Source organism: Panthera tigris, chromosome C2, assembly GCF_018350195.1.
Source record: "Panthera tigris isolate Pti1 chromosome C2, P.tigris_Pti1_mat1.1, whole genome shotgun sequence".
Classification (NCBI taxonomy): Eukaryota; Metazoa; Chordata; class Mammalia; order Carnivora; family Felidae; genus Panthera; species Panthera tigris.
Window position 1 is genome coordinate 112,341,509 of NC_056668.1, and position 144,179 is coordinate 112,485,687.

Here is a 144,179-nt window from a genome sequence, read left to right on the forward strand (position 1 = left end):
CTTACCATACCATGGGTTGGGGTTTGGTTCACATTAAACCACTGTCCCATGCTAACTACTCCTCTCTTACCACAGGCTTTCCATAGATGTACTCATAGTATTGATTACATTGTAAATAATTTCTGCTCCCAGGCTTGGAAATATTCTGTCTCTTCCAATTACAGAATATGCTGATTTAATTAGCATAGCTCTTCTTCGACATCTCAAACTAAGGTTTCTAGAATGGGTGTAGCACATGTAACCCCAGATAACCGCTTCTTGGGGGCACTGCTGCTCCCTTGTTTCATTACTGGACAATGATGACAATTATTCTAAATCCAGGGAAGAATTCATTGGGAGGGCAAATAACCTGTGGTGAGTTGTTTATTGTGGGTGTCAAGTTACATGAAATGAAAAAGCTTACTTAGATTGGAAACTTAATTTTGAGTGCCTCTTTGGAATCTAGTGTGTGCTCTGTTCTTCTGTGGTCGTGGTTTATGTTGCCCCCTTCCTCCTCTGAAGGGCCACGGGCATTTTGGGATCAGTTCTATACTTACTTGTCTATCTTTCACAAGACAGCCTCTGGGGGCGCCTGGGTGGCTCAGTCGCTGAAGCATCTGACTTCGGCTCAGGTCATGATCTCATAGCTCATGAGTTTGAACCCTGAGTTAGGCTCTGTGTTGACAGCTCAGAGCCTGGAGCCTGCTTCAGATTCTGTCTCCATCTTTCCATCTCTCTCTGCCCTCCCCTGCTCTTTCTCTAATATAAACAAACATTTAAAAAAATCAAAACAACAAGAAGATAGCCTCTGGAAGCTACTAAGAGAGGGTAGTTGTGCCAGGAAGTCCAAGACTGTATGTAAAGTCCCCCTCAAAGTGCGCATAACCTTGAGATTCACTTATGCTGACAGTGGCATAAAATACATCTTCCGTTATTAATTTCTCTTAAGCTGACATGCTTAAAAGTGGATCAAGAGAATAGAAACTAGCATCAATATGTGCTTTTGACCAAGTGGGAAAATTCTGTTCAAAGATACCTGTGTTCTCCAAGCATCCAAGATGTACAATTAGTGAGGATTGCTCTGCCCTTATTACTCCCAGCCCAATACAACCCAAGATGAAGAGCTTATCTTCTCTTCAAGGCCAAGGGCTTTGCTCAGGATAGCAGATAAACCTCAAAATGAGAACACCTGGATTTGAATCCCAGCTCCATTACTCTCTTGGGCAAGTTGCTGGGTCTCTCTGAGCCTCAGTTTCCTTATCTATAAAATGGAGATATCATTTTCATCATCACTTCATACAGTGATTGTGAGGACTAAATAATATAATTTAGGTAAAATACTGAGCAATATACCATGCATACTAAGTTCTCACTAGAAGTTAGGTTCTGGGTCAGAGCCTAGCACAATAATGTGCCATACAATAGATACTCAGTAAACACACACACACACACACACACACACACACACACACACACACACACACATTCTGTGTCTGAAGGGAAAAATCTCAGTAGAAATGCTGAGGTAAAAATTTGTTAACTAAGTTCTCAACGTTAGTTTTCAGACATTAACGATGTAACCTGACTTACTTGCTATTTAATCTTGCTCATGAATTTGTCTCTTGTCTCTCTAACTGATGACTTCTCCTAGGACCCTTGCTTTTCTGTGGTAAATTCCTTTTTTTTTTTTTTTTAAGTTTACTTGAGAGGGAGAGAGAGAATCCCAAGCAGGCTCCATGCTGTCAGTACAGAACCCAATGCAGGGCTCAAACTCACAAACCATGAGATCATGACCTGAGCCAAAATCAAGAGTTGGACACTTAATCAACTGAGCCACCCAGGTACCCTGTGGTGAATTCTTAGAGCAGACTATATGAACACAATCTCTTCTTTCCATGACAGTGCCCTTCTCTTCTTTATAGATTCAGATATTTCTCAGACCCAGAACCTCATTTCCTTGCTAGAGTCCTAAAGCAGCAAAGCATTTTGAAGGAAAGCTTTTAGAAAACTAGATATTTGCACCTGTGCCCCAGGAAAAATTGGAATGAACTTTTCTATGATTCCAAATCGTGGATTGGGAAGAAAAGGAGTTAGGGGGACAGGCCCTTAATGGTCGGTCTAGGGCACTTCATATTGACACAGAACCCAACTCAGTTCAATATTTTATCCTGTTACATTAACATTTTTCAAAATCAATTAATTACCAAGAAACACATATATGTTCTTCTTCTGTCCACACTCCTCTTCAGCCCCCACCAAAAACGAAAACAGAAACACATCAAAAAATGCACTTCTCAGGTTGCTGAAAATCTGCCATAGGAGCCAAGCCTGTTTCTGAAAGTTTCAACTCATCCAATCAGACAAAAGGCTGAGGAAAGGGGAGGCATTTATCAAGTTACAGGGAGGACTCCATCTGTTATCTTAGACCTTTGTTACCAAGTGACACAAGAGGAGATTGTCGAAGGCAGCATGAAAGAGTTTTATTTTACAGACTCTTAGTCCAAAGCTTCCAAATTAGAGAGAAGCAGCAGCAGAAAAGAAGTCAAGTAAGTATGATGAAGAAGTCTCCACATCCTGCCATTCTACTGACGAGAACCACCGTTGAGGGTGAAGGTGCCTCTGTGGCTGGGATCTGTCCGTTCAGCTTCTACAATAAATGCAGCCAAAGGGGCAGTCACTTCTCATCAGTCACAAAAGTCTCCTCTTTAGACCTCACTCTCGCAAAAGCCATTTCTCATCATGCCAAACCAACAAAAGAAAGTCATTTTTTGTATGGCTGGGGTGTTAAGCTTCGTGTGCGCCCTTGGAGTTGTGACAGCCCTGGGGACACCGTTGTGGATCAAAGCCACCTTCCTCTGCAAAACAGGGGCGTTGCTCGTCAATGCCTCTGGGCAGGAGCTGGACAAGTTCATGGGAGAAATGCAGTACGGGCTTTTCCACGGAGAGGGTGTGAGGCAGTGCGGGCTGGGAGCGAGGCCCTTTCGGTTCTCACGTAAGTAACAATTGCATTTGAATTATTTAATACTTTAGGCGCGCTCTCCCAATTGTTACAAGGAATTACTTTTAAGAAGGAATTATTTTTAAGAGCCTTGCCCTGTCTATTACAAGCCTCTTAAAACAGACGTGGACCATTTGAAATATCTAGGACTCTTGTGAGCAATTTCTTCTTCCTGGTTTTTACTATTTTGTTCTTATTATTTCATTCTGTTTTTATTATGACAATATATAGTTAATGAGTTGGTATGGAATTAAGCTTTTTGAGAAGGTAAGCAATTAAATTCTCTTAAACATTAATATTTATGCTAGAAATTTTGGTATCTTTTTAAAGGGGGAGCAACTTGGAGAAATAGAAAGCTGTAAGAGACGATCTTCTTTTTGTTCTTAAAACAAAACAAAAAGATCAGTGTCATGGGCTCCTTAAGCAACTCTAACTTCTTTTCCACCTTGCCCATGACTTTGTACCCCATCTATCCCTCTTTTATCCCTGCTAGCACCTTTCCTGCTGCTAATATTCTTTTTTTTTTTTTCTTTTTTCACCAATGTGAATCACTTGGCTTTTGGAATTTAAAGCAGATCTGCTGTGCTAACTGGGAAAGAAACAGATGCCTATTTAGGATAGAAAATTTGCAACTGATTGACCTTCAAATCATGTAGAGAATATGAGATGGGTTTTCTGTTCGATTTTTGTGAGATGGAAGTGTTACCCACAGTATTTATAACCTGTTTATCTTAAGAAGAGAATTTTTAAAAAATTACCATGTGAATAGGCAACTCATTAAATGAAAATTAATAAGAAGGCATTTGTTATATCTCTCACAACACACATTCAGAAATTATTATTATTTCAAAAGGGCTGGTTTGGAACAATCTTATGAAGAAACAGCCAGTAAATTACTGCATAAATCACTCTTCAGGAAAGGAGGTTACCAAGTGAGGCATTTAAAATGAATTATTATTTTGCCTGGGTATTTTTTTTTTCTCTAGCATAGGTAGAAAGCTAAATTAATTGAATTTATTATTAACATATGCAGTGTCTAATTAAATTTCAGTGCTGGCCTATTTATATTTCTGCAACATTCCTTCTATCTTCTTCGCAGTCATTGGACACCAACTTTCACTCACATAGGTTATTAGGTGATACGAATTGTCACAGGGCTCCAAAAAATCCTCAAGAATTAGTCTTTAGCTTTTCAGAAAATTATCATCCACTAGATTTGATGAAGTGAATACCAACTCTTTTCGCTGAATGGCTTCAGTTCATTAAGGTAATGGGGCTGTTAAAGTTGCTTAGCTGTCCTTGGGGGGAAAAAAAGAACAAAGTAGATCACATGATTTGCAACTGTATTAAAAAATAAAAGAGGAAAAAAGATGAGTGGAATTAGGTAACTCTCATTCATTGACAGCTAAAAAGCACGAGGAAAGCTTCTCACACATGAATTTAGACAAAAGCAGGGACCATACAGTGAGTTTTCTGGAGCCTTTGCATTTTGTACAGTGAAACAGAGATCAGCTTTACTCATCCCATAGGACAGGTTTCAAACGGTAGGTTTTGTGAACACTTACAAGACATGAAGCACGAAGCGTGTTTTGTCTTATTTAATCCTCACAAAGCCACATGCCTCAGCGGTTTGATGAATAGTTTCCATGGCCGTGTCCTCTGTTAGCTCTGTCTGTGGTGCCATTGTGCTAGTCAGGTGGCCTACCCTTTGCTTTTGTGCGGACTCATAGAGTCGTGGGGTTTAGACAATACCTTCACCTATGACAGAATTTCATTTGTCCTTGTGATACTTTGAACGTTTCCCCCCACCCTCGTTAAGATCTTACATTTGTTAGTCTGTTCTGTGGTGACAGCCTCTCTGTGTAACCTGTCTCTACCCCAGACGTGTTAAAACCTCATTAATTTCTTTTTTTTTTTAATGTATTTACTTTGAGAGAGAGAAAGAGAGAGAGAGAGAGAGGGTGAGCTGGGGAAGAAGGAAGGGAGGGTGGGAGGGGGAGGGGGAGAGAGAGAGAGAGAGAGAATGAATCCCAAGCAGGCTCCACACTGCCAGCATGGAGCCCGAGGTGGGGCTTGAACTCACAAACCATGAGACCATGACCTGAGCCAAATTCTAGAGTTGGATGCTTAACCGACTGAGCACCCAGGCACCCCAAAACCTCATTAACTTCAATGAGACCCTGCAAAGCATACCTACAGTATCACTTTTTCTGCCTAAGCTTAGAAGTATCTCTTTCAATGGAACACAAGAGAAAATTAGGAAAAGTGAATACTGGATTCCCTAAAAAGCATAGTGCTCATTAATTTTCTTAAATGTTTATTTATTTTGAGAGAGAGAGAGAGAGAGAGAGGGCAACAGCGGGGGTGGGCAGGGAGAGGGAGAGGGAGGGAGGGAGGGAGGGAGGGAGGGAGAGAGAGAGAGAGAGAGAGAGAGAGAGAGAGAGAGAGAGAATCCCAAACAGGCTCTGCACTGTCAGCACCGAGCCCGATAGGGCTCCATCTCATGAACCAGGAGATTATGACCTGAGCCTAAATCAAGAGTCCGTCGCTTAACCAACTGAGCCACCCAGGTGCCCTGCATACCGCTTATTGAAACAAGCAGCCCTCTCAGTGATAAAAACTTCCTCACCAATATGCCTTTCGAACATCCTGCACTGAATTGACACTCCTGCTACGGGAAGGCTTCACGGTCCATATCTTCACGTTCAAAATGCCATCACCCTGTCAGTGACGTTCTAACAACGCATTCTTGAAGGAAGAGAGCCCTCAGATCATTCGCCTGAGAGAAAAGTGTAGTCCTGTTACTGTAAGAGAATGGGAGGTCTAACCCTGTTTTCTCAATAATGGCATCCTTCGAGCAAAATGTAGAGCCCCCAGAGAGCTCAGGGTAGACGATTCTTTCCTGTTCCTTCCAGAGCCCAAGTTATGATTAGGGCACGACTCACTTCCCAGAACTTTTTCCCTTTCTCATATTCCCTTTAGAAAAGTTACTAAGCAAACATTTGGATTGAAGAAACTTACCAATGTAGGAGGAATGGAAAAGGCAGCTCGTCCAACTATCAATCGCTTCGTGACCTGGTTCTTCGCACTGTGGAGGCAGTATCAGTTAATACAGATTTACATTTCGGTTCTCTGGGATTGCTAAATGCTACCTCGCTGACCAAACTTTTCATTTAGATCAGCACTGGTCAACAGAAATACAATGTAAGCCATAAACGCAGGCCACATATGTAATTTTAAATGTTCTAGTAGCCATACTAGAAAAAGGGAGTAAAGGAAACAAGTGAAATGAATTGGGTTTTTTTTGTTTTTCTTTTTTTTAATTTTTTTTTTTTTAACGTTTATTTACTTTTGAGACAGAGAGAGACAGAGCATGAACAGGGGAGGGGCAGAGAGAGAGGGAGACACAGAATCTGAAACGGGCTCCAGGCTCTGAGCTGTCAGCACAGAGCCCGATGTGGGGCTCGAACCCACGGACTGTGAGATCATGACCTGAGCCGAAGTCGGATGCTTAACCGACCAAGCCACCCAGGCGCCCCAACAAGTGAAATGTATTGTGATGACATTTTTCTTTAACCCAAGAAACCCAGAATACTGTCATTTTAACATGTAGTCAACGTAAGAGATATTTTACTTTTTTTGTGATAAGTCCTTAAAATCCAGTGTATATTTTAACTTACAGCACGCCTCCATCCAAACTAGCCACATTTCAAGTGCTCACCAGCCATTTCAATGTGGCTAATAGCTATCACAACGGGACAGTGCAAACTTAGCTAGAGATTTACTCTGAGTAAATTGGGCGTTGACAGTGTCCATATTCTAAATGAATTTTTGCTTGGTTCTGCTGCACAAGTGTATGTGTTATTTTCACGGGCAGTGCCATGTGTCACTTTTAAAACCCAGATATATAGTGTAACATGAGGATAAGGAATGGAGCAGAAAAACCGTCAGGCAATGTTGTCATGTTTGTTCCTATTAAACGTTCCCTACTGACCACTCTATCTCTTTTAATTATAACAAGAATCTTCCCTGCCAGCATGCACAGTTATGCCGGGAAAACTTCTGCCTCGTTTACTCTGGCTGATTCTCATCCACTTATGGGTCAGCGCTTCATTTTCTAGAGGTCACTAGCATTCATACCTAGCACACAATTTCATTCATTATGATGAAGGGCTGTTTTCCTTTCAAGGAAACACAACCGGTGGGCTTAATTTTTCCTGATATGTCACCTGTAAAATTTTAATGATGATGTTTCAACTCTTACTGTAGCCATCAAGACAAAAACTGCCAGTTTTGAGCTTAGTATGTGCGGGTGGGTTTCTGTTTTGGTGCTTGGAAACACTGTAGAGCATCATCAAAATAGGATACCCAAGAATCATATGGTATCAATCATTCCTAGATATGCTGATCTATTTATTGCCAAGATAGTTCAATGAGCTGGTAAAAACATATGGAATTTTTTTTTTTTTTTTGGAATGTGAAAAATAAGATCTCACCAATCACGGATCACAGATTGCAACTTTAGTCATACTTTTAAAAGCATTTTAATTGAGACCTTATGATTGAAAATGTGTTAAAAAGCTTAACAGAGATTTAACTTACTTCATATTTTTTTAAGTTTATTTATTTTGAGAGAGAGAGAGAGAGAGAGAGAGAAAGGCCACACAAGTGGGGGAGGGGCAGAGAGAAGGAGAGACAGAATCCCAAGCAGGCTCCGCACCATCAGCCCAGAGTTCGATGTGGGGCTTGACCTCACAAACTGTGAGATCATGACCTGAGCCGAGATCAAGAGTCAGATGCTTAACCAACTGTGCCACCCAGTTGCCCCAAAAATCTCATGCTTTTTTTTTTTTTAAGTGGGCTTCATGCCCAGTACAGAGCCTAATGCAGGGCTTGAACTCAGGACCCTGCTGAGATCAAGAGCCAGACACTTAACTGAGCCACCCAGGCACCACCCCCCACCCCTTCATATTTTTAGAGCGCAGAGTTTCTTTACCAAATGAGGCACATCACCCAGGTTACAGAGGGGATGTTGAAACTGCTTGTGTCGGCAAGCAGGTGGCTTCTCAAGCCTACTATCTTGGGGTAGAATAGTCGGGACTCAGTTTCTACCACTGTTACTGAGAGTTGGCACTGTACCTTCATGGTTTCCTGCAAGTGTGGCTCCCCCACTTGGAAGGACCCAGGGGCTCCCCTCGTCACCATCCTGCACATCCCACGTCTCTCCTATCACCCTGCCTGCTCACGGCAGAGCCGCAAAGGTCTTTGATGGTACCTCCTTCTAGTAACACTGCCTACCCCCCCCCCCCTTCCTTAACGGATGGTCTGGTGGGAGGGAAAGCTATGGAGTTCAGCGGGGAAGCCTACCTGGTAGGAGGGCAGAGGGAAGACAGCCACTTGTACCATTTCGCCTAGCTTGCATGGGCCCTCCTGCCTTTTAGCTCAGGACCCTGTTGTCTAGTCTCATTCACTCATTAAAACAGTCCAGCAAATAGACTTTTTGTTTTCCTCCCATTCAACAAAAGTGATTGTTAAGCAGCACTGGTACGAAGGGGGAAATCTTCAACTTCTCTCAGCTTAATAATGGTTTCCCAATTTGTCCTTCCCAGACCTTGATAGTCACTCTATTCAAATCACCTTGGATTATAAGTATTTGAGAAAGTGTATTTCTCTGCAAGGAGACCCTCAGCCCCCAGAAGGCAGGAGTTCGGTATCATTCATCCCGGAACTCCCTCCAGCAGGACCCACACGGTGCACGTCACAGAGAGGTGCTTAATAAATGCACGGTAAACAGACACTACCGGGATTAACCTGGGTTTGTGGCAGGTCTGTGTCACTCACCGAGGATTGGATTTGGAGCACATCACATTTCATTGGTTTTCAGTTCTTGCATCTGTAAAATGGGAGGTGAAGCCAGGTGCTTTCTAACATCTCTTCTAGTGCAAACGCTTTATGATCTATATAATGAGGGCCTGGCTGTTCTCGACAAGGTCCTTCCGGCTTTAAAATTGCTTGACCCTTCTATTCTGTCGCTTGAAGCCTCCACTGACACATTGCAGCCACCATTGTTGGAAGCTGTGAGTTTTGTGTGCCTTTACTCTTTGGTCCTCAAATCTAATGATTTTTAAAGTATTCTGAAATACCTACCATTTATCAGGACCCAAATGAATTTTATTATCAAAGTGAATGCCCCTCTTCTTCCCGGTCAAAAGCTTTTACTTTTTGTGTAGAAAACTACGGGTTAATGAAGGAGAAAAAAAAGAATGGAATGTTTTGGAATTCTAAAGAGGTGTGTTGCTGGGGTTGCAGCGAGCAGGGGCAGCCACAAACACCCAAACAGACTAGATGGGGTTATTGAGAAAGCAAAAGGGAAGTCAAAATACAGTGAGAGGCTGAACTCCTATTTCCTCCACTTTTCCCTTTCTCTATTTTTCCTAGAAACTTCTCTGCCATCCTCCCTGAAAAACTCCTCTTTCTTGCATTTGGTTTCATCAACTGATAATGGCAAGAAATTAGGAACGACCAGCGTGTTTCGTACTCTCGGGGGATTCTTTACCCAAAGGAGGAACTGAAGCAGAAATCATCCTCCAATTGGTGAGAAATATGGGAAGATGCTGTTGAGGAAAGGAACTTCTCTCCTTGCCTAGGCCAGGAAATGACCTTTTTCCAGGCAAAGGCATAGAAAAGACTATTTACCAGGAAAAATCCCTCACAGAATTAGCCTCGTTTGAGGACTATAGTTTTGCACACATGCATGCATACAAGCGCATACACACACACACACACACACACACACACACACACACACACACACCCCTTCCTTTACTTTAAATTACTCTCTATTCTAATAGCCAGTAAAGTCATCACCTGGGCTTTCCTGAGCCATGAAGCAAAGGCTGACGGGGCTGCATCTGAATCTCCGTGCAATAGGTCCCAGGTGGGGCTTGTGGAACTTAACCCTGGTGTGTGTGAACTTCACCTGTCGGAGCAGGACTCCAAATCATTTTTACAATTTGCTCCTGTGCTTTCTCTTTGACTAGCTGTGGGTATCTTCCCCAAGGACGTTTGCACAACACAGAATTAAAACCACTTATTTCCGCTGCCCATTTACTGGGTGCCTGATAGGTGCCAGGCATTTTGCATATATCACCTCCACCCCTTTGGGACGTGTTCTGATGCCATTCCCCCTTGAACAAAAATGGAAACTGTAAACTCAGAGAGGTCACAGGACTTCTCCGAGTCACAGATCTAGTAGATAGCCAACCTGAGACTGAAGTTCAGATGCATGATAGATCGCGATCATTCTTCTGCCACATCTGTCTCCTTACAACGTGCAAAAAGAACACAAAGCAAGGAAGAAAATATAAGAGCAAACTTCAGTTTCACCATCCATTTCAACAATGACGTTGGGACATCACAAGAGCTAAATCTTGTATATCAATATGATGATGGTCCTTGGCCTAGCGACTTGGACTCATTCACTGCCTCTTTATTTCACATTCCAGTGGCCCTAATGTCTCAGCCTCGATCTCTGACCTTTGGAAGGTAAAACAGTCAAGCCAAGTCTGTTTAATAATCTAGGTTGAGCGGGTCACATGCTTATGGCTAATCTTTGGGTTATGAAATTATATTACATTAATGTTGATAATTTATGTTGAAAGCAGAGTGAGCTGATTGCTCCTGTGGCTGGCTGACTTAAGATCTCCACCAACAAAACCCTTCATGGTATGATCTTCAGAATTACTTACTTGACCACAACAATTATCTCACCAAAATGGCAGGCTCTTTTCTGAGGTGTCTTGAGTGTTCAAAACAGAGGCAGAGATAAAAAGAAAAGCAGGTACATAGCATTTGGTTAACTTCAAAAACTGGTATTTTATTAGGAGCCAGTGGATTAGAATTAGAGCATAAATTAAAATCTCATTTTTAAAAAGTGAAAAAGCTCGTTTTTATCTCTGAAGTAGATCAGGGATTTCATAAAATTAAAGACTTCCTTTTTTTTTTTTTTTTAACAAAACTTATTTAAATTAAACAATGACAAATAAGTCTTTCACCCGGTCACGCCTGTAAACACCCAGACTGGTTGGGAGATGATACACTTTTATTACAGGTAGGATAGAGCTGACTAATAGCAAACTGTACCTGGCAGACTAATTTATGCAGGATTCGTATTTCGCTCCCTCTCAGCGTGTTATAATTGTAGCAAAGCCATTCTCAGGAGTTATTACCCCAACATAATCATACCCTGTGGATTAGGAGCAGTCAAATGGGTTCTGTTATCAGAGACACATATGCGCCAAAGCAGCTGTCGTCCCTCAGCCACCGTGGGTGATTAAGACTCACTGACGGGGCTGCCTCTGAATTGGGTTGAGTCAGGTAGATACACTTCAGCTGAGAGGAATTCAGGCGCAGTACTGAAAAGCTGGCATATTAGACGGTTCTATCTTACCGTGAGGTCTCCTCCTCTTAAGTGCTGGGGTCACGGATTTCATTCTCCCTGACCACGGCAGCTGTCAGAAAGCAGCCTGGCTCAATACCTAGGCGTGAGCTTATGGGGGATATTAAAGGAGGCGAATGCACTGAGCGTATGTCAAGGAATGCCTTTTACTGGATTTTCATAATGACCGGCCACAGATGGGCTGAGGCGAAAGTCAGATCAAGAGCATTTCCGGAAGAAGAAAGAAACCTTCTCTCTTACTCCCTTTCAAGAAAATGAATAGCTGAGCACCAAGGGGCCAAATACAACGGTTTTTACACACCTTTTATGTGGAGGAGGACAAGTTGAGAAGGAAGACAGGACCTCTGAAGCTACCACATGGCTTTAATCTAGGAAGAGGTTGCTGCACCATGGCTGACATCATTATCAGAGCCTGCCTTCGTTCCCAGAGCTCAACAGATGGTGTTACCTTCATTCTGCACCCAGCCAGATAAAGGCAAAAAGGGTTGATGAAACCTAAGCCATCGGGTCAGTGATCCATAACCCTGGTTGCACCTTAGAATCACCTGCACCATAGAATCACCTAGGCTCCATCCTAGGCCAGTCGAACCAGGATCTCGGGAGGGGGTGCCTGAGAAGTGGGATGGCTGAGAAGCTCCCTGGGAGATTCTGATGTGTAGCCAAGGCTGAGAACTACAGAGGTGGCCAGTGGCCAAGACAGGTGGAAGCAGGTGAGGCATCAGAAGTCCCCCAAATTAGGCAAGGACAAGACCTCCAGAAGGAGGGCAGGGAAGAGGAACAGCAGTGTTTAGCATTGCTTCCACACAGGTGGGAGGCTTTAGGATCCTTAGTTTCCACTCCTTCAGCTGTTTATTTCCATGAAGGGTCTCACAGTTGCCCTACACCTGCCTGGCCTCAGCGAGAACGAGAGATCTGATTGATGAGTTTGAGTAAGGAACAGCATACTTGGCTCTCAGCCCCAGAGGCTTCTCGTCTTTCTGAGTCTGCCCACCACTTACAGGAGCCTGTTTTCCACCTGATCAGGATAAGGGAGCCTGCTCTGCCCTGGACTGGGAGGCTCTCAGGTGTCCAGCCCCACCTGTGACGAGGTGGGTGACGCCACCGAATTCAGCAGAACTTGGTGGAAGATCTAAGCCACATTCTCCAGCACTGTATCCAGAAAGAACGCTAACATTCTGACCTTCACCTGCCTGTCTCTTGTGGAAGGGTTCTGCTCCTTCCAAAGAGACTATCAGGAGACTATCACCTCCTTAGAGATGTGCCATCGGCCCAAAAATCATTTTAGAGAAGTCATTACAGAGAAAGTGCAAGAAATTGCACAAGGGAAATAGAAATGAGAATGAGAACAATATATCAGATGCTGAGGAAAGTGTGTGACAGGTACCAAATAAGTAATTAGCTATAAATCTAAAGTTCCTGGATCATTTACAGGAATAGTCACCCACCTGGTCAGGGAGGGGGAGAAAAGTAAAAGTGTGGGCTACAAGATAGAAACTTTGTCTGAATTCCATGTGTTCAGGGGTTCCATGTCCATAGGGACCCCTATGGGGAGGGGGGGAAATCGTCTGTCTCAATGTACAGTTAAGTGCTCTGACCACCTGTGAGCCCAAAATTCCCACCCACCCACAATGCCTGATCATAAGACTTGAAAATGCAGACGCTCTCAAGACACTGGGTTCTTATATCCTCCAGTCCTCTTCGTGGAAATATGACTGCCCTACCATTCTCATCGTGTTAAAAAAATATTTAAGCGATTACTTAAAATCGACATAGAGTGTCCACATAAGTGATCTCACTTGTGTGTCTCAAAAGTTCTTTGACTTATTTCTGTCACTACTCACATTTACACAGAAGGGAGCCAAGGTATCCAGACGCCCACATGAGCAGTGAATGGCCAAATGAGACTAATCCTAAACTTTCCTAACTACAAAAGCTATGCTTTTTTCAACCTGCTATGTTACCTTTCAGTTAAGGCCTGGTTATTTGTCACTCATCCCAGCATCATCTCTGTCCTTCTTGCTTTGGTGTTGGATGATATTCTAACTAATCTTCTTGGTAATGCCTAAATATAGATTTAGATTGAACTTACTAAATTCCTGTTCAAGACCTGTAGGATAAAAGATAGGACTGTCAGACTGGAATCAGTAATAGATATAAAGGAGAACAAAGTTTCAAGATAAAATATAACGGAGGAAACCAGCAGATAGAAATAAATTTTAAGGCAACTGAAATGAAAGCCATGCATTTAGAGACAGCAAATAAAACACGAATTAATGGCAAGTAATAAAGGAACATACTTAGCAGTTGGTAAAAAACAAATAGTTTTTTTATCTTATTCTTATTACTCTCCAATGATCTATTGAAAACAGCATGACTTTACATGTAAGACACAAATTCTCTGTAAGTTAGAGTCTATGTGCCCTCACCCCCGTGCCGAGGGAAAAAAAAAAAATCACTGGGGCCTATAATGTGCCTAAGCGTTCTTCTAGACTCTGCAGATATGAAGGAATGAGAGAGGGTACTTGTTCACAAACAATGAAGAATCTAGCAAGAGTGTTTTAAATAACTGGCAACATATAAAATTTGCACCAGTACGTCAGTCAAGATGGACTGTTACGTTTCAACAAGTGAGTTCAAACATCACAGGTAAATCAGCAAAGATTGAGCTCTTGCTCAGAGAACATATTTGTCAGAGATCAGCTGTAGGTCCATTCTAGGGTGCAGCCACCATCTGGAATGCCACCAGTTGTTAGAAAGAATTGTGGAGACTCTCACACTGGCAAGTAAACCCTCTGACCCGTAACTGACACATGCCACTTCCACTTAGACTTTGTTGACAAAGGTTGTTACACAGCCACATCTAACTTCAAAGGGGCCGGGACGTGCAATCCTATCACGAGCCCAGAATCGGGAAGAACCAGAATTGTAGATAGTTGAATAGCACTAATTACTATCACAATTATTGTTTTTATTCACACAGCCCCAAGAAGTAGAATTATTCTTTGTCAGGGCAAGGCACAAGGAAACTGGAAGAAAGTTCTTAAGAGTTAGAGTTAGATTTCACTAAATGGCATGGAGGAAGCCATTCTGAGCAAAGGAATAGCGTGAGCCAAGGTATGAAGAGCCTATTGTGGTCAGAGTACAAAGGACAGGAGAGAAAGGAGAAGGAGGATAAAGCTGGAGAGGAAGGCAGTGACCAGAATATGGAAGACTTTGCTGTACCAATGCAGTTCATTTGATCTCGAAGGCAGTGGGAAGCCACTTAACAGTGTTAAGCAGGTATGTGACAAGGTAGAAGATGGATTGAAAGAAAACCAAAAGAGAGGTGAAGAGGCCAGTCCACAGGCTCCTTCATCCAATATTTGGTGGCCCAAACCAAAGCATTATCAGAGGGCTGCAAGCGAGGGGAAATATTTCCAAAATAATCTGAAGCAAAAATCAACAGACCTTAGCGACATGACACGAACCCCAGACTTCTGCAGGACAGAGAGCTGTAGCAAGTCACTGAGAAAAGAAACACAGAGGAGAAGGTTTAGAGGGAATAGGACACTATTTTTGGTCATGTTTAATGAGGTTCACTTATAGGTCAGCAACAAGTGATGTCCATCAGTTGCACAGATGTGGAGGTCATGGGAGCAGGTCTGGAGTAGGGGTAGAGAAGAAGGAATCAGCAGATTAGAGGTAGTAGTGGGATCTACAATGGAAGGAAAGATTTCCAGGGAGGGGAATCCAATGAGAAGGTGAATAAGAGTGGGTTTTAGAAAATACCAATACTTATGGGTAGAGAGGAGGGATTGGCAAGGCAGGCTGAGGAGGAGGGGCAGTGAACTGGAAAGGAAATGAGCAGAGGGGAAACCGAGAGAGGGGAAACTTTCAAAAGGAAGTAATGGTTAACAGTCCCAAACACCACACAGGTGCCAAACGAGAGGCAATTAAAATAGTCCTTTGAAATTTAATCTTTTTCTTTCTTTCTTTCTTTCTTTCTTTCTTTCTTTCTTTCTTTCTTTCTTTCTCTCTCTTTCAGAGAGAATGAGCGGGGGAGGGGCAGAGAGAGAGGGGGACGGGAGATCTGAAGCGGGCTCCATGCTGACAGCACGGAGCCCAATGAAAGGCTGGAACCATGAACCATGAGTCATGACCTGAGCCAAAGTTGGAAACTTAGTCACCCGGGTGCCTCAGTCCTTTGAATTTTAACACCACAAGGTCATGGGAGACCTTTCTAAAGCATTCCTGATAGAGTGGTGGGCAAGAGAGGTCCTTGTAAGAGCTGAGGAGGGAATGGGAGGCAAGGACTCAGAGAAGGGCTGCAGGCATACCTGCGTGCATGCCTGTGTGTGCACGAGCGTGTATGGGTGAGTCCACGAGTACGTTCACAACGGGAGAGGCTTGAAGAAAGTGCTGAAGACAGACGGGAGAGGTAGGTAACAGATTGAGAAAGGACCCTGTGAGGTAGAAAAGGAGGAGTCTGACAGCACAGGGAGAAGGCCAGGCCTTGGACAAGAGGAAGAAAATGTCACTCAGAATGGAGGGAAGGTTGGGCCCAAACCAAAAAAACACATGGCAATGGGGAACTGACAGGTGAGAGAATTGCCCTGATAGCCCCTGTTTTCTCTTTGGAAGAGTTCAATTCACTGGATGTTTTCAAGCCTTCTGTAAGCCAGGCACACAAACTGACAGAAATGGAGGCAGGAGGTGGGGGTGATAGGTGCTTAAGAGTGGGGGAAGGGATGGAATATCTGACAAGGGCCAGAAGGGGAAAAGACTGGAAAAGACTCTGCAGGATGGCCGGGGGAGGGGGGGAGCCCACAGGTCAGAGGCCCAAATTGCAATGGGGGTACAGAGTCAAGGGACATGGCTCAAAGAATAGACCCCCCCCCCACCAAATCATTGAGGGAGGGACAATTCCCCACAGAAAGCTCCCCTATGGCTGTATTTTCACTGCAGATCCTCTGCTTAGGACTCGCTCAGCTCCGTTTTGTGATAGCCGACTGCACTAATGAGGGTATGACAGCCTTTCTCTGTTCGCTGAGCTAGTTATGCAGTGCGGATTTCCTTCCCATCCCCCCACCCCATGACAGGTGCTTTCTATTCTGCTATTAGGACAGTGGCCTCAATGACTAGTATCTTCTAGCTCTCGGTTTCTGACTAGATAATCTTGTCAGAAATCTCTGCTTACAGACTGCAGGGAAGAGAAACTGAGCTCTGAACCAGCAGTTTGACATGTATGTTACAAAACATAACTCACCTTCCTTAGGTTACCTTGGATCTATACATATATAGCATTCTTTTATTTTTTTTTATTTTTTTTAATATGAAATTTATTGTCAGATTGGTTTCCACACAACACCCGGTGCTCATCCCAATGGGTGCCCTCCTCAATGCCCATCACTCACCTTCCCCTCCCTCCCACCCCCCATCAACCCTCAGTTTGTTCTCGGTTTTTAAGAGTCTCTCATGGTTTGCCTCCTTCCCTCTCTGTAACTTTTCTTCCCCCCTCCCCTCCCCCATGGTCTTCTGTAAAGTTTGGGATACAGCATTCTTTTAGAAAGCACTCTGATCCAAGTCACTCCTTTCCTGGAAGTTCATCCAAAAAAGTTAGTGTTGCTCATCTTCCACGCCCATAAAAGAAAGAAGAAGGAATGTGCTTGAAGGTGGCCATTACAGACTCAGCTGGAATGCCGAAACCATGGACGATAACCTAACAGACGGCAGTGCATCAGCTTGATGGAAAATCCACGTTGTTATCTGTATGATAGTTGTGAAGACAACACGTATGACATGGAAAACGCTTCTATTCTGAATAAGACGTACAGAATAGAACCTCAAAACTCCATTACGAGTATAACATAGGAAATAAGTATTAAGATGGACAAAGATTTGAAACGACTAAAATAAAAGGGAAAACCTTGCTTTTGTATTGGTAGGACTGTGCGTGAGATTTTTATCTTAATCTCCACTTCATTGTTATAATGTTGTTCATTTATTTTCAAAAATTCCTCTATAAACACTTGGACATTTGAATAGAAACACAGTGAGGAGCAAGTCCATCTTTTCCTAATCTCCCCGCCCTGCTAATGAAAAAGAGCTTTGTCATGTTTAGGATTGAGATGAATTCTTTTTTTTTTTAACATCTATTTATTTTTGAAACAGAGAGAGACAGAGCGTGAGAAGGGGAGGGGCAGAGAGGGAGACACAGAATCTGAGGCAGGCTCCAGGTTCTGAGCTATCAGCACAGAGCCCGATGCGGGGCTTGAACTCACAGACTGTGAGATCATGACCTGAGCTGAAGTCAGACGCCCAGCCAAGTGAACCACCCAGGAGCCCCTTGAATTGAGATGAATTCTTTTACAAATCTCAGACTTTAAACCTTGCTATTAAGCAGCCATCAGTTTCCACGTAACAGGTCGACAACCCCCAAATATGTTGGATTTAAATTTTTCTTTTAATAAAGAGATTTGAGATTCCATTCCAGTTACCAACCAGGTCTTTCAACTTCTTTAAAAAAAAAAAAAAAATGTTCCTATCATCCCTCTGGTGATTATTCTATTTTATCTCCATTGCCCCAGATTCTCTCCCAAAACTCTCGCAATCCAGCTTCTATTACCACCAGTAGGTTACATCAAGGTCAACAGCGACTGCTAAACTCCACAGCCAAATTCAAGTTCTTCTCTTTAAAAAAATTTTTTTTTAACTTTTATTTATTATTGAGAGACAGAGCATGAGTGGGGGAGGGGCAGAGAGAGAGGGAGACACAAGATCCGAAGCAGGCTCCAGGCTTTGAGCTGTCAGCACAGAGCCTGACGCGGGGCTCAAACTCACAAACCACAAGATCATGACCCGAGCCGAAGCTGGACGCTTTACCAACTGAACCATACAGGCGCCCTGACAAATTCAAGTTCTTAACCAGAAACTCCCATCACACTAGAAGCTGCTAACCCCCCTCTTCTTCTCCTTTAGCCCTGGGGTCACCAAATGGACTGTCTACTCCTCTTTTTTCCTTCCCTTTTTTTACCTTTGTGGAAGTAACTCCCTTCAGTATAAACCACTGACTTCTGCCAAGAAACCCCAGACCCGCTAACCACATCAGGCTCAATCCCTGCATCCTACTCCAAGCAAAAGGTATCCATCCAACATAAACATGTCTAACAGCTACATCATGCATTCTTAATGGCTGCTATATTCCCTGTAAGGGGATGAAAATTGGTTCTTGGGAGCAGGAAAAAAACTCTTACTCTTTAAGAAGTGTCTATGAAAATAATAAATATAAATAAAAAGTGTGTATGTGTATAAAGCAAATATATAAATATAATACTGAAATCAATACACAATATATCTGTGGTATTAAGATGTCATTGGGAAAGGGTGATTAGGAGAAATGTCTGAAAAGACTCCTGGGGTGAGGAGTAGTAATGAAAAAAAAAAAAAGTTGAGAAATACTAATCTACGCTGTGCCAGGCATTCTTAGGTGCTAGGGATATAGCAGTGAATAAAATAGACCAATGCACCTGCCCTTGTGTCAGGAGAGAAACAAACAAGTAAAAGTATAGACTTGGTCAGGTGGTGATAATTGCTAAGGAGAAAAGTAAAAGTAAGGAAAGGAGGAGAGTTGGAAGGGAAGGTGAGTGGGCAGGAGATGACAACTTTAAATATGGTGGTCAAAGAAGGCCCTCTGACAGAGCATCTAAGTAAAGACATGGAGGTGAGGGAGCAAGCCATGGGAATATCTAGGGGACTGTCCAGGCAGAGGGAGCAGTATGTGCAAAGGCCCTGCGGTAGAAGTGCTCTTGGCATGTTTGAAGTACAGTAATGAGTCCAGTGGCTAGGGCACACTCCTCAAGGGAATGGGTAGCAGATGAAGTCAGAGGTCTGGCAATGAGTCCAGCCACATAGGTTCTAGTAGGCTATTATAATGACTTGGCTTATCCTCTGAGAGCAGAATCCACTGGAAGTGTTTAAGCAGGGGATTGATATGAACCAATTCATTAAAAAATTTTTTTCTTTTAATGTCTATTTATTTTTGAGAGAGAGAGAGAGAGAGAGAAAGAGAGAGAGAGACAGCATGAGCAGGGGAGGGGCAGAGAGAGAGGGAGACACAGTCTAAAGCATGCTCCAGGCTCTAAGCTGTCAGCACAGCTCAAACCCTCAGACCACAAGATCATAACCTGAGTGGAAGTCAGGTGCTTAACTGACTGAGCCACCAGGTGTCCCAGAACCAATTCACTTTTTTAAAGTAGGTTCCACGCCCAGCATGGAGTTCAACGCAGGGCTTGAACTTATGGCCCTGAGATCAAGATGTGAGCTGAGATTAAGAGTCAGACACTTAACCTACGGAACCACCCAGGTACTCCTGAACCAATTCATTTTTTTAAAGATCCCTCTGGCTCCTGGGTTGAGAGTGGATTGTAAGAAGGAGGGATGGAACCAGAGAGACCGGGTAGGAAGCCCTTGCAGCCATCCAAGTGAGAGATGACACTGGCTTAGACCCGGTGGGGCAGTGGGAATAGAGAGAAGTGGTCAGATTCTAAAGGTAGTGCCCACAGGTTTTCCTGGTGGATGAAACATGAGAGTCAGAGAAGAATCAAGGATGATGCCAAGGAAGAGTGGAGCTTCCAGCCACTGAGATGAAGAAGGCTGAAGGAAGCAAGTGTGAGGACAGGAAAAGCACGGGTGCGGTTTGGGACACAATGAGACTTCTATTTAAGATCCCAGTCAAGATAGTCAATAGGAAGTTGGCTGGAAACTTCAAGTGTGGGATTCAGGGGGAAAGTCTGGGCTGGAAATATCTGTTTGAGAGTGTTTCTAGTAAAAGCCATGCCACCGGATGGAGCACCAAGGAAGTGAGGGAAGAGGGAGAAGAGAAGAGGTACAAGAATGGAGTCATCCCCTGGATGACCCCAGGGATAAGGATGAACCAACATAGCAGATCCAGATAGCAGCCTGTGAGGTGGCAAAACCAGGAGAGTGTAGTGTCTGGGAGCCAGGGGAAGACAGCACTTCGAGGAGAAGGGAGGGAGCCACTGTGCCAAACGTAGACCAAGGAAGATGGGGACAAAGATTGACTATTGGGTTTGGCAGCTCGAACCTCTCTTGGGAAATGCTGTTATCAGTGCAGTGGGTTCAAGAGAAATAGTGGAGAGAGGGAGTTGCTGCTGAGAATATAGCCAACTCCTGGAGAGGTTTTGCTTAAGGGAAATTAAAAAAAAAAAAAAAAAGGAGTAATAGCTGGAGGGCTTAAGTGACTTTTTTTTTTTTTTTTTTTTTTTTTTTTTTTTTGAGAAAGGGAGCATGAGCGTGGGAGGGGCAGAGAGAGAGGGGGACAGAGGATCCAAAGCAGCTCCACACCGACAGCAGCCAGCCCGATGTGAGGCTCAAACTCACAAACTGGGATATCAAGACCTGAGCTGAAGTCGGACACTCAACCGACGGAGCCACCCAGGCGCCCCACGTGAGAGTTTTTTACGATGAGAAAATGACAGCATGTTTTTTGTGGCCCAAGGGGCTGATCCAAAGAGAGGAGGAAATTGCGTGGCAGAGAGAGAAGAGAAATCTTCAGCAGTGTGCTTGAGGAGGTGAGAAGGGATGGCTATGAACAGTGGTCGAGCTGGCCTAGGGACACAGCACGGAGAGCTTCTCCTGACCACCTACCTTGTGCTAGCTACTCCCTACCCTGAGGTCATGGAGTCCTCACAGTTTTGAGAGAAAGGCAGAATTAGCTTTATTTTTCAGATAAGGAGATCAAGATTTAGAGACTTCACAGACTTAGAAAAGAAGCTGACATGTGAACCTCCTCTAATTTCAAATGCCTGGTCCCTTCCCAGGCTGCCCCACAGAACACCTTCATTTTGCAGAGAGAAACAGGGACTCTTTGACCTGCTCAAGGTCACATGGTGGACTAGAACCTGGCACTTGGCTCTTGGCCTGTGCTCCTTTTCTTCCCTTCTACTGAGCTTGTCCTCCTCCGTGCCAAACTGTCACCTTTGCTGAGGCCCTTGCTCACGTCTGGAAGAGCCTACTCATTCCAGACCTTGCCCTCATGCTCTTTTTTAGTTTTAGGCAGGTTTATTGAGGTATAATTACGTGCAGTAAAATTCATGCTTTTTAGGAGTACTGGCCTATGAATTTTGACTAATACATAAAGGCGCGTAAATACCACCACATTCAGGATATACAGCCTTCCATTACTCTCCAAATTACCCTTGTGCCCCCTTCGTGGTCAATCTCCTCTCTCACTGCCAACCTCTCTCACTGCCAACCTTGGGCAAAACCTGATCTGTGTGTTGTCCTTATCATCTTGCTATTTCCAGAATGTCACGTGTATGGAATCATACAACATGCAGCCTTTTGAGTGTAGTTAATTTCAGTTAGCATAATGCATATCAGATCCATCCGTGTTATTGAATGCAGCAATAGTCCATTCCTTTGTATTACTAAGAAGTATGCTATTCTGTGGACAGGCCAAAGCTTGTTTATCCATTCACCAGTTGATCGATATTTAATATGTTTCCAATTTTTGGCAAATATTAATGACGCCACTATAAACATCTCCGTACAGATTTTTGTGTAGACACATGCTTTTAATTCTCTTAGACAAATATCTAGAAATAGGATTGCTGGGTCATATGTTAAGTTTATGTTCAGCCTTTTAAGGACTGAAACTATTGGATATCCATATGCCAAAACAAACAAACAAACAAATTTAACCATGACCATATACAAAAAATAACTCAAAATGGATCACAGACTTAAATGTGAACCTAAAACTAAAAAATGTCTAGAAGAAAAACATAGGAGAAAATACTTGTGACCTTGCATGAGGCAAAGACTTCTTAGATTTGACATCCAAAACATGATACATAAAAGAAAAACAATTGATAAACTAGAACTCATAAAAATCAGAACTGCTTTTCAAAAGGCACTGATAAGAGAATGAACAGACAAGCCACGTACTTAGAGAAAATATTTGTGAATTACTTATCTGATAAAGGGCTTGTATCCAGCATGCATAAAGAATTCTCAGAACTCAGTAATAAGAAACAATCCAATAAAAAATGCACAAAAGATATAAAGAGACACTTCACCAAAAAGAGATATACAGAAGGCAAATAAACTCACAGAATGATGCTCAGTATCATTAGTCATTTGGAAAATGCTAAGTAAAACTACAATGAGGTAAACGACACACCTATTTAATGGCTACAGTTTTAAAAAGCTGCCAAGTACCAGCAAGAATGCAGAAGGCTGGGACTCATACTTTGCTGGTGGGAAGGTTGTGAAATGACACAGCCACTCTGGACAACAATTGGCAGCTTTTACAAAGTTACACATACAGCACGATGGGGTGGGGAGTGGGGGCAGGTGGACTATAAAGGAGAAATGGGGAAGTTCTTGGAATGAAATTGTTCTATATATTGATTGTGGTGGTGGTTACATGACAGAATGAGTTTATCAAAATTCACAGAAGTATACAGTGAAAGGGGAGAATTCTTTACTGTGTTAATTTTACTTTAATCTAAAAAATAGCAGGGGAGGGTTAAAAGCAAAGGCACAGATGCCCCTGACTGGGCTAGTTTACTTCTTTGTGCCTCAGGGTTTTTTTGTTTTTTAAGTCTATACATTGAGAATAAAATGGCACCTTCCTTATGCTGTTGTAAGACTTAAGTCTCCCTCATTTATGTTTTATGTTGTGACAATTAAAAGATTTAGATCTCTCATCTATGCTTCAATTTATTAAATTTTTTTCTTTTCAAATTAGTGGTTTTGCTTTTTTTCCCCATTAGGTCATTATTTATTTATTATTATTTTTAATTTATATCCAAGTTAGTTAGCATATAGTGCAACAATGATTTTGGGAGTAGATTCCTTAATGCCCCTTACCCATTTAGCCCATCCCTCCTCCCACAACCCCTCCAGTAACCCTCAGTTTGTTCTCCATATTTATGAGTCTCTTCTGTTTTGTCCCCCTCCCTGTTTTTATATTATTTTTGCTTCCCTTCCCTTGTGTTCATCTGTTCTGTGTCTTAAAGTCCTCATATGGGTGAAGTCATATGATATTTGTCTTTCTCTAATTTCGCTTAGCATAATGCCCTCTAGTACCATCCACATAGTTGCAGATGGAAAGATTTCATTCTTTTTGACAGCTGAGTAATACTCCATTATACATATATATATATATATATATATATATATATATTATGTATATAGTATAAATATAATATATGCATGCATATATATATATATATACCACATTTTCTTTATCCATTCATCCATCTGTGGACATTTGGGCTCTTTCCTTACCTCGGCTACTGTCGATAGTGCTGCTATAAACACTGGGGTGCGCGTGTCCCTTTGAAACAGCACACCTGTATCCCTTGGATAAACGCCTAGTAGTGCAATTGCTGGGTCATAGGGTAGTTCTATTTTTAGTTTTTTGAGGCACCCCATACTGTTTTCCAGAGTGGCTGCCCCAGTTTGCATGCCCACCAGCAGGGCAAAAGAGATCCTCTTTCTCCGCATCCTCGCCAATGTCTGGTGGCAACATCTGTTGCCTGAGTTATGCTTCAATTTATGTTGTAAGGATTAAAACATTTAAGTTTCTAATTTATGCAATATAGGTAAAGTACCTGGAACATAGCAAATGCTATGTAACTTTTGGTTGTTAATTTTAGTCCTGTTGGTACTACTCATGTATTGCTTTTTGAGGAAGTTCGGTGATGAAATAACGGAGAAGAAGGGCACTTGGGGGCTGGGGTGGTCTGAAGATGGGGAGAGGCAGGCACATGGACTCGCGCACAGAGTGGAGGAAGTCCGTGAGAAGAGAACGAAGGACAAGGAGAGTGATTCTGAGTACAAGCCTGCAGTACTAATGTGGCATCAGCTGCGGGCTTTAATAAGTAACTCCCTTTCACTTGCAAAAGCTAATTAAGTAATTTCTGGAGGCCAGAAGTGACTTGGGCTGGATTTAATGACAGCCCCTCCACAGATCAAAACGTTCAAATCCTTTGTCTGTGTTACAATCCCAAACCTAAAAGGAAGGAAAGACCAAACATACCTACCTCCTAGATACACAGTATCCAATCTCGCTGAAGTGACACCTCCCGGTATTTATTTGAACGGTCTGCTCTCAGCTTCAGCCACGCAAAAGTCCTGTGAACGTTAGTGTGAAATGGAACGATGTTACCAGAGTTCTGGCCGATTGTTACAGACTCAGGGAATTTTCATCAAAAACAGAAACCTGAGAAAATGTAAATAACTGTGTAACTTGCAGGGATTAGTGCCCTGCTGGGTGACTTTTCTCACAAGGGTGGAAATTGTAAGAGACTTCATAAGAATTAGAATGCTCCATGTGACAATTTATTTTAGCTCCTAGCTTTTCTTTCCAGGGGGCAAATCAGCGCAACTTCTTTCAGCCTTTGTTTCATTTGGGTAACAAGCCGCAATTTTCGGACAGGCTTCACCTAGCTGCCCTATCTGAGACAAGGAGGTTGCCACCTCGTTTAAAGGGTAGGTAGAGGGGCGCCTGGGTGGCGCAGTCGGTTAAGCGTCCGACTTCAGCCAGGTCACGATCTCGCGGTCCGTGAGTTCGAGCCCCGCGTCAGGCTCTGGGCTGATGGCTCGGAGCCTGGAGCCTGTTTCCGATTCTGTGTCTCCCTCTCTCTCTGCCCCTCCCCCATTCATGCTCTGTCTCTCTCTGTCCCAAAAATAAATAAAAAACGTTGAAAAAAAAATAAAAAAAATAAATAAATAAAGGGTAGGTAGATGGAGGCAGATTTTTTGATAACTGCTAGTAAACAGCAAATCAACAGCTGATCGAGCTAAGCACAGCAGGTTGGATCGATTGTGCGGTCTCAGCAGTTGCAGGCTCAGGAGGGCAGGGCATCCGCAGAATAAGGCTAGCTGGTTCACTGTGTGCCCCTAGAACACAGGGCAGGGTGGACCAGCGAACACCCGTGAACTTTAACATCCATATTGCCACTATGCCACGCACATGAGGAATTGTTGTACTCTATCAACCTACTCACCCATATCGTTTCTAAATGATGAGGACTTTCAAAGGTACAACCGCAACACCATTAACACAAACAACAAAATCAATGATAGTTACGTAATATTACCTAATACCCAGTCCGTGTTCAATTTTCTCCGGTTATCTCAAAAGTGACTTTTATAAAGTGTTTGTTCAAATCACAAACAATATCCATACATTGTATTTAGCAACAAGTCTCTGAAGTCTCCCTTAATCTAGAACAGTCACAGTTTTCTGTCTTTATCTATCTACTATTTAGGTTTTCACTAAATATAAAAGGCTTCCAAAGAAGTAAAAAAGAAACAAATCCAAGAGTTTCATAATGAAATATCCCTCAGTCTCTTTCTCCAGAAGCAATGTTACCAGTTTCATGTGTAGCCTTCTAGAAATAGTGTGGATAAGCATGCCTGGCCCTGAAGCTACTGTAGCGTGGTGACTTACAGTGAGGACAAGAGTTTGAATCTCCACCACTTACTAAGTATAAATCTTGGGTATGTTACCACACCCCTGAGCTCTAGTTTTCTCCTGTGGCAGGTGGTATATTGAAAGAATTAAATCAGATAAGCACTTAAATTATTTGTTATTATATACATTCCCCTTTGGCTTTTTCCCAAATGATAGAATGGTGCACACTTCTATTTGTTTGTTTTTTCCATCTAACATACTTTGATAATAACTCCATATCTGTTCTTTTTTAAATTGAGAGAGAGAGAGCATGTGCAAGCAGGGCAGGGGAAGAGGGAGAGAATCTCAAGCAGGTTCCACATTCAGCACAGAGCCCAATGCAGGGCTTGATCCCACGACCCTGGTATCATGCCCTGAGCCAAAATCAAGAGTCGGACCCTCAACCAGCTGAGCCACCCAGGCACCCTCATACCTGTCCTTATAGATTCACATCATTGTTTGGACCATTTTCTTCCCTTGGCTTCTCTGCCATCCCATCCATGGATTTGTTCCTAAGTCACAAGCTCTCTTTCTCAGTCTCCTTGGCTGATTTCTCCTCTCTCTTGTGCAGGGAAATGTAGGGGAGTCCCAGGGCCCTGCCCTTCTCTAACTACAGTTTCTCTGCAGGTGATAGCCATTCCTCTGGTTTTAAATACCAGGGCGAGGCCGTGGAGGCCCCTAGTCATAAAATTTAAGGAGACATTCACTCTCAGGCTCATGAAAGTGCAGGGTTAGCCCCGGAGAGTGATTATCCCCTTAAATTGCATGCCCTAAGCACTTTGCTCCCTCCCCCTTGGTTTCACCTCCCTAAATACCTCCACCTTCTCCCCAGACCTCCAGACACATGAATCCTATTTGGCACCTCTAATTGCATATTTTAAACAGGACTTCTGCCTTATTTCCCACTCCCATGCCCAAACCCACACCTTCTCCTTGTCTATGTCAGTTAATAGCATCACCATTTATTCGGCTGCTTATCCTTGAGTCCTTTCTTTCGACAAGTCCTATCTTCTATCTCCAAGATATACTCCAAATCTGATAACCTGTCACCACCCCCAGCTGCTATACCTTAGGCCAGCCTCCTGCCTCTTGCTACTGCGAACACTCCCTGCCCTGGAGTCTCCCTGCCTCCACATTTGCCTTCTTTCCTCCCCCTACCCCCTTATACACACTAATCAGCAGCCAGAGTGACGTGAAGGAGATTGTGCCACTCTCTCATTTAACCCCTCTCCCCTCCCAGTGGCTTCCTAATGAATTTAGAATTAAAAGCCCACGCCTTACCATGGTCACATGGTCAGGAGACTAAGACCCAGCAGGTGCAACAATCTGATCCCAACCTAGCAATCTCACTTTTGCCCCCTCTTGCTTGCCAGGTTCATTGCTGCCCCAGTGGTGTTCCTTCTCCCTGGAATGTTCTTCCCCAGATCTTATTATAGCCACTTCCTTCTCAGCATTCAGATGCCAGCTCAGGTATAACTCTGCTGACCACCCACACCCTTTCACTCAACCACTCAAAATTCCATTACCTTGTTTCATTTCTTTATAGCATTAGCACTACTATCTGAAAGTGTCTTATTGTTACCATTGCATAATAGCCTCCCAAAGCTCAGGGGCTTACAACAAAAATTTATTAGTTCAGTTTGGCAGTGCTTGATTGGGTTGCAATTAAATAGCACCTGGGGCTGGAGTCATCTAGAGGTTTTTCTGGGTTGGACATCCAAGACTCTTCCCTCCCATGTCTGGTGCTCCTCTGGGTTGCCTTTTTCTCTAGCAGAGTAACTTGGACTTCCTGCAAAACAGCTCAAGCCTCCAAGAGAAAAAAAAAAAAAAAGGAACAGCTGGTCTTCTTATATAGGCTAGGCCTGGAATTCGCACGCTGTAGTTCTGCCATATTCAGGTGGCCAAAGCAGTCATAGGCCAGCCCAGGTTCAAGGGAATTGAGGAATGAATTCTACCTCTTAAAGGAGAAGTGACATGTATGTAGAAGGAGAGAAGGAATTGATGGCAGCCATCTTTGGAGATAAGCTATCACATTTGTTTGTTTACTTGTTAATTATCTGTTTACTCCCATTAGGTTATAATCTCCATAAGACAATGGGGACCCTGCCTATCTTATTTTATGGCTCTCTTTCCAGCAGCCAGAACAATGCCTGGCACATATTAGGTGCTCAGTAAATAAATTAAGAAAGCACTTGATAAATGTTGGGGAAACTTAAATGGGCTGCACTAAACTTCCCCAGATTGGTCTCGCCAGGTTTGCTGATGCTGAGCATACTGATGCCACATCAGATAAGAGAAACCCTACATTTATAAAGTATTTCATTTCCTCTGCAAACAAGAAAAACTTGCCCTGAACACAAAATCTAGAAATAGATTTGGCATGTTTTCTAAATGGAAAATATTTCTCGTATCACCAGAAATTATTTTCCCACAGCTTGTACTACATGAAAATATTGAAGTTGACTGAAAATACCCCATTTTTTAATCTTGGTGTGGACTAGAAACAATTTTTTCTTTTTTGGTAGTAAAAGAAATAGAAATACTTCCTGATGTTGAACTCCCCCAGATATTCCCAAACCAAAAATGTCATTTCAAGATGGATTAAAAAAAAAAAATGTCTACTGAGAAATGTCATTAAAAGTTTGGTCATCAACATGCACAGTTTCTGATTGTAAAGCCAGTACTTGTTTATTCAAATAATTACATATGACCAAGGGTAGAAAAAATTCCTTCAACTCTCCTCTTTGTTGGTCTCTACTGGTGAGTTCTAGAAAATAATCCTGTGTTTAAACCTTTTTCTAAATCCCTTGTAAATTAGTAAGTGAGAATGTATTCATCGGAAGGATTTTAGTGATTTTTGAGGTTAAAAAGAAGAAGGATTTAATTTCTGAAATTACATTTGCAGACTATCACTAATGAAAGTTCTTCTAATCTTTGTTTTATCTTTAGTTTTCCCAGATTTGCTCAAAGTGATCCCCTTGAGCATCCACGTCAACGTCATTCTCTTCTCCACGATCCTGGTTGTTTTAACCATGGTGGGAACGGCCTTCTTCATGTATAATGCTTTTGGCAAGCCCTTTGAAACCCTTCATGGCCCACTAGGGTTGTATCTTTTGAGCTTCATGTCAGGTGGGTACAAAATTCTCCTTCTGAAGACAAATGTGCCTTCCAGTGTGTCAAAAGACAGGTCTACCTAAATGTAGTTATAGTACATATAGATGGATGTCCACTGTAGTCTTATGTATGATTATGAAAGTAGAGAAAAATATAATTATCCAACAATGGGAAATTTGAGATACGCATTTTGATACTCTGTATGAATAAATGATGGTGACATTAAATCACATTTTGAAGATGTAATCAAAAGGATGCATGCTTGTATCAAAAGTGAATAAAACAGTGTATAAGATTTTATAACTATATATAAATATGGACAATATATAGGAGTATATATATATTGTACATATACTCTCTCTAGCCTCCATACAGATACACAGAAAGAGAGAGAGAGACCATTATATTTGCGGTAGTTACCTCTGAGCAGGGAAATTATGTGTGATTTTCACTTTCTCTCATGCCTTTTAATGTTTCCAAATGTTCAATAATGTGCATTTATTTATTCACAATCAGAAAAACAGGAGTACCCGGGTGGCTCAGTTGGTTGAGTGTCTGACTCTTGATCTCAGCTCAGGTCTTGATCTCAGGTCATAATCAGAAAAATAAATACAAATCATGCAAAAGAAGTGAAGGGCCAGTGTTCTGCCCACATGAGTTGTAATATTCAAGCCTTTAGGTACTTGGTGTAGCCTAACGACGTGTGTATCTGGGAAAAAAATAAACTCTAAACTCAGCAATCAGTTCATCAATAAACATGTCCTACTCAATAACCAAGGCGGATGGAAAAGAATACAAACTCAAGGTAGTGCCTCAGGGTGTTTAGGATGTAGTTACAAGGAGAAGAGAAAGATGAGAAAATAAAAAATGTATACATAACTCATATGTAGCGTTTCTATGGAAGGCCTCTCATTTCACCACATTTCAGACTTGCAAGAAGATGTAGTACTTTGTCATAGTCCCAGGAAGCATCCATAGTTCTGTTAATGATTCCATGTAGAGATGTGAGGTTACAACTCACACCAGCCAACAGTGGATTGAAAATCCCTGTTAGAGGGGTCCCTGGGTGGCTCAGTTGGTTAGGCATCTGACTTGATTTTGACTCAGGTCATGATCTCACGGTTTGGGAGTTCGAGCCCCACGTTGGGCTCTGTGCTGACAGGGCAGAGCCTGCTTGGGATTCTCTGTCTTCTGCTCATGCTCACTCTCTCTCTCTCTCAAAAATAAATAAATAGGGGTGGGTGCCTGGGTGGCTCAGTCGGTTGAGCGTTTGACTTCAGCTCAGGTCATGATCTCCCATTTTGCGGGTTCGAGTGCCTCATCCGGCTCTGTGCTGACAGCTCAGAGCCTGGAGCTTGCTTCAGATTCTGTCTCCCTTGCTCTCTGCCCCTCCCCCACTCGTGCTTTGTCTCTGTCTCTGTCTCTCTCTCTCTCTCTCTCTCTCTCGCGCGCGCGCGCGCTCGCTCTCTCTCAAAAATAAATAAACATTTAAAAAAATAATAAGTAAATAAACATAAAAAAAAATCCCATTAGACTGTTTCCTTCCCTGACGTTGCCCTTTAACTGTCGGCAGGCCCCAGGCCCTTCTTTGTCTGGACACGGCTCCCTTCCCCTAGCACAAATCAACTCTGGCCACAAACCTGCAAAGCTCCTTCTCTATGAAGCAGAGCCTTGTGGTTAACAGGGGCTCAGTCACCTTGCAACAACACCTCAGCCTCTCTCCATTGGTACTTGAGCGCCCATCTCAGAGTCTTGCCTCCTCCACATCTTGCTAATCAAATAATTCACTTAACCACAGCAGTTCTCTCTCTTGTGGGGGTCTGCTAATATTTTCCCCATGTCTTTCACCAGCAGATAGCACAGTTCTAAACTGTGCAGCAACAGTGACCCTAAGGCGGCAGAGACCAGTCTTTCTCATCCTGGCATCTCCAGCAAGGGCGTCCAGCGTGAGGCTGTGCGCACAGTAAACACTTCAGTACGTGTTTGTGGACTTGAAACATCAAACCCAGAAGGAGGTGTTAGCTGGGGCACTTAGTACCCGTTAGAGAAATCGGAATTCAAATGGATGGGATTAGCAGAGCAGGCCCACAGAGGCAGAGGAAAAGGGCCGGGGAGAGACGGGGTGAGATATGTAAAGGAAGACTGAGGGCCTCGAGATCAGGGCAGAGGAGCAAGCACACAGGGGCAGGGTGGGGACAGAAAGACCGACAGAGTGATGTAATCTCACAGGTAGGGCCAAGTGAGAAGTGGATGTCGGCTTTACCTCCGTGCTCCCCCAGCACAAACCAAACTGGTAGATCTGGGTGGTGTGCTATTTTAGTGAAGGCCATTAAATCAATCAGAGGCTAGCCAGAAAACAGAACACGCGCTATTTTCCCGGAGGGAACATAATGTTCAGCAGTGGTTCTTAGAGTGGGGTCCCCAGACCAGGAGCCTTTCCTTACCTGGGAACTTGATAGAAAAGCAAATCCCCACCCCAGACCTGCTCCTGCACCGGGAACTCTGGAGGGGGAGGAGTGTGCCCAGCAATGTGTTCAACAAGCCTCTCAGGTGATTCTGCTGCAAGCTCTTGGGGACCAGGGCCGTCAGGGACTGATTGCACAGGTGTCAGAGGACCAGCAGCACAGAAAGGAGCCCCTGGGGTAACTCTGAGACGGCGCTCTCAGAAAGCAGCCGCCATTCCCAGGGCTTAAAGATCTGAAGAACAGTCTGGAGTTACCAGAACCTGGCGGCTTGAGAGAGGCCGGGGCGCTTGGTCTCAGCCCTCTGAGGAGATGACAGTGTCGGGGGACACCCGCAGCCGCTCTGGGAGGGTCGAGGGGCCTGGGAAGTCCCCCAGTGCTCCGTCCCGCTCGTGTCCCCTCCCCACAGCTGTCTGTTGACAGAGCATAACGGGAAGCAGCTGACAAGGCAGGCTAGAGACGGGGGAGTCTTGACCCAGCATCACAAAGCAGAGAAAAGGCTCGTATGAAGCCCAGACACGGCAGCTTATTAACTGGCACAGCCATCTCGCACTCCAGCCTCTGAACGGAATTCAGAAGAGCAGCCCATTTGGAAGACAAATTATTTGACAGTTCTAACGGACGACCAAACTAACGGTATTTGAAAAGCGAGATGACTCCGAGAATGCAGCATTTAATCCAAGTCCCAGATCTTATCTCGGCCCTTGGCCAAGTCTGATGCGAAGAAAACCTGAGCACAGAAATATATGCGGCAACACACAGACCCTGCGCTTACATTATATCTTATTTATCTTTGAACTTGTTGCAAAAGCAGGCCCTCAATAAAGGTTTGTGGATGAGGGAAGGAAGAGACGGGGAGGAAGGGGAAGGAGGAGCTAGCTCCAGATCTGTCTTGCAGAAGGTAAAGGACAGGTGCTTTGCACATCGTCTGCTTTTTAAAGCCCCCAATCCGTATTTTTAAATAGCAAAACTTTCCATCACTTTTTAAAACAAAACACGTGTCAGGGTCAAATGGACTGATGGTTTGTGACCTTTGGGGGTAAACAGATCACTCTTGAATCGCAGACTACCTCATTCAGCTTCAATATACATACAGTAAGCAGAAGCCCCTGGAGTTTTGGAAATGCTTATCCGAAGTTATAATATTCATGGAGATCCCAGCTCTGAACCCTCATCGTGGAAGGATGGGGATTACGGTCTTATCACAAACACTCTAACTATGAGCCAACAGATAAACACACAAAGAGGGGACAGCCTGTGTGAGGAAGTCATTTTGTTCCCGTGTGAGTCACACTCCATTAAAAACCCCTCTGCTGGCCGGCAGTGGGGGGGTGTGGGGAAGAGCAGCTCTTTTCCACTGAGTCTCCTCCCCTGTTTCTCTGCCCAGGCAGCCCTCCTCATAGTCAGCAGAGAAAATTTCTTCCTCCTCAGACCTCCTTTCTCTTCTTCTCCCACTCAGCCCTGGGTTCCCCAAGATGCCCCCTTTCCTTGTACCCATATCATTTGGATCTGTCTACTCCCTTGCTGGATGGGGACCCAAGGCTTGGCATCCTGAGGCATGAAGATACGGGAGAAGGAAGGAGAAGAGGTCTTCCTTCCACACTGCCGGGGTAACGGAGCTATGAGCCTTTCCTCATGTGTCCCAGCACGCACGCCAGACCCTGGAGACAGAGAAGGAAAGAGAACAAACCTTTGGATTAGGCCACCAAAGGTTTCAGGCGCCAGCGCTTGCTCATGCTATGGCCTGATAGCCCGTCGCCCTCTCGGACCAGACGCTCCTTCTACTACTTATGGCTTCCAGTTGGGTCATCTTATTCCTCAGCCCTCTTCATGTAGCATCTCTGTCCACCATCACTGTTCATGAAACACAGGCAACGCAGTTCACGTGCTCTTTCTCATCTTGTCAGTTATAAACTAGATTTGAGAAACCATTCCCCAAGTTAGGATTTCAGTAATACCTCAATGGGTTCCCTTAGTTCATTTTGGGCAGTGATTCTCTTTCTGGACTATACATTAAAATCACTCAGAAAACTCCCTAAAAGTGCTGATGCCAGGCCCCGTGCTACACTAATTAAATTAGGGTCTCTGGGGGTGGGGCCTGGGTACAGGTGTTTTTATAAATCTCTCTCAGGTAATTCTAATGCGTGACCAGTGTTGAGAACCACTGATTTAGGTGCATACATGTCCCTTATTTAACAAACCCTGACTGAATGCCCACTACGTGCCGGCCATCATAATAGGAACTGGTGATGCCACAACCAATCAGGTACACACAGTCCTACTTTCGTGGAACCTACAGTCTAGCAGAAGAATCAAACAAAAGCGTACATAAGCAATTAGAGATGACACTCAATCCCGTAAGGGTGATCAACATGCTGCTATAATAGAGAATGGAAAGAAAGAAGGGATGGGGCTTTGATGCACTGGGCAGCAAGTAGTTCTAAGGATTCAAAGGAGCTGAGGACCCCCAGAGACTTTCCCAAGGAGAGGAGAAAGCACGTGTGAAGACTCTAAGGAAAGAGGTCGGCTTGCTGTGGGAACTGAAAGAAGGCCCAGGTGGCTAGGGGTAAGAAATGAGGGGGAAATGAGAGAAAAAACAAAAAACAAAAAACACCAACATTATTATCAAGACCTGTTGATGGCAGTTAATGTCAGACCTCAAAAGTCAGCCAGGGTAAATCTTTCAGAATTGATTCTAATTACATTGAGAAACTTGTGAAAGAGTTTAAGGAGACATGAGGTTGCTGATTTACCTTTTAAGAAATGTCTGGTGAAAGACTAGGCTATATTGCCTTGGACATGGAGAGAGATGAATGGATTCTAAAAACATTTTGAAAGTAGATCCAAAAGTAAAGCCTTTTGCCGGTGGCTGAAGCAAGTCGACAGTGGTGGCATTTACCAAGACGAATAAGACAAGGGGAGGAATAGACTTAGAGTTCAGGGCAAGAAAGATGTGGAAGGAGGAGCTTAGCACTAGAAATCAATGTTCTATTTGGGGCATGTCAAGTTTGAGACCCTAGGAGGTATGTGAGTAGAGATGGCAAGTAGCCAGTGGGATATATGAGTCTGGAGCTCAGAGAAGAGGTCTAGACAAAAGACATAAATTTAGGAGTTGTCAGGATATAGATATTATTTAAAGCAATGGAAATGGATGAGATCATCTGGGGAGAGAATGTAGATAGAGAAAAATTGGCCTAGGACCAATCCCCGAAGAACACCATCAGTTCACTTTTGGGTTGAGGAGGAGTGGCCGGCAAAGGACACTGACTAGGTGTGTCTAGAGGGGAGGAAGGAAAACCAGGAGGTCATGATGTCCGTGAGGCTATAAGACGGGGGTGTTTCAAGAGTATTGCTGAACAGTGAGCTCTGTGGAAGCATAAATGGGAGAGTAAATGGGAGGGGAAGGCAGAATGGGGAAAACAGGGTCGAAAACACTTCCCTCCAGGTTTCTAATACAGTGGGAGAGAGAGAGAGAGAGAAATGTACACAAATTAGGGAGGTAGAGAAAGAGAGGGAGCCAAAGAAGAAGTGGCTGGGCATGGAAGCGACTGGATCCACATTTGCACACTGGGGCACTGATACATGAGTGTCTGCCTTTCTATACTGCATTCTAGAAGTTTCCCAGTTGATGGCATAGTCCCAGATCTGCAAGGAGAAGAGAAGAGGCCAGGTAGAGGACTTTCCATGGATCATGCATAGAACATTCTAGATAGTTCAGTGAATACTCTCTGAAGGTGATATGAAAGGTATTGGCTCAGGCCTTTTGGAGGTGGTGAAAACCTCCAAAATGTGGGCTTATTGCAAATTGTATTTATTATGTCTTCTCTTACACACAGTATCATGTTAGGAGTTATACCAAGCAAGGCAAACAAATACAATGGCTGCCTTCCTTTAAAAGGGAGATGTTCCTGATACGGGCCTAATTAATTATGATAATTACAACTATGGCATGGAACATAAACAAGCACAGTCACACATGAAACACACAGACAGGAAAATAAAGAGCAGTACAAAAATAGATGAAGGCTTACATTACATATCAATTTCAGTACTCCAAATATCCTGGCCTCTGTAATATGTCTAGGACATATTATTCTATAACTGTGGTCAGAAACTCTCCGGGTCTTGTTTCCACTTCAGTCCTTATGGAGGAGCTGTTATCTAAAGTCTGAGAAGGGAGATACAGGGATATCCAGGCATCAAAGCCGCCGAGCCTGAGCAAGGCTGAAGGACGGGATTGTGGTAGGAAAAGTCGGCAAAACGACAGTATTCTACTGGTTTCTCAGCATAGACTTTAGGAAGGAGGCCACAGAAGGAAAGAAGTAGTATTAGCCAGCCCGTGATGGCAAAGGACCAAAGATTCTGATTTGAGGTGCCGGTGGCAGCAGGGCAGTGACAGGATTGCACTCCAGGTTACTCATGTCGAGGGTGCTGGAAATGGCCATGACCTTGTGCAAGGAGATGTTCAATCTTGTTCTATCACAAACGCAGACTCCCTTCCTATTCAGAACACGCAAGTGTGTCTTCCTGTTTGTTTTAGAGTCTCAGCGCAAGTCCTTGCTATGACCTCTAAAGCACCACTTGATGCGCCTACCCCAGGACCCCGCCAGCCCCTGCCCCCACACTCGGCTCACCTCTTACTCCTCTCTGCATGGCTCTCTGCCTCTCTCTGCCCAAACTGCCCGGGTCCTCTGCGCACACTGTTCCCTTACCCCAAAATGCTCTTCCCTTCACTTACCTTTCCCATTCCTTGACTTTCTTCAAGAGGCACTAAAACATCATCTTCTCCCTGAGGCCTCCCTGGCCACCCCCTTCCCTGCTTTATTTTATTCTCCTTAGTGCAAATCACACTCTGATAAGTGACAGAATGTCCTTGCTTATCTTGTTATTGCCTCTTCTCCACTGTCTCCACCACTGACAGCTCCATGAAGACAGGGATTTCTGTCGGCTCATCCAGGGCTGTATCCCCAGGGCCCAGAACGCTGCAGTAGGCACCCAACAAATATTTGTTGAATAAACGAATAGAGCAGAAGTAGCTCTGTGTATTTTCTGAAACAAAGGATATTCTCCTTTTCTGAGAGTCAGTTCAAATTAGAAAAAAGATCACGTTTTTAGATCATTTCTTCTTTGCACAAATCACTGCTCTACTGACATGACATTTGTAAAACTTAAGTTAGATGTGGGTTCTTCAACTCTCCAGTACAGGAGATGAGGAGAAAAAGCTGAACCTAACTGGTGGTGTTCTTTCATCCACACCTTCTCTTTGGAAACACGTGACCAAATTTCTCCCCATCAAGACCTCAAAATCTACTCTTAGGTATTAACTTGTTTTACTTGTCCTGCTGTCCCTTTTCTAGATAGCAGCCACTGGTCTCTACAGCAGGGTGAAGACAGAACCGTTTTCATTTGCGGAAGAAATTATTGCTGGAGACCTCACCTTTGATAACTGGCTTTCTACTGAGATTGCATAATTTCACAGAAAATTAGTACCTACACCTGCAAAGCTATGGCTTTTCCACCTCCATTTATCATCCTTCAAGACTCCTTAAAGAAGGAAATTATCAATTTATCATTCTGCAGAGGCAATGGAATGCCTCTAGTATTTGTCATCTGTAAGAGAGCTTAAAGATGACGTGCTAGCTTTCTGGAAATGTTGGCCATTACTTTAAATGGAATTGAAATTCTAATTTATTATTTCCCACAATACAATCTTAGTGATAATAGGAGAATGTATCAGAGCTTTTTTTTTTTTTTTTTTTCACCTTTGAGGACACATTTCCCCTGAAGCCCACGGTACCCTGGACTCACAGAGATCCTGGCAGGCTGTTCTCACCCATCATGGCATAGTCACCCTCACGATCAGCCAGGGACGAAGAGGCAGCTCTCTTGTTGGCCGTGACCTTTGCTCCCTATATTGTAAGGACTGGAGGAGAGAGGCGTCCAGCTCTGCAGTCCCAGAGAGCTGCCAGAGGACAGTCATGAGTGTGCAATGTCTAGCACATTACAAATGTTTGTTAATTGACTGGTAATTCATTGTGTGACAGCTCTATAACTCAGCTATCCTTTTCAGTCAGGGATTAACTCAGTAATCAGTCATTAAAGGGGGAAATAAATATTACAGTACCAGCCAGATGGCAGGGCAATCAAACACATGAAGGAAAATGGCTGGTCTCTGGGTAAGACGCATGACAGCAAAATGTGGGTCCTGTGCCTGGTTATGTCCCAAATTCTAGCTGGAGCACGTCTTGGCAGGCTTTCCTACATCTAATGTACTCGAACCTTCCTCATGAACAGGAGCAGTGTTGGTCAGACAAACACGTGAGGCATCTGTGCAAAGGGCCCTAGCTGAGTTTGGACTCCTGGGGAACATGGATAGCTGGGAAAAGGAAGAAGGAAGCACGCAGGCCAGATCCTAACATTTGTGAGGCCTTGAGCAAGACTATTAATGACAGTCCACATACCACATGTCTGAACATTTGAAAGTCATAAGCTAATAAACTATTCAATGAGACATGCTCTATCCTTCTGCCTTGACAACATCTCTCCATAAGGACCTGGAAGGCCACATTCATATTTAAAATTCTGGACCTGAATGCGGTGACAGAGAAGACCTGCCCCTGTCTGTCCACTTCCTTCCTCTTGCTTGGTTCTATCCACACTGCAAAGGGCCCCACGTGTACACTCTACTGTGTATCTGAGCTCTGACTGCACCCTCACAGTAGCTGTTCCTTGGCCATCTTCAGGCCTCAGGGCTGTGCAACACCAGCCACAAAGTCTGCCCTTAGAGCGACTGCTCCAAAGAAGACAGATACCCATGCAGCCCTGGAAATGCACTCAGGGCTGTTTGGGGAGGGAAGTCCCAGGTCCCAGGAGCACGAGCTAGAATGTGGGTGAGGGACTCAAGATGGGCTCATCCCATTGACCCTCACCGGAGGGTGAGGAAGGGTCTTTCTAGAAGAGAGAGAGCAGCACCCTCTAAATGTGGGACCCAGAGCAAGGAGCCCCCTTGCTGGGGACTAAGGGCCATATTGGAAAAGTGCTAAGCCCTATTCCCACCATCACCCCCATCCCTTACACACCTCTTCCCGTGTGCCTGGCATCCAGGCCACAAAGAGAAGATACGTTTCATGTGTATCTTTTGGTCCATAGGTTGTAGTTATCCTTGGTCCCACATCTCTTTTAGAGCCATGGACAGAGAGAAGCAAAGATACCCTAACATCACAGTAAGTTGTTTCCCTTCACATCTCTTCACAGTCACAGGGTTGGCAAAAATTCAAGCGAGGTTATTGTGCTCCGACTCTGAAATGACAAAGTTGACCCCATGGTCAACTCCAGAATCCAGAACAGAATCTCAGACCATCCTCTCAACTACTGGACCGTGCGCTCTGTTTTGGGAGCTTGCACACTTGGATGATTAGCTATGGTGAAAGGCTGCGAGTCTTAAGATACCCCAAGCAACCTTTACTTCAGGAATTTGAAATGCAGTCTCACTATGATGCTGTCTCCCTAACAAAGTAATACCTCTAAAATATTTAACAACTCAAAAAGGAAACCTAGCTTGAATTTTCCTTTCAAGCAGGAAGGAAATAACAGTGTTTCGCTTCTGTCTGAAATTCACCATCTCCTCAGACAAAGAAAGTTCTTCTGGTAAAAGCAATGGCATTTTCTCCACAATTTTCAAATGAAAGATAAAGAGAAAACAGCATTGCAGCCTTTTTGTTGGATCTAACAAGAAAGGAATAATACGATTTTGCCAGGGGAGAGCTCTGGTTTTAAGCTCCGAATACAAAAATAGGCTGACGAATTTTACAAAGGAATACTCTCAACTACTGCGCTGAGGCTGGCGAGAAGTGAAGTTTCAAGAGAACTGCATCATTTGATTATTGGGGGGTATATTACGATGATGATCAAGCGGATGGGTCAGCCCTATGCAAAATTCTAAAATGAAAGAAATGGGATAGCTCCTTCCCTGCTCACCCCACCCTTCACCTCTTACTCCCACAAGATCCTGTCTCTACCTCGATCCCAATGCAAATCCGACCTTTGGAAAAGGAATGGGGACCATCATTTGCATTATAGCTCCTCATGCCAGACCACTCCCCACACCGGTCCAGCCTCCCTTTGCTCAGCTAACTTTTCCTACAGCTACTTCCAAGGAACCTTCCATGATGCTGCCCACCCTCTCAGTAATAGCCACCTGTACCTCCCTTGCTTTTACACTCACGGAAATCGGTTTACAATTGTCTTATGTGTGTTCCCTACCCTATTCTATTCTCAGAGCAGAAACCATATGTATTTTCTTTAACGTTTACATATCCACCATTATCCCTGAGCTTGGCACATAGCACGCCAAGTGGAATCAATGAATGAGTGAATTAATGAATGGGTACTGAAGCCAGTATATTGCTGCTCCCAGGGTATCTGAATAAACTGTAACTGAAGGGCAAAAAGCACTTACCCCATCTAAAGGAGTCATAAACATAATGGGAGAGTATTTGGAGGAACAAGAGCCTGTACTATATTCTTTTGGGTGGCTTATCTGAAACAGGGTTTTTTGGGGTGTGGTGGGGTGGGGGTGGGGGGTAAGGGATTGTGGTAAGGACTTGCAAGATGAAAAGAGTACATAAAAAGCGTAGGAATAGCTACTGATTAGTAAGCATTTATGTGTGTCAGTTCTAATGACAAGTGCTAATCGTGCATCATCTCCATTATTCACATTTTAGAGATGAGAAAATTGAGACTTGGAGATTAAAATTGCCTAATTTCACAGAGTAAGTGGAGGAATTAGGGTCCGAATCCAAACTGGTTTGACCCAAGTTAGAAGACCATCTCAGCAAGTCTCCTATTAACTCGACCCCCACTGAGGTGGCCTGGGATGCAACACTAGCTGTGGAAGGCCTGGGCACCTTGCTATCCACTTGCCACCTGCTTCTGTCCTCTGTGCCACCCACCCATCTGGGGGTCTCCCATTCTCCATCTTCAGGGAGAGGGCCTCTCAGAACTTCCAGGCACCACTCAGTATGGAGTGCCCCTGTCCTGCAGGGAGATCACCCACACCACAGCTGCACCTTTAAGATTAGATTAGGCTACCAATGAGTAGTACATGAGGGAAAAATAATAATAGTGGATTAAACGAAATAGATATTTATTTTTCTTCCACATAAAAACCTAGAGTTTGAAGTCTAGGGTTGGCCTGGTAGCTCCAGGTGTCTGAAATCCATACTCCTCCATTCTTGTTTTTCTATACTACATGGCTTCCATTTCTGAGGCCACCTGGTCCAAAATGTCTGCTGGAGCTCCAGCCATTGCATCCATATTTCAGCTACAGGAAGGAGGAAGGGGGAGAAGACAGGGCAGCCATCTGATACATGCATACTTCAAGGAAACTTTCCTGCCCTCACCCCGCCCCTCTCAACCAAACAGTGAGGCCTTTATTCAAGGCAGCCACACACACCCAGGTAAAAATCCCGAGTTTTGTTAGACACAAGGAGAACAGATACTGTCGCCTCAATGCTTTATGTATGGCTCCCTTTGCTCAGGGACTCCTCTGGGCAGCCGTGGCCAGGTGGGAGCTGGAGGAGAGAGGAGCCCTTCTGAGGGAGAGGTCATGGAACTCTTCTGAAGGAAGCCCTAGGCCCTTTCATAAGGGGGCTGCATGGCTGGAATTTTTTCTGCATGGTCTGTGAAGTACAGAGAAATTTGTTCTCTTAAAGTCACATCACAGCAGTGGCTGCTTTGTAGCCGGATCCCACCATTGTGCTTTGAAGGTGCCCAGCCAGCTATTCAGCCCACTCATCACACAGAGAGGAACATCTCCCAGTCTTCGTGACATCAGCTAGATTCTACCCTCCCCACCTCCACCAAATCTTCTTTGCTCACGGATATAATTCAGGCCCCCCGCCCATCACTTGGAGAATCAGGCTCATGATTACAAATGTGAAATGCTATATTTTTGGAGAAGGATGCCAATGAGGGTGATGGTAAAGGCTTTCTTTCGTTTCCACACTGACCCTCTTCCCTGCCCCTTACAATCGGGAAATATCTGTGACAACACATTGTTTGCTCCTTCTGTTGCAGGCTCCTGTGGCTGTCTTGTCATGATACTGTTTGCCTCTGAAGTGAAAATTCACCACCTCTCAGAAAAAATTGCAAATGATAAAGAAGGGACTTACGCCTACAAAACGCAAAGTGAAAAATACACCGCTTCGTTCTGGGTTGTTTTCATTTGCTTTTTTGTTCATTTTTTGAATGGGCTCTTAATACGACTTGCTGGATTTCAGTTTCCTTTTGCAAAATCTAAAGACACGGAGACGACCAATGTAGCTGCAGATCTAATGTACTGAAAGGCAAATATTCCTGTGATCTGCCAAGTAAGGGAGTCGACTTGCTCTGGTCACTTGGAAATGGTCCATTTTGTCCGTCCTTTCAGATGCACAAATGAAAGCATCCAAGCCCTCCATGGCAATGTTTACAAATGAGGTACTAAGGATACAGGCTCAGTAAGGGGAGCAGAAGGAAGGTTTGAGAAGGTTGTTTTACTTCATGGGAACTGCGTGCTTAAAGCTCTTGACTAGAAGGGACAAATTGTTACCCTATGTACGCATCAAAGTGTAAAATGTCTGCTCCATCAGGAAGGAATGAAAAGGCATGGGGACTATGTTTTAATACAAACAAATACGATTTCTGATACATCCACACATTTGTTGCCAGAGATACCAGGAAATAAAGCTGGAATCGCTTTCCTAAAATGATAGTGCACTAAGTGAGCATTGATGAAAAGTATCCACATGCTTTTTTTTTTTTTTTTTAAGTTCGTTTAAAGCACAGTCTTATTATCCATGCCTGTTGGTCAAAATTTGCAAACCTCTAAATGGAAAAAAAAAAAAAAAAGGCGGGTGGGGAAACACAGTACTTTAAACAGACATACTTGCTGGGACCACTGACGAATCATGCAAAATGACTCTTCTTAGTAAACTTAATGCAAATGACTCACTGGGGCTGTTGTTTCTAACTTTAGTGTCTTTAAGCACTAATTCCCACTTATGAAAATCACATTACATTCTGGGATTGTGATGGTATCACTACGTCTCGGTTTTTGGCCTGGCTGTCACAAAGCATGACCCAAGCCCATTTTCTTTTTCCTGAATTACCCATGAAATTGACCTGCAGCTGACCAAAGACCACAAGTGAGTCCAGAATAGACACTTCCTCTGTCCCTGACCTGCTGCCCTCAAGAAAGCGCTCAGGAAGAAGCAGAGAATGACAGAGAATACACCACCAGGCCCCTCGCCACAGCTGCTGGGTACTTAGCCGCCATACAAGAGGTTCTGAAAGTGCTCACTTAAAAAAAAAACAAAACTTTTTCCCTTTTGGAACAATTTACAAGAAACAAATGACTGCTTATATCCCTGATAAGTAGCTTGCTCTGTTGGTGATCCGTGGCCCATAGGCTGACATCAGACTACACCTTTACTTTCCAGATGCCTGTCCCCACGCCTTCATTCAGGAAATACACCCGGAGAATTTCTAGAAGACCACAAGTCAGTCTGGCAATGAAAGGATGTTAATTCTAGCTCAGGCTAGTGGAGCCCAGTGCTGGAAGTCTTCACGCAACAGTTAAACACAGAAGCCTCCGTAGCTGGGAGGGGGCAGGAAGGCCCAAGGACCTTCCCCATGCGGTAATTGGCCTGAGATCCTGGAAAGCCAGGCCCCCACATTCTCATTTGACCTCTCTCTCTTCTCAGAGGTTTGAAAAACCTCTAACACCACGCTTTCTTCAGGAAACAAGTCCCCAGTTGTTCTCTCTTCTGTAAAAAGAGAAAAGTCGGAGCAGCGGCTGAAAATCTAATGAGAACCTAATAGGCGAACTAACAATGGTCCCTGGATGGGAAGTCGAGGCAGGGCTGCTGGTCCCTGCAAATCGTGCCACACACAAAAATAAAACAAGATACAACCTGGGCCCTCAGAAGAGTGCGCTTACATTGTGTCCCTTTCTTCTCTCCGATGAAATGTGTGGTTCCAGTGGCCTGTGACCCTTAGAAGAGGGATCTGGCCAGGACTCCTTTTGTGGCTCCCTCTATGGGGATCAAAGGCGCCGAAGAGTGACACTCATTATGCTGTGTCCGACCTCCCTCCCCAGGTGGCAGCCAGCATCCTCACATTCTCTCAGGGATGCGGGGCCCCCTGCTGGCTCTGGGGCTGCAAACACAGTTCCACGGTCTGTTGGTCGGTTTCCTTTACACTCGTCTGCAGCCGCCCTCATCAGCTCGGAGAATACCCACGCTCATCACGCCGGGGTGGGGGTGAGGGTGGGGGTGGGGGTGGGGGGAGGAATGGGGAGGAGCTATGAAAGCCGTCCCAAGTCGTTCGGGGTACCCCCTGCAGTGAACGTGCAAGACACGTTCACGGCCATAGGAGGAAGCTTCAGGACTAAACAAGTGCAGACAGGGCGGGCTACAGGAGGAGGAGGGCGCCTCACCTTTGTGCGCTTTCCACCAAGGTCTTTTGCTCTCATGGCCCCATCTGCTCCCTCAGAACAGCTGCTCTCAAGTCACTTCACAAGCATTCAGGGCGGATCAATCTGGCTGGTGGCTCACACATTACACAATCTTAGGGCAATTCCTCTCCTCTCCCTCTGCCCGTGTTTTTAGGGAGAGCCTGGTGGGGGGCTGCCCCCTCCCAACTCTGGTGGAGGGAGGATGGGTTCGCCGGGGCAGTATCAGGGTGCACCAGCTTCGAGGGAAGCACGACTTGCCATTAGAACGGATATGGTCTGGACCATTTACTGATGGAAACCTGAGCAAGAGGCAAGGGAGAGACTCTGGGGGCTGGAAATCAGGGTGCTTTAACCTCTCTCTCAATTGTCCCCAACTTCTCCCCTTCCAGCAAGATCCAGTACAGGTAAAAGTGTGGTTGTTACAGAAATGCTTCATCAAGGCCAGTCCCAAGCCATCGGCCTGGTTTTTCTAACTCCCTTGCTGTCCCCCATCCTTCTATTTAGATGTTTGGAGCCTGCACTGTGTGGGTGCTCAGTGTTTGATCTGGTGGCATACCGGTTCTCAACCCCTTTCAACATGGCAGTCGTTTCTGGATCAGGGGTGATGGCTGGTTCAGCAGATAAGCCGCCTCCTCCAAGTGGCAAGGGACAAAGCAATGCTGGTCAGTTTAGAGAAACAGGTACCTGCTCCTTGAAACTAGAGAGAGAAAGACTGGGCAGGCATGGGGCCCTGGCTTCTGGGATGAAGTTCCCCCTCAGGAAACACCTTCTTGCCCCTAAAAGTGCTACTGTAAATTTAATAAATGTATGCTCTGATTTACAGACTTCGTGACCATCCCTCCCCACCCCGCCACCCCCACCCCCACCCCGCCGCCACTCTCCCTTAGATAACATCTAAGTGTACATCTACAGATATGTCTATCGTGTCCCGCCCAGAGCTGGGACTCACCAGCCTATTCGGAAAGGCTGAATGAGTCCGAGGCTGAGCGGACGACCTAAGTTAGAAATCTCCAGAGAGCGTTGCCTACAGAGCCTATCCGACAGTATTCGGCAGTGGTTGTAGAGACCCCGTGGGAATAGCCGTGCTGTGGTGAAAACCACCCAACAATGAAAAGGCAAGTGTCTCAAAGGATTATGTCTCTGCTAGAATCTTGGTGTAAGGGGTCTCGATCTGCTCTGAAAGTGACCAGAACGGTAGATGTGTCCTTCCGCTGCGGGCCATGAGTCTAATTCTGGAGGAGAGTGAGACCCGGGGGGCTCCCACTAGCCTCTGTCCCCTCTGTCCTCCAGTTGGCGCAGTAAGCAGGTGCACCAAGCGGTGGCCTGGGCGTCTCAAGTAATTTGGGCACCGGCCCTATGGGAACATGCAGTCTCGGTGCCCACAGGCGGCTCACCCCACACTTGCCACGTCCCCCGGTTCCGATTTGTCACTAACTGTACCTATGCAAAAAAGGGTCTCCTGTCTAATTCGCAGGTATGGATTCCAGGATGCCACAGCTCACTAATTTGCACTTAAGTCGCTATCCTTCCATTTAGCCGAGTAGAATGAAGGATGGTGTCTGTTGCACATCCCAGGCCAGAAGCCCCTAGAGAAGCGGGCATGTACACTTAGTTCCCATCCCACAGGTGCTCTTTTCGTCCCACTCCTTTGCTGTCACTCTTTCCCCCTGAATCTCTGTGGCAGACAAATGCTACGTGTCCTCCCCCACATTCTTCGTAGGCACACAGCCGAACCACATTTCCCAGCCCACTTTGCAGTTGCGGTCAAGTAAGTGAGTCTGGACGGATAGGGTATAGGCCGAAGTGACTCATGCCACTTTCAATCCTTGCACTGAAGAACATCCTACACCATCCTCCAGTTGTGTCCCTGCCTGGTGCTGTAGCCTCGGGGGTCATGGGATCCAGGCGGCGAGCCTACGAAACAGAGGCAGGCTTCAGGACCTGTACCGGAGTGTGACAAGACTGGTAAAGAAACTTCCCATAAAGCCACTGAGTTCGGATGGTTATTCGTTGCTGCAGCCTAGCTCACCTTGGCCAGGCCACCAAGGCTCTCTTTTCTAACAAAGCTCTTCTGCTTCAAGCCAATGAAACATTCTCCAGACCTCTTCATTGGTAGCCTGGGGTCGGGAGCAGCCTCCACCACCACCACTAGGTCCTGTCTGGCCACTGTCCTTTGTGAAGCTGTGACCCTGTGGCCATATTACCCACCACCAGCTGAAATGAAGACTTGAGAGTGAATTTTCTGCATAAATATCTAAAAAGGAAATGAACACTTTGCTTATGCCGATATCCTTCAGGATTCTTTCCAAACAATGATTAATAAACCCTTTTTCAATCATTCAAAACCATTTTTATCTCGCATCTACAATGGATCTAGCTGTCTATGAGGCACTGAGGATTGTGGGGAGGAAATGTAAAAAGAATGAGAAAAAAAGATTAAAAAAATCCTTTGTTGAGAGAAGAATATCCTTGAACACTCTCTATCCTTATTTTCTTTTTAAAGCTTCAATTTATTAAAGACAGAGTTTTAAGTTTGCCAGTAAAAAAAAAAAAAAAAAAAAACCCAAGTAGTCCAATGATATCCCTTAACTACATTAATTACCAAAATTCAACAATTGTCCTAGAGTTTCAATCTTCACAAAATGGTAAACAACCGCATACCTAATCAAAGAATGCCAGGGACCCGTGGGTGGCTCGGTCGGTTAAGTGTCCAACTTCAGCTCGGGTCATGATCTCACAGTTTGTGAATTCGAGCCGCACATCGGGCTCTCCTCTGTCAGTGCAGAGCCTGCTTCAGATCCAATGTCTCCCTCTCTCTCTCTGCCTCCCCCCACCCCCCACTAGTGTTCTCTTTCTCGTTCTCTCTTTCTCTCTCTCTCAAAAATAAACATTAAAAAAAACGAATGCCAAGTGAAGTTCTTTAATGTATCTGAAAGAGCTGAGAGGGCAGTTCTGTCACTGTGCGCATTAGGAGCTGTTATGTGGGTGATGGTTAGTCCGGCAGCCATTTTCCCTTCCACACCACTATTTCCCCTCGCTCTCCCCCTCCTGAGGGGTCAGGGTATTTGGAGGAAGGATAGTCCACAGTTCTGGGTCAGACAAAGCCTTAGTGAAGTCTTGGAGCCCAGAATAGTGTCCGTCCTGCAGGTCGGTTGGCAGGAGACCTCCTCCTGGCTGTCATCTTGGGCTTCACCTGAGCAGCAACAAGGATGACAAGTAGGCACCAACTCAGTTTCCCCAATGTTCTCTGGTGCTGGAAGAAGACGGTACGTGCTCCAGCACAGATTCTAGATTTAATCTAGGAGGATCTCCTCTCTCCCTCCCACCCATTCCCAACCCTAGGAACTTTCTAGCTAGTTTGGAGACAAAAGCAGACATATTCCACAAGAATGTCTCAGACTCTATTTCCCATCTGAACTAGTGACTCTTGAACTTAGCATCACCCTTGAAGTTCACCATAGTCACCCCCTTTCCCCAAAGCTTATGTGCTTAGATTGGGCAGAGGTCTCTGGAGTACAGATGAAGAAATGAAGTGAGCACAGGGGAGCAGAAAAACACAGCAGACAGAAACAGTGAAATATCCCTCCACACATATCGGCACTAAACCGGAAGCTCTTTGCTTCAGATTTTTTTTTTTTTTTTTACTTTGTATCAAACTTCATGGCTGCCCCCCCAATATTTCCTTGGGGCATGGCTGCCCCTCCAGTATTGCTATTTCCTTTTTCAAATACATAAATATATAAAATATAAAATATATTTATGCTATATCCCCTAATCCTCTATCCTGTACATCAAAGGAAAGAAAATCTTCCAAGTTTACTTAGTATCTTGATCAGGGAGCATTTAATATGAGAAACAAAAATCACCTAAAACATCTTTTTTTCCCTAATGTTTTATTTATTTTTGAAAGAGAGAGAAAGAGAGAGAGACAGAGTGTGAATGGGGGAGGAGCAGAGAGAGAGGAAGACACAGAATCTGAAGCAGCTCCAGGCTCTGAGCTGTCAACAGAGCTCGATGCAGGGCTCGAACTCATGAACTGTGAGATTATGACCTGAGCCGAAGTTGGATGCTTAACTGTCTGAGTACCCCCCCCCCAGGTGCCCTGCCACTTAAAACATCTTCAGCAAAAAAGCAAGAGAGTGAGAGCAAGAGTGCATGAGGTGGGGGGGGGGGGGGGGGGAGAGAGAGAGAGACAGAGTCAGAATGGTGCAGTCCAGCCTCTCGATCCCCTCTCTCGGTCAGATGCCCACCCATGCTCTGCACAGCTGAAATGAGGGAGGGATGAGTCACAGCCGCCATGGACACGTATGTGTGCACACATGCATGTATCAGGGGAGTTCTAACAGAAGAACGTGTGAGTTTGGCTGGTACCCGAAAACTACCCGCCATGATTGGTTATGTGATTCTGTATCCTATATGTTAATCTTTACTCCTACGAGTCCTTTACTCTAGTTTCTTGCTTTATGAGTGACCATCATTTCTAACCCATTTTACTGTTTTCTAAAATCAGAGACAGACACTGAGATACATTGAAAGAAACACACGGAGGCCCAGCTTAACTTTTTCTGTGTATCTCATGCACAGACATCCAGTTGACTGAACAATACTTCCTTAAAAACAAACAAACAAAAAAAACACTTGATGATTTTTACTGACGAGGTAAAGTAGTTTCATTTCTAGATTTAGTCATCCTATTCAAACACAACAGAATGTTTCCATCCTTCCTCCCTTCACGGATGCCTAAGGCCAAGCCCATACACATATAAGGAGCCGTATAAGCAAAATGGCTTGAGCTGAGATATTCTGATTATGTTTACAAACACACATGTCTCTGCAAGGAGCTAAAGTCAAACCTTCTTATCTCCATCCCACCTTGCTTCCAGCTATTGTGGGAATCACATTAAAGTTCTTTATCTCATGAAACACGTGCAAGATCGATAGCCACACCTTTCCCGTGTGTCTAATATCTGCTGAACAAAACTGCGGGGACTGACTTACCACGGGCATCCTTGCCCCTAGCTATTGCCTGGAGATGGAATATGAACTCACAAAGACTCAGCCATTCAATCCAAGGTGGCAGCTCTCCCAGTCTCCTCTGAGTCGTGTTTTGCTTGTTACCTTAGTCCCATAGCTCAGCCACAGAGTACCCTGTTTGGGAAAGATTCTTAGAGAGAAGTTTCTTTCTGGTCTTTATTAGGATTCATGATGCTTCCTCCAAAGAACTGAGGATGTTTACTTGTTTCAATGGTATCATCACCCACTGCAGGTTAGTCACTGGAAAGCCTAAAGCTACATCTGTGGCTCATTTGGTGCTGTTTCTGGGATTTCAAGGGTGCATGCCTCATAACTAGCCTTGTTCCTGCTGGGTTTGGGGTTCCAATGCTTTTTAAATTTTCTAAAGTTATTTACCGATCTCTTCCACTTCCATTTGAATCTTGATGAGTTTCATACTACTTTATAAGTTGCTTTAAGTTTTTAGAACAAGGCACATACATTTTACAAATTCAAGACTTTTTATCATCCTAGGACTACAAGGCTATGAAGGAGAGATGTAAATAAATATAATCCCATCCTCAACATGCTTTCACCTTAAATCAATTCTGTGTTGTCCACTGCTAAATCCTCGGTCCCTAGAATAACCACCGTTGACGTGCACTAAGCAATTGATAAATATTTGTTGAATGACTGTGGCCAATTTTCAATCCTTCTTTCTGCTCCAGAAAGCTGACTGCTTCTAATCTTTGCTGATGTCCCTAAACTGAGTCCCCCTTCCTACCATCATGCATATACGCTTCTTGGTTTCGGTCTAATCATAAATCTAACAGGGTCTTCACTCCTTCATGTTGAAGGGGGTGATGCTTTTGAGACATAAGGTCTATTGTACTGCCATACCTTCCCCATCTCTTGCCAGCAACTGCCCACAACACGCAAGAGAAGAAGCTGATGTCCGTTCTAACGAGTGAATCAAATGATTCATAAGCTAATGATTACGTTTTGGCCCTGTGCCCCATAGGAAAGAGAAGCACAGGGCATGGTCCCTGTGCTTAGAACTTAAACCCGTTTTCAATAATCGCAGAAGGTATGCTGTTGCTAAAATACAGATCATTTTCTGAATAAGTGAATGCAAGTTGAACCAGTTACTGAAGGTGAAGAGAGACTTGGTTCAAGCCCAAACTTCTGTTCTCACCAGTTCTGCCACAGCAGAGCATGCCTAATTTTCCTGACCTTTGTGGGCTTATCTGAAACTAATCTAAATGTCCTTGGACTTCCCCCAGTAGATTAACATAAATATAATCATACTAGATTTAATTTCCAAATCTTGATGGCTGTTTTTAAATGTTTATTTATTTTCGAGAGAGTGCAAGTGGGGGAGAGGCAGAGAGCGGGGGACAGAAGAGCTGAAGTGGACTCTGTGCTGACAGCAGTGAGCCCGATAAGGGGCTCGAACTCACAAACCACGCCCCGCCCCCCCCCCCCCCCCAGCCAAAGTTGAATGCTCAACTAACTGAGCCACGCAGGTGCTCCTTTGATGGCTGTTAATAGTCAGCCCCCTGCCAAATAAAGAACCAAGGCCCTCTCTCTCACATCCCTCCCGTTTCATTCTGGGGGCGTCTGAGTCCTACTGTTTCCTCAGAAACAAGTCTGTCTACACCAAGACAGCTCACAGCCTAGCTGCCTCCAAGGCCTCCAAGCAAAGGGATTGTTCCATGAAGGGTACTCTGCAACCCTAAGGATCCAGAGTGCGCTCAGGTCTGTAACAGACTGGGGGTGGGCGGGGGAGAAGAGCCCCTCGTCAACCCTGTGACACACTTCATCATCTGTTCCCCCGACCAGCCTTTTTCTTGTGTCTGGGAGCTCACGTATCTTCCAAAAAATCTTAAAGCCAGACCCACAGGCTGAGTATGACACAAAAATGCCACACACATGGCTGCATCCTTTCCTGTCGCAACCCCCTTTTCTCTCCTCTCCAGACACCTCGCTATAAAGTTTTCTTCTCCAACCCAAAAGGAGGAGCCTCGTGCGCATCAGCTCTCGTCAAAGTCGTACCCATGCGTCCAGAACACGCCTGCACCCCCCCCCCCATGTGCTATAGAGTCAGGATTCAATCCACAGCTGGAGTATTCGCTACATGAAAGATGATCCCCCTGAAACATCTCTAGGATCCCTCACAACTAAATCAGCTGAAGACTCAAGGGAATCTGGCTCTTCTTGAGGGCACAGTACTGCCAGGCCGGGCAGCGCACATCATTGCAAGCACCACTTGGGGGGCACAAGGGTGAGCGGAGGGTACCAGGGCCTGCCATAACCCGGTGGCCCCACCTCGTGGTCATTTGAGAGTCTGTTCTGTGCAGGGTTCCTCCACACAGACCACAGAGACAAGCAGGTGGACAGTCAGTGATTTAAGCCGTTGGTATTCCTTGCTCATCCAGTCTTCGAGGTTTCTTCTTCCCTTGTGTTTCTTCTTCCTTTCTGTTAGTACTTCCTGCCATTTTTCTTTAAAAGGCTCACTTTGGAAACCGGAAGTTTCTGTGTAGGGCACCTTGGGGGCTTTCCAAATCTGTTCCCTGTTCAGAAAGTTTAAAGCTGTCTCTTCAGCACCTTGTGAACTGTAAACACCCCAGAGTCCCAGTCAAATTAATCACTGCCTTGAGCTGAGGTTTCATTCACCCGCTGAAGGGAGGGAAGATCGTGTCGGTTTAGCAAGCTGAGGTAAGAGCGCAAGAAGGCAACCACAATACCGATTAGATGCACCCTGTGGCTGTGGTTTGGGGGTGCGCGGTGTCCCTCGGAGGCCAGCTGCACAGGGGCGGCGTGGAGGAAGCAAGCCCTAACCCTGGTGAAGGGCCACGCGTGCTGGCAGTTTCACCGGCCGGTCACCGAAGGGAAAGGACAAGGTTGGATTTCTACGACAGAAGAACCACCTGCAGGGGCTGTTGAGGAGGGATAGACACAGAGATCGGTCAACTTGCAACAAGACCATTTTGCAGAAACTCACCCAGGAGGAGAGAGGCTGACACAGATAGTGGAGGATGCAGAACTGTTTATGAGGCAAAGTAGTTGGGATTCAGCATTTGGCCAAATGTGAGGAGTGGGGAACTGGCTGTCACTGCCGTGTTCAGAGTTGAGTTCAGTCTCTTTCCCTTTGTGCAATAGCTTGAAGAAACTCTCCTGTCATTGGGTGAAAGTCTGTTCTATTGTACCTCAGACAAGCCACCTGAATGTCAGGAGGTGGGTGAGGGGTGAGAGGCCAGAATGCAGGACTAGAGCCTCAGAGGTGGGGCCCACAGGTCAGTGGGGGCAGTGGGAGAAGCCACAAGGAGGTCTAGATGCCTGAGGGGTGCCTCAAAGGGAAGCCGAAATCACCCAGTAAATACATGAGGAGTCAGGTCACCTGTCTTCAAACGCGGGACAGCTGATCTTGCTTGTGGTCACACGGTGTGGCACGGATGTGTGCAAGTGTGGGGGTGCACACATGTGCACATGCACACACAGTCTGATCTTAAGGAGAAGTGGAGAGGGTTCAAAGATCTTCCCTTTCTCCAGAAAGTTCCACCCTCTTCTCTTTTCTGAGACATAAAATCCCTTTATTGGGGTGTGTGTGTGTGTGTGTGTGTGTGTGCATGTATATGTGTGTGTGTGTATAATATACTTAATAAATAAATAAATGAACTTAAATAAATATATATATTATATATATATATATATATATATATATATATATATATATATATACGTTTATTTATCTATTATTTGGAGAGAGAGAAAGAGTATTCACAGCAGGGGAAGGACAGAGATAAGGAGACAGAGAATCCCAAGCAGGGTCCTGACCATCAGCATAGAGCCAGATGTGGGGCTCAAACTCATGAATGGTGAGGTCCTGACCTGAGCCAAAATCAAGAGTCGGACGCTTCACCTACTGAGCCACCCGGGAGCCTCAGGGAAAAATATATTTTACTATGTAATTAGAATTAAGGATGACATGGTCCCTCTAGGGGAGGTGTATATCCAAAACCTCTTCATGTTTGTACAGAATCAGTGATTGCTGTTGGAGCCTTTTCTAAATGGCTGATTTTGACTGGGGGAAAAGCATGACCCCAGGAAGAACCACAACTGACCTTTGACTTTGTGAGAGGGTGAAAGGGCACAGATTTTTAAGATGAGGGTGCCAAATGTTAAATTTTGCCAGATTTCCCAATAACCAAAATGCTTAGTTAAGAAGTGACACCATTGTAACAAATTTAAGCAAAGAAGTGAAATGTATTGAAGAAATGAGGTATCTCCCAGAGTACAAAGGCTTGCTGACTTCCAGGGCTCAGAGAAGACTCCAGGACCTGAGGGACTGTGGAAAGTCCCTACACACCTCGACCACTAACTATCACCATCACCTGACCCTTGAGTCCAAATGCATGTTTCCAAAGGAAACAATCAAGCCTCTTCAGGACAAGATTCTGCGTCAGGATCACCCAGCTGTGACTGGGATGTGTCATGTGCGACATATGGCCCCTAGAGGCTCCCTCTGTGAGAAGGTCGGTGAGATCAGATTCAGGGAAAGTACAGTGCACAAGGGTTCCCTCCATCCATTACTTTCCAGTAATGTAGCTTTTTCTTTATTAAAGCCCAGGCACTTCTTGGGGCGCCTGGGTGGCTCAGTCGGTTGAGCATCCGACTTCAGCTCAGGTCACAATCTTACGGTCCGTGAGTTCGAGCCCCCGTCGGGCTCTGGAATGACGGCTCAGAGCCTGGAGCCTGCTTCCGATTCTGTGTCTCCCTCTCTCTCTGCCCCTCCCCCATTCATGCTCTGTCTCTCTCTGTCTCAAAAATAAATAAACATTAAAAAAAAATTTTAAAAAAAAATTTAAAGCCCAGGCACTTCCTCATGACGCTTCACACCCTCAGTCATCACAGAAGGGAGGCTAGGCAAGGGTTCTTTCTTGTGACGCGATGATGCTTTCTTCCATGTGAGGAAGATGAGGCTCACAAAGCTGAGGAGACCTACCCAAGGTTACATACGGACTAAATAATGGAGGCAGGACTAAAAACCCATGCCTCCTGAACTACAACACCAAATATGTGCCTGTGGGCATGGGTGTGGGTGTTGGGGGGTGGCGACAGGGGAGATGAGTGACTGCACGGATAGGAATGCATGAACAACGGGAGGGTGGGTGTCTGGATCAGAACCACCAGACCTGAAGAAATGTGGTCACATGGATTCCCACACCAAGCTGTTTCCAAGAAGATAGGGAGGAAAAGGGAAGAGAAGCCAGAATGCAGATGCAGGTGAGGGAAAGGCAAAACATTAAACTCAGATCCGGAGGGAGACTCCTGGAGTCTGCATACGAACATAAATGTAAACATAAACAGTCATGGCAGAAGCTAGTCACTGTGCCCCAACAGCTATTCTGCCCTAACCATGTAGTAAAAACATTCCTAGGAGAATGAATGGCTGCCCAGCTAAGGACTGTATTTCCAAACTCCCTTCCAATTAATGGCCACATGATTCTGGCCTGTGGAAGAGAAGCAGAAGTGACACAGGGCAAAATCTGTGTCATCCCCTTAAAGGGCATGTCCTTTACCTTTCTCCCTCTCCTACACCCTGGAATGCAGAGTCGACCGCAGGAGGCGAAGCAGCCATCTTGAACTATGAGGTGCAAGCCAAGCATGAGAATGGCAGAGCCACACAACAGAAGTAACTGTGGCCTGAGGCCCAGGTGCCTGATGATTGAGAAGCCACTAGACTAATCACGGAGAACCCAGATTTATTTTCAGGTCCAAGAAATAATTTTACAACAATTATATTGAAGAAATAATAAAATGCCATGTATCATGCATAGTATCATAGTAGGCACCTGGTACATGGTAAATGTTTCCATGACGGATGCATAGGCTTAAAAAAAAAAAGTTGATTTGACTAGGGAATTAGTGGTAATTTCTATGTCTTCTTTATTTATCTAGTTTAAATTTTCAAATGATCATATATCAATAAAACGTTTATTAATAAAATGTATTCCATTAATTGAAATTTTTAAATGCTTGGAACTTTTAACACAACCATTTCTCCCCAAGGAGTTTTTTTCTCATAGGAAAGTTTGCTTCAAAGTATTTCTATTACAAATTACAGCTACAATGGCTGTAATTATATACTTTTGGCACTTGTATGAGATTTTTCATAAACGAAATTCCTTTTAGGTACAAATTTTTGATCACTGGTTACAAACATTAAATATTTTAAACTTTTATTATAGAAAATTTCAAATAGATCCATGATTAGAGAATGTAATATAATGAATCCCTATGAACCTATTATACATTTTCAGCTACTGACTCCTGACAATTTTTTTTTTTAAATCTATATGTCCTCACCCACTTTTAACCCTCCCCAACTGGATTAATTTGAGGCAAATTTCAGACATCACATCATTTCATTCATAAACATTTTGGTACAGATCTCAGGATAAGGACTCTTCAAAAAAAACGATCATAATACCATTATCACACCTAAAAAAATCAATAATTCTTTATTATTTTTAAACATGCAGTGTTTAATTTCCCCAATATCTCATAAGTGTTTTTTGCAGGATCCAGATAAAATCCATAGATTGCAATCAGTTGATGTCTTTAACGTATCGGTTACCTGGAGTTTTATGGAAAAGACCCTTGAGCTTCTGGTTCTTTTAAGCCACAATTATTTGGGTTCTCTGTCATATCAGGGACATCCTAGAAGCCCACCTCTTCACTAGGCCTGTAGGAGTCTTTGAATCCAGAACCACTATAGGTCTCAACTCCCAGGACAAACCTGTGACTCCTTACCCTGGTCCCCAGACCTGGACCAATGCCGAGTGAGGGCAGGGCCAGAGGCCAGCGTCCCATCCTGTCTTGGGCCAAGACGTTTCTAGTTTTTTCAGGGCACCCATTATCTAGGGCAGTAATCAGGATTCATTGAAAGTGCCAGATTTCCTGTAAGAGCAGCCCAGGCGTGGTTCACCTGAAGCCTGGAGTTCCCTTCCCAGGATAAGAGGGAGCTGTGCTAAGAATTAGTCAATTTGTAAAATGGAGTTACAGGGACCTAGGAGACAACCTAGCTCAGGGGTCAGCAAACTTCTTCTGTAAAAAAACAGATAGTAATTACTTTAGGCTTTGCAGTCTTCATGGCCTCTGCCGAAACCATTCAATTCTGCTACTGAGTGTGAAAGCAATCACAGAGGGCAGGTAAACAAGTAAGTGTGTTTGTGTTCTGATAAAACTTTACTTGTGGCTACAAATTTGAAAATCATTATTTTCATGAAATAGTTTTGTATATCATTACATATTACATCTTACAACTATATATTGTTATATTATACTATGATACCATATGTTTTGTGTCATGAAATATTATTCTGTTCATTTGTTTTCACCCATTTAAAAATGTAAAACCACACTCTTAGCTTACAAGCCACACATAAACAGACAGCGGACCAGATTTGTTGGCCAGTGGGCCATAATTTGCCAATCCCTGACCCAGCCGACCTTCTCATCTCTTTTACTGGGACTTCAACTGAAGACCAGAGAGATGAATGGATTCACCCAAGTCACACAGCATGCTGATGACAGAGGCCAAATTAGAACCCGAGCTTTCGTCCCTTAAAAGGCACAAAAGAGTTGAATAATACGCACGAAGAGCATCCTCAAGAACCATTTGAAAGGCCAAAGACAGGGAACCAAAGCTTACATTCAATGCCATATGGATACGTAATGACAACAGCTAGCCTGACAGCAGTGCCCGTCTCCTAGTAACCACAGCCTCTCTGATGAAAGATTGCTCTGACTTGTTATTTATAACTTATTTCCCAATAGGGAGGGTGAGTGATTTGTTTATATTTAGTTACAAGAGCCAAGGAAATCCTGATCTGCCATCTTCGGAGAGACACAAACCTTATAGCCACAGCTGCCAGGAGATGGGTGAAAGCAAAGAAAACTGCAATGCACAGTGTTGTCCCTGTTACCAACAACAAGGGTCACATATAGCAATTACTGACTGCCTGACACAAATAACAGATGGTGTGAGGGGAGACGGGGAGGGAAGGGATGCGTTCCTATTTATACTCTACGGAGGCAGTCATTATGAAAAACCTTTCTGCACCTTGCTCATTACTCGGAGCATCTGTTAATTTTGCCTGGCTTTTGATTTCGTTAGCATTGCTTTGCTTCTGGCTCCTGGAATCACATTCCTGAGAATCAATTCTGCTGTCTCTGACGGGGTTTTCTTGGTTCCATAGAAAACTGAATCATCCCAAGTCCAGGGAAAGAGTACAAAGTATCACCAAACCCCAAATAGCCTATAAATAAAGAGGGCTCAAGGACCTGAGTCAAGAGATTCTGGGTGGCATTGTGTAGAATTGACAAATCAGAGATGGTAAGCACTGAAGGGGTTATCAGGCGATTATCTAGTGTTGTCCAACATCTTATTTTGCCTCCTCAGGCCCAGGGAGGGGTAGTGACTTCCATAAGATCACACAGCAGATTCAGCAAAGCCATATATCATTATTCGCTGTTCCATGACCTTTCTGACCCTGAGCAGCCTCTAAAACAAGACAGAAAATATCTCAAAGCAGGCAAGTGTGAAACACCAACAAGATCAATTGATGTGGAACCTCTATTTCCACAAATATAAACAGACGATTATGTGTCATTGCACAATCGTAGGAAAGTAGGTGAAAAGTTATGTTTGTTAAAGAATGAGGAAAACAAGGGGCACCCGAGTGGCTTAGTCGGTTAGTCATTCAACTTGGGCTCAGGTCATGATACCATGGTTCATGAGTTTGAGCCCTGCATTGGGCTCTGTGCTGATAACTTGGAGCCTGCTTCAGATTCTGTGTCTCCCTCTCTCTCTGCCATTCGCCTGCTCGCACTCTGTTCTCTCTTTCTCTCGAAACTAAATAAACATTAAAAAATAAATTTTAAAAAAAAGAATGAGGAAAACAATAATCCATCTCATTTGTATGGTGTTTTTCAGTTTAAAGAGATCTCTCCTCCCCTTGAGTTTTGTAACAACCCTAGCCAGGTGGCCAGAGGTACTAGAAATTGGCAGCAGTCGTCCCCATGGGAAGAGAAATGGCCCAAAGTATTAAGTACTTGCTATGTGGTGCTATTCGAAATGCTTCTTAGGTGTTAATTAATGAATCCTCATCATGAATCAGTGAGATAGTTAATATTGTACCTATTTCATAAGAGTAGAAACTGAGCACATAGGTGAAACGATTGACCCAAGATCACTGCCAGCATGTACATGTAGTGGACACACCCTAGCATGACCCTCTCCCCCTTACAGGTGTATTGTCCCTCCCTTGAGTGTTGGTGGGAACTATGACTTATTTATCAATGGGACATGGGATAAAAAAGGCCATAACATAATGATATAGGGATCAGTTCTCCAAGACAACAAAAATAGTTCTTATGCACCTAACAACAGAACATCAAACTATGCAAACCAAAAACTAATAGAACTGTAAGGAGAAATAGATGAATCCACTATCATAGTTGGGAATTTCAATACCTCTTTCTCAGAAATGAAAAGATCTAGTAAGCATAAAATCAGTGAGGACATAGTTGAACTCAACAGCACCATCAGTGAACTGGGTATAATTAATATCTCTAGACTGCTTCATCCAACAATAGCAGAATGCACATTCTTCTCAAGTTCATATGGAACATTCACCAAGATAGGCCACATTCTGGGCAATAAAACACTCCTGCCCAGTTAACTGGCTGACCTCTCAGAGTTGTTACAAAACTTACCAAATTTAAAAGAATAAAAATCAGGGGCACCTGGTTAGTTCAGTCAGTTAAGCATCCGATTTTCTCTCAGGTCATGATCTCATGGCTCATGAGCTCGAGCCCCACATCGGGCTCTCAGCTCTCAGCGCAGAGCCTGCTTTGGGTCCTCTGTCTCCCTTTCTCTCTGCCCCTCCCCGCCCCCCCCCAATACATAAACATTTGAAAAAGAAAAATTATACAATGTCTGCTCACAGACCACAATGAAATTAAACTAGAAATCAGTAACAGAAAGATAGCTGGAAAATCCCCAAATATGTGGAGATTAAACAATGCACTTCTAAATAACACATGAATCAAAGAAGAGTTTTCAGGGATGCCAGTGGGTTGAGTGTCCAACATCAGCTCAGGTCCTGATCTCACGTTCATGGGTTTGAGCCCCCATCAGGCTCTCTGCTGACAGCTCAGAGCCTTGAGCCTCTTCATATTCTGTGTTTCCCTCTCTCCCTCCCCCTCCCCTGATCAGACTCTGTCTCTCTCTGTCTCTCAAAAAATAAAATAAAATGTTTTAAATTTTTTTTAAAAAAAGAAGAAATCTCAAGAGAAAGAAAAATATTTTGAGCTAAATGAAAATGAAATGTAACTTACATGTGGGATGCGGCAAAAGCAATGCTTAGAGGGAAATTTATAGCACTAAATATACATATATCAGAAAACAAGGAAGATCTAAAATCAATAATCCAAGTTTCCACCTTAGGGAATTAGAAGAAGAAGAGCAAGTTAAATTTAAAGTAAGGAGAAAAAACTAAATAATAAGAATTAGAGCAGTTGAAAACAGGAAATCAATAAGGGAAAAAAATCAATGAAACCAAAAACTGGTCCTTTGAAAAGATCAATAAAAGCAATAAATCTCTAGCCAGGCTAACTAAGAAAAAGGGAGGACACAATGGCTGATACTAGAAATAAAAGAGGCGACATTACTACAGATCTCATGGACATTAAGAGGATAACAAAGGAAGACTATGAACAACTCTATGCTCACAAATTTGATAATCTAGATGAAATGGACCAATTCCTTGGAAGATACAACCTGCCAAAACTCACAAGAAGAAAGACAATCTGAATAAACCAACAGAATATGGCAAAGGTGATGGGCTATCATCTCCATGACTATGTTACCCTTATACAGCAAAGGTGAAAGGATTTTGCAGATGTAATTAATGTCCCTAATCAGTTTGACTTTGAGTTAACCAAAAGGGAGATTATCCTGGGTGGGCTGAAGCTAGTCAAGTGAGTTCTTTCTAAGGAAGCTGGGGCTTTCCCCAGAATCAGAGACTTGAAGCAGCAGAGACTCCCTTTTTCTGCTTGTCTGGAAGAAACTAGTTCTATAATCACAAGGAAATGGGTTCTGCCACAACTATATGAACTTAGAAGAGGAAGCTGAACCTCATGGGAACTGGAGGTCACCTTGATTGCACCTTTGTGAGACCCTGAGTAGAGCACCCGTTTATGCCATGATGGGGCTCCTGATGCATAGAAACTATGAAATAATAAATGAGTGTTGTTTTAAGCTGCTAAATCTATGCTCATCTGTTAGTCAGTAATAGAAAACTAATATAGTAAAGAAGCAAAAATTCCTACCCAAGCAGCCTGACTCCAGGATATGTGCTTTAAATGCTGGTTGCCAAGTTGTTTTTGACACCAAGTGAAAGTTTTTTTTTCCCCGACACCAACCAGTTCTCCAATTCTCCAACTAGGTGAACTAGGTGTCCAATTATAATTAACTCAATTCTGATATTAACTAACTAGAGTTCAAATCTGTGGGTTGAAGGGCTCAGTTCCACAAAAATGTTTTCAGTTCAGGCTCCAGTCACAAGTATCAGATCATTCTGATTAACTGGCTATAACCAGGGCTTCTCATGACTCCCTCAACAGAATCAGTGATTTGCTAGAACATCTCAAAGGACTCAGAAAGCATTTTACTTACATTACTAGTTTATTATAAAGAATATAAATTAACATGTAGGTGAAGAGGTACACAAGGTGGGGTTCAGAAGGGTCTCAAGTACAGGAATCTCTGTCCCTAGTGGAATTGGGGTATGCCACCTTCATGGCAAATGGATGCTTAGGAGTTTTACAGAAGTTTCATTACACAGGCATGATTGATCATGTCCTTGGCCATTGGTGATCAACTTGATCTCTGGCCCATATCCCCTCCATGGAGGTTGGAGGCTCAGGTTGAAAGTCCTAGACTTCTCATTAAGGCTTGGTCTTTCTGGTGACAAGTCTCCATCCCAGAGCTATCTAGAAGCCCAGCCAAGCCTCATTAGAACAAAAGATGGTCCTATCACTCTTGTTACTCAGGAAATTCCAAGGACTTTAAAGAGCTCTGTGCCAGTAACTGGGGACAGTGACCAAATGTGTATTTCCCATTACACTACACTGGTCTTTAAGGTCTTTCAGATGAGGAATGGGGCTCACACCAGTGACTAAATTGACCAAAGGCCACACGGACTGAGGGACTGTTTGCGACCAATATCTATATTTTCTCACTTTCGGACTTTGACTTCTGGCTCTATGATGCCCATGATGCCACTGTCAAAATATATAAAGCCATGAAAAAAGAAAATGTTTAAAGGAGAATTAGTTTTCAATTTTTTATTTAAATTCTAGTTAGTTAATATATAGTATAATATTGGTTTCAGGAGTAGAATTTAGTGATTCATAACTTGCATATAATACCCAGTGCTCATCCCAACAAGTGCCTTCCTTAATACCCATCATGCATCTAGTTCATCCCCCTACCCACCTCCCTTGATCAACCCTCAGTTTGTTCTCTTATTGTTAAGAGTCTCTTATGGTTTGTTTTCCTCTCTCTCTCTTTTCCCTTCCCATGTGTTCATCTGTTTTGCTTCTTAAACTACACATATGAGTGAAGTCATACAGTATTTGTCTTTCTCTGACTTGTTTCGCTTAGCATAATCAATGCTGTTAGCCTCATCCATGTTGTTGCAAATGGCGAGATTTCATTCTTTTTGATGGCTGAGTAATATTACCTTGTGTGTGTGTGTGTGTGTGTGTGTGTGTGTGTGTGTATCACACCACATCTTCTTTATCCATTCATCAGTTGATGGACATTTGGGCTCTTTCCTTAGTTTGACTATTGTTGATAGTGCTGCTATAAACATCGGGGCTGTATGTACCCCTTCGAGTCTGTATTTTTATATCCTTTGGGTAAATACCTAGTAGTGCAATTGCTGAGTCATAGGGTAGTTCTATTTTTAAATTTTTTTTTTTAAAGAACGTAATTTTATTTATAACATATGATGGTTGTGGTGGTGGTTTTTTTGTTTTGTTTTGTTTTGTCTCCCTTTCTCTATTTTTAACTTTTTGAGGAACCTCCATACTGTTTCCCAGAGTGGCTGCACCAGTTTGCATTCCCACCAACAGCATAAGAGGGTTTCCCCCTTTCTTTGCATCCTTGCCAACATCTGTTGTTTCCTGTGTTGTTAATTTTAGCCATTCTGACAGGTGTGAGGTGGTACCTCAATGTGGTTTTGATTTGTATTTCCCTGATGATGAGTGATGTTGAGCATCTTTTCATGTGTCTATTAGCCATCTGGATGTTTTCTTTGGAAAAAATGTCTATTCATGTCTTCTGCCCATTTCTTAACTGGATTATTTGTTTTGGGGGTGTTGAGTTTGATAAGTTTTTTATAGATTTTGGAGACTAATTCTTTATCAGGTATGTCATTTGCAAATATCTTCTCCCATTCTGTAGGCTGTAAGGAGAATTTTTAACATATAGGAAGTAAGAAAACATTGGTTAAAGATTAGGAGTTTTCACATAAGTCATATTCATTATGATTCCATGAAGTGAGTCAAAGGAGCCACAGCACATGAAGCTCAGAGAGACTGACTAACTTTTCCAAAGTTATGAAGTCATGGGGGAGGCCTTAGAACTTGACCCTGAGCCTGACACCCTCTCCTCCTCACTACACTACCGAAGAACAAAAAAAGAATATATCAGCCATCTTCTAGTTTCTATGGATTGGCAGAGTTCTTTTAGGAAGGAATGCAATCAGGAAATTTCCATCTTCACAGAAAGTAGAACTAAAGAGAATGAATGATAATTAAAGCATAAAGGATTTAACTTAATCCTAAGGAAGAGCTTTTCAGGGGTAAGGTTAATTAAACACTAAAGAGATTTTGCTTTAAAAAAAAATTGAAAGGTTCTAAAAGTTTATTTCTAGATTTCTGTCTATGAATCATCATAAGAAAACAGCAAGAAGAAAGTCTGGGAATAATTTTGCCAGCTAGTCAAAACCTTTGCAAGCCCAGCATTTTCAAATTTGACTATAAGGCTGATTGATCAGTCATAGCTTTCTGGGAAACTACAGCCAATGTTAATAACACTAAATTTTTACATACTGATGTCTATGTTTGGAAGAGATACTAGCCTCTCTCATGAAATCATTGGTATTATTTTTTTAAATTATCCACAAAGAATACAAATGGATTCAGACCACAGGTTTCTGCATTTATGTAGTATACTTCCTTCACAGATGAGTGATTTTGGACCCTCCACCATCACCCACTGCCCCCACCACATGGCTGCAAAACCCTCCTTCTCCCCAACTATCCTTGCTTTGCTCTTACTCCTTCCTTTTGCTGCTGCAGACCTCTTGCTGCCTGAGACTCTGTATTCAGCCCCAATCCTTTGCTGCAGTGGGGAAAGTCTTGGAACAGGAGTTTTGGGTGATTTCACATGCCATGAGGTAGGGAAAAAGGCATAAGACTGTAGAAAAGGACAATCCCAGATTCCACATATTTCTGTACCCCTCCCCTGCCCTGTCCCTCCAGCCTGGCCCAGGATCCCCCAGTCCCATTTTTTCTTTGTACTTCATTTCTTACACCCAGGCCTCCTGCTCTAAGTCTTGATACAATGCCCAAGAGAGTGGTGGCTTCCTCTGGATGTGGTTGAATCACATTCTTGACTCTTGGTATATTCCAGAGGCCAGCCCTTTCTATCCATAGAGCCCTAATCAGTATCCAACTGAAAATGGAGAGAATGGTAAGGAAGTAAAGGCAGCACTTTCTTTATTAAAAAGAGTAGAACCATGAATTCCAACTTGAGAATTAAAGGAATAAGAGAGGTTGAGCAAGGGACGCTTACAAACAACGATGAAAGTTGGAATATGTATCTAAAGTCTTTAAAATGACCATGCCATTTGGGGTGCCCGAGTGGCTCAGTGGGTTCAGTGTCTGACTCTTGATTTCAGCTCATGTCATGATCTCATGTTTCATGGGATCAAGCCTCATGTCAAGCCTCTGTAGCACAGAGCCTGCTTGGGATTCTCTCTCTCTCTCTCTCTCTCTCTCTCTCTCTCCCTCTCTCTCTCTCTCTCTCTCTCTCTCTCTCTCTGCCACTCCCCTGTTCATGCACGCATGCTTTCTCTCTCAAAAAAAATAAACTTATAAATCAATCAATCAATCAATCAATCAAATGATCATAGCATTGGATTCAGGCATTCCACTTTTGGGAATTAAACAATGGGAAGAGAAATAAGGTCTAAATAAGTGGAGTAGTATACTATTTTCATAGATTAGAAGTCTTAATATGGTAAAGATATGAAAGTATCCCGACTTCACAGATGAATAAACTGAGGTACAGCAAAGTTAAATAACTTGTCTAAAGTCATACAGATAGCAAGAGGTGAAACCATGACTCAAAACTAAGCAGTTGGGGCCCAGAGGCCATGCTCGTAACCACTCCACTGTCTTGTCCATCTCCTGTGAATGTACTGCCCGCTGAACCTCTGTTCTCATAGCATTTTCCTCTCTCAATATGTCTGTTTCCACCACTGGAGAGAGCAGGAACCTCATGTTATTTACCTTGGCCTTTCCAAGTGCCTGGCACATAGGAAATACCCAATATATGTTTATGAAACCCAACAGAACAGTTTATTGGTAAGCTGTCTATTCACCGACAGAATTTTCTGTAAAGTAGGACATAGCCACAGACAAAAATACACAGATTTAATAATGATTCTTAAGAAAAAGGCAGCTACTCTCCTTTCTTGGTTTGGGGTTATTAAACAAGTTAAATGGCAGATCCAGAATTTACTTTTTAATGTGACTTTCTAAATAAAAAATTCCAAGACATTTCTCATCATTATTTGAGAGCAAGGATCACATAATTTCTTTTTTTTTTCTATACTGGGAGTGCCTAATAAATATTAAATACTGATGCTACCACTAAAACTATAAAATTATAAAGAAGGGAACAGTAAGGCTTTAAAAAAAAAGCATTTATGGCTAGAGAAGGGAAATAAGAAAGGAATTATTTATGCCTCTTATGTTTACAATAAAAATACGAAATCCAATGGAAGCTTATGGGACTTGGGAATATTAAATGGTTAAGCAACCACCAAAAGTTAAAGAAACCAGAGGCAGAGACTTCCAAAGCAAAGCAAAACAGTGGACACCTAAATCCACCTCTGGTTTCGTTAGTGACTTGCTATGTTTCGAGGTCTTTGCAATATTTTATATATAATATATATATATATATATATTATATATATATATATATATAATATATAAAAAATATATATATAAAATATATATAATATATTATATATTATATATATATTCCCTCAGCCCTGACTACTCAAATCATAATAAATCCAAATAGCCTCTTTGCCTTGACCCCTTCACATTCTCGGGATTTTACAAAACTCGTGGTCAGAAATGTTCAGAGAGAAAAATGACCTCCTGAGATTCAATTTTGATATTCAACCAAATCAGAGGAGCCAAAAACACTTTTACTGGTAACCAGTGTTTGTTTTTGATAAACACTATTACTCAGGGTTCTCCAGAGAGAGAGAGAGAGAGAGAGAGAGAGGAGAGACCTTCCTTTTAGGGAACTGGCTCACAAAAGACTGGCAAGTCTAAAACGTGCAAGGCAGGCCAGCGGGATGGAGACCCAGAGAAGAGTTGATGCTTCAGTCTTGAGTCTGAAGGCTTTTTAGAGGCAGAATTCCTTCTTCCTCCGGAGACCTCACAGTCTTTTCTCTTCAGGCCTTGCAGCTGATTGGTTGAGGTTCAACCACATTTTGGAGGATAATCCACTTGACTCAAAATCTACCATGTAAATGTTAATCACATCGAAAAAAACAAAAAAAAATAACTTCAAAGCAACACCTAGATTGGTGTTGGACCAGATTGATGTTAGGCTGGGTTCCATAGCCCAACAAGATGACACAAAAGATTCACCATCACAACAATGGACATTCTCTATTATTTATTGCAGCTACATTTCATATAGCCAATAGCACGTGACATAATTTTAGACTTGTCCCTGCAACGAAGCAAACCGGCCCTTTTTCAAACTGTGTGCAAGACTTCTGCGTACTAAGCCCTATGCCAAACATCTGTTGGACAGTTTCTTCCTTGGCCTGCATATTATCCAACAGTAGTTAATATGGTTTTTAGATAATCAGCAGAACGGCTCTTACCCAGCCCTTGGCTAAGTATTTCTGTACCACAAACACTTCCACAGAAGCACGACAGCACAAAGTACTATCACATTTCACCAGGATGGTATCCTTCGTCAACTAAATTATCCCAATTGCTTTGATACAGAAAAAGTAATTGCAATCCTTTTGTTTATAAGCGTGTGTCTCAGATTAAACGTTCACAGCATCTGTACAGAGAGCAATACACAAAGTATTCCACCTCTAATGAAAGTTTAATCGTGATCTGATGGCAGGGGCTTACAGAGAGCCCAGAGCAGCATCCGTGTGGTGTGACCTCGATGGTCCGAAGAGGCAGAGCTTTTCAGCTCGTCGTCCGCAGAGCCAGCGTCTTTCGTCCCCTCTGCCAGACCTCTGTCTCCCAAGGAAACAACTCCCTTCTTCAGTTCCCTGCATTACCCAAGGGACTATGCAAGTCTCGGACCAGGAACAAAGCTCCCGGGAGCTGGATTTAGAGGAGATAACTAGGAAAATTTCATTTCTTGACAAATGGCGGGAGATCTTTAGTTATCGCGGGTAAGATGTTCTTGTTTTCTCGTTTCTCTAGAACCAGAGGGATTTCTGGTGTGTAAGCAAGCAATCAGCTTTTATGTTGTGCTACATGAGAAGTCTCCATTATGGGTTTACATTTAAGATGCTTCGGGTATAACCATTTGTAGAGAGACACTGCCCTAGCAAGGTTGGGTTTGAAGAGGTTTGTGGGTTGAGTAAGAGTAATTTCCTTGATGTTTTCTCTTTCATTTACAGGTTGGGAACCAATAATGCAACTCCTCAGGTAATTACTTTTCTCAAAGCCAGTGTGTTTTCCTCTCGTTGCTTCTTCAAACAATCACATTAACAGCATAATCTGCATTTATTTTACTCACAGAATGTCACTCAGGCACCCAGCATTTAATGTGTGAACACATAAAACTAGAAAGCCCTTTGAAATCTTTTCTCATGCTTTCTTTTTTCATGAAAATCCCTTCCTACTTTTAAGAGTACTTTTCATCACTAAGAGCACCATATGGTTATTATTTTAGAAAAAAGTAATATTAGAATCTAGAGTTCTTAAACTTGTGAAATAACACTAGGTTCTGATAGCCAAATGCTTCAGTGTTCGCGAAGAAAAGTGATTTTGAAAGTACCATCATCTTTATTCCGCTTCTGAAAAACTGTTTTCCTTCATCATTTTCAAATAAGGGAAAGGTGACCGAATTCAGGTGTTACAAGGTATTTTAAAATCTGTTATACATTATAAGATGAAAGATATCTCATGTAACCTGAAAAGGTTAGAAGGTAATGAACTTGGTATTTCAGATATTAATTCAGTCTCTGAACAAACACGGCACAAAATATTAGGGTGATTTTCGCATCACTAATATATGATATGATCAAACAACTGAATTATTAATATTTTAACAGTAACGCTAAATCATCTTCCTACAAGTGACCTGTAATCAAAAGCCTTATTTGTGCTAAAACTTTCTTAACCATAGTCTAAATTAGAATCAGGGAGATAATGCTTCCATTTTAGTCCTGGAAGCATTAAATGGAAATAGCTACCATTTGGGAGAATAGAATATTCAAAAGATAAAACAATCTTTGAAGGGAAAAAAAATTATAAATGTCAAGTTACGCTTTATACAGGGTGAGGGAAACCCATTGCCACAAATGTAAAGATTTTCTGTTTGATTTACAAAATGCATCATATCCCAATAGTAGTCTGCCATTGGGATGCTGTGTTTCTGAGATAAGAGAGCATCTTTGCCTCTAGGAATCCAGAAAACTAAGAAGGCAGTTTCCTTCATGTTTTAGCTACCAACAGGGCAGATTTGTTTCATGACATCAGTATAGAAGTTAAGTAAACTGGAAGAAGGGTTGATTCTAACATATTTAAATGCCGTAAGAATCAGTCAAGAAAAGAAAAAGTAGATTTTTTTTTTCCTTAAAGGGAGGGGATGGATTTTTTTAAAGAAAAAAAAAAAAAAGATTATACTCACTTCTTAGGGAGCAGGAATCTGAGAGAATTATCAGGAGGTAGCCTGACTTCCTTTATTGGCCAGTTAAAAACACAATGAGAAACATCGCGTATAGACTGGAAAGACTCAATGTTTATAAAATGTTGTCTTCTCGAAATAAGAGACAGTGACATTTACACTTTTCTCTAAACATAATTTCAAGTCAAGGTCTTGATAGCATTAATTATGTTTCCATAGTTACATTTAACCTCTCCCAGCCACATAAAACTTGTGAGAAACCCCTTTGACACAGACACTGGGATTTTCCTTCCTCTTTTATTGCTATTTATCACCATTTTCAGATGTCTTTCAAAGGGACACAATATTTTCTGAACACTGATTTTTCAGAGAGAAAGAGAGAAGAGAGGGGAAACAGGTCGTCACCAGCTCTGTTTGCTTTGTTTTTTGGTGGTGGCATTTTACACAGAATCATGACGGCAACCATGTATCAGCTGATGAAACTGAAAATGCAACAGGGATACCTCAGCCCAGGGGACAAGGACATTTGCCATCCAGTAGCCTTTGTTCTATCCCCAAACCCTCTATCATCTCTTCAAAATCAGGCGGCTCTCCTATCTCCCTGGCAATGGCCACGGTAAGTATAGCTTGTCAATTAAACATGAAAGGAAACGTAATCTTCCCCCAACAACAAGGCTGGGGAATCTTATCTCCTGTCATGTGACAGTATTATTGAAGATAAGACTACACACGGTTGTTATTGGTAAAGGGAGAATATAATTAAAATGACTTATTTATGGTGTTTTTCAAGGACACTGGTGATGTTACAGTCTTTTCCTCCCCAACTCTGAGAGTCTCTCTATTCACTTCCTTTGTGTGACAATTAAATTTGAGGTAGTGAGGGAGTTAATTTCAAATAAGTCACTCTATAGTGTGGGGTAGGGCAGGTGACGAGTGGTATAAACAACCATGCATAAAGCCATGCAGCTGTGTAAGGCAGGACCCTGTCTGTGCATGGGCAGGAGGGAGGGAGGTGAAGCCCTGTGCTGGGCCTGGGCCTGGGCAAGGAGCTGATCTCAGGAAGAAATGTTTTCTGGGGCTGCCAAATAACATCCAGGTTTGAAAAGAACCTAAGGATCTGGAAGCTACCGATCCCAGGGACCATTTGCTTAGTTCCAAACCTGATGAGTCGGAGCAAAGACCCCCACCAGCCGAGGCACAGACCCAGCTAGGAGGCAAACTAGCAGCATCTCATTGGGTCAAACAGGACAAGGCTGGAGGCAATGCCTTGGCAAATGTCCAAAGGCCCAGCTGTCAAGGTCAAAGAGGCGTGATTGGGCACTGGGGAAGCTAAGGCATGTATCAAGCCAGGGGAAAAGTACCAGCTAGGGTGAGAGATTCCTTCAGTTAGATTGCACCCAAGATAATTCTTTCAGTCGTAGTGAAACTCACGGCTTCTCAGGACCGTTTTCCCACATTTACCCTGTCCCTTCAAACTCCACACTACATTCTGGAGCCTCACGCAGAGACTTTTCCTGGGGACCCTAAGAACAAGAATTGGAAGAAGCACTTCCTTCCTGAGGACATGCCACCCTACACCGGGGCAACCTTGCAGAAACCACCAAAGACTAGCTTGGTCACACGGGCGAGGACCAACAACACTTGTCCTACAGTTAGGCCCGTCCTGTACATCCGGTTCCACAGTCTGTGCACTGCACACAGGGTCCCTGAGAGGGATGAGTGGGGACTGGAACCCCTTCTGGGGAAACCACACGGTCTCCGTCTGCTTTCTTTCTTTTTTTTTTTTTTCTTTAATGTTTATTTATTTTTGACAGAGAGACAGAGCATGAGTGGGGGAGGGGCAGAAAGAGAGAGGGAGACACAGAATCCGAAGCAGCCTCCAGACTCAGCTGTCAGCACAGAACCCGACGCAGGGCTCGAACTCACAGACCGCGAGATCATGACCTGAGCCGAAGTCGGATGCTCAACCAACTGAGCCACCCAGGCGCCCCTCCGTCTGCTTTTTAAGTTGGCTCTGGCTGTAGTATTTCCAACGCTGAATATAGCCTTCCCTTAAGGTCCTCAGATGGGACATCATCCAATACAGGGTCCCGCGTTCTTTTTTATCATGCGTTTCCTCACAGGCTTCATAGAGCGACTCTCTTTCCTGTCATATTTGCAGTATAAATGTACTTAGGGGCCCACTGTTCTTTCTCATCACAAATCTCTCTGCCTCAATCCACCTTCCCTCTTTTGCTCAAATGCCAGATGTCACAGGAAGATAGGTCAGAAGGGCTCTCATGAGATGCTGCACCGGGTCATTGGCCTCACAGCCCCTGGACAGTGCCTTAACTTGTGTCTCATGTATCTAGTGAATGGCTCACATTTCAGGGAATGAAGACAGGTAATGAATACGTAATCCTGTTAGAGTCTCCAGCCTCCGTGGTGATTCTGCCTAGAGTGGACTATAGCACCAGACGTTAGAGTGACTACCTGTATTTTAATGGATGAGATAATGTTTTTAACAAACAATCTTTAATAAAAATGTATTACTGGCTCTGTAATGAATTTCTACGGTCATTTTAGAATTTATACACAGTGGGACAGTAGGCCACCTTGTCTATGAATACAAGACAAAACTATGATGGCATATTGGCATTTGCCCATATAGGCTTACAGAAATTCTAGAAGGCTTCAGATAATGTAACAGAGCCAGGAAAGAGTAGGGCAGGAGACACGGTGGGAGGGAGTTTTCCCTCAGCATACCTTTTTGTACTCTCTGGATTTTGAACCATGTGAATGTGCAATCTATTTTTAAAAACTCACATAGAAATTTTAAAAACAGGGAAAAAAAAAAAAAAGCATTCGCAGATGTTTCCAAAATCTTCTGGTTTCTCTTTATACTGTGGAAGCAAGAGAGTCTCGGTCTGAGACTTCTCTACCAACACAAACGTGGTGTGATTGCAGACCTCCCCCATAACTTTTCCAAGGTAATTCTCTCCCTCTGGAAGAGCCTGGGGGACAAAAGAATCAGACCACTGTAGCCTGAACCCGAGTCGATGGAGTGTTAAGGAAGTCCCAGAAGTGGAGATAATCGATTTTCTTCTTAAAAAAAAAAAAAAAAATTTGAATTTATTCCCATTATGTGGGCCAGATGATAGTGTGTCCTTTAAATAGCAGTAGCATTAATTAAACACACCCTGGGATTTCGAGATGCTGAGCCTTGGGATTCTGAACACGTGGATTCCAGGGGGGCGATTTGGAAGCCTGACCAATTCTAATCGAGGACGTTTCAGCCGTGCAGCTGCCTGGCAAATTATCAGAGCTACTGAATCCTAATACTCACTTGAGAATGCCTTTTGTTGTCATTCTGCCATTCTCCTTTCCCTCCCTGTTGAGGGTAGGGATGCATGGGATTTCCTGACTTGAGCACACTCACTCCTTGCTGGGATTCTGCTGAGAAAGGAGGGGGTGGGTGGAGCACCCTACGAACCTTCTCCCTCCCCAGCTCTTTTATTTCTCACCCTTTGTTGCCCCATTTCCCACACTGCAGCTTTCTGCCTTCCCCCAACCTAACATCTTACCGTGTGTGCGAATGCCGGCCAAGGCTCCCGGCCCAGGTAAGGTTGTGGAGAAGGTAAGCATCCTCCTCCCCTCTGCTCTTCCCCCAGCACCTCCCCGCCCTTACCCCAAACTGCCTGCCTTCCCTCCAGGGCAGTTTCCCACCCTCCTGCCCAACCAGGCCCTTCTCCAGAACCCAGCCTGGAACACAATCCCGTAGCCTCTTTTATCCGCAGTCAATAAACAAACCCCTGGTGTCTTTGCAATACCAGCCAGCAGGATGGTATTAAACAATGCAATGCCGGGAGATCAAAATATTCTGGCGGAGCCCCAGAGGAATGAAGCTCCAATGGAGGATGATAGGTAGTGGGGTGGCTTTTTGGAAGCCGGAAGCACAGCCTGGTGCCCCAGCCTAAGGCCTGGCCAACAGTCAGACCTCAGGAGATGTTTGCCTAATTAATTCACTGCTCTGGACAATCCCCTAGAGCCACATCTCAGTGCAGGGCAATGGGTATCATCCAGGTGCTCCTTCAGAGGCACTCCACCCTTCCCCAACCTGCTTTCTGCCAAGACTGACCTGTAGGGACTCCTTCACCAGGGCTCCCTCCTCCTCCGGCTTCCTATTGAGTTTGAACAATGGGAGCCTTAGAGGGGGCCTGGAGGGAGGAAAGGGAAAGAAGACAGGCTGTGCACAGCTGGCGGAATCCCTCTCCTCTTCTGGAAGCTCTTTCCCCAGGACTCTGTCCTTTCTGCTTCAGGTCCCCCCTCCTCCCTCCTAGCCCCTCCAGGTCTACGGGAGATACTGTTGCTAGCTGTGGGACCCTGCGCTGGCCACTGTGGTTTCCCCACATGCCGTCCATATCTTTGTAAATAGTCCGTTTTAAACTTTCCTCAAGTTAATTATCCTGACTTGAGCGTGCCATCTGTTTCCTGCTGGGACTCTTACCATACAAGTCGAAAGGCTTGCATTTGGGTGCTGGAGCTGCCATTTACATACACATAACGGCTCTGTGTCCCAAAGCTTTTCATTGTAAAATGAAAGGGCTGAATTAGATTGTTTTAAAATTCAGCAACTACTGGGGCACCTGGGTGGCTTGGTCGGTTAAGCGTCCGACTTCGGCTCAGGTCACGATCTCGCGGTCGGTGGGTTCGAGCCCCGCGTCGGGCTCTGTGCTGACAGCTCAGAGCCTGGAGCCTGTTTCAGATTCTGTGTCTCCCTCTCTCTGTGACCCTCCCCCGTTCATGCTCTGTCTCAAAAATAAATAAACGTTAAAAAAAAAAATTTTAAATTCAGCAACTACTTCTGGCCAGCCTGTTGTGCACCCGGCACTGTACCAGATGCTGAGGAATCCATGGTGAACATGATCAAGCCAAGAATCTACCACTCTATTTGACAGGCTAGGAGAGAAACGTTTCTTAGGTTTTGCTAACTCGAAAGTCTGATTCCATGATGAGCCAGTAATTTCTAAGGAAAGAAATGATGTAGAGAAGAAGCTTCAGAAAATTATTCTATCTCAGGTTGGGGGTGCGGACAGGTGCAGAGGTGGGAGAGGACAGGATGGGCAAGGTTGTCACAGGGAAAATAGAAGCCCAGGGACCAGAGAAAAGGCAGTCAAGGCAAGGAAATTAAACACATCAGGAAGAATGATCCAGGACCTCTGTCTTCGGGGGTGTATGTGTGTGTGAGTGTGCGTGTGTATGTGTGCGTGTGTGTGTGTGAGCATGTGCATGTGTGTGTGTGAGTGCATGAGTGTGTGTGTGTGTATGCGTGGGCATGCGAGATAATGATCATCATTATCATCATCATAGCAATCAGGAAAGAGTTATTCATTACAAATCCTGGAAAACTAACAAAGTGAAAAGAGAAAAACTATAAACCATGCTTGTGTTAAATAATAATGATCATTTCAGTCATTTATTAGGACCATTTACCATTTGTGTCCAGTTACCAGGCAGCACAATGACATATGCATATTATTGAATATAAGCCAGGCTAATCACATATATCATTTATACTTTACGATGAATCCTGCTGAGTGTGCCCGGGTCACGGTGGGCAGTTTAACTCACATAGTCATTTGTGACCCAGGGTCAGATATTCAGTCTCTATTGGGAACCTCAGATAGTCCAGGACCGGCTTTTCAAGTGAAAATAGTTGTCAGCAGTTGACTTCACTTGGGTCTTAGTGGGTCTTGACAGGGGCTCCCTACAGCATCCCTGCTCGCCACAGATTCTTCCATGCTATTGGGTGTGCGGGTCAGACTGCTTGTAAGGAAGCCTGGACTTGTTGCAGAACCTCTTCATACCCTGTGCCCACTCACAACTGGTGGCGTTGTAAGCTACCCAATAATTAGGTCAGAGCAGCACATCAAACTCTGGTTTAAGTTGCCTCTAAAATCCAAAGAAAGCCAAGAAGCATTGTATCTCCTGTGTAGTATTTGGAACACGGTGCGACAATTGCGCCTCACTTGTGGAACAACGTGGTACCCCAGTGCTCCCCTACGAACCTCACTGATTCAGCAGCCCCTGGACTTCTGGGGGTTTATCTCCCAACTCCCTGGCATGCATGTGTTTTATCAATGTGCCTAAGGTGCTTATCGCCTCCCACTTCCTGGATCCAATTAGTATAATGCCGCCTCTCTGTTCTAAGTCGGACACAGGTGCATCTGGATGGTGACACTCCCTAAGTTGGAAGTGACATCCAGCAACCAAAACAGGAGCTTGGTTTGGCTGGCAGAGTTGTTTTCATTGAATTTGCATTCTAAGCCTTCTTAGTCTCAACAGTTTTAATCTCTCACATTCATACCCGGCTTCCCCTCCCCTCCTCCTGCCAGGCTCTGGTCTTTTTTCATCTGTGGTGGGGCTCTGTTCCCTACAGCATTCCAGGGCAGACACGTTGTGTGTTCATAAAGGGAGAACACCTTGCATTTAATCAGCACTTAACGGTTCCCAAAGCCCTTTTCCATATGTCTTCCCATTCAATAATAGCCGTGATGTGGGCCGAGCAAGGGTTGACCCCATTTCAGGATAAGCAAATAAAGTCTTACAGAGGATGGGCAATCAGTCCAAGTTCATGCGGTCAGCGAGGAGCAGAACTGGGCTTCTCAACACAGGAGTGGGGAGTGCTCAGTCTTTCTTCTGTGCTGTGCAGCCTTGATGTCATTTTCAGTCCTCTGCTGGGGATGGCCTGGGTTGGTGGCTCGTTGGCCATGATACACATCGAGTCTGTGTCTTCCGGGAGCCGACTCTATGCTCTTCTACTCCCTCTCCTTCTCTTGCTGTTGCCCTGAGCCACCGGACAAACCATTTGTCTTCAAGTGCACTTCTGGGCTCACACTGAAATGTACCTGCCTCTCTTTCTTTGTAGAGACAATCTTTTCTTTCAAGGAAGGAGCAGAGGTGGCCAGGAAATAAACTCCAGCCACGGAACCAGACCCTGGTCTGACAAGGGGAGAACTTTCCAGATGCTCACTCTCCTGCATCTGCCCTTATTAGAAACCATTAGGCTCTGGATAAATTGGGCTGATCGTTCCTTTTTGCCACAGAGTCTCCTCGTTCCTTTGAACCACTCCCTGTCCTTGGACACTCTGGGTGCTCTCTGTGTGTGCATGCATGAGTGAGTGAGTGTGTGTGTGTGTGTGTGTGTGTGTGTGTGTGTGTTTGCAGGTCTTCTCTGTCCAGCCTCCCCTCCATTATAGGAAATAGGTCATTATGTGGTCTGTCCCAGAGTGTGGGATGTGTGCCTCTGCTAGAGCATGGCTGCTTTTAGGGATACGTTATTAAGTGACATTAAATAGACTGAGTCACCTTCTTCACTGAGCCCTTCTTCATGCTGGCAGGCCCTGAAGAAAGACTCTGTAAGTGGTGCACATGTTCACACCTCTTTAACACTTCCTACTTCCTTTCTTAATTAAATAGAATGTGAGCTCAGGCAAAGCTTTCATAGGTGATAGTTTCTAGCATAAGTCAATAACATTGTTTTATTTCCATTATTTTTTTAAATATGGTGATTTATTTTTTTTAAATAAGTGATTTTGATTCCCACTTAAAGATGTGACAAGAAGTGTCCCTATTAAATAAGTATTTTTTAATTTATAAAAGAGTAGCTCAAGCTAATGAAAAATATTAATTAAATAATGATTGGCCCACAAAAAGGACAGCAATTACAGGATGACACATACTTGTTTTTAAATGTTTATGTATTTTTGAGAGAGAGAGAGAGAGAGAGAGAGGGAGCAGGGGAGGGGGAGAGGGGAGAAAGAGGATCTGAGAGCCTGACGCGGGGCTTGAACTCACAAACTGTGAAATCATGATTTGAGCCTGTGAGATCATGACCTGAGCAGAATTCAGACACTTAACCAACTGAGCCACCCAGACACCCCAAGGATGCCGCATACTTAAAGCTGGGGAGGCAGAGAAGTAGTGTTGGAATTTGGATGCAAATTCCAGCAGTTTCTACCACTGGGTACTTCCCTGTGGAAGGAGGATAATAAGAGTACCTACCTCAAATAATTAAATTAACATAATGAATGTAAAGCACTTAGACCAGTGTGTGGTACATAGAAAACACTCAATAAATGCTAGATGCCATTGGCCAGCCTAGTTCAAGTGTATCTCTTCCATGAAGCATTCCTGAGCTCTTTAGTCAGAAATTCTCCTCCCTCTGTTCTCTCAAGGTACTTTTTACTTTGGAACTTCACACATTCTATCTCGTACACAGTTGCGGGGTATTAGACTTTTTACATATCTATACCCCACATAGGTAGGACCAAGCACATGCTAAGCAATTACTATGCCCCTGATTGTGGATGGATTCCCCTTTCTTCACGTATTTGATTTATAAAGGCTTGTTTCTTCTGGGAAGCCTTAGAAGACCCTCTCCAATCTCAACGTGCTATAGGATATCCAGCAAAACCTTAAAAATTGGGGGGCAAGAGGACAGAGAATGATTGTTTAGTATCATTTAAAAAAAATCTTTTTAACATTTATTTTTTAAGGAGAGAGAGAGAGAGAGACAGAGCGTGAGCAGGGGAGGGGCAGAGAGAGAGGGAGACACACGATCCGAAGCAGACTCCAGGCTCTGAGCCATCAGCACAGAGCCCGATGCGGGGCTTGAGCCCATGAACTGTGAGATCATGACATGGGCCGAAGTCGGACAGCTAACTGACTGAGCCACCCGGTCGCCCCTGTTTAGTATCATTTAAATCAATGTTGTACTCAAGCTAGAAACAGAGTCCTGTCTGTTTCTCTTTCCTAGAGCAAGAGAGAAGGACTCAAAGCTGGGGAAGGCAAGCACTGCAGAGTCATGGCTGCAGATGGGTATCCCAGATATCCGTGACATGGATCGTCAGTGACAGGAGGCAGAGGGGCAGAGCAGTGGCCCAGGCCGGACTGCAAAGCATAAAGGAGAGATGGCTGGCAATGGAAGGGGAGACAGACACAAGGAACAAAAATCAGATGGGGACAACAGGGCACAAGGTTAACACACTGAGCCTTCAGGATACAATAGTCTAAGGGAACCTGGTGTGAACCTTTCACACAAGACTTTACAATTACAAACAGAGGAGTAGGGTAAAATGTAAACCAGGATGTAGGGAGGGGACAGGCCCACCTCCACAATCCCACCACCTTACTTAAGGCCGTTAGATGAAGAATGTGTCTAAGAAGAATCATCTTTGTTTGAATCATTTCTTTCCCCTCTTCTCAGAAGTTACGGCAGAGCCTCTTTGGAAATACTATCCATGTCTTCAGCTATGACTGGAAAAAGGCCTATTTCAGGTTCCATGATCCTTTTTCTGACCTGGCTTTCACTTTGGAAGTGGGAAAGGTAATAGTAAGTAAAAATTTTTTTAAAAAATCCTAATCCCATATTCCCTAGCCATGTTTCCTTCCATCTTTATCCATATGAATGTATGTTTTCATTACAATCATTTGTCAAAGCATATTTAATATAATTTAACATTTAGCCTTAAATGACACGAGACTATTTAAAATTACAATTTACTGTCAGGGTTAGAGCAAAGTCTCACACTCCTTCCCTGCTGTCGCACACCCTGCCCTCCCAAATTCAAGGTTTCCTGGCTCTTCTCTCCAAGTTCTAAGTATCCCTGAGGATTTAGAAGGCAGGAGGAGATCCAGGAGCTTCTTTCTGGCTTGTTTAAAATCTCAGTAATTCAGGTCATCAATTACTAGTCACACAGAGATTTCAAAGACCAGCCAACAAGTTCCGTACATCCTACAAATCCAAAAGTTTGCTATGAAGCAGGAGCATAGCGAAGGTAGGGTGGAAGAGGACAGATGTCCCCAGGTGCTGGTCTACTGAAGCTGGTCAGTGAAGATTCCGGCCCAGCCATGGCATCTGACCACAACCCACGTATGGAGTACAGTGTCCCTTCACTAAGCTAAGGGGATGCTGTATATACCAGGAGGGACAGGTCAGTAAAGGATAGGTCACATCCATTTCCCAGAGTTCTTCTTTGTCATATTGGCCCCAAGAGGTTCCATTACGGTTGTACAGCCTGCCCCCAGCCTCACACACCTCACTATTTATCTTCCCCGTTTCAGGGAGGTGCCCGAAGCATTCAGATGGCAGTTCAAGGATTCATCATCAAAGACTTGTTGTTTACCAGGAAGGGAAAGGACTGTAACTTTCACAGGTAAGAGGCCTAGAAGCACTTCTCAGACACATTCCTCATGTCACAAGAACTGTTACGTGCCAAACGGTCATTATGGAAAATCCCCTGGGTGACCTCAGGAAGTAGACTTGCCTCACGAGACGAAAACGGCTCTGGTTCTCCCAGACGGACGGGATTTTGTGATTGGGGAGGACTTTCCTGGAGTCACTCTCAATGTTTGGTTGCAGGAATAAGGTTGACAGTTTTAGTGCTCCACGGCAGACCTTCCTGTCAGCTAAAATGATGCCCCTGGTCTCAGGTGGGCTTACTTGAAAATATTTGGTGGGAAGCCCCAAACTGACAATTTCAAGGAGGAACAAAAGGGGTGATTTTTAAAAGCCCCGATAAAGCCCCGATAATTCTCCTATTTAACTAGGCTAACAAAGTACTGTGTTTGGTAGTTGCTTATTCAAGAAAATCGGTTCAGATTACTTTACTTAGAAGTCAAGCCCCTATCATGGGCAAAGCTCTATGCTTGATATTAGAAAAAATATACATAAGTAAAGGTATATATCTGCCCTCAGCAGGGTAAGTTACCACTCAAAACAGGAACTAAATGTATAATTTATTCTAAGGTCATGAATTGCCAGTTTCCTGAAAAGCAGAGCCAGAGATGAGAATTCTTTATGCAAGTGATTTATGAAGGGAAGGCCTTGTTGGAGAGAAAAAAAAAAAAATTTTTTTTTTTTACCCCTCTAGCTTCTTTGGCTAGTCTAATAATTAACTTTACATAAGACAGATTAATAGGAGGAAAACAAACACGAGCTTAATAACATATATACCTCGGGGCGCCCAGGTGGCTCAGTTGGTTAAGTGTCCGACTTCGGCTCAGGTCATGATCTCACAGTTCGTGGCTTAGAGCCCCGCGTTGGGCTCTGTGCTGACAGCTCAGAGCCTGGACCCTCCTTTGGGTTCTGTGTCTCCCTCTCACTCTGCTCCTGCCCCACTCACGCTCTGTCTCTCTCTCTCTCTCTCTCTCTCTCTCTCTCTCTCTCTCTTTTTCTCTCTCTCAAAAATAAACATTAAAAAAAATTTTTAAAAAAAATAACATGTATACCTCTTGTATACATGGGAGAGACCTAGGAAATCTCTGTAATTCCCCCAAATAGCCAAAGGTATCACGTTAAATACCATCTTTAGCTAAAGACAAAAGAAGATATTGGGGGTGGAGAGTCAGTTACAGGAGGTTACAGGGGAAAGCGCAGTGAACAAGCATAGGGTTGTTTTGCACATTACGTCTGTGCCTTCTCCACTGATAGGAGTTTCTAGAGATTTAGAGCCATCTCCCTCTTCCCATGAGGACATCCCCTTACAAACAGAGATTTCTCCTATAACGTCTTTTACAAAAGGGCAACTTCTATTGAGTTTTCGGACCTTCTCTTGAGTCTGTAATTTTTTAAAAATAACCGGTTTAAAATAGTCCCCATGCCAAAGTGGCATCTTGGGCTGGCAAGATTTGCTCCCCTTCGGGCCTCAGGAGAAACCTGGAAGAGTGAAGGAAAAGGAGAGGGAAGGAGAAGCTGAGGAAGAATGTGGTCTCCAGTGACGCCCAGCCTCAGTCTGATCCCATGAGAGCTCTAAAGCCTCAGTGGCCCCATTTTCAAAGAACAAAGTGGGGGCCTTTGTACTTCCCACTTCAGCTGGACACTGGCTTTGACCTGCTCCATGAAACCTTCCAGAACCTTCTCAGTCCCAAGTTCTGTCTCCTTCTTCTTCACTCTCAGAGCATTTTGTTTTATTCCCATCCACCTCCTCAAATTAGGCTTTTAGCCTATGGAGCACTCCTTGTTTCTCATTTCTGTGTTGTCACAGAGGTAGCGGGATTATAGAAATCATCGCTGAGTCCGTTAATAAACCCCATCACGTGTTTCTCCATCGGGACAACAGTTGTCAGTGTTAAATATTTAGAAAACAAGCAGAGCAAAGGTCTACCGCATAAAGATTGGCTCCCATTCCCTGGGGAATCTTGACAGCCCAGGATCGTTCCAGAGAGTATAATGCTTGAGAACAGGGAGTCAGGAACCAGCCTGCCTGGTGTAAAATCACCACTCTACCACTTTCAAGGTGAACGACTGGGGACCAATTCCTCAACCCCTCTTTCTTTCTTTACCTCTGAATCAGCGTAGTATCTACTTCACAGGGTTGTTGTGAGGATTAGATGAGGGGAAGGGTGTGAAGTGCTTAGAGCAATGCTGGGGACAGTGAGTGTGCCTGCTATACAAGTCAGGATGGGCAACATGAAGCGGGCCTCCACTGCCTCGTGGGACAGACATGATGGGGGAGCACAGACACGGCGAGCACATTAAAGGCAAACAAGGGCATGAGAAAAGGCATGGAGGGGTGATACAGAAAATACGTTCAGGGGACTGGTCCATGCAGGGCAGTAGGTTTGCAGAATGGAAACCTGGGAGATAACACTGGACGGGGCTGCACTCGCAAAAGGGCCTGTGTTCCTGGGTTAAAACGTTTGGATCATTCTCTGCTGGAGTTCGGCGAGAGGACAGCGGTGGGGACTCCAGGGGGGAGGGGGTAACTCACAGGGTGGGACTGGCTAAGATCACCAAGAGAAATAGTACGCTGCTGTGAGGATGCCACTGCCAGTGACAGAGTGTAGACAAGGCCCTCTGCGACCGTCTCACGGGGTGGGTTGATGAAGGAAGCGAAGAGACCCATCTGGTATGCAGCAGGGGACTTAAAAGTGGAGGCACCTCACATTCAGCCAGGTGACTGTCCATGCCAGTGTTTTCAAACCCAACCTCCCATATCGCAGTTTGTGTGCAGTCAGCAAACAGGAGCAAGAGCAGGCCCTCGCCGTGGCACTGGCTGGCATCCTGTGGGCAGCAGGAGCAGCTGAGAAGGCCACCGTCTGTCTTGTCACCGAGCACACTTATGTCACCTCCAATCCTGACTACTCGGGCGATGATTTCACCGAGCGGGTGAGTGCACCCCTGCCCGTCCTGCCAGATAAAGGGCCAATGAAACCTGAGAGTATTCTAGACTCAACATGGAAATGAAGGCGGAGCCCCATCGATGCTCCTAGAAGGGTCAGATGTGGCCAAAGGCATCTTCCAAAGAGGTAAGAACCAAGGGTTGGAAGTGCCTGCTGTGAATTTTTCCTTCCAGAATTCACCAGGATCAAGAATATCCCAGACCCGAAATCATCACAAAATGCATTTCCATATCCACTGTCTTCAACATTGCTGAATTTTACCTATTAAGAAAAAATATGTTTATGGCTTTACTGCTCAAGATATCACACTGGTTTAAAACTAAGGACTGTAAAAGGGAGGCCGGTAGCCATCCACTTTCACCATGTATGTTTCACATGGCCTTGTGTAAGATAATCTGTCAGGTTTCAGCAAAGTGATTTTGCAATGAAACAAAAAGCTCCCTTGAGGAAATAACAGTAAGTTGACATCTTATAGATGTAGCTTTCATCTTCCTTTTCATTTTTATCTTCTATTCTTGATTTATAGCTCCAGCTGTTTGAACTTTTAGAGAAAGAAGCCACTGAGAAATTCATCTATGATCATTTACAATGTGTAAGTGTTTAAGTGTTGAGATAATCCCTTTATGTTGAACCGATCTTACAGGAAATCTTCTTTCTTTTACAAAGTGTATTTCTAATGATGCTTATTAAGAAAACCAGGTCATTTTGAGAGCTAAGAAAGGGCCGAATGAGAGAAAGAAAAGCCCGCCTCTCCCTCCCCACAGCCTAAAAAGAGGCCAGATCACACACAGGCCATTCACAATTGCCTCTTTGTCCTTGGCTAATCAAACCCAGAGAATAATACTATAGAGGGCATATGCCAAGATTTCTTTTGTGGGAAGAGAATATGTCAAAGCAGTCTTGCCTCATCTAATGGATAAAACACAAAAATGCTAGACAACTGAGGCCCTAGTCTAAATTGCCAAAATGACCACTCACATTGGCTCCAAGGAAATGACTTCTCGTCTGAAAAAGGTGGCCCTGTTTTACCTCTTCTATCAGCACCTTCCACACAATGTCATCCTGGCAATAATTCTTCCCAACCTCCCATGTGGGGACAGTGTCGGTGGAATATCTAAGGTGCTTTTTTAAGATGCCTTTGCAGAGAAAGGAATGAAAGCTGATTTCTAAAGAATTAGAACCCTACAGGGTAAAAGAAGAAGACAGTTAGCAGGGTAACCATGAAGCCATACAACGGTGGATTATATAGACGGGGGAAATGGGGTCCATGAACCTCACCGCTCCATTCCTTCCAAAGGCTATAGAGGTAGAAAACTTGGGCATGAGTTCTCAGCCACACATTGGCCATACATTCTTGGTTAAACTAGTCACCCCAGGACTACCTCCCCCACCATCTCATATGTCTGTGTGGTAGGCAGAGGAAAGCCCCCCCCCCCAACTGCCCCACAAGGATGTCCATACCCTACCTTGTGGAACCTGTGAATTTTATGCTTTATAGCAAAGGGGAATTAAGGTTGCTAACTCAGTTGACTTTTTTTTTTTTTTTAATTTTTTTTTTTAACGTTTATTTATTTTTGAGACAGAGACAGAGCATGAACAGGGGAGGGAAAGAGAGACAGAGACAGAATCAGAAGCAGGCTCCAGGCTCTGAGCCATCAGCCCAGAGCCCGACGCGGGGCTCAAACTCACGGACCGTGAGATCGTGACCCGAGCTGAAGTCGGACGCTTAACCGACTGAGCCACCCAGGCGCCCCTCAATTTTCAAAATTTGTGAGATTTAAGTATAGGTGACCTACGATGTTATATTAATCTCAGGTGCACAACAGAGTGATTCAACAACTCTGGGTGCGTTACAAAATGCTTTAAAATAGGGCGAGTATTCCAGGTTACTCAGATGGGCCCAATGTAGTCACAAGGGTCCTTAAGCGGAAGACAGAAGAGGAAGTCAGAGTGTACGATGTGAGGACAGTGTTGCCTGCCGCTGCTGGCTTTGAAGATGGAAACAGGGGGGACACGACCACTAGAAGCTATAACAGGCAAGGAAACAGAGCCTCTAGCAGGCCTGCTGACTGCTCCACTTGGGCTCAGTAGGAGCCATTTTGGACTTGTGATCTCCAGAACTGTAAGATAATAAATTTGCATTCTTTTTGTGCTTTTTTTTTTTTAACTTTTATGAAGTTTTAATTCCAGTATAGTTAACATGCAGTGTTACATTCGTTTCAAAATTTCTATTATTTACGGTACTAAATTTATGGTTATTTTATAATATATATTTATATTTTTAATATAAATGTATAATTAATATAAATTATATATAATATAAATTTACAATAAACCTGTATAATGGATTTTAAAGACCTAGCATGAAATATTAAGTTAGAAGCCTGCCTAGGGACACTGTTGTGGGCAGATATTGAATGGAGTCACACAGATAGAGAGGACCATGTAAGTAATGAGCCTTCCAGCACAAAGAGGCAAACCCTTTCCTTTCTGTCTTCCATCTCCTCAACTCAGACCTGGGGCAATCTGATTCAAAAGGAAGGTCCCCACATCTGCAAGGGATTCCTTAGTGTCGCCGGAGTTGAGGATCAGAGGATCAGAGCTGAAACTCTACACAGGCTTGTTCTATCAAAGGCTAAGAGTCAAGCTGGAATAAGTAACAAAGGCCTTATGCAGAGACCGACTGTACGGTGTGGGTGAGCCTGACGTGAGAGCTGCCCGGGTCAAACAGACCCATACTGACTCTTGCCATAGCCACTCTGAGGAAGCGCTGGCACCGTTTCCTCAGTGACGGGGGCACTTGATGGCAGGTTCCATCAAGGGCACTTGATACTCCTCTCAAGGGCACCCCTGACCAGGGACCGCACATTATGATGTGCTTCACCGAACCTTTACCAAGCCCCACTCACTCTCAAAATGCACCCATTTTGAGGTCCCATTCCTGTGTCCCATCTTAAGACAGAAATCTCAAGACAGAGGTCTGAGGGCTACATGTGGACAGTAGACCTAAGTTTATGGGTTGAATTTCATCCCCCCAAAAGATATGTCCCCATGCCTGTGCATATGATGTTATTTGGAAAAGAGGTCTTTGCAAAGGTAATCAAGTCAAGGAAAAGTCACTCTGGATTAGGGTCGGCCCAATCCAGTGACTGGTACCTTTACAAGAAGAAGGACATTTGGACGCAGACACAGTCATGTGGGGAAAACACCATGTGATCATGGCGGCAGAGCTTCCATGATGGGATGTGTCCTACAAGCCAAAGCACTCCAAGGATTGCCAGCAGCCACTAGAAGCTAGAAGATGCAAGAAAGACTCCTTCCCTTCCGCCTTCAGGGAAAGCACAGCCATGCTCCCACACCTTGATTTCAGACATCTGGCCTCCAGAACCGTGACAGAATACATTTCTATTGTTTCAAGCAATTCAAGTCTCTGGTAACTTGTTACAGCAGCCCTGATACACCCATCATATGTGATCTGCAGCATTAGTCCACCCAGTGTTGTATTTTTAAACATTTGACCCAGCCACTCTTCAAAAACAACCAGAAGATTCCACATAAAAACCTGGATTTTTAGCTTTTTCCCAAAAGAATCAGAAAACCTGGCCGCACTGGGCCTATATGCTGGCACGTTCTCAGTTAGCTGACATGGGGGCAGAGATTTCTATTGGACAAGCTGTGATAGGCTGAATGATGCTTCCTACCTGGTAAAAGGACTTTGAAGATGTGATTAAGTCAAAGACCTTGAAATAGGGAGATTATTTTGAATTTTCCTGCGGGGGGGGGGGGCAATTAATAATAAGAGTCTTGTCAGGAAAAGTGGATGATGGGAGAGAGAAAGTGGTGTGACGAGGGAAGCAGAGAGAGAAGAGGGATCACATGTAGGGTCACAATTTGGGGTCATGAGCCAAGGATAAGGATAGCTTCTAAAAGCTGGAAGAGGAAGTGAAAAGTCTTCCCCACAAAGCCTGCAGAAAAAACATAAGCCTGCCAGCAGTTTGAATCAGACTCATGAAGTGGCATCCGTGTTGGGACCTCAAACCTCCAAAAGTGTAAGACAAAGAATTCATGTTGTCTTATGCCACCAAGTTTGTGGTAATTTGTTATGGCAGCAACAGGAAACGAATACACCAGGGTCCCCAACGTGCCTCAGGACCCACCTCTCCTCATTTCTCTGACACTCTGTAGCACACCCATTTGGGTTCCTATCTGATGCCTGTGGCACTGGAATTTGTTCCTGCCTGAGGGTCCTGCCCCTGCCAGGTCACAGGGAGTGATGGGGACAGATTAATCCATAAAAGGGAAAGCACCTGCATTTTAGCAGAAGCCTTCCCAATACAAGGCCTTTAAAGGAGAGGCTTTAACCCTGGGAACCTTGAAAGCCAGCCAAGGAGCTTCTTTTCAGCAGGCAGAATATTCACACAAAGCTAAGACCTGCTACCTGAATGTTAGTTGGGCAATTTGGATTTGATCCTGGAAATCACAGGGCACCTTTGGAAACTCTTGAGCAGAAAAATAGCCTTCCCAAGAAAAGAGAGAGGGGAGAAGTGCCTTAAAGAGGGACAGATAATAATTTTGTTGTGGTTCTAGCATGTTCCAAGAACTAAGGTAGGTACTGTGCATTATTTTCATTTAACTTTTGCAACAAAGCTGCAATTTATCCACAATTGCAGATGCGGTGATTGAAACTCAAACAAGTTAGTAAACTAGGAGTAATGGTAGAACTGGTTTTGAACCTAGATCTGTGTAAGTCCAAAGGTATTTCTAGAAATCAATGAGGAGGGAGAGATGTCCCAACCAAGGAGAGGCTGGGAAGGGGGCCAGCCAAGAGCACACCAAGGGTCTGGGCTGGGATGGATGCTGGAAAAATGGAGAGGAAAGATACACTACATCTTAGCCATGATTTGAAGACAATCATGTGATAGAAGTGGAGGAAAGAAAAATAGGTCGAAAAGGAAGAGAATGACAGCACCAAGGGCAGACCTTGAACAAGGAAGACAAATGCATTCGAGAGTGAAGATGGCCTAGGGAAGCTGTCCTATCAGCTGGAAAAAAAAAAAAAAATCTTGGGCTATAAATCCTTGAATTCATGCCTGGAGATATACATAGCTGCATTGCTTTTAGGCAAACATGCTTTTGTTTTGTCCCCCCCCCCCAACAGTTCAAAGAGGAAGGAGGCCATGGTGTCATCTTGTTTCTTTACAGCCTGATCTTCTCCAGAACATTTGAAAGGTAAATTCAACAAACATTTGCACAGGTATTTCCTATAGCTCTGTGATCACATACGCAGCGTACTCTTACCTCGCAATATATTTTCATGCCCTGTTGGAAACCTGAGTAGTTTTTCCCAGTGGCTGCTCTTCTGTTGATTCATCCTTTTCTGTAGTCGGTTTGGCCATATTAATGGGTGGGTGGATGTCGTCAGAAAGGTTTGAATCTGCTTTTCTCGTACAGTGGTGGCTTCCTTCTACTTGTGGTTATAAATATTGACAGATAACACCAAAATTTATTTGTATAACTTTCATAATAAAAGTATTTTATTATTTATATGCACAATAAAATATACCCACAGGTATTTATTTTGTCTCTATGATATGCAAAGCCCCTTTCTTGGCACAATGGGAAATACAAATAAAAAAAGAGATGGCCTGACCTCCTTCAGGGTCCAATCTGGGAAAGATAGGAGTTATACGTAGAGATACTGGGTATGTCACAGGGGTACTTAATGTACCAAATGAGGTGTAAAGATGAGGAGTCTAGAAGATTCCAGAGGAGTAAGGGTCACCAGTTGATAGACTAATCAAGGAAGGCTTCTTAGAAGAAGTAGACTTTCTTTTGGGCTCTGAAAGGAAAATAACCTTTCAGAGAATCACAGAGAGATACAGAGTCTCTAGAAAGGAAGAGTTACAAGCCCTGAAGCAAAAATCTCCTAACACTTGTCTTTTGCATAACATCATCACATTTTTGTGGTCTGTATTATTAGCTGCTTAACAGTTTTCTTTAAATCAACACAAATTTAAGTATTAACTTCTTCCTAAACATTAATATCTTTCAAATCGTGTATTTGTTGTGCTAAAGAAGAATGTATTAAGCACATCCACCACACGGTTTTAAAAAAAATTTTTTTTTTATAACATTTATTTATTTTTGAGAGACAGAGAGAGACAAAGATGAGCAGGGGAGGGGCAGAGAGAGAGGGAGACACAGAATCCAGAAGCAGGCTCCAGGCTCTGGGCTGTCAGCACCAATCCCCACGTGGGGCTCGAACTCACGAGTTGCGAGATCATACCTAGGCCCAAGCCAACGCTTAACCAACCGAGCCACCCAGGTGCCCCCACCATATGGTTTTTTAAATGCTCATATCTACACCACCTAAAATCATGCCACACTTAAGACAACACTGCCCTGAGTTACATCTGATGCCACCAAGGCACTCACCATGCTGGACCCAAGCTTTTAGTTCTTACTCAGGAAGGGCATGACTCCAGAGGCGCCTGGGTGGCTCGCGTCTGACTCCTGGTTTCAGCTCAGGTCATAATCTGACGACGGTTCATGAGCCTGAGCCCTGCATCAGGCCCTGCGCTGACAGTGTGGATTCTGCTTGGGATTCTCTCTTTCTCCCTCTCTCTCTGCCCCTCCTGCATGCTCTCTTTCTCTTTTTCTCTCAAAATAAACAAACAAACTTAAAATTTAAAAAAAAAAAATTTTTTTTTTAATAAAAGAAAGGCATGACTTCAGTCCTGTGAACAGGTTCCTTCAAGAACACTTTACAACTCATATACCAGAACTCAGCACCTCTCCCTGAGCGAGAGCAGGAGCCACATCCTGCCTGGACTTTCTATCGCCTGGGGTGGGACCCCAAGCCCCGGTCCCTGGTGAAATAGTAGAGGCAGCCCTTCTGCAGTCAACAAATGGGCTTAACCCCCAAACTAGTATTTTCCACTTGAACAGTCTGTTCAACTCTGTCTGGAGCCAGGACTCTCTGTGCCACTACCCTAAGCCAAGGGTCCCTTGTCACTCAGAGCAAAACAGTTTCTCCACTGAGCCCAGCACCCACACAGGGATCCTAACGTGTGAGATCTGTCACTTCACCCTTCTGCCTCACCACCTATCAGCATCCCCCAACTTCACCCATAGCTTTTCCCATCACCTCTGCAGCCTGGGTATTAGAAGCTTTTCCGGTGAGAGACGCAAAGGTGCAAGGCACATGGGAGGGACAGTGACTAGGCAAACCTAATGTTGGGAGGTGGAAGAAGGAGAGGCTGTGGGTTCCTGGTGCGGTCACTGTCTCTGACTAAAGGCTGATGGCATCTTGCATCCTGCAGGCTTCAGAAGGACCTAGATGCTTCCAGCACTCATCTGTTACAACCACATGCTGGGGGCTTCCTGTGCAGGCAGGTAGGTTGAGAGGCTTTGTCTTTCTATTATAGAATCTGAATTAGGCTTTTTTTTTTTTTTCTTCAATTAAGCATATTCGCTCCCGAAGTGAAGAGTGATTGGATTATCTTTGAAAGACTAAGAAGATGCTAATGTGAGTTTGCTCTCAGAGTCTATGTTCCAATTTCTATTTTACCTCTGAGAGCCCCACATTCCTGACGTTTTACAGACCTGTTAGGAAATATCTTGACAGGACCTACCAGGAATCCCTAATCATGGAAAGAAAAGTACTATAAAAACATCTTCGCTTACTGCTTCTTAAATCACAAGTATGGAAACCAGAGTTTATAAGAAATGTAAAGGGAGGAAGGGCAGTCAGATCTAAGTGGGGCCTGTGGGGAGTTATTGTGTATGGCTCCAGAAACAAAGTCAACAAACTTCTGTTTTAATCCTACCAAATGTTTACGACATGTTTTTCCTGAATTATATATTAGGTGATTTCCATTCTTTTAAGTAAAACTGGTGACCTTGCAGTGGTTATTAAAAAAAAAAAAAAAAAAGAAATTAAGGCCTTTTGTCATTGCTACTTAAAATATAAATATTTGTAAAATGTGTCAACTAGGCAGTTTTGAACATGATTTTAACTGGAAGAGCAAGTCCGAATGTCTTCAATGGCTGTCAGAAAGGAAAGTCTCAAGAAATATTGCATGGGGTCCTGACCCGCAGTGACGTTGGATATTTGTGGTGGGGTAAGGACACCTCAGAGGATGACAGGCTTTCACAGGTGAGTGTGTTTTGATTCTCAACCACACAGCCAGAGTGTCAATATTTTGACTGTTTTTTAGGGTCATTATTAAGGCAATGAAAATCTGAGCTAACTTTTTCCTTTACTATATTCCTGCACATCTCCCACCCCCCACATATATGTACACCGAGAGACTTTCAGAGTCTAAATGTAAATATCTAAGTCTACTGTACTTGTGTCATATTTTATTTTATACTTTTTTACGCATATAGAGGACAGGTCATACAAGTAATATGGAAATAATTTTTTGAAAAACAATACTTGAAATATAACGAGATAAAGGGAGGGTCCCCTTTATCCCCACCCAGCTTCCGGCTTCCTTCTCAGAAATCGATACTGTCAGCCACTGATGGGTATCTTCCCAATCCTTCATTTATGCAAATGAATGCATATTTTCTACCTATTGCTTAAAGATTTAAAAAAAAAATCACTGGGGAAAAAAGGGGGCCCCCTCCTCAGGAAACTCTTCTCAAGAAGATTTCCAACTCAAAGGATTGACAACCTCTGACAACCAGAAAGTAGAATGTGCTGTTGGAAAACATAACCAGAGAATTAAGTAAGATGTGATTCTGCAAAAATAAACAGGAGAGAGGGTGAGAAAGCAAATATACCCACCCCAAACCACAAATCAAAGATACTCCTGTGATATTTTCACAGAGATCTTCATCCTAAAACCCAGGGAAGGTGAGGCAGGTTCTGTGAAAAGCGACACTTCTCTGGAGTGGCCATGAAATTAGCTAGGATGTAATCCAATATGATGGTGAAAACGTCCCCAACCTCTCCCAATCACCAGCACTGAATGAGGGCCCTGCTGCTCAGTACCTGCCTGTCCTTCACTCTCCCAGTTCAGCTCAAAATCCCTTTCGTGTGCACAGGACTCCACGCTTTATAAGATCCTTTTATATCCAGAGCTTTGCTAGTCTTTCCCACTACTGTTGGTTCCAGCCACAATGCCTTATTCATGAAATCCATATGTCTTTACACCTACAAAGTCATGAGTCTGATGTCATCAGAAAAGCAGAGTTTGACCACAGCAGAATTAAGTGCATTTTGCATACAGACATGTTTAAAAGTTTGCTTATTATTCCTTGAGTTTGAAATCTAGGCCTATCATAGAAAAACGAGAAATGACAGATAAACTAAAAGTAAAAGAAATGAATCCAGTCCCATCACCCAGGGGTCAATCCTTTCAGAAATGCTCCCTTCTCTTTTTCTTTCTTATATAAATATGTTCTATTCTACTCTTCTGAAATCTGCTTTTCTCATTTAACACAAATATCTGTACATACAGTCAGTGAATGTATGTCCTTCATTATATTTAATGGATGCAAAGAGTTCACCGTATGAGTGTGAAAGGCCGTACTTTGAATATACCCTGGACAGAGACGGGATTTGTTATTGTTACAAAATTCCTAATCACTTGGTCCCAGATAATCTAGAAAGTCCCCTTAGAATTTGATATGTATACTAAATAGGAAAACTAAGCCACAAATAAGGGACTTACAGATTTCGTTTTACATATTTTTCTTCTTTTTCAACCACGCATGGTCACTTAATGTCCGTGATCGAGCACTTTGTACCCATCCTAGCCCGATAATATGCCAAGACTTAGTTTGGAGAAAAATGGAGGGGTACACGGAGGACAAGTTTCAAGGAATGGGGGCACAAACGCCACAATAGTAATTTTACTGCTTTGTCTATTATTACAAAGCTTTTTTCTGCTATGTCACTATATTCTTATGATCAACTACAAGAGTTAAAACAGTGTTTCTCACATTTCAGTCATTTGAGTAGGTAATTCACAGCTTTGCCATATCTCCACACCTGCTCCACACTCTATTACTTAATTAATATATTTTTTTAAATCAACTCACTTTAAAATTTTAAATGTAACCTTTTCTGCAGCGGTAATACAAGCCACAGACTTGACGTATGATTTTGTTTCTAATACATATTTAAATAAATATTTTAAAAATATTTTTAATGTTTATTTATTTTTGAGAGAGAGAGTGAGCGAGCATGAGGGGGGAGAGGCAGAGAGAGAGGAGGATAGAGGATCCCAAGCAGGCTCTGCGCTGACAGCAGGGAGCTGATGCGGGGCTTGAACCCATGAACTGTGAGATCATGACCTAAGCCAGTTGGACGCTTAACCGACTGAGCCACCCAGGCCCCTATATGTTTTGTTTTAACGCTCATCCCTGTGTCACTAACTTTCCTGCCACAGGCCACCAATTGGCACTTTGCCACACTTTGCAAACCTAGCATAAGAGTGAAGGAGTTTCTGTAACACCCTGGAAACAGCTCTGACCAGAAACCCAGGAGACAGGGTTGGAGGCTTTGCCCCGCCATCACACGGGTGTCACTTGGACCAGTCACTCAACCCCTCTCTAAGCCTGTTTCCTTATCTTACAGTAGTGTCCCAACACCTGCTCTGCCACCACAGGACTGAGGTGAAGAGCAAACAAAATCATGAATGCCTGTTGGAAAGGCAAAATGACCTATACACGTATAAATCTACAACGAATGACACTATAGTGATAACGAATGACACTATAGTGCTTTATTTGGCCACATTCACTCACCATCTCCTAACTGTGAAGCTCTGTGTCCAGATATGGTGATGAGTCCTACGTGAGCCAGTACCTGTATATACACTGATTACTTTGGGAAGGATATAGGCAATAAATGCTAGAGAACAGCGAGCTCAACACTGGTTGCACATTGAAATCACCTGGGGAGTTTGGGTTTTTTAACTGACTTCATTTTTTTGAGCAATTTTTTTTCTCAACAAAATTAAGCAGAAGGTACAAAAACTTCCCATATACTCCCTGCCCTCACACATGCATAGCCTTCCCCATTATCAACATCCCCCACCAGAATGGCATACTTGTTACAACTGATGAGTCTACACGGACACATCATAATTATCCAAAGTCCATAGCTTACATTACGTTACAATACTGATGTTGTATAATATACGGATTAGGACAAACTTATAATGACATGTGTCCACCATTATAGCATGATACAGAGTAGTTTCATTGCCCTAAAAATCCTCTGTGCTCCAGCCAGTCATCCCTCCCTCCCCCAGCCCCTAACAATAACTGATCTTTTTACTGTGTCTATAGTTCTACCTTTTTTCCGGAATGTCATATGGTTGGAATCACGCAGTATGTAGTCTTTTCAGATTGGCTTCTTTCACTTAATAATATATAAATTTGAAGTTCTTCCATGTCTTTTCATAGGTCAATTGCTCATTTCTTTATGGTGCTGGATAGTATTCCATTGGAATATTATAAATAACATTTAATTGACTAAATAATATTCCATTGATGTGTCACAGTTTATTTATCCATTCACCTACAAAAGACATGTTGATTGCTTCCAAGTTTTGGCAATTATGGGTAAAGCTGCTATAAACATCCATGTGCAGGTTTTTATGTGGACTTAAGTTTTCAACATCTTTAGATAGATATTACGGAGCATAATTGCTGGATACATGATAAGAGTGTTTAGTTAGGGTAGCTCAGTCGGTTAAGTGTCCCAGCTCTTGATTTTGGCTCAGGTCCCATGGTTCATGGGTTCGGGCCCCGTATCAAGCTCTGAGCTGACAGCATGGAGCCTGCTTGGAATTCTCTTTCTCTCTCCCTCACTCTCTCTCTCTCTCTCTCTCTCTCTCTGCCCCTCCCCTGCTCACACTTGTGTGTGCATGCACACACATGCTCTCTCTCGCAAAATAAATAAACTTAAAAAACAACAACAGTGTTTAGCTTTTTTAAGAAACTGCCAAACTGTCTTCCAAAGTAACTAGGCATTCTCATGTTCCCACTAGCAATGAATGGGTTCCTGCTACCCCACATCCTCGCTTGGGGAGCTTTTAACACTACCAATGCCCAGGTCACCCCCCGGAACAGTGTCAGCTTCCTGTGTATTGGAGCTGTGGAGACACACAGGGCCCCACACTCAGAAGGCCTTGCCCTTGGTTTAATGCTTTGCTGTCACCACCCTAAAATTCTTAATGATTTTTTAAATAAGGGTCCCTGTGTTTCCATTTTGCACTGGACCACAATTGCCTAGCCAGTCCTAGCCAATGACCTTGTTCTGTTTGGTCTAGAGAGCATCTGAGCTTTGGAATTTTTAAAGCCCACAAGTGATTCTGACGTGCAGCCGGGTTTAGAGGCCTCTGTTCTAGAGCAGGGCTGTGAAGCCTCAGCGTGGACATTTTACACGGATCATTTCTTTGTGGTGGCGGCTGGCCTGTGCATTATGGGCCGTTTAGATGTGTCCCTGGCCTCTACCCACTAGATGCGAGTAGCTCTGCCCTTCAATGTGACAACCAAAAAGGTCTCCAGACATTGCCCAATATTCTCTGGGGGAAAAAATTGCCCTGGTTGAGCTGATATTTAAAGGAAGGGGGAAAAAAATAATCTCGTTAGACTTAACTGATTAAATCCATGTGTGTAGAATTGGAAAACTAGTTATTGCAACTAAAATTACAAGAAAGAGTCTTTTCTTTCAATCCGTGTCAGAAAGGTTGACAGGTTTCGCCTTCTCTGCAAGGCTTTGGGGACAAGTCTCAGACCTCATCTTAAATTAAAATTAAATAGATGTTTGCTAAATAGCTGCTCAGTTGCTCTGAGAAAAGGGACTATGTCAAAGAGTATGCCACAAAAAGACAGAGGGAGACCAAGAGAAAGAGAGTGTGTGCCTCAAAGGGTCAAGAATTTACAGAGATCCCATGCTACCATTTTCTCTGGCTCCTATTTCTCTCTATACAAGTCGGCTCAGCTGCTAAATCATACTCTAAAGAAAATTACCTGCAGAGCCTAAAATATCCTCCAATAATAAAGTGGATGTTCTCAGGGACCTTAAAGTAAGTCAAAAGGCCAAGGCATAAGGTAAAAAATAAGAGTTTTCCTGCTGAGAAGAGGGCAAAATGTGTCAGACAACATGGGACCACCATCCAAATGCTTGCTCACAAATTGGAAGTAGGACAAAGCATGGGAACTGCGCAGGTTAGCTTTAAAATCTACATAGAAATCAAATCTGCAATGCTTCTATCTTTTCGAAAAGTGACTCATGTGACTTTTCATCCTTCCTTCTTGGACTCAGTGTTCTCTCTCCGGGAGACTCCTATGATCCTGCCCTCAGTGAAAATTGCCTGCAATTGTACCCTAATGGCTTGAAACCCTGAGGATGTTTATTATGTTGTCTCTGTCATGCACTTGGAGTTTGGTTTCAGAACAAATGTATTAAAGAGCGAATCCTGGCTGGCGGTTAGTTTTCTTACTTGAACCACTGAGATATATGACTATGTTAGACATATACACATATACATGTAAACTTTTTTTTAATCAGAAGGTGCCTTTTTTATTGTGTATATCAGCTCATTATTTGGGGATAAAAGCAATCCATAACTCATCATATTATTAAAATAATTATATATACATACATATGTATATATATAATTCTACATATATTTTCACATCCCTGAAGATGGTAACTAAAGTATACATACGAAGCTCATTTACTCATTGGAATGCTAACAGCCTCTTGTATAGAGCACACACTATGTGCTAGGCTCTTTCTGAGCCACTGCAATGATGCCTTATTTCATTTAATCCTCACTCCTACTCAAAGGTGTGTTAGGTTTAGTCCAGTGTCTGTTGTTTGGCCATTCATTTTAAATACGAGAAAATCTGGGCTGAGAAAGGTGTGGGAACTTGCCCATGGCCACCCGCTAGGCATCAGAGCTGGTGTCCGCACTCTGCCCACTGTGCCATGCTGCCTGTCGTTATCTTTTCTCGTCTTCTGATAGAGTGATAAATACAAAGTGCCAGTTGTTAGAATCATACTCCATCCTAAGTGCTTTTATAATCTATCGTATCTATGTACTTACATATAGATGTAGACTTATTTGTATGACATCACCTGTAATATCTATTATAGGTACACAGATGTTAGACTCTAACATTTAGATGGTGGCAAAAGCACAGCTAGGGTTTAGAAGGCAGGACTCAACAAGCTAGAGCTTCTTACGTAGACTTCTGTGGTAAAGCACTTGTTTAGGTTGATCGTGGACTACCTGTACTTGGGGCACAGTCTGAAAAGTAGCTGCTCCCCTTCACCTGCCGGTTTGGCAGGCCAGGTCCGTCAAATGTGTGTCCGGAAGGACAAGCTCAGTGGGACTCAGAGTCGTGCTAACCAGAGGACCCACGTGACTGTGGTGTATCCAGAAGTCTGATAGTTCAGAGTCTCTGCCCTAGAACTGAACAAAAGTCTGCTCAAGAAAGAACCAGATATGTGCTCGCTTCGGCAGCACGTATACTAAAAAAAGAAAGAACTAGATGTGGTTCTAGAACAGTGCTCTCCGGCTCACTGCATTGAAGACCCCCAGAGCCACTCGCCTTCCTTTCTTCTCTGAGTAGGGTAACCCCTCCACGGAGGATTCATGAATGTGCCCACTGGGTACATAAACACTTTATGGGTATTTAGGGGCTCCTGCCTAGGCTGCGTGCTTCATATCAGCGGATTATATGTATCCACTGATAATAAAAATCTGTAAGAAAGGTTTCTGAGTTCAAAAGAAAACCAGCATGCCAACAGATTCTGTTGTCCTGGTGAAACCCATCCTGTAAATGCTGTGTCTGTCTTCCTAAAGTAAATCTCTCCTTACTCTGGGATAAAATTGCAGAGGCTGCAAAAACACATGTCTTTCAGTCCCAATGTCACAACCCAGTGGGTGAGATTTAAAAAAAAAAAAAAATGGAGTTCTCATTAGATGACACGGCAAGCCCCCCCAGAGCCCACCAGACTGACAGTTCTTACGGAACGCAGCCAGCTACCTACAAGATGAGGCACTATTTCGAAGCCTCCCGTCACTTTTCTATTTGAAGGTACAGGTTGGAGTGTGAGGTTCCAATACCTAAGTGAGAACATAAAGCAGTTTGAGTCTAACACCATCTGGAAAGCCTTAGGAGGTTCGCATTATCTTCGCACCTGCCACGGAGAAGAAAAACCCAACTCTGATTTTTAGAAGGGACTGAAGCCATTTAGGTCTTGCTGGAATTATTCCCCTGGTAGCCGTGGCACAGGGTACCACCGTCCCCGCCGTAGCCTCTGTCCTCTCGAAATTCCCTTTAAAGGGACCGGTAGGAAGAAATCCAACCACAGAAGTACCACGTGAAGCTCCACCCACCACGTGAAGCTCCACCCACGGCGCTCTATCGCTAAGGTGCTGACCATGCGAACACGACGACCTACCTGCGAACACGACGACCTACCTGCAAACTCGCTGAAGGAAGTTACATCAACTTTGTGTTCCAGGTGCAGAGACGAGAGCCAGACCACTCGTGCACGCGAATCTCCACTAGGAATCAGGGCAGAAAGCACAAATTTCCAACACCTTCCTCCCGTTCCAACTACCAGACTGGACCCTTGGGACTCTCAATATCAAGCTCATTATGCAAAAGCACATTGTAAGCACCATTGTTCTAGAAGGCATTAAAAAAAAAAAAAAAAAAATTACACGGACTCAATCCTTGCCCTGTAGTGTTTAGAATTTGTCCATCCCTCGTTCTGTCTTTGTAATTTTACACTGGCTTAAATGATACATGTTAGGAAAGGCTTCATTGCTGGATGTAATGCTAAACCTCTTGGGCTTATTATACAATGAGTGAACTTAAGGAGAAAGGTATTTTATTTATAGCACTACTGTATCACAAGTTAATTTCCTTTTTACCATAGCAACATGAGGCAACATGCACAAATTCTGCATTTGGGGAATCTCACCAATAAAACATATTTAGAATGCTGCTTTTGGGGCTGGGGGTAGCTGATAAACTGTCTACCCAAAAGCAATACAAATTCTTAACTGAACGTTCCAGTCAAACACATAATGTGGTATGCTAAGAAAAGAAGGGGATGGGGCATCTGGGTGGCTCAATGGGTTGAGCCTCTGACTTTGGCTCAGGTAATGATCTCACGGTTGGTGGGTTCAAGCCTCGCGTGGGGCTCTGTGCTGAGAGCTCGGAGCCTGGAGCCTGCTGCGGATTCTGTGTCTCCCTCTCTCTCTCTTCCCCTCTTCAGCTCATGTTCTGTCTCTCTTTCTCTCAAAAATAAATAAACTTTAAAAAAAGAAAAGAAGGGGATATATACTTGGCTGGATTCAAACAGGAGGTGCTTGGCTTTGTTTTTGCAGGAATCACATTTTTTTTTTTTTTTTAGTTTATTTATTCATTTTGAGGGGGGTGGCAGAGAGAGAGGGAGGGAGAGAATCCCAAGAAGGCTCTGCACTGTCAGCCCAGAGCCCAGTGCGGGGCTCAAACTCACAAACTGTGAGATCGTGACCTGAGCTGAGATCAAGAGTTGGACCCTTCTGACTGAGCCACCTAACACGCCCCTACAGAATTCACTTTAAACCAGGTGTGTTCTCAGCCGTAATCTTAAGGCTTGCCTCTTAGAGTTAATACCTACACTGCCTTGACAGTCGTGCATGACATTTTCCTTTTCACCGGCATCTCTCAAGGCAAGTAAGGAAGGCTCTGCTTGCTCAGTGTGGAGTCTCTGTATGGTTACTTTGGGAGCTGGAGACTGTTGTATTTATAACTACTTCATTTTCCTCCTCCTCTAATAAAATCTTGAGGAGCTGTGAGTTCAGAAAACTGTTGCATTGTTGCATAAAGTAACAATAGTGTGCTGTCAGCACATTGCTGAGTGTCTCCTGAGTGCCAGTTGATTTTTGCCTACGTTACAAAAACTCCAATGTCATACATGTCTATATTCTATTGCCTCCACCTAGACACAATTTACAGGAACTTTCATTGGGGTAAGATCACCCAAAATACCATTCTTTTGACTTTCAAAATAAGTGACATTTTATTCCAAATAGCCCTCAATTTCCCAATTAGTTTATCCAAGTTTTCCAACCTTCATACTTCCATGTCCTGTAGATCATATTTTGATTCCATATAAACTGAGTACCTAAGGTACCATGGCAAAAAGGTCTAAGAAAGAAAGTGCTTATTTTATAACTAATGAATGGTTGCAATGTTATTTGCAACTTGTGGGTGGAATCTTGGAACGTAAATGCATTCGGCTGCTTCAAGGGCATATCCTCTGTGTTTTATTTCCAATGTAGCCAGTGGGCGACTTGCCCGTTAGATATGTGAGATGCTCATATTACACTCAGCCCAGAGGGGCTAATTCTAATGAGACTAGATAAGCAAATCCTGCACCTACAATGATCATGTCCAAATTGGGATGCTAGGCTTGCAACCCTTTTTTAAATTATTAACTAAAACTGAACTCTTGTCTTTCAAACACAGTAATATAATTTTTCTATGGTAGCTAAAAGTGAAAACCTTAAAGACAAAAGCATCTCTGATTCACCCACTCACCCACAACTGAAGAATTTAAACTAAAGCAAAACGAAGAGATTTGAATAGAACTATTGAGAAATCAAAACGTCAAGTTATTAGCCTTTAATACTTGGGTTTATGAAACGTGATAATTTTTCAAAGCTGGATTTTCCATAAAACAGAATCTGTTCCTGAACACACAGTACAACTCTAAGGACTGAGAAGAAAAGAAACAGAATCAGATCCTTCCATTATGGGAAGTCACACCAAGGCTGAAGGTCCATAGCTTTCCCTGGCATCACATGAAAATGATGGTTTTTTTCTATGTAGCTCAGGCTTATTTCTCTAAGTAGAAAAAAAATAGTTTTTAACGTTAATGAATTTTAATGGCAATCTTTAAAAAATGTGTGCTTTCCTGCCTCTTTAAACAAACTGGCAGATACCATAAATAGAAATGCACTATAATATCACTCAGGGGCTATGCCTGTCAGAGTAGTACTTTTGTCCATCTAATTCACGAGTTGCTAAATTGACAGTTGCCTGGAAAAACTAGATAAACTAGTTAAAAGAGTAAATTTAATATTATTGTGACGCTAAACTAGTATATTCAGCTCTAAGTATATCTTCACATTTGATCTCCATGTTAACATGTAGATATGTGTATATATGCACGTGTGTGTGTGTGTGTGTGTGTGTATTCCCTTCATTTCCCTGGAGCTATTTCCTATATTCAAAATAGTCTATATTTTTGTATTCTAAATATTTTCTTTTTCCTATATTCTAAATGGTTTCCAAAAGTCTGAACACCTGCTAAATGAAATACTGTCCTATCTGGGGGATAGGAGTAAATACACCAGTCAATGACAAAGACAGATTGAAGTCCTCTTATTCCACCCGTACACTTATAATTCAGTTTATTTATTCTCTACTTAACTTCAAAACCAAACTGAGGCGGTTCTATGTTCTCCATGAGGCCACCCAATAACAGCGTGACCACCCTACCACACCATTCATACAGGCACATTCGTTCGTAAGGAAGCCTTCACTTCAAACCTTATTGCACGCAGAGTGCCCTGCGCGGACAGCTCAACAAGACGCCTCGGAGCTGTGTTTTGATCATGATGATGCATCAGTATCTGCCGCGATGTGACTAAATCTCTGTCCTCATCTGCATTCCCCTCTTCCCTTCCAGGTGGGCAGCAGGCTGAAGACTCCCAAATTACCTATTTGGCTATGCAACATTAATGGAAATCCCAGTGTCCTTTTTAGCACAAACAGGCAGCTCTTATCAGACTGGAAAGTGGAGCGTCGCTTTGATCTGTACTTTTACGGAGGCCAGCCCCCACAGAAGAAGCCTGTGCAGCTTACAGTAGGTGAGCATTTCAGACTCCAAGTGCCGAGTGCTTTAATGCGCTCAAAAAGATGCAGCAGCCGGTGTTTCCCAGCTGTGCAGATATTCACACTGGCTTTGCAGGAAAAGGTTTAGGCTTGATTTCTGACATGAAACCTATGCATGAGTCCCACAGTCCTAAACCCAAGCTTTGCAACCTGGGAATTCTGAAGCTGCTTTAAATAGGAGCAGGGGGGTTTACACATAGCACAGAGGAACAAATGAGTTTTAGGTAAGAGAAAAAACAAAAGGGGAAGAACCGAATTTCCAAAAGGCCCTCTCTAGGAACTTTTATCTGTGAGCATAAGGCATTTAATGCCTGAGGAAAGAAATGGAAAACCAGAGGGATTGGGGCAGAAGGTGTGTTCCATTTGGTCGATTCTATCCTACAACTGATCGGATGATCATCCAGTGACAGAAGTAAGCAAACTGAGAGTGCATTTCTGTTGCGGTTAGTTCAGAAAGCATTTCTGAGGCTCTATTAAGTGCCAGGCAGTGTGGACAGACACTAGGAGAGCAACAGTCACTAAGGAGCAGTCCCGGCAAAACTCGAGGTTCCACGCCGAATGGAAGAAGCAGACAACCACACAGGTTATTTCATTTCATTTACAACCATATTCTTTTAAACTCAAAAAGAGGGGGCGCCTGGGTGGCTCAGTCGGTTAAGCATCCGACTTCGGCTCAGGTCATGATCTCACGGTTCGTGAGTTTGAGCCCCGAGTTGGGCTCTGTGCTGACAGCTCAGAGCCTGGAGCCTGTTTTGGATTCTGTTTCTCTCTCTCTCTCTCTCTCTCTCTGCACCTCCCCCACTCGCACTCTTTCTCTCTCTCTCAAAAATAAGCATTAAAAAATTTTTTTAACTCCTAAGGAAAAAGACTAAACCTAAGATGTCTTTAAGCATTGGCCCTTTGGACAAGGGAATAAACATGATGAGACTTGGAGTCTGTACTGGGCACCTTGGTTTTACTGGTGGAGGCTTGTTGGTTTGATGTTGGACTCGGCATTTAGCATCCCAGATTTGGCGTTAAGCAGCTTTTCAGTAAAATGAAATCTGGAAAATATCTTAGTGACTGTTTTATCTGTGCAGCTCCTAATTCTTTAATTATGAGAAATATATACTAGCCCACTTAATTTGGGGAGATATTGACAATTGAGATGATCTCAGCTCAGGTCTTGATCTCAGGGATGTAAATTCAAGCCCCACATTGGGCTCCACACTGGTATGGAGCCTACTTAAAAAAAAAAAAAGTTTATTAAAAAAAATATAGGGGCGCCTGGGTGGCGCAGTCGGTTAAGTGTCCGACTTCAGCCAGGTCACGATCTCGCGGTCCGTGAGTTCGAGCCCCGCGTCAGGCTCTGGGCTGATGGCTCGGAGCCTGGAGCCTGTTTCCAATTCTGTGTCTCCCTCTCTCTCTGCCGCTCCCCCGTTCATGCTCTGTCTCTCTCTGTCCCAAAAATAAATAAAAAATGTTGAAAAAAAAATTAAAAAAAAAAAATATATATGTTTATTTATTTTTGAGAGACAGAGAGAGGGGAGGGGCAGGCAGAGAGGGAGAGAGAGAATCCCAAGCAGGCTCCACTGTTAGTGCAAAGCCTGACATGGACTTAAACTCATGAACTATGAGATCATGACCTGAGCCAAAATCAAGAGTCAGACGTTTAAATGACTGAGCCACCCAGGTACACCCCCGCAAAAAATATTTTTTTAAATATATATTTACATTTAGAAAAATATTTTTAAATATATATATTTACATTTAAAAATATGTTTTTAAATATATATTTACATTCAAAAACATGTTTTTAAATATATATTTACATTCAAAGCATCTTTTTAAATATATATTTACCTTTAAAAACATATTTTTAAATATATACTTACATTTAAAAACATATTTTTTAAATATATATTTACATTTAAAAATATATTTTTAAATATATACTTACATTTAAAAATATATTTTTTAAATATATACTTACATTTAAAAATATATTTTTTAAATATATATTTACATTTAAAAATATATGTTTTTAAATATATATTTACATTTAAAAATATGTTTTTAAATATATTTTTACATTTAAAAATATATGTTTTTAAATATATTTTTACATTTAAAAATATGTTTTTAAATAATATTTACATTTAAAAACATTTTTAATATATATTTACATTTAAAAATATATATATTTAAAAATATATACAGTAAAACCTTGGTTTGTGAGCATAATTCATTCTAGAAACATGCTTATAATCCAAAGCACTTGTATATTAAACAGAATTTCAGAAACCATTGGCTCAGTGGTGACCATATGACATTCGCCATCACATACTACTCATCTTGCAAGACATTACTCATTTATCAAGTTAAAACTTATTAGAAATGTTTGCTCATCTTGTGCAACACAAGCAGAACAAGTTACTCCCAATCCAAGGTTTTGCTGTATATGATTGGGTCTACTTTACTCTCTTCCTTGAGGAAAGCATCATTTTTGTATCAACTCACATGCATTGCAAGCATTCTCTTCTGGGCACTGTATTAGAAGCTTTACAGGTAATCCCATTATGTTCTCCCAAATGTCATATGAGGTAGATACTAGAATATCTATTTTCACAGAGAAGAAACTGAGGTAGCCAAGAAATACTCAGTGAATAAATGAAGCTGAGAGATGTTAAGTACCTTCTCAAATGTCATATGCGACAAAGCTTGCCCTTGAGCCCAGTTCTTGACTACCCCACTCGACTACCTCACCCTTCACCCAAAAATGTAAACGTATTCTTAGAAGCACTGGGAAGTGAGGAGCTCTCCTCTTCCTGGTTTTCCGGACAACATGCTGTGATCTACACCTGGCTCTATGTGTCGCATCATGGTGCTGGAATGTACATTTCATGAGTTGCCAATATTCATGCTCCAAAATACACAACCACCCATGTTACCACACATGTTTTGTATGGGGCATTTTTACTGACCATCTACTGGAATCCCCTGGGTTTAACCGGGTCTAGGAACACAGCTTGCTGAGCCCAACTCCTGTCCACCCATCCTGTTTCCCTCCCTTCCTGGCTTCCTCTGGAATGCTGTATAGAGGCTAGGGCCTAAATGCTGGCTGTTCCTCACCCAGATACTCACTCCCATCACTGGGAAAGAAACCACCCTGGAGATGGACGTGTAGCAGGAAGACGGTTTTCTCCAGTGGAGATGCTAATCAGAACCAAGTGGAGAGAAGCCACCATCAACTGGAATGGAACCATTCCCTTTTTCTAAAAAGAAAGCCAGTATGCACAATGATGTCTGAGGTGTCAGAACTGCTGTCATAAAAGCCTAATATGGGGGAAGACCGTTTCACTTCTACGGTCCTCATTCATGGGAACCCCACTGAAAAACCCCATCGGCAACTTTTTCTCTCTTTTTTTCTTTCTTTGTGCCTCTGTTAAGCCCTCTGCAGTTGCTTTCAGTGCTATAGAACAAGATCTGCAAGGTGTCTTCTCTATACTTGCATAGACGGGCTCCTTCATTTTATTCAATAGAGCAAATGAAGTGTCTTTCCTCTATGTTATTTTCAAATTAGCCTTTTGTTGGTGCGATTCTCCCCGAGGATTATGGAAGCAGGCAGCTAGCTTTCATTTGGGGATGAAGTCATCAGTAATGCATCATCAGGTTTTTAGTTATGGCAAGAACTCAAGCCTTCTCAAAGACTTCCTGGTATGGAGAGCATTCCTTCCCAAGGTTACATTTCACATGCCCACATTAGCAAGTTCTGGTCATTAAAATAGTAAATGGGATTTTTTGGGCTTGAAGCAGGGACTATTCCTGGTAGTCTGGCAGCTATAACAGTTGACTTACGGGTTCAAGCAGGCAAGCCGAACACACAGAAGAAGACATTATTTCTACCAGCGCTATGCTTCTTTTCTTTAAAAGCTAAACATAAATATATAGACAGACAAATAGATAAACTTAGAAAGAAGACTTAGTCCTAGATAAAATGTAATTATATATAAAAATAGAATCTTTTCTTATGTCATTGTTAAAAGGGGAAAACAATCCTTTTTAGGATATGATCTTTCCCTGTCCTGTTGAATGCCTGCACTTTTTCTGAAGAATTACACAGAGTAAGATACAACGTATTCTTTCTAAAGAAAAAAAAAAATACATGGGAACCATCTAGACCTTTTTCCTACCCACCCCACTTGCCTGCCAACTCATAGACTTAGGGCTCTGTATTCACAAGCCAAAGGTTAGATTGCTAAGAACAACTTTTCTGCACCCATTGTCCAAATTAATTTGTGAAATGCACTTTCATTTGGCTCAAAGAATAATATTTTAACTCAAGGAGCATGGAGAAAATGAAACTTCAAGGTGAATAATAAATTATGTCAAAAGAGAAAGCCAATTTGGCTTGGATTGCTGATTACAGTATCTTTATTACATTGTTGTTTTCATGTGGGATTTTAAACACACTGGGTGAATATGTGGATCCTATTAGACCCTTATTTTATTTTGTCTTAGTCTTAGCAATATCGCACCTTTCCTTAGGTACAGGCCTGGGTTTCTTTTTGTTTGTTTTATGGATACTGAGTTATTTCTAACCAAATGTCCCTCTTCGAGTGGACTGCTAGAAAGCTTAGAGACAAATGAAACACAATAGCAAGTGCCTCAGTGAGAAAGCTCCTAGCCACAAGTAAGAGATTTCACTAAAGGCATCTCAGACAATAAGGACATTCTTTTCTAACGGTCCAGTAAGGGATCCATGACTCTCTTAGGTCAATCATAATTCATCTTCTAGGACTGAGAACAGGACCCTTGTTACCACAACAGAGTCAGGGCTCTGTAGAAGGAAGAAGGGCAGGAGGACTGTTGTATAGACAACAGCAGCACTGCCTGGAAGTGTATCAGTCCTTACACAAGGCATTTTTTAATTGGCCTCATTTCTGAGTCTATTTTTGGTCCCTATCCTCTTTTTCCTTTGCATTTTTAATTTATTTATAAATTTGTGTTATTTTGCTGTATTTTATGTGTTGTCATCTGTCTTAAATTATTCCTGGAACAAATCTATAAATACATAAGATAAGAAAGGAAAGATTAAGAACCTGTGTTTTGTATATAAAGGTATAATAATTTTGATATGTAAAGGTATTAATCACTTTGCATGTCAATGTTGGAAAATGAGTTTTTATTTTGTCCTATAAACAGGGCACCCACTAATTTTTTTTTTTTTAAGGTGGAAAAAATGTTATTTAGAAGTAGCTAGAAATGTTCTGGGATAATCGGTTCACCTTTTTTTTTTTTTAATTTTTTTTTTTAACGTTTATTTATTTTTGAGACAGAGAGAGACAGAGCATGAACGGGGGAGGGTCACAGAGAGAGGGAGACATAGAATATGAAGCAGGCTCCAGGCTCTGAGCTGTCAGCACAGAGCCCGACGCGGGGCTCGAACCCACGGACCGTGAGATCATGACCTGAGCCGAAGTCAGACGCTTAACCGACCGAGCCTTTGAACTTTCTGTGTCTTGAGATAAACGACTTTAATTGTCTGTCAGCTTCTTAGACATACAGGAAAAGGCTATTTGCTTGAAGACAGAGAGAATAATAGTTACCTAAACTGACTGTGTCTATAGTGGAACCATGACCCTGAGAAGACGACAAATACTTTTTTTCCCCTCAATATTGTCTTGGCCTGGTATGTCCCTCAAAATTAGCGTTTGTTCTTAGAGAAGATGTATGTACGATTTTTTTCAAGTACATGTTCACCAGTAGCACGGGACCAGGTGGGAAATGGCCGGAGGGCAAGCAGCCTGAGATTCCCTTCACTCACACTGGCTGGGTTTGGCATTACGCTCGCCAGATGCAGCCTTCAGTCACACCCGGACCTGATTTTATTTACAAGTAAGTAACACAAACTACAGATATATACCGTTGACTGTTGTAATTGCCTTTTCGGGGCCTCAGAGACACAACCGTTTGTTCATTCATCCAGGGAACTTCATCTCCTATGTGCCAGGCACTCTGCTGGGTGCTAGAGAAATATGGTGGGCACGATCAGCCTTGGGCCCTCTTCTCTCACGGCGCTTAGGCTCTTCTGAGGAGATGGCATTAATCAGAACCCCCCTTTAATGAATGTCATCTTGAAAAGTGAGGTAACTGTTCAGTGGGAAGAGACTTCTGATGTGTAATATCTTAGAATAAAGAAGTTCCTGGAAGTTCAGGAAAAGTCTTCTCTGAGAACAGATGGTTAAGCTGAGGCAGGAAGCTAAGGAGAAATAACGAGGAGAGGTGTAGAGGGATGAGCAGGGGCAGATCCCTGTGGTGAAGGCACTTGAGGAACAGAGAAGCTAACGGGTCTGCGGTGTAGGGAGCAAGGTGTTGAGTGAGTGTGAAGAAGCTTGTGTGGGGGTGGGAAGGACCCACCACAGGGCATCGCAGACTATGAGGCAGGGGCAACCTTGGCAGGTTTTAAATGGCCTGGTAATATTTGCATTTTGAAAAAAATGCCACAGTGTGGAGAATGGGCTGGAGAGAGCCCGGAGTGGATGCAGAGACCAGTTAGGAAGCTATAGCTGTGGTATCAGCAAGAGATGACCAGGAAGAGTAGTGGCAATAAAAGTAGACCAAAGAGGGGGCACCTGGGTGGCTCGGTCAGTTAAGTGTCCGACTTCGGCTCAGGTCATGATCTCGCGCTTTGTGAGTTCGAGCCCCGCATCGGGCTCTGAGCCTGGAGCCTGCTTCGGATTCTCTGTCTCACTCTCTCTCTGCCCCTCCCCTGCTCACGCTCTGTCTCTGTCTCAAAAATAAATAAAACATTAAAAACAAAAAAAATTTTTTTTAAAAGTAGACCAAAGTGGGCCACTCAGGAGATAACTACCAGTAAAACGGACAAGGCTAAGAGATTAATTGTAAGGGTAGGCAGAGGAGGGACAGGGAGGACTCAAGAATGACTTCCAAGTGTCTTATTTGAAAACTGCTGGAAGACTGTGCCGCCACGGAACAGGGAAACACTAAAAGAATGGCAGATTTGGAGACGAAGAAATCCCAAGTTCAGTCTTGGACGGAACATTCACCTGGACAGGTAGGACAGTGGATTAGAAATAAGGACCTGGAACTTAGGAGCAGCAGCTTGAACAAGAGAAACACATCTGGGAGTCACTGATGGGAAGTAGCATGAGGGTTTGGAATAAACGTGCCTAAAGGAGAATATGAACCAAGAAGATGGCTGCGCCTAACACTGAGCAAATTCCAGGGTCAGTGGTCAAGTAAGGTAAGATGAGCCTAGGAAAGAGGCAGGGAAGGAGCAGATAAGGTAAAAGAGGTGGCCATCAGGTGATAACTAAATAAAAGGTATTTCAGTCAATGACTCTTGACGTTAAAGTCAAGCAGAGGGGATCACGTTTGAATAAATCCAGACAGTTAGTTTCCGGATAGCCAGTTTAACTTTAATTCTGTGGCATGTACTTATATCCCATCTCCTTCCAAGAAGGACTTGGTGCGGCTGATAACTGGTAAGCCTCTCAGAACGTTGTGTCTTTTCTCGGCTACTGAACCCAACGAGAAAACTTCTCACTACTGTCCACAAGGTGGTGCTATAAGAGTGACTTTTTTCAATCTCATTATCAACTCTAATTATCAAGTAAATGTGGGCGATTCAGTCACACACCTAAAAACACAGTAAATAATTATAAAATTGATATAAAAGGATATTTAATCTTTAACGGATACTTGGAACTGGTGTCTCTAAGCATGGTGGGTAGAAGTGCTCTAACCTAGGAGTCTTCTCTCTTCCCCTCCAAGAGGGGCAGCAAGAACTATAAATGCTAACTTCAGGGGCACCTGGGTGGCTCAGCTGGTTGAGCGTCCAACTCTTGATTTTGGCCCAGGTCATGATCTCATGGTTCTCATGATCTCATGGTTTGGGAGTTCGAGCCCTGCACAGCGCTCCATGCTGAGAACGTAGAGCCTGTTTGGGATTCTCTTTCTCCCCTCTCTCTGCCTGCCCACCCCCACTTGTGCTTTCTCTCTCTCAGAATAAATAAATGAAGTTAAAAAAAGGAAATGTTAACTTCAAAATAGCTCCATCCGCACCACCCCCTTCCTCGTGCAGGCACCACTTGCTATCCCCTGGACTAGTAAAATAGCCATCTGAGGGGTGCCTGGGTGGCTCAGTTGGTTAAGTGTGGGCCTCTTGATCTTGGTTCAGGTTGTGATCTGGCAGTTGTGGGACTGAGGCTCACATCTAGCTCTGCACCGAGCATGGAGCCTGCTTGGCATTCTCTCTCTCCCGCTGCCCCTACCCTGCTCATTTGGGCTCTCTCTCTCTTTCAAAAATAAATAAAAATAAACATTAAAAAAAAAAAAGCTATCCAAGCTCTCTCCTGTCCCCTTCTAGTCCTTTTTCTTTCTTTCTTTCTTTTTAAGTTTATTTATTAGAGAGTGAGTGAAAGAGAGAGAGAGTATGCACAGATGCGCGTGAGTAGGGGAGGAGCAGAGGGAGAGAGAGAATCCCATGCAGGCCCTGTGCTGTCAGTGCGGAGCCTGATGCAGGGCTCGATGCCACAAACTGTGAAATCATGATCTGAGCCAAAATCAAGAATCAGAGGCTCCACCGACTGAGCCACCCAGGCTCCCCTAGTTCTTTTCCAACACAGCAATCAGTTTTCTTTTTTAAATTTGAATCTGATCATATTATAGTAATTCATATTATAGTCGTTTTTATGTACTTAGGACAAAATGCCAAAATCTTAACATGACTGACAAGAGCCTGTAGGATTTGGCTCCTGATTCATGTCATGCCACTCTCCTTCTCATCACCACACTCTACCCAAGCCCAACTCATCCCTACTTCAGGGGCTTTGCGTATACTGTTCCCTGTGCCCACAATGTTCTTCACTCTTGTTCTTCAGCTCTCTGCTGAAAACCACTTCTTTAGAGATGGTTAGATGCCTTCCCCCTTCTAAGAGTTCTCCCTGGTCCATTTCTCTTAGCGCCTTGTTCTTCTTTATATCACTAGCCGTGATTTCCAATGATGTACTTATTTCAAAGCTTATGTGTTAAATGCCTAGCTACCCACTAGACCAGGGGATCTCAAAGCTTTTTGGTCTCAGCACCCTTCTATGCTTTTAGAATTTATCAGTGACCCCAAAGAGCTTTTGTTTATCTGAGTTGTATCTATCAATATTTGTCCTATTAGAAATTAAAACTAAAAAATTATTTAACTATTTATTAATTCATTTAAAATAGCAAAGCTAAAACTTATTACATATTAACCTATGACGGTATGTTATGACAACTACATTTTCCAAAGAAAAAAATAGTGAAAAGAGTGTCATTATTTTACATTTCTGTAAATCTGTTTAATGCCCAGCTTAATGTAAGACAGCTACATTCTCATATCTGCCTCTGCATTTAATCTCTTGTGATATGTTTTTATGTTAAAATGCATGAAGAAAACCCCTCATATAGATATTTAGCTGGAAAAGGAAGGAGAAATTTAACAGCTTTGTGGCTATTCTTCTTTGATACTACACCAAAACTCTACAAGTTGTCATTTTTGAAAGGTTAGTTGCAGTGTGGAAACTGAAATCATAGCACTGAATTCTTCAAACTCTGTTACATAAAAATCCATTCATGTATACTGCACTTTAAGTGGATCTTTCCCATGCATTTGTCATTTGGAAAATATTGCTTTGTTGAATTACGAAGATCCTTAAATGGCATATTTTTTAATACGGTATTAAAAAATCACAGTAGTTACTAATAAACTATTGCTACATGAAGCAACATGGATAGAGTTCACAAACATAATGTTGAAGAAAAAAAACAAACAGGAAATAGTACATGCTATGTGATTCCATTTATATATAGTACAAAAACAGACAACACTAATCTATAGTGATAAAGTCAGGAGGGTAGGTACCTTTGGGGGCAGTGACTAGGAGGAGTTCAAGGGGGTTAGTGGGTTAGCAGTAATGTTTTATTTCCTTTTTTAATTTACTTTTTAGTGTTTATCTATTTTTGAGGGGGGGGGGTGCAGAGAGAGAAGGAGACACAGAATCAGAGGCAGGCTCCAGGCTCTGAGCTGCCAGCAAAGAGCCTGATGTGGGGCTCGAACCCACGAATTGTGAGATCATGACCTGAGCCAAAGTTGGACATTTAACCGACTGAGCCACGCAGGCACCACAGTAATGTTATATTTCTAAGTCTGAGTGCTGGCTACACAGCTGCATTCCCTTGCAAAATTTTTCAAAAATTATATGCTTAAATTTGGGCTCTTTTGTATACGTATATTGTAGTTAATAAAAAGATTTGTCTGAAGAGAATGTTTAGGATAGACATATGGATCAATGGAATGGAATTATGGGCCCAGAAATGAACCCTAAAATTTATGGTCAATTGAGTTTTGACAAAGAAGCCAAGACAATGGAGTGAAGAATGGTGTTTTCAACAGATGCTGGGACAACTGGCTATCCACATGCAATAAATGATTTGGGATCCCTACTTCACACCATATACAGAAATTTAACTCAGATCATAGATTCAAATGTAAAAGCTAAAACTATAACACTTTTGGAAGAAAGTATAGGAATAAACCTTTGTGATTTTGTATTAGGTAGTGATACTTTCGATGCAATACCAAAAACACAGGCAATGAAAGACAAGATTAATAAGTTGGACTTTCTCAAAATTTAAAATTTTTGTGCTTCAAAGGACACCATCGAGGAGAGACAACCCATGAGCCGGGAGAAAACATTTGAAATCACCTATCTGATATTTTGTATCCAAAATATACAAAGAACTTGCACAATTCAATGGGAAGAAGAAAATCCAATTTTTAATATACAAGTAATTTGAATAGGCATTTCTCCAAAGAAAACCTACAAATGGCTAAATACGCACATAAAGTGCTTTCAACATTATGAGTTATTAGAGTAATGAGATACACTTTACACTCACTAGGATGGCTCTACTCAAAAAGACAAGTTGCTGAGGATGCTAAGAAATTGGAACACTCACACATTCCTGGTGGAAATATAAAATGGCACAGTCACTTTGCAGAACAGTTTGGCCATTCCTCAAAATGTTAAACATAGAGTCACCATATTACCTAGTAATCCTACTCCTAGGTATATGCCTCAGAGAAACAAAACCATATGTCCACACAAAAAACTTGCACGCAAGTGTTTATATCAACGTGATTTATAATAGTCAAAAAAGTAGCAACAACTTAAAGGTCTATCACTTGATAAATGAATAAACAAAAAATCATAGATCTCTATAATGGAATATTCATCAGCCATAAAAAGGAATAGCATACATAGATAACTATATCATAATTGGCTATAACATAGGGGAATTACAAAAAATTATGTTAAATGAAAGAACTTAGTTGTAAAAGACCACATATTGTATGTTTCCATTTACAAAGAATGACTAGAATAGTCAAATCTCTAGAGGCATAAAGTAGATTAGTGGTTGCAGTGGTTGCCTAGGGCAGGGAAGGGGGAGGCGGGGAAGGGGAAAGGAGAGAGGGTGGGTGGGGAGGGGGATGGAGAGTGGCTGCTAATAGGTACAAGTCTCCTTTCGGGGGATGATGAAATTTTCTAAAATTAGATTATGATGATGGTTACACACTCTGTCCATATACTGGAGAACACTTAAACAGGTAAACTTTATGGAATGTAAATTATAGGTCAATAAAGCTGTTGATAAAAAATAAATAAATAAATAAATAAAAAACAGCTATTTATAAAGGGTACCAAAACCATTCCTGTGAAAGGGACCACAGTAAAATAATAAGGATCTGATAGATTTGCAGAGACAAAACATCTCTGCCTCTAAACAACACCTTTGGAAAGGCAAACCTACTTCTGGGGGAGGGAGGTGGTCGGATTTCATCTCCATCCCCCCATCCCCAATGTAACCAACACAGCTCCCTACAAAGAGACTGGCGTTTTGCCCTGTCTCATACCCTGAACTCAGACTCTCCTCAGTCTGATCAAGTCCTTTCACCTCTAATTAGCTTTGTTTTACGTGAGATTATAACCCCACAGGAGGGATGCAACTGGCCCCTTCCTGTCCCTTGGGTGCTCCCGGTGACACCCAAGTTCACTGCACTCTTGCCTCCTCCCCTTAGTGCTTAAATGGCCAGTGCCGGCATGAGATGTGCTGCAGGGAACACACAGGTTGCCCCTGGGCAGCAGCTCCTGGAGCCACGTTGTGCAAGAACTAATCAGACTTGACCAGGCAGAAAGACGAGCCCCCGATGGGCAAAACAAAAGTGGCAGGTGAGCAACCCGCTTGGCCGCTGCTTAAAAGTAAGACAGATTCACTAACTAAGCAATTTAAAACCACCGGGGAGGGACAAGGTGTGCAAATGAGCTGGCTAAGTGAACTCAACTGTCACTGTCATTGAACCCAATTGCTATTGGGTGATTCACAGGACACTGTCAGAACACAAGCAGTGCCAGATCACGGACGAGGTGTGTGTGCCAGTGCACGCTGAGTCATTTCCTAACTGAATCCAGTTCAGAATAACATCATCGATAATATACTCCAAGGTCTGAATTTAACAAACTTAATAAAAATGCAGAAAGCTGTGTACGTGGCTGTAATCACTACTTAAAGTTAGTTATAGCTGCCTGAAGCTATCGGCATGTAAAATGAGGAGCCAATTTGGAATTTCTTCTGTGGAATGAGATTTCCCATTTCGAAACAAATGGTACATCACAGAAAATACTTTGCTCCTTGTCAGGGTCTGGGTCACTATGCCCTGCACACTCAGGTTGAGGCTGCTATGCTAGCATTAAGAGAAACGATGAAATTGTTGCGCAAGAATTTAATAGCTCCGGGGATGTGAGGTACGATGGATCTCCTTGTTCTGCCCTCAGCGTGGCACCCCTTTCCAGGAACCAGCAAGGAAATTTACGTTCCAACCAACAGGCCACATCTGAGCTGTTTTTTGTGTGTGTGTTTTTTTCCCCCCCAGCTGCTTCTCCCCAGATCGTCAGGGAGCTTTTTGATAGTTTTGATTACATGGAGTCTGCTACTAAGTAAACAATTCTTAGAACCATAAAATGCAGTGCCTTCCATTTCTCTCTGCTCCTTTTCCCAAACTTCCTCGTGAGTCATCTTTTGGCCCGAGAAATAGATTAAATCAGTCCTTTGGTGTTGATAGAAAGGTTATCTTTTGGTGATCTAATCAAACAGTTCCCTCTTTTGATGAAAAGAATAGAGATTGAAGCAGGGGTGACGTTGATGGGTGTGTGGAGGGGGGAGAGAAAAGAGGAGGTGGAGGATGATAAGAGGGAGAACGGACAGACCCTCCAGAGTGTCTCAAGACAGACTGATAAGGAGCAGGTTTCCCAGAGAAGACAGAAAACAGTATAGCCTAGTAACTGTGTATGTTTTCTAGAAAACCGTAACGTACCTGTTTAGTCAGAAAAGCAGACTCCTGGGGCGCCTGGGTGGCTCAGTCGGTTAAGCGTCCGACTTTGGCTCAGGTCATGACCTTGCAGTCCATGAGCTCAAGCCCTGTGTCGGGTCCTGTGCTGACAGCTCAGAGCCTGGAGCCTGGTTGGGATTCTGTGTCTCCCTCTCTCTCTGCCCCTCCCCGGCCCATGTTCTTTCTCTCACTCTCTCAAAAATAAATAAACATTAAAAAAAGAAAAGAAAAGAAAAGCAGACTCCTTGTAATAAGTCTGGCTTGTCATTTTGTTTCAGAAGAAAACAGTATTCCCTTCCTGAGCTTCAGTTTTCTCATTTTTAAATAACTACAACCCATAATCTATTTCCAAAACTATTTAAGAAGATAGGAATTTCATTAACTACTTAAAGCTCCCTCAGACAGTAGTGAAACAATCATCAAGGAGAAAAAAAAGTGACTCAAACTTTAGTGAAGTTTAATAGCTAAGAATTTAGCTTGCTTGCTTATTTATTTGTTTATTTATTTATTTATTTTTAAGTAGCTTCATGTCCAAAGTGGAGTTTGAACTCATGACCCTGGGATCATGAGTCAGATGCTCCACTGACTGAGCCAGCCAGCTACCCCCAACATATATTTTTAGGCACAATGTGTCAATAACACTTTCAGGATATAGTAGGAAAGAATATAGATGTTTCCCAACAATGTTTTAGGTCCAAGCTTTGTTAATTGCTGTCTCTCTCCTCTGCACTCCGCCTCCCCAGCTGTAAAGATTTCTTAATTACCGAATTTTAAAACTGCCCATTTCATTCATGCAAATGCCTTGACATAAATTGGATGTTTTTAGAGCATCAATAAACATCCCGAGTGTGACCCAAGAAGGTTGCCTATAAAATGATGGTAGCGTTGTGGCATCAGACAAACAAATTAAGTTTGTTATTTGGTTACAACCAGGGGCATCTTGAATGTACAATTCACAACTATAAGAAATGGTGTTCCCCCTGAATTCCATACAACAGAATTTGATGCGAGACGGCAGGGAGGTTCAGACTTGTACAAGGCCACGATCCACATTGACTAAGGCAGTCTTTCCTCCAACACTCCCGCACCTGAACATTCTGTCACCCACCCACTCCACCTCCACCTGAGCCCCACAGCATCCTGGGAGCCCCTTATTCCTTCCAGCCACCAGGCACAAGGAAGTACCCACTGTGACCTTTCTATTAGGTCAAATCCCAAGAGCCCTCTGCTACAACAGACAAGGTTCACACTCACACAGAAGTCTCACACTACCACTGCCAGCTACTTTAGATGCTTCCTTAATATTTGATTTAAATCCCCACTTGAGGGCACTTGGGTGGCTCAGTCAATTGAGTGCCTGACTTCAACTCAGGTCATAATCCTGCAGTTCGTGAGTTTGAGCCCCACATGGGGCTCGCTGCTGTCAGTACGGAGCCCACTTGGGAACCTCTGTCCCCCCCTCTCTGCACCTCCCCCACGCGTGCTCTCTCAAAAATAAACATTTTTTTTTTTAATTCCCACTTGAAAATAGCTTCAGTGTCTACTATTGTACTGGAAATGTCATTTACATAGCAAGAGAGAGAAAGAAATGACAAATTTCCAGACTGACTCACGTCGGTCACTGTATGTTTTAGCTCATGATCAAAATAATATTTAAAAGATTGCATTTAAATGACGTGTTAGGTTTACAACATGCTTTCCCTTGTATCAGCTATTGGAAGCTTCTCAATGATCTTGAAGTTGGATTTAGTAGCTGTTTTCCAGGTGAGGCTACAGATTCAGGGAAGGTAAGGAAGCTACTTGAAATGTTACAAGTGGTACCTTGCAAGGCCAGGACTTGAACCTAGGGCTTCTGGTTTTATCTGGGGCTCCCTCCCCTCTCTGTTCCATGGTCACCTGTGTATGCTACCTTAGTGCAAGACATGAGGCTTGGTGGGTGAGAGGAAAGGACACCAGCCGCTGTTTCAAAGGGCCCTTAGATCAGGGTGCCTGGCAATGTTCCCAAACCTCCGAGTTTGAGTCTTGAGGGGACATGGAAGGTGTGGCATCAAAGCTGCTCCGGATCACTGTTCCCCCACCTCCCGGAACCCAAACACTGCGCTTCAGGAGTGTACGGTGGGATAACCAAGTCTTGGAGTCTTTCTGTAAGACTCCAAGATTCTTCTGCTTCCTCTAGCAAAAAGTGAACACTGCCTCAGCAGGGTATCGGTTCTTGTTTGGACGGCACTCATTCATTCATTCATTCATTCATTCATTGTTCGCCCCTCCTCTCTACGTCGTAAGCTCCATGAGGATAGGAATTTTGTCTATTTTGTTCATTGATAGATGTCAGCACTTAGTACACTGCCTGGCACATTGTAAGCTCGGGATAAAAATACGTTGAATAAAAACAGGGATCTTATAAGCTTCCCCTATTTTGACTAAATTTTATCTCACCACATGTGTTGAAGGCCACGGGCAAAATCCCCAGAAGACAAGGGAAATGTGGTGGGAAGAAGCTGCCCCAGAAGGGGGCCCTCTCTGTGCCAGGGGGCAGGGCCTGGGGGCAGACTAGCTTAGCACTGTCATCTTTCAAAACAGCCACTGAAAAGAGGGCAGGGGATGATTATAGTATAACTTGGTATTTCTTTGGGGTTTGTTTTTTTTTTTTAATCCTGAGATATTTATCTTTTTTTGAGTGCTGGTTTTTTTTTGTTTGTTTGTTTTTGAGAGAGTGACACAGAGAGGGAGCAGGGGAGGGGCAGAGAGAGGGATACACAGAATCTGAAGCAGGCTCCAGGCTCTGAGCTGTCAGCACAGAGCCCGATGTGGAACTCAAACGCATGAACCACTAGATCATGACCTGGCCAAAGTCGGATGCTTAACCAACTGAGCCCCCAGGAGTCCCCCGCGATACTCTTTTGAGGCAATTTTGATATTAAAGCAAATGTATATCATAATTTATAAATTGAGATCCCTAAAGGAAACTGATGTCACCAGATACTGATTACAACCTCTGGCCTAAATGCTTAACAAGAGGTTCCCCTCTGAAATATCACACAGCTTCAGGGGCATCTGGGTAGCTCAGTCGATTAAATATCTGACTCTTGATTTCGGCTCAGGTCATGATCTCACAGCCATGGGATGGAGCCCCACATCAGGCCCTACACCGACACACGGAGCCTACCTGGGGTTCTTTCCCTCTCCCTCTCTCTCTGCCCCTCCTTCACTTGCACTCTCTCTCTCTCTCTCTCAAAAGAAATACAGTTAAAAAAGAAAAAAAAAAAGAAATATCACACAACTTTAAACAACATATAAAACCCGAGTCTTGGGGATCTAGGAATGGAGTCCAGCCTGCCTCCACAGTGGATGTGGCTTCTCAATGTCTCCTTTTCCCCAGCAGTTACAAAGGAAGGCAGAAGGAGGGAGAGAAGGACAAAGGGAGGAAGAAAGGATAGAGGTAACGGAGTTGGTTACAAGGAGGTGCTTTAAGTGATGGGCATAGTTTGTTTTAACCTAATAATTAAACACACAAAAAATAAACCTGGTTCTCCAAGGTGTTTGATAAGTACAGAAAAACTGGGTAGCAGAAGCTTTATTTTGATAATGTTTAGAGAATATACTGTTTGGTATATTCCCAGTTTGTAAGTATATAACGGAGTGTACTTTACTTATTTACTTACTTAAAAGAGGCTTCCAGCAGTTCTCTGGTAGCAAAGACGAGAGGTGCCCTCAGAGCAGATGTCTGTTATGCCGGTCACTTGAGGCGATGGTGTCCTGGAGCTGGCCAGACTCCCCCGAGCAGTGTAGGCCAACTGTGTGCATTGATTCCCATCTCCAAGTCCACTGGCATCACCTTGGTAGGATGAAATTGGCCATAGTAAGACTATTTACATCACACCAATTGGCAAACAAAGAATCAGTGGTTTATATTTTTTCAACGATCTGGTACTTATTTACCAGTGTGTCACTGCCTGAGAGGTCCTTTTTTTAAAAAATTTTTTTAATGTTTATGTATTTTTGAGAGACAGAATGTGAGCAGGGGAAGGGCAGAGAGAGAGGGAGATACAGAATCCGAAGCAGGCTCCAGGCTCCGAGCTATCAGCTCAGAACCCAATGTGGGGCACGAACCCACGAACCGCAAGATCATGACCTGAGCTGAAGTCGGACGCTTAACCAACTGAGCCACCCAGGCGCCCCTTGAGAGGTCCTTTTAATAATAGAAATGTAGGGTGGTGGCCATCCATGGTCCTGAAGAAAGGGTATAACTGCTCTCTATCTTTTGTGGAGCCTAGTGAAAGCTCCCTCCTCCTGGTAAGACTGGAGGATTTGGGGGATACTTAGATCTATAAGCATAAAGCATCCAAACTCCTCTGGGTGAAAAGGTATGGTGATGCCCCACCCTTGCTCACTGAAATTCAAGTCGGGGACATTTGTTAGGAGAATCACGGTGTGATTCCAAGCAACACCCAGTATTAGCAAAAGCCAACAAGGTCATGATCTAAAATGACCCTGAAGAAAGGGGCTAGCTTAGATCTGGTCCAGACTCAACACAAAGCCCTTGAGGGTTTGGGTGGGGACTATAGATTCCCCAGCTGTTTCATGCTTTGAGAATCCATGACTATGAACTTGAAGCTAACACGTGAATCACCTCTGTAATGCTTTCAAGAGCACCCGAGTCATCTGTCCAATAACACAGAATCGGCTGGTCTTTGTCTTTGAGAGCAAGACTGTGATACATTGAGTGGCAGAGGAATGATCACTGCTTTTGGTGCTACTGACACCTGGCATCTCCAGGCCGGACTAAACCACTCCGCCCAAGGAAACTCTTGAAGCTTTTCAGCAAAAAGAGGTGGTGGGAGGCGGGCATCCTCTAGAACATAATTCAAGAGAAAGATACCGGGCTCCATGCTAACGAGGCAGTGGGGGTGCTCAAGCAATCACTCAGTAAGCAGAGAACATTTTTTACATATATACAGAGCAAACAGAATTCCAGTAGTAAGAATGATTATCACAACATGGTATATTGCAGATGATTTTCTTCTTTACACTTGACTTTCTACAGTCATTTAAGAAAAGGAAAGCCTAAGCTCTTGAGTTTTGCTCTGGTCTCAAAAACATTCATGTTCCCCCTAATGGCAGGAGGGTTCCCCCAGAGGGTTGCCTTTTCCGGGCTAATGAGGGAACCACCCGGATGGCACCCTCCAATTCAGACCATTCCAGGATCCACTCCACTTAAACACAGGGGAGAATGGCTGCACTGGGACTTAGCTTGGGGCTGGCCATGGGGCTTGGGAAGGTAATGGGCTGTCACCAGCCGCAGCAGGAGAGGGGAGAGAAGTACAATCACAGCCAAGATCCAGACTCTGAGACACAGGCAGCACCGTGAAGGTCACCTACCCCAGCTGCTCCCAGCAAGTCCCTGGCACTGTATTATGTGAGGGGAGACTGTGGCTAATGTTTTATCTTTTTCTTAAATTTCTTTCATGTCATGTTCTTGTAATTAAAAAAAAAAAAAACAACGAAAGGCAAAAGCAAGATTGGTTAATAGGTAACAGATAAGATTCCTCGGAGTATCATTTAAAGTAGCAACTCTACGGTCAAGAGTGTGCCTTGTGCTGTTTTTTCTGCTGAATCTCTGAGGGAGGCTTTGTTGTGGGTATGAGGTAGGGAAGGGGGACTGTTCACCTAACATGAACTCGACTTGAGACATGTCTCTACCTCCTGAAAGGCTTCAGGAATGCCTGATGCCTGCAGCTCTGCCTCCCTGTCTGGCTCCCCCATGCCCATGACAAGTTCCTCTGTGACAGAGGCGAGGACAGGAGCCACTAAACCACAGACTTCAATAACTTTCTCTCTACATGCTAACATGGGATCAATGAGATCTAAATTGAAATGTGTGGTTGAACGGCTTTCTGAAAATGTCCCGTGCCTCCGCGTCTTTGCAGAAGTCTAAATCTCTTCTGGGGAAAGGAGGAAAGAAAGTACTGGTGTGGATGGCTATCACGTACCTCACCCTTTGCAGATATAACAGAGAGGAGAATGGATTTCTGTTGCTGATGGAATGGGAAACGGGACTTAGGGAAACAAGGTATTCTCCAGAAAGCAGAGTCTGAGAAGCAAAGGCATGCATATTCCTCCTTTATTAAGAATGGCAACTCCATGGAACAGAGGTGGTGGGGGTGAAGCAAGGAAGGCGGGAGTGCCATGTTGAGGGTGCGACACGTGGAGTGCACCTGACTGCTTGACCTCAGGCCACCCTTCTCAGAAGCCATTTAAAATGTGCGTCAGAGGGCACCTGGGGGGCTCAGTCGGTTGAGTATCTGACTTCGGTTCAGCTCATGATCTCACGTGACTCTGAGCCCCACATCGGGCACTGCTCGCAGAGCCTGCTTTGAATCCTCTGCCTCCCTCTCTTTGCCCCTCCCCCACTTGCACTCTCTGTCTCTCAAAAAGAAATAAATATCTTAAACACAAATAAAATAAAATGTGCCTCAGGACCATTCATATGGGAGAGAAAAGGGTAAAAAAACTATCCATCGCTTCTCATCTCAGGTTGAAGGCCCATTTCACGGGATATTATCTGCCCCGCACATTCAGTTGTGTATATGTGGGCACCAAGTGGGGGTCCACAACTTTCCACGTCTCGACATTAACAGGGAAGCTCCAAAACAGAAGGCAAGAGGTCTCAGGTGCAAGCAAGAGGTTGGGTGCTGCCATGTGGCAATGGCATGAAGTTGACAGTGGCCCGTGCAGAGTTGGTCACCACCACAGATGCTGGACTTGGAATCACGGGCTCATCTCCACCTGGCTAACTCCTCCACATGTTTTAAGAATCAGACAAGATACTCATCTTCCAGGAAACTTTCTCTGACAAACCTCTCCTCCACCAAATTGATTCACTTAATAATACATACACTGACAAATTACTCCACCAGAAAACGCATCATTTAAAGGCTTTAGAGTCTATAAAATAAATTACTGTGCAGTAAACTAAAAATCCAACAATCCACATGTTGATTTGGCTCAACACAGCATTAACATATACCTAAGATACAGTGATTTTAAAATTCTTGTTCACTGTGGCAGAAATCGATAGTTATTCCCAAATATGCATTCCCTTTCTCCTACAGCAATATAGTAATACTAATAGTTTTTATGTGGACTCATGCCTTCCTGAATACATTTCCCAGGCTCCCTTGTAGTAAGGTATAGCCATGTAACTCAGTTCTGCCCAATGGAATGTAAGCTGAAGTGAATAGTTCAAATGCCAAGTTGGGTCCTTAAAGGGAAGGAGTAAGTGATCTCCTTACTCTTTTCTTTCTTTGCACTGGTTTGAACATGGATGGACATTGTGGTGACGGTTCACCTAGGCCCACATGGATGAGAGCAGCACCATTGGGACGCTAGAGTAAAAAGATAGAAGGAGCCTGGGTCACTTCACCCTGGTGCTGCTAGCCGAGCCCGGAATGCTTACATCCAGACTGTTAGGTAAGAAAAAGTTAAAGTAAACATCACGAATTCATTGCCTAAAAGGAAAAGCTGTATTGACTGTTTTACGCTACACTTAGGATTTCCTAAGTTCTAGAAACTCAAGTAGGGATACGGAGATAAAAGATGTAGTTCCAATCTAAAGGAAGCTGTTAGCCTAGTGAGAAGGGAGGCTATAAAAAAAAATTACACACACAAGTGTGACAAGTTCTAAGAAAGAATTAACCGTAGGTGCTATGGGAATATATGCGTAGGGTTTCCTGAAGGAGGCAATGTCTACATGGGCCTCTAAACGTAAGGGGGGGGGGGGTGTTAATAAGGTATGAAGAATGAAAGGAACAGCATAAACAAAGACAGCGAGGCCAGAGAGGGCATGGTACTGTCAGGTGAGAAGGCACTAGAACCAAACAGTTAGGGGTATGGGGTCTGTGGTCAGACTACAGGGGTTCAAATCCTAGTTTAGCCCTTAGGTGAAGATTTCATTCTGAAGCCCTTGGATTTCATCCTGAAGCCTAAGGGATTTTAAGCAGGAAACTGACATGGTCAGATAGATTTTGAGGGCTCACTTTGACAGTAGAGTGACACATGGGTCAGAAGGGGTCAGTCCTTTGTTCTAAGTGAATCTCAACTCTGCACAAAGGAAAGCATTATTGTGCACATTGCACTCCCTAGACAAGTATCTTTTTGTGAATTGTAGATGGTGAAAATGGGTGGCCTGAGTTATGTATAAACAGATTACTTACCCTGTAATGACAATTCACAACTCTGTCTGATGGGAGCTCACTGCCTTGTCTCTGCTTAAAAGGAAAACTTATGATTGCTTTCGCCATGATTATTCAACAACAGCCTAGATTCCCACTTCCTGTCTTGCTAAGGAAAATATCCATGGTCAGGTGACCAAGAATATAATTTTCCAAGGCTCCCTCAGGGTAAATTCACTGAAGCTCTTCTCAAGATGAAACCTGACTTTCTTATTAGTCTGATTTTTCCACACAAGCACATGAGAAAAATACTCAGGACTTTGCCCATTTGTTTACATCCTTCAGAAGACCCAAGTGTGTTGAACAGAGCCTTGGGAGCTGAGTACTCCTGTTGGGGGATTCTCCAAAGTATCTCTACCTGGTGTTGGATCACCCAAGCCTCATCATGCAATGATTTTCCTTCCTTGCGAAATGGTGAATACCAATAAAATTGTGACTCTCCCTTAAATAAAGGATGCCAAATAAGGATCTGCACACTTTTCTGTAAAATATCTGCGTATCTGCACTAAGGGAGAATAAATAACACATGCAAATCCTTGCTGGAAGGTGGGGGAAGTGGTTTCTTCCCCAGGTAAAATCACCATGAGCCAAGATTTAATGGGATTTCCCCAAGGGTAGTGAGTACAAGCAAATTCACCAAAATCCTGAAAGCTTCCCACGTAAGATAGTAAAAAGCACTAGAATACCACTTTCATTTTCTGGAAGGGGAACCAGTCAGGTCTGCAGAGCCTCAGCTCTCAAAGCAACCCTCTGGTCTTTGGATTCTACATTTTATAAATAATGGTGATTAGGCACTAAAGAAGAGGAAAATGACATGAAAGGCACACACACACAAACACACATGTTTCCTGGGATATTCTCTGCCTCTGGATGCAGAGATGCATGCAAAACATGCACCCTTTATTGGTTCTCTTCTGATTTCCCAGCCCTCTCTTATCCGAAATTCTAACTTCTTAGACAAGAATTCACAGTTGGTCTCTGAATTACCGGTGACTGGGTCTTGTCTCCTCATTAGCAGGGGCAATCTCCTGTTGTGTCACATGCATGGCTAACGTCCCATTATGGCTGCTCCATTACTTAGCTTTAATTATTCTAAATTAGTGTTTTCCCATGGCACACCAAGAAGGGAGGAGCGAAAACTATTCGCACTCTCTGAATGTCCCCTCTATTCCTCACCTTCAAAACATTCCAGACACAGGTGCCATAGCTGCCCAGGACTCTGATTGCCTTTGACAAAACAAAGCATAGGCAGCGTGACCTTTCCGAGATGGCAAACAATGAAAATGACACAAATTCGGTTGATTCCAACATCCCTTTGTCATGAGCTTACCAAACCTTTCAATGATTTCTGCATTTGAGAACAGAAATTGTTCATTCACAGACTGGGGTAAGCTTCAAGATTATTGTTACAGTTCTTCAATGTCAGCTACTAGAACAGGAAAATGCCCAGAGTATGCATATGTAGATTCATCCCATCTCCAAGTTATCTCTGAGGAATTTGTGATTTATTATACGCTGCCACCGTATTGAAGTTAATTATGTACATGTATTATTTCTTCTACTAGACTGGAAAGTCTGGGAAGGCAGGATAACATCTATTGCTCTTTTTCTTTTGGAAACAAGCTGAAATCTATAATTATGCATACACAAATTCACACACACAAAAATGCACAAATACATGTACACTATGTTGTCTTTCCTCTTACATTCTTCAACTATTAAAAACCAAAAAAAAAAAAAAAAATGAGGGGCACCTGGGTGGCTCAGTCAGTAGGTTGTCCAACTTTGGCTCAGGTCATGATCTCGTTGTTCTCAAGTTCGAGCCCCACATTGGGCTCTGTGCTGACAGCTCAGAGCCTGGAGTTTGTTTCAGATTGTGTGCTTCCTTCTCTCTCTGTCTCTCCCCCACTCACACTCTGTCTCTGTCTCTGTCTCTCTCTCAAAAACAAATAAACATAAAAAATTAAAACAAAAAAATAAAAACAAAAAAAATGAGCTCAAAGACCTAATGACAAAAACAAGATATAAAATTGTCAATATAGGTTATTCCTATTATCAAATATAGCTATGTAGAGGTCTATGCAGAAAAAGGAGGTAGTTAGAAAACACCAAAGCATTAACAATACTTATTCTGAGTGGTAGATGTTTTTTGTCTTCATTCACAAAATGTCCAAGGTGTTGTGGGGGTTTTGTGTTTGAAGAATACATATTATTTTGATAATCAGAAAAATCTCATTCTAAAAATATTTCTGTAACAAGCATTGTAAATCTAAAGTGTTAAATGGATCCATGTATACTTTTCAAGATGCTAAAAGCATCTAACTTTACAACAAGGGCATAAGAGTTTAAAAGAGAGGGGAGCCTGGGTGGCTCAGTGGGTTAAGCATCTGACTTTAGCTCAGGTCATGATCCTGCGGTTCATGGGCTCGAGCCCTGCATGGGGGTCTGTGCTGCCAGCTCAGAGCCTGGAGCCTGCTTCGAATTCTGTGTCTCCCTTTCTCTCTGCTCCTCCCCTGCTCATTCTCTCTCTCTCTCTCTCTCTCTCTCTCTCTCTCTCTCTCTCTCTCAAAAATAAATAAATAAACGTAAAAGAAAGAGTCTAAAGGAGAAAAGAGATTCAGATGAAGATACATTACATTCTGTGTTTCCCTGAGACGCCAAATGTTGCTGCCTTCTTACCATGGCTGGATAGACTATATGAAGAAGACCTCCACCCCCACAATCAACACAAAGCTATAGAAGCCTCAAACTGCAGATGATTCTCGGTTCTTACCAGCAGATGCTGATACTAGTCAGGTGATGAGACCGGAAAAAGAATGTAAAGTAAGGACACCCAGGGCTAAAGCCTCCACCAGCACTTATGGAGCCCCTGTAAATTACAGAAAACTCCCCAGCTGATGAGTTGCATGAAGACACCTTCCTTGCCAGGCTACAGGCTTGGAGAGACTGGGGCTGGACTTAATGCCCACTGTTGCACACTAGCACCTTTGTTTAGGTCACAAACTGCCACCCTATGCTGAGACCTGGCCAGAGATCGCCCTGGCCGTGGCCAAAGAAACAAGACATTCGGCAGTGCTGAGAACCTACACCAAGCTGTAGATTAGCAGTCTTCATGTGAGAGCGTAAGCCTTTGCAGGTGGACAAAGACCTTCCTGGAAGCACTGGAACAGGCATGGATCGTTTTGAGACACCTGATTTCCAGACCCTGTGCTGGCTTTCACGCTCTGCTAAAACCTATCCATCTGGGAAAGGGGGCTGTACTCACAGCAGCGTTCTCCCACACTACCCCACACCCATCCCAGATATAATGGTTGTGTTGCCCCGAGGTACAAAAACCCCTCAAGATATAAAAGGGATGCCTTTTTAATGAATCCATTAGGAACCTATAACCCGTCCCATCTTTCTCTGTCTTGTTCGCCATTCTGCTAAAGGTGATGCTCAGCCGTATAATGGGCCAGCTGGCATTGGCACTCTAAATTCAGAACAGAGAGAGCCAATGGTTCGAGGGGTCTGTTCAACAGAACTGTAATTTTTAAATTTAACTGGGTATTTTGGCTCCCGTCGAGATGTTAAGTATTAAAATACAGGTATCCTCCACTTTTCAAAAGCTTGAGTTATACCACTTTGCTTTTATGAAAGGCCCACATTAATACCTGTGTTGGCTAACCAAAAGAAGTTCGAAGAAGGCTTTCAGTTTTAGGAAAAAAGGCAAAAGGCAAAAATAGCATTCCGGGTTTGTTCTATAGAAGCTGTCCTAGAGGCCGTGCACAACCGAAGCAGCGAGAGTGGCCCCATCGAGCTCCTTCCATGGGACCTACACTCAGCATCTCAGCATCAAGCCGCCATAGCTTTGAACTGCCTGTGAGCATCTGTGCTGTATCACCATTGATTTTGTGCATCCATTAGCAGAATGTGTCCTAAGGTATCAGAAATGCCTGAGAGAGGTTATTTTGGGGGGTTTGGGAACACTCAAAAAAATTTCCATATAAATTAATGGTAATTGCTTCTTCAATTCATGCCATTTCAGCTTAGGAAAGGTTTCACAGGAATGATCTGCTTTCAGACAGGTGGGGAGAGATCTATATACGGTAGAATGGAGGGGGAAATAATACTTTTTACTTAAAAAGCCTCTATCTCTTTTGTTTCAATTTAAAAACATTTAATGTCTTATATAAACATATACAAAAATAGCACAGTGGAATAAACCCTCAGGCACCCATCACCAAGCTTCAACAATAATCAGCATGTTTGGGAGCCTAGAGGGCTCAGTCAGTTAAGCATCCGACTCTTGATTTTACCTCAAGTCATTGATCCACAGTTTGTGGGATTGAGCCCCAAGTCAGATTCCACCCTGACAGCAGAGTCTGCTCAGGATTCTCTTTCTCAGTCACTCTCTGCCCCTCCCCCACTCATGCTTGCCCTCTCTCTCTCTCAAAATAAATCAATAAACTTAAAAATAAATCAGCATGTTGCCAACCTTGTTTCTCCTGTTTCCTTGCACACAGACACATGGACATGCACACACACTGTGGTAATGTGGGAGAAATATCTTGAAGCAAATACCACACCCTATATATCATCTTACCTATGAGTATTTCCGTACACAGCTCAAGAGATAACATCTTTCTACAACTTTCTATAAATATAGTCACAACGTGATTACCGCACCTAACAAAAATAATGATTCTTCGGTATCATCACATACCCAGGCTACATTGAAATTTTTCTAATTGTCTCAAAAATATCTTTTTTTCCAGTTGGTTTGTCGGAATTAGGATCCAAACAAAGTCCATGCACTTTATCTGACTGCATTAATAACAATTTCCCTTTCCTGTTTTTTATTCCTGCCATTTATTGAAAGAAATGCATCATTTGTCCTATGGGCAAATAAAAATTTCGTTTTTTTTTTTTTTTTATTTTTTTAACGTTTATTTATTTTTGAGACAGAGAGAGACAGAGCATGAATGGGGGAGGGTCAAAGAGAGGGAGACACAGAATCTGAGACAGGTTCCAGGCTCTGAGCTGTCAGCACAGAGCCCGACGCGGGGCTCGAACTCACGGACCCGTGAGATCATGACCTGAGCCGAAGTCGGCCACTCAACCGACTGAGCCACCCAGGCACCCCAAAAATTTTGTTTTTATAACTACATGGTATTCCATTGTGAGTGTGTACCAGAGTTATTCCACTAGTCCTTCATTCATTGACATGTGTTTTCTTTCCATTTACACGTATAGTTTGGTGCCACAACAAAGAATCTTTGTGTGTGTGTGTGTGTGTATAATTTCTTAATTTGCCAGTGAATCTTTAAAAATGGACTTCTAGAAGTAGGATAGTAAAGAGAGTAGGTAAACGTATATGTAATGTTGCTAGATTTTGTCAAATCCCCTCCGTTGGGGTTGTGCCATTGCACATTCCCTCCAGCAATGAAAAAGAGTTTGTTTCCCTAGACACCTGCAACAGAGTTGTCCAGCATCGGATTTTTGGCCAGTTTTACATCTCGGAGAGTGGTTATCATTATTCTTTTCTGGCCTTGAGTTTTGTTTTTAGCTGCTCTCGCATATCACTAACGCTTGGAGTATGTGTCCTTTTCATTCATCATTGCCACCAGGAAGCCAGGGTCCTTCTCTCTTCCTTGAATCCCAGCTCTGAATCTCATTACCCATTTTCACCACCTACTGACCCATCACCCGCCACCACCCCCCCCCCCCCCCCAGCCTCTCACTTCTCTGGGACTTTCATGTCCCTCAGGGTAGGTTTATTTGCATCTCCCTTATTTTGAATGAAGTGAAATATTTTTTTTCTTAAGGTTAGAAGCAATTTTCAATTCTTTTCCTGTAGACTCTTCGTTCGTATCTCTTGTCCTTCCCCCATCCCCCTTTAAATGAACCTATTTTCGAAGGATGAATCAACTAAGGGAGAATTTCATGAAAGCAAAGCAAAGAGATCATCAATTAGAATTCCTGAATGCTAAAAATAACTTTTTTTCATGTATTTAAACACAAGCAAATATTTTCTGCTATTCTCAATACTCATCCTTAGAACTTGTCATTAGCTGGGAAGAAAAGCAACTTTGAGCAGCCAAAATGGTAAAGCTTAATAATGCTGCTTCTTTTAAATGTAACAAGAATATTTTCTAGGTTAGTCAGATTTTTAAGACACTTTGGAATTAACCTTTAGATAACATTTTCCTAGATTCAGTGTATATTTTTAATCATCCAGTTAAAACATATTTTGTTATATATCATGAAACATTTAATTAGAGTAAATTTCACTTATTTCATTTTTTTAAATAGTTAATATTTTTAATTTCCTATTAACAAATAATAAAATGGTATGCTAGCTATTGGGCCAATTAGTTTTTACTGATATTTACCTTTCTCTTATTATTTTTTTTAACATTTATTCATTTTCTGAGAGACAGAACATGAGTGGGGGACGGGCAAAGAGAGAGAGGGAGACACAATCTGAACCAGGCTCCAGGCTCTGAGCTGTCAGCACAGAACTCACAAACTGTGAGATCATGACCTGAGCTGAAGTCGGACGCTTAACTGAATGAACCACCCAGGCACCCCTTTAACTTTCTCTTATAAAATGAACTAGAAAAGTTTGAGCAACTTTCTCTTATAAAATGAACTAGAAAAGTTTGACCACAGTGTATAAAAATCATCAAAATTACTTATGATTATTATGCTAAATTCGACATAACTAGTCTCCAAGACAGAACACCAGGGTTCCTATGTATTCATTCGTACATTCAATTTCAGAAGGAATACCAGGCCTTTATCAGACAACTGGCTTCAACAATAAAATAACCTATAACGTAAGCCACAAATTCCATTGCATTATTACAAACTTTTAAAGATAGCATATTTAATTTATTGTTGCAACTTACCACACCAGTCACGGTTCTATCAAAGAAGTAGAATCACTAAGATGGGGTTTGTTATAGCAATTGCACCTCATGCAATTGTGGGAGCTGGTTAAGTAATCTTTGTTAAGTGTATTAGTCTCCAAATGAACAGAACCAATAGGAGTTATATATTGTTATATATATGTTATATATATATATATATATATATGTTGTAGACGTATATATGTATATGTATGTAACACACATCTATATAAACACACACACACAAGTACAGAGAGAGAGAGGCAGGAGGTGGGGGGGGGGGCATAATAAGAATTGACTTATACAGGTACAGATGCCAAGAAGTCAGTTTCCAGGAAACCAGGAAAGCTAGTGGTATCATTCGGTCTGAGTCTGAAGACCTGAGAATCTGGGACTAATGGAGGAAGTCCTGATCTAAGTCCAAAAGCCTGAGAACCAGGAGCACTAAATTCCAAGGGCAAAAGATGAATGCTTCAGCTCAAAGGGAGCGAGAATTTGCTCTTCCTGCACCTTTTCGTTCTATTCCAGCCCTGAGTCCTCATTGGATTAGATCATACCCACCCACATTGGAGAAAGACTGGCTGCTTTACTCAGTCCACCAATTCAAATGCTAATCTCTTCCAGAGACACCCTCACAGACACACCCAGATATAATGTTTCCTGGACATCCCCTAGCCCAGTGAAGTTGACACATATAATTAACCCTCAGAGTAAGGCTTTTGTTATTCTGACTGATGCTGGACAGGCAATCAGGAAGAGAAGACGGATGTAAAGTCCAGGAGAGCAGGAACAAGCCTGAACCCACAAGCACCAGCTGGATCCCACAAAAGCAGACAACGGCCTATGGCATTTCTTGTTGCATCTGACCTTAATGGCGTCCTACAGAAGCCAGGGCCTTTCCTCATGTAGCTAAACACACGTAAGAAGTCAGAAAAGCTCATTGTTTTTGATTTATTTATTTATTTTTAACATTCATTTATTTTTGAGTGACAGAGAGACAGAGTGGGGGAGGGACAAAGAGGGACGGAGACAGAATCTGAGGCAAACTCCAGGTTCTGAGCCTGTCAGCACAGAGCCCGATGCGGGGCTGAAACCCACAAAGCGCAAGACCATGACCTGAGCTGAAGTCAGCCGCTTAACCAACTGAGCCACCCAGGCGCCCCTAAGTCAGAAAAGCTGAAATAGACCCAGTTGCTGCCTCTTGCCAACAAGGTGAATCCACAGATAAATAACCACTTGTGTGAGCTACAAAATAGTGCTATTTCACTTTCACCCTCCAAATCCCCCAGGCATCTCCCTTGGGGTGCCCCCTAATGGGAGACAGAGGAAAGGGAATCCTACGGACTGTATTTCAGCCTTGCCAACTTGACACATTCCAAAGCCACAGGGGCCCACCCGTCACCTTGGCACTGAGACACATGTCTTTAAACCATCATCTCCAAATAAAGACAAAAGCAAAGTCATGCTTCCACCTGACACAATACAACTATCACACACACAACCAGAAATACACTGATCGTTTCCCAAGGAGGGGATGCAAAGTCCCCTCGCTTTGTCCTTGGGTGATGTTTGTTCTTCTCCCAGCTGATTCACACTCCCCTTTTGCTATCCTGTAACCGACATTCTGAGATAGAACTATCTCAGTTAATAGTCAAATACTGTTGACACATTTTATGTTAGATGATAAAGGGATAAGGGAGGAAAAACAAAAAATATTTGGCTGATGATGTATCAAAATAAGAAACACCCCATAAGTATTACATTTTTGCAACTGGGCATGAGCTTATCCTTCCTACCTTTTGTGTTGTGTTCCGGTTCCCTTCAGCCAACACCTCAGCTAATCGTGGTTCCTTGCCAAGTGGGGTGGATAAGCCAGTTCTGTCAGGTCCACGTGATTTAAACAATAACCTCTCTGCTTTCACTATCTAGCTTACAAGTTATTTCTCAGCAGTTGTCATAATACCTCTTGAAATGTGCAGAGTTCAAAGAATTGAATGCTGTTGCGATAGCAAGACTCCTTCCTCTCCCATCTACTTATATACATGAATAAATGTGCTCATTTCTTGTATCAATAAAAATAAAATTGGGAAATAATTGATGATAAACCTTGTCTCATTCTAGAAATGAACAATATTTATCCAGATAATGGATTAGTTTTTAAAATCATATTGCTTATATCTGAGACAAGTTTAATTTTTCTTTAGTATGTATTTGTCAAAATTTGTAATACATTTATATTATCTTGATCAACTCTACACTAAAAAATGAATGTAAAGATAACCCAGTCTAAATAATGATTTTAACCTTCAGAGCCTTAAGGTAATAGGAAATAAAATGAATGATGAAACTTTTATTTACATGCATAAATTTGTGGCAGAAAATACAACAGAGCAATCAATAAAAGTCTTTTAAGCATAAAAATATGCTAAAATAAAATTTTGTAGGGTGAGTGGAATGGAAATACAAGTTCAAGGAGAGAAAGTAAAGAAATAAAATGTCCTGCTTTAAACGTGACAGAAGAGCTTCTACGAGAAAGAGAAGCTTGTTTGTGTGTTTTTAAAGTAAGGATAGTGCATCAAATCATCGTGTTATTTAGATTCCATTGGACAGATTTAAAGGACCAATACATCAGTTTTAACTACAGGGAATAATTACTACATGCTACAAATGATTTCCTTTGCTATTATGCAGGTCTCTAATAAAAAAAAATTTAGATGGCAACTTCAAAGTGTTCCATGTGTACACAGTTTTTTAAAGAAGTCTGCTTGGGCGTATCTAAGCAAAAAATAACAATGATAATATCAGTTAACACTTTCTGAGCCATTACTACTTACCAAACATTATACTAAGCTTTCGGTATAATTCAGTACAATTGTACAGTCTAGTGACAACTGTGTGAAATAAGTATTATTATTCTTATTTTGTAGGAGAGGAAACTAAGGTGTGAGAGGTATTGTGTCTTCTGCAGTGTGCTTTAAAATAGGTCAACGTGAAGTGTGCTATAAATGTGTATATTAGTTTAGGCTATACCCTTGTAACAGTCATGCCCTAATCAGGAATATACACTCCAGGGGTGGTTTGATCAAAAGGCCCCACTCCAGGGGGGCTACTGTAAACTCCTCAGCTATTTTTATCTCTAACCAGCACTCGAAGTTTTTTTCATTAACATAATGGACACTAAACATGAGTTTCCATTAGTAATTGAACAGTTTGCTCAACACATATGGACAACTAAAATAAAAAATCCAGGGGCGCCTGGGTGGCTCAGTCGGTTAAGCGACCGACTTCCGCTCGGGTCATGATCTCACAGTTTGTGAGTTCGAGCCCCGCGTGCTGACAGCTCAGAGCCTGGAGCCTGCTTCGGATTCTGTGTCTCCCTCTCTCTCTGCCCCTCCCCTGCTCATGCTCGCTCATGCTCTGTGTCTCTCTGTCTCTCAATAATAAATAAATGTTAAAAAAAAAAAATTAAAAAAAAAAAAATCCACTTGCGTGAATGGCACATGAGAAACTTAACCCGTATCAATGACCCCTACAGCTAACGAGGCCTTGTGACAGGTCCTATGCCACCTGCTAATTCCAGTGGAGTTCTGGTTGCCCGACTCCCACAAACTGCTTCACAGAATCCTGCCACTAGAACATAGCTGCATTTGTCTCTGAGGCAACTTTCACCCAAGGGGCCCCTTAGAAGGAGTCAAGAGCTGGGATTCCATCACGGTCACTGGACAGGGAGTGTGCGTGCTCCTTACCTACCTGCTAGTGAACGTCTACATGCAGCAGAAGTCAGCCTGACACTTCTATCCCTTGCCACTCAGTAGTGACGTGACAGCGGTTCAGGTAATGTGGTCCCCACCCCACCCCCAAATATCAAAGCGGACCCCACCCACATCTACCGGGAAAAGTTTGTGCTTGGCCCACCTGGGTTTGGAATATTGGCATAAAAGGTTAGGAAACCCGCTCAAACTCACACACCTGGTGGGGACACACCAGGATTGGAACCTGGGGTTGTCTGCCCCGAAAACCCCTCCTCTTAAGTGCGCTGCTCCAGGGCCTCCAGGGGAATTCACGGAGGGCAAGAATCAGAGCTGCAGCGATGGAATAGTGGAATAGGGGGCGAGGGAGTAAGCTGGGTGATAATTTTCAAATGCCTCCTTCCAGGCAAGTTGGAGGCTCAGTTGGGGTTCCCTCCAGAAAGACAGCTGCTTTAGAAATGTTAATTGATCACCATCAGATTGGAAACCCCTTTCTCCACTTCTGCCAGAAGAGCCCCACACTCTTCAAGGATGCGGTAAACCACACCGAACTGTGGGGAATGTGGGTCTACAGGGAGAGCAGAAACTCTGGGGGCGCTGCAAGCAGCAGTCAAGCCAAGATGGTTGCTGAGACTTAGTATTTTCACCATTCTTTATTCCCTCAGGGGAGTCCCGGCCCCGCCACGAAGAAACCTGACCAGCCTACTGAGGAGCCTGCCCTCGCTGGTGACACAAACACGAAATCGTTGCGGGGTTTTCATCACTCAACCCCAACTGCCAAATGTTAACTCTTCTTTCCCCACTGGGTAGCGCGACATTCTGGGCGGGGCTGGCTTTCTAGTTATCTGAGGTTATTAAAAAGCCCATGTGGCCTACACCTCCCCATCTTGTGTTTGAGACAAAGCTTTTCCCTTCCAGATAACTGACCTTTTCCCTTCCCAACTAATCAGGCTGTGACTGCAGGGTCTGGCTCGGGTAGGCAGAGGGCAGCTCGACAAGTCCACTGCCAAAGTCGATGTCTAATCAAGGACCTCAGATAGTGATTGGCTGAACAATGACTCCTCAGATGTCTATGTCCTGACCCATGGAAGCTGTGAATATGTTACTTTACACAGGGAAAGAGACTTTGCAGAGGTCGTTAAATTAAGCATCTTGAGCTAGATTATCCTGGATTATCCAGGTAAACCCAATGTAATCACATTGGTCCCAAGGCGAAGGTCAGATTAGGAGAAGGCCATGTGATGATGGAACCAGAGGGAACCAAGGTGAGAAGAAATGTAGTCCGGCCAACACCTTGATTTTAGCTTAAGGAGATAACTTCAGACTCTCAAAGCTGTAAAAATATGCTTCTGTTGTTTTAAGCATGAAATTTGCAGTAATTTGTTATAGCAGTAATAAAAAACTAATACCATGACCATCCACCCTTCCTGCAGGATCCCCATCTTTACAAGTGACCCCCTTGGGATCCATTCACTTGACAGTGCAGTATAGTAGGAACAGCTACGACACGCTCCCACCCCCACACGCTGATGGCTCACAACTCCAACACTTCGCGTTCTCCACTGCCCCCCCCCCCCCCCCCGCCAACTGTCTGTGGCCAATGGGGAGGAGCACTGGAGTGATGGTGAGGGTTAGCTGGATTTTAGAGGTTCCTGGGCATCTTTCTCTGCAGAAGAGAAAAGGGGGCTCCTTTGTCTTCAGCTTTGGTCCTGGCCACCAATTCCCAGGCCAAGGGAAAGCCCCACTCAGTATCTTGTAACTCCCTGAAGCAGGAGGGGACCACAGCACTTTTCTCTGAGTAATCTGTTGTTCTACAGAATTAGATCCCACTCCCCTCATTAGAGCCCACTCCCCTCATTCTATGTCTGGGTGCCCTTTATAGGAATTTAGAATTCTTTTTTCTTTTTTGAGACAGAGAGAGAGAGGGCACAAGTGAGCAAGAGGCAGAGAGAGAGAGAGAGAGAGAGAGAGAGAGGCAGAACTCACCCTACTCCAGACTTGAACTCATGAACCATGAGATCACCATGAGACCATGACCTGAGAGGAAGTCAGATGCTTAACCCACAGAGCCACCCAGCAGCTCTAGAACTCTTCTTTATGAGAAAATGTTAAAGTATCTATTAGAATGCAACATGTTAACTCATTCCTTTGTAATCAGATTCTAAAGGATCAACAATAAGGCCTGGTTTCCTTTTGTGCTTCTGGTACCTTGCTTCAGCTCACATCCAGCCCACAGCAATTAAATCCAGAAATTAATATCCTGGGGGCCTGGGTGGCTCAGTCGGTTGAACATCCGACTTCGGCTCAGGGTCGTGATCTCATGGTTCATGGGTTTGAGCCCCGAGTCGGGTTCTGTGCTGACAGCTCAGAGCCTGGATCCTGCTTCCGATTCTGTGTTTTCCTCTCTCTCTACCCCTCCCCCACTTGTTCTCTCTCTCTCTCTCTCAAAAAAAAAATAAATATCAAAAAATAAAAATAAAAAAACAAATCCAGATCACCCAAAGCCATGCAGAGCATGTGCTCAGTGAAACTGATTCTGCCACTAACCGCAGTTTGCTTGGGCTTCTCCTTCACCCTCTATCCTTCATTGACCGGTGTATCACATAGGATATATTCGACTGCAAGTAATAACAAAATTGCCAAACAGTAGTGTCTATCAGTTGAGGTGCATCCACCACCAGGGTCTCAATGTATCCCCCCAAATTCATATTTTGAAATCCCAATGCCTGGTATGATGGTATTAGGAGCGGAGCCCTGGTGAATGGGATTGGTGCCCTTATAAAAGAAGCTGAGAGACCTCCCTTCCCCTTTCACCCTGTGGGATACAAAGAGGAGCCCGTGACCTGGAAGCAGGCTGCCACCTGACCGTGCCAGCACCCTGATCTTGGGCCCGCAGCCTCCAGAATCGTGAGAAATAAATGTCTGCTGTTTAAAAGCTATTCAGTCTGTGATATTTTGTTATAGCAGCCTAAACAAACCAAGACATCCACATAGTGGAAAATTACAGAGCTGATGAACAGAACAAGGATGTTAATGCCGAGATGGAAACATCTCTGGGACATAATGTTAGGCGAGAGAAGCCAGCTGTATACAGTGTTGCCTTTTGTGTAAGAAAGGGGAAAGGTACATATTTGCGAATATTTGCCTAACAAACACTGAAAAACTACCCAAGCAGCATTTAGAGCTGCCTGCCAAAGAAGGGATGATGAGGACAGTATGGACAAGGACAGAATGGGAATGAGACTCCTCATTGTAGATTATTTTAATTTGGGGCCTGATGAATGCTTGTCTATCAGTTTTGTTTTGTTTTGTTTTGTTTTGTTTTACCTCCTAAAACATTTGGTTATTAAGATATTACTCTTTGGGGCATCTGGGTGGCTCAGTCGGTTAAGTGTCTGACTTTGGCCCAGGTCATGACCTTGTGGTTCACGAGTTCAAGCCCCATGTCAGGCTCTGTGCTGACAGCTCAGAGCCTGGAGCCTGCTCCTGATTCTGTCTCCCTCGCTCTCTGCCCCTCCCCCACTCATGCTCCCTCTCTCTCGCTCTCTCTCAAAGATAAATAAACATTAAAAATTTTTTTAAATAAATAAATAAAAAGATGCTATTGTTTGGAGGATCTATGTGAAGGGCATACGAGAATCTTTTTGTATAATTTTTTGCAACTTTTTTTATAAGTGAAGTTATTTCAGAAGGAAGAGTTTTAAAATCTTAGAGAGAATGCTAGAAGGGTAACAAATAGACCTAAAAACTAGCAGGAGTCGGAACCATGTAGTTGCTGAGAGAGGAAATAGGAAAGAGAAGGGGTGCGGGTGGGGGGTAGGACAGGGTAGTAGAAAGTCAAGTGACGGAGAGGACCAGGGAAGGACTAATTAAGAAGAAAACCTGGCACCCTAGACTCCTTTCCAAGGGTTCCGTTGCCATCTTCCCGGATGTTTACAAAGAAAGGAAGACACCACTCCTACAGGTGAATGGTTCTTGACAGCCGCCCAGGACAACTTTCTTCAAGATTTGCTTTCCTGCCAGATGCTTTTCTTCCCTTTCTCTGCTCCCCAAACTGTGCAGGGGCACTGGCTGAGAAGGTAAGGCTGGAGTGTTTGCAGCAGGATTTGATTTGTGCCTTCTGGTTGCGAGCACTTAACGCCGCCTGGCAGGGTTCACACACTTCCCACCGCAGGAGGGATCATGCAAATTAAATCCTCTCCCTGCAGGTCAACAAAAATAAAAGCCTTTACTGCAGGTAATGTGTTTACCAACCCGGGTTCCGGGACCCTACAGGCCTCAGAGCTTGGCTACAGCAGTGCTGGAGAAGCCCCTGGGAGGTTTATTGAGGGAAGCCTGTGGCACAGTTCGCCCCAGGTAGGGCTGACCTCAACATTCTCACAACTTCTGTGTGCACAGAGATGGCGCTACCCCAGGCTCCAGCCAAGGAGCGCCTAAGAGTCCCCAGAAGTGTGACTGTGAACATAGTGCCAGCATCCAGACAGTAGGAACCAAAAGTACAAAAAGAGGTCACTGCCCTGACACCCTGCATTCAAATCTATTTCTTTAGCTCCAATACTTAAAGCAATCGCCTTGAGTTTGGGGTCACTTTTTCCAAAGTAAACTTGGTAGGGTTGTATTTATTTTCTCCTTTAAGAATGGGGTGGCAAAGGTGGAATTTACAGGCAGGATCTTCAGAGACTGTGTAAGTTCTACAGCAAGTGATGTTAACTTATATTTGCACAATAATACTACTTTGCACTGCTATTTTTTAAAAAAATTTTAGATATTTTTATTTTATTTTTTGAGAGAGAGAGAGAGAGACAGAACATGAGCAGGGGAGGGGCAGAGAGAGAAGGAGACACAGAATCTGAAGCAGGCTCCAGGCTCTGAGCTGTCAGCACAGAGCCCGACGTGGGGCTCGAACTCACGGACCCGTGAGATCATGACCTGAGCTGAAGTCAGACGCTTAACCCACTAAGCCACCCAGGCGCCCCATCACTGCTATTTATTAAATGCTAACTAAGTGCTTTGCATAATCTTATTTAATCATAACAACTATTGAAAATACTCTTATCCCCAAAGCAGAGGAAAAAGATAAGGTTTAAAGGGTTTAAGTCATTGACCAAGACCACTTAGCCACAGTATTTCATCAAATCTAAGATGCCACTGTTATTTTAAGTACCAGTAGGAAAGAAAAAAGCGCTGCCAATCAAACTATGATGGGCCATCGAGTATAAGACACTTCCTGAGTCACAGATGTTACATGTGAAAGGACGTGGGTCTAGACTCTGTATGTGATAGTGAGTAGTAGGACAGCTCTGCACATCAGCTGTTTACAGGGCATTTTTAGAGTTCCTATTGAATTTCTTCCTCAGAACAATCCTGAAAAAAGCGGGGATAATCATCCCCATTTTCAGAGGAGGAAACACGTTCAGAGTAGGTAGGCAATTTCTCCAAAGCCTCACAGCCTGTAGCTATAACTCAGAAAGAACTCCTGGGTCCTATTTTAGCATTCCCTTTGCTGAATCATACAGCCTCCACTCACCTCAAGAAATGCCTTAACTACTAGTTAATTATCAGTGGAATTATGTGAACGAGAACACAGGATGTGCAGGAGAAGGGCTCTTATTACAACCCTGGCCACATTATCTTGCTGACTTCTTTGGCTGTGAGTGAAACGCTGCCCTTTGCTCAATGTAATTCATGCAACAATTATGGAGTATATGCTGTGCTCCACTAATCACGGTGCCAGGCAGGAGAGGGGGGCTACTTTAGTTCACAGATCTCATTATGAAAACTTCCAAATATACAGAAAAATTGAAAAAATGATGCAGTGAACTCTCATATACTGTATCTCCATCTACACTGCACAATTAGGAACTTTTTGCCATATTTGCTCTTTCTTAATGTATATCGTGTAAGCTAAGTGGACCTAAGTTACACACAGCACGATCCCTCACCGTAAATATTTCAACATGTATCTTCTAAGAGCAAAGATGTCTTTCTACATAACCATAATACCATTGTACTTGGGATGGGCACTTTTATGTGTCAGCTTGGCTAGGCTGTAGCCCCGGGTAATTCAATCAAATACTGACCTGGGTGCTACTATGAAGATAATTTACAGATATGACTAAAATCCATAGTCAGTTGACTTTAAGGAAGGGAGAGCCTTATATCCTAGCTAATCTGGTGGGCTCGGTTTAATCAGTTGAAAGCCGGTAGGAACAGAGTTAGGGCTTTCTTGGAAGAAGGAATCCCACCTGCAGAAAGCTTCACCCCGTGCCCAAGAGTTCCAGCCTGCCCTTCCTGACAGCCTGGTATGCAGATTCTAGCCTTGCTGTCTTTGTCTTTTTGGGCTGCCATAACAAAAATACCATGTAACGGGTGGATTAAATAAAAGACATTTATTTCTCACAGTTCCGGAGGCTGGGAGGTCCGAGATCAAGGCACCAGTAGATTTGGGGCTGCGAGAGCCCGCTTTCTGGTTCATAGACAGCCATCTTCTTGCCATGTCCCCACACAGCAGAGAAACAAGGACCCTCTCTGGAGGCTCTGCTCCCATTCATGAGGACATCACTGTCATGAGCTAATCACCTCTCAAGGCCCCACCTCCAAACACCATCACCTTCGAGGTTTCAATGTATGAATCTTAAGGGAGACGAACATTCAGTCTACAGCAATTGCCTTGCTAGCCCTGACAATTATATAAGCCAATTCCGTGCCATAAATGTCTTAATATATATCCCTCCTCTTCTGTCTCTCTGGTTAACCCTGAACCAACAGAATACCCAAGAAAATTAACATTATGCCATAGCCTCAATCTTTATTAATGATTCTTAACCTGAGGTCACAGACTGTGCTTCAAGGATCAGGGAAGGGCCTGAAACCATAGGCAACATTTGGAGCAGTCATACATTTCGTGAACTTCTCTGGGGAAAGGCCAGTTTTCATCAAATCCTCAAAAAGTGCATTACTCCCTAAATGACCAAGAGCCACTGCATCAAACACATCTATCTAGGTTTATAAAGCCAACAGCGGTGACAACAGAAGGAATGGAAGCTGACTGGCTTTAAATGAGGCCCAAGTGAATCCCTGAGAGAGAAATCAGATTGTGGTGGCAGGCAGCCAGCAACCCTGTGGTGCTTCCAGAGTTCCTTTCTGTTTAGTTCACCGTGGCCTGAGGTATTTACAATATGTGTCAGATTTCTTAAAGACAAAGACAAAGGGAGTCCCACCAAGTTTTCCATTAGCGGGGACAAGCACAGAGTACCTGAGACTTAGCCATCCTGAGGCAGGCAAATGTGGAGACCAAGAGGCACAGTAAGGTTTTGCATTTAATTTTGATCGCATCATATTTTTTAAATATTGGGCATAAAAAGCTGTACAGTAAGCTAGTCTTTTGCCCAACATTCCCTCTTCCACAAAAGTAAAAGATAGCAAAAATGTCTGTTGTCAATGGCAAACAAGAGGGGAGAAGTTGTTGACTGACCAAGTTGGAGGGTGCCAATTAATGTCAGTCAAGATTACAGAGAACAGATGGGGCACCTGGGTGGCTCAGTCAGTTAAGCGTCTAACTTCGGCTCAGGTCGCGATCTCGCAGTTTGTGAGTTCGAGCCCCGCGTCAGGCTGACAGCTCAGAGCCTGGAGCCTGCTTCGGATTCTGTGTCTGCCTCTCTCTCTGGCCCTCCCCCACTCACACTCTGTCTCTGTCTCTCTCTCTCTCAAGAATAAATACACATTAAAAAAATTTTTTTTAAATAAATAAATAAAGATTACAGAGAGCAGAAAAATCTTTCCAGAGTCTTCAACAAAAGTAGCACGTTCCCGAGGAAGAATGCTTCTCCCTACTTTCAGTTTTGTTAAGTCCCTGTAAGAAATCAGCTTCTTACATACAGGCGTTCCTGCTACTTACAAAGTCTGACTCTCAAGCAGCCACATCCCCTTCTTGTCATGTACCAGGTAGCCACTGCCCATGACAAGGCAGGAAAGAGCAGAGCAGAATCACCTCCTGGAAACACGCTGCTCTCTGAGCAGGGAGGAGGTAAATGTCTCATCCTCTGCTGGATCCTTTAACTACAAGCTGGACGGGCCCAGGCCCTGGGCCGCCCCATATCTCAGCAGAAAATGGCTAGCAACTCCAGATACACTGTCCCATGGGGCCTGGAGCTGGTCACAGGGCCATGGGGCTGATGTCCGCAGATATTGCTGGAATGTGCCCTGGGCCAAGGTGTAACCTACCAGCTCTTTTCTTGCTGGCGTGAGCTGGCTAGTTCCATAGCCGCCCCCACCCCCGCCCAGCCACTTCTTTCTTTTGTGTGCTTACTTCTGACTTGAGTTCCCACCTGTGACTGCATCTGCTTCTAAATAAGTTAATTCCACATAAAGGGATAGAGGGATGCTTGACCTGAGAAAGAAACTCCATTCCAGAATTTGACATGCATTTATAACAACCTTCACTATTGCAGTCGGGAAGGAATTCGTGTTTTCTGGATTCTCAGATCAAAGTCTAAATGAGGCTGATGGAGAAAATGTTAACGCCGCCAGGAGGAATTCAAGTATTGTTCAGGGTCAGGATGCCTTAGTGCTACCCCTCCCTGCTCACCACTGAGTAAGCCAAGAGAGCTGAAACTTGACGATAAAAAATTTTTAAGAAGTAAATTAAAGAAATGTAAAAGATGGTTAAAAATCATAAAAAGATAGTTATCAAAAAAAATCATAAAAAGAAAAAATTGTGATAAAACAGAGGGGGAAGCTGGGGCACCTGAGGGGCTCAGTCAATTAAGTGTTAGACTTTGGCTCAGGTCATGATCTCCAAGTTTGTGGGTTCGAGCCCCGCATGGGGCTCTGTGCTGACAGCTCAGAGACTGGGGCCTGCTTTGGATTCTGTCTCCCTCGCTCTCTGCCCCACCCCTGCTTGAGCTCTGTCTCTCAAAAATGAATAGATATTGGGGCCTGGATGGGCAGGAACGGCTGCCCTGCTGATGCTGGACCTGCCGGCTCCTCAGATGCAGCTGCTCTCCTGCACCTGTGACACTGGGGCTAAGAGGAAGCGGCCGTTTCTACGCTCAGTGCTCAGAACAGTGAGCACTCCATGGTTTGTAGCCGAACATGCTTTACAGCTGCCAGGGAGGCAGTTTTTACGTGCACGAGGCAGGCAGACCTACCTTTGGGCTTCTAGCTGGGAATGCCGAGCACGGTACTAACCACTTTGGTTTTTGGGTTCTTTGTCTATAAAATGACACTTGTCGTGAGGGTTACATGAGGTGTGCATGGAGATGAGCATGTGGCCGGCCTTTGGCCCAGTGGGATCGACCAGGAGAGGGTCTCCCTTCTGGAAGTGATCATTCTGTAGGTCTGTCTGGAGAGGGGTTTCTGCAAGTCTTTGGGCAAGTTCATGAACCCCTGGCTGCTTCCAGGCCCTGCGCCCACACACCCTGTTCTAAGGACCCTTGAGACAGCAGAGCAGGAGCTGGGCTTGGAGGGGGTGGGGAGTGGACACCAGAGGGCCACACCTGGCTTTGTCCTGCCAAGGAGACACTGCAGTAGGCCACCTAGAACCCCATATGCAACCCTCTAAACCAGGGCACTGGTAAATGGAGGGGGGTAGTCTTGGTAACCCCGCTGGGGTAGCAGGTGTGATGAGGGCTGTAAAAGAAAAAAAAAATGAATAAACATTAAAAAGAACAATTAAGAAAAAAAAAACAGGAGGGAAACAAACGTAAAAGCAATGAGAGAAAATGAAATAAATATAAGCTAAGCAAAATGTCAAAGTGAGCTAAAGGAAGGTCGTGTAAAATAAGAAAAATGTAGGGGAGGAGAAATATAACTTTTCCCTCCATATTCCTAGGATCTCTGGATAGATTCCACAAGTAAATCTGAGAAAAGACAGATTAACAAGAGAAAAACACAGAGAAGTTTATGAACGTGCGTTGTGCATACATACAGGGGTACTCAGGAGAGAGTAACAAAAAACAGTGGTTAGAACTTGAGCTTACATGACATCCTCTAAAAACAAAGAAAAATACATTTTTTTAATGTTATTTATTTTGAGAAAAAGAGAGAGAGCAGGGGAGGGGCAGAGAGAGAAGCAGACAGAGAATCCCAAGCAGGTTCCGCACTGTTAGCGCAGAACCCGATGGGGGGGGGGGGGGGCTCAAACTCACATACTGTGAGATCGTGACCTGAGCCAAAACCAAGAGTCAGAGGCTTAACCAACTGAGCTACCCAGGTGTCACAAAGAAAAATAAATTTTTAAAGATGTAACAAGACAAAGAAAAAGCTTTTGAGTTTCTAGGGTGGCACATGTGGGAAGGTAAGGGTATAGGGGAACTAATGGCAGATAGGGCTAGTTGGTAAGGTTTGTTAAGTAGGTTCTTCTGGTGTGGTCTCTGGGATGTTAAGGATCTAGAGTTGTCTCTGGTGATTAACTTTTCTCCTTCCTGGTAGGAAAAGGGACACCTTTACAAATTTTTACAAATTTATGTCCTCTTTCTACGCAAACAGGCAGAGGGCAGAGAGCTTTTCTTGTACCTTCTTCTCAATTGCCCTCAGCTCAAAATATATACTTTTTTTTTCCAATATATGAAATTTATTGTCAGATTGGTTTCCATACAACACCCAGTGCTCATCCCAAAAGGTGCCCTCCTCAATACCCATCACCCACCCTGCCCTCCCTCCCACCCCCCATCAACCCTCAGTTTGTTCTCAGTTTTTAAAGGTCTCTTATGCTTTGGCTCTCTCCCACTCTAACCTCTTTTTTTTTTTTTTTTTTCCTTCCCCTCCCCCATGGGTTTCTGTTAAGTTTCTCAGGATCCACATAAGAGTGAAACCATATGGTATCTGTCTTTCTCTGTATGGCTTATTTCACTTAGCATCACACTCTCCAGTTCCATCCACATTGCTACAAAGGCCATATTTCGTTCTTTCTCATTGCCACATAGTATTCCATTGTGTATATAAACCACAATTCCTTTATCCATTCATCAGTTGGTGGACATTTAGGCTCTTTCCATAATTTGGCTATTGTTGAGAGTGCTGCTATAAACATTGGGGTACAAGTGCCCCTATGCATCAGTACTCCCGTATCCCTTGGGTAAATTCCTAGCAGTGCTATTGCTGGGTCATAGGGTAGGTCTATTTTTAATTTTCTGAGGAACCTCCACACTGCTTTCCAGAGCGGCTGCACCAATTTGCATTCCCACCAACAGTGCAAGAGGGTTCCCGTTTCTCCACATCCTCGCCAGCATCTATAGTCTCCTGATTTGTTCATTTTGGCCACTCTGACTGGCGTGAGGTGATATCTGAGTGTGGTTTTGATTTGTATTTCCCTGATAAGGAGCGACGTTGAACATCTTTTCATGTGCCTGTTGGCCATCCGGATGTCTTCTTTAGAGAAGTGTCTACTCATGTTTTCTGCCCATTTCTTCACTGGGTTATTTGTTTTTCGGGTGTGGAGTTTGGTGAGCTCTTTATAGATTTTGGATACTAGCCCTTTGTCCAATATGTCATTTGCAAATATCTTTTCCCATTCCGTTGGTTGCCTTTTAGTTTTCTTGGTTG

The 144,179-nt window shown here is 43.4% G+C and overlaps 2 protein-coding genes, 1 long non-coding RNA gene and 1 other non-coding gene across 7 annotated transcripts; 3 read left to right on the forward strand and 1 right to left on the reverse strand.

Moving 5' to 3' along the window:
• Positions 1 to 2,538: 2,538 nt before the first annotated feature.
• LOC122230628 lies at positions 2,539 to 24,574 on the reverse strand. 4 transcript variants are annotated; one of them, XR_006207632.1, is made up of 6 exons: positions 24,488 to 24,574; positions 10,242 to 10,300; positions 8,819 to 8,870; positions 5,999 to 6,065; positions 4,102 to 4,275; positions 2,539 to 2,626 (listed from the first exon to the last, which is right to left on the reverse strand). It is a non-coding gene; the product is annotated as an uncharacterized LOC122230628 (long non-coding RNA). The 4 variants fall into 4 exon arrangements; XR_006207633.1 differs by lacking the exon at positions 24,488 to 24,574 and adding an exon at positions 14,883 to 14,934; XR_006207634.1 differs by lacking the exon at positions 8,819 to 8,870.
• CLRN1 (clarin 1) lies at positions 2,618 to 41,821 on the forward strand. The gene is made up of 3 exons (XM_007086307.2): positions 2,618 to 2,971; positions 28,852 to 29,031; positions 41,556 to 41,821. Exons 1-3 carry the CDS (start codon positions 2,719 to 2,721, stop codon positions 41,819 to 41,821), a joined length of 699 nt encoding a protein of 232 aa, XP_007086369.1. The 5' UTR covers positions 2,618 to 2,718.
• Positions 41,822 to 66,669: 24,848 nt separating this feature from the next.
• On the forward strand, positions 66,670 to 104,202 carry MINDY4B (MINDY family member 4B). Its single transcript, XM_042956654.1, has 12 exons — positions 66,670 to 66,776; positions 67,008 to 67,035; positions 68,688 to 68,855; positions 77,487 to 77,606; positions 78,344 to 78,435; positions 81,224 to 81,389; positions 81,930 to 81,995; positions 86,562 to 86,632; positions 88,726 to 88,798; positions 89,400 to 89,561; positions 100,134 to 100,314; positions 103,455 to 104,202. The coding sequence occupies exons 1-12, from the start codon at positions 66,670 to 66,672 to the stop codon at positions 103,595 to 103,597; spliced, it is 1,377 nt and encodes a 458-aa protein (XP_042812588.1). The 3' UTR covers positions 103,598 to 104,202.
• Positions 104,203 to 141,598: 37,396 nt separating this feature from the next.
• LOC122230874 lies at positions 141,599 to 141,732 on the forward strand. The gene has a single exon (XR_006207943.1). It is a non-coding gene; the product is annotated as a small nucleolar RNA SNORA43 (small nucleolar RNA).
• Positions 141,733 to 144,179: the final 2,447 nt, after the last annotated feature.

Bases quoted from the DNA above. Each gene is read 5' to 3' on its own strand.
- MINDY4B (XM_042956654.1), top strand. From the start codon at position 66,670: ATGCAAGTCTCGGACCAGGAACAAAGCTCCCGGGAGCTGGATTTAGAG. The intron at 67,036-68,687 runs GTAATTACTTTT...CATTTTACACAG, and splicing joins CCAATAATGCAACTCCTCAG to AATCATGACGGCAACCATGT. The intron at 86,633-88,725 runs GTAAATTCAACA...TGCATCCTGCAG, and splicing joins TTCTCCAGAACATTTGAAAG to GCTTCAGAAGGACCTAGATG.
- CLRN1 (XM_007086307.2), top strand. From the start codon at position 2,719: ATGCCAAACCAACAAAAGAAAGTCATTTTTTGTATGGCTGGGGTGTTA. The intron at 2,972-28,851 runs GTAAGTAACAAT...TTTTATCTTTAG, and splicing joins GAGGCCCTTTCGGTTCTCAC to TTTTCCCAGATTTGCTCAAA. The intron at 29,032-41,555 runs GTGGGTACAAAA...CTTCTGTTGCAG, and splicing joins TCTTTTGAGCTTCATGTCAG to GCTCCTGTGGCTGTCTTGTC.